Source organism: Hippopotamus amphibius, chromosome 5 (genome assembly GCF_030028045.1).
Source record: "Hippopotamus amphibius kiboko isolate mHipAmp2 chromosome 5, mHipAmp2.hap2, whole genome shotgun sequence".
NCBI lineage: Eukaryota > Metazoa > Chordata > Mammalia > Artiodactyla > Hippopotamidae > Hippopotamus > Hippopotamus amphibius.
The window spans coordinates 65,825,589-65,969,767 of record NC_080190.1 but is presented as its reverse complement, the minus strand read 5'-3'; the positions used below and the strand labels follow the sequence as shown (position 1 = coordinate 65,969,767).

Genomic DNA, 144,179 nt, shown 5'->3' with positions numbered 1-144,179 from the left:
TGGCCCTTTTCCCCCATCATACATCCAATTCATTTCCAAACTTGCTGCCTGTGAAAGGACAGTCACCTCAGGAGACCCAGCCAGGCTGTAGGCAAAGGATGGCGCGTGGGGCGAAGTCTCCATTGCTTACCCTTGTGTGCCTTGGGGTAACTGGATAAGGCCCCTGACAGGGCCCAGCTGCTGGGTCACAGGATTCCAGCCAGGATAATAAAGCTATACTTATAACAAATACCTTCATAAAATATGACCTCATGGAGGGAAAATACAATTTTCTAGCCACTGTAGTGAAGAAGTAAAGCCCAGCAGAAGCTCAGAGCAGCTGGGGTGGGCACAGGGGAATAAGACAAATCATAGCATTCCTTGAGCCTCTGTTTCATCACCCATAAATGCCAAGTCGGGAGAGATCCTGGGTCCCAACCTGGGGCATCTGTCCTCAGGGCTCACACAGGCCCTACTTTCAGGAACTACTTCCAGTATCTTAAAACTCCACACATTATTCACAATAGTCAAAATGAGGAAGCAACCCAAATGTCCATCAATGGATGAATGGATAATGACTGATATATACATACAATGGAATATTATTCAGCCTTTGAAAGGAAGGAATTATGACACCAACTACAACATGGATGAACCTTGAAGACATTATGCTAAGTGAAATAAGCCAATCACAAAAGGACAAATCCTGTATGATTTCACCTGCATGAGGTACCTATAGTAATCAAATTCATTGAGACAGAAAGTAGAATGTTAGTTACCAGGGGCAGGGAGAAATGGGGAGTTATTGTTTAATGGGTACAGAGTTGCAGTTTGGGATGTTAAAAAAATTCTGGAAATGGATAGTGGTGATGGTTACACAGCATTGTGAAGGCACTTAATGCCATTGAACTGTACACTTAAAAATGGTTACATGGATGGCCAACAAACACATGAAAAGATGCTCAACATCACTCATCATCAGAGAAATGCAAGTCAAAGCCACAATGAGGTATCACCTCATACCGATCAGAATGGCCATCATCAAAAAATCTAGAAACAACAAATGTTGGAGAGGATGTGGAGAAAAGGGGACTCTCCTGCACTGTTGGTGGGAATGTAAGTTGGTACAGCCACTATGGAAAACAGTTTGGAGGTTCCTTAAAAAACTACAAATAGAACTACCATATGATCCAGTAATCCCACTCCTGGGCATATACCCAGAGAAAACCATAATCCGAAAAGAAACATGTACCATAATGTTCATTGCAGCACTGTTTACAATAGCCAGGACATGGAAGCAACCTAAATGCCCATCAACAAATGAATGGATAAAGATGTGGCATATATATACAATGGAATATTACTCAGCTATAAAAAGGGATGAGATGGAGCTATATGTAATGAGGTGGATAGACCTAGAGTCTGTCATACAGAGTGAAGTAAGTCAGAAAGAGAAAGACAGATATTGTATGCTAACTCATATATACGGAACCTAAAAATGGTACTGATGAACTGAGTGACAACACAAGAACAAGGATGCAGATGCAGAGAATGGACTGGAGAACTCGAGGTTTGGGGGGGTGGGGGGTGAAGGGGAAGCTGAGACGAAGTGAGAGAGTAGCACAGACATATATGTACTACCAACTGTAAAATAGATAGCCAGTGGGAAGTTGCTGTATAACAAAGGGAGTTCAACTCGAGGATGGATGATGCCTTAGAGAACTGGGATGGGGAGGGTGGGGGGGAGTTGAGGGAGGGAGGGAATACGGGAATATGTGTATAAATACAGATGATTGAACTTGGTGTACCTCAAAAAATAATAATAAATAAATAAATAAATAAATAAATAAAATGAAAAAAAAATTTAAAAAAAATTTAAAAAATGATTACATGGTAAATTTTATGTTGTGTATATTTTATCACATACACAAAAAACCAAACACTCCACAGGTACCCACAAGGCCTCATCTCTCATGAAAGCATCAAGTCATGCCGGATTCAAATCAAATCGGAACCAGCAGGCATAGCCTTTGATGGATTTTTTTAAGAAATAAAAATAACAGCAAATATATGAATTATGGCCTAGTGCAAGTTTTTGTTTTTGTTTTTGGCAGGCCCAGTCTTTCAAAGCATGGCATCTTTGGGAGAAAGTACAACAAAGGGGCCTTGATAGAAGGTTGGCTTGGGTGAGCACCCTGGTCTCCCCGCACTGTAAAGGCTGTGATTTTGTGGTTGGGGAGGCCATGTGAAGGGAGAAACACACACCAGAGGAGAGACCAGACAGTGTCTCCCAACAGATCCCCGTCTCCTCCACAGGGACAAGCATTTAGGTTTAAGATGACCCTTTCTCTAGTCTATTTTTAGAGCCTGGATTCAGAGTTCTTTACAGCAAACAGCTGGGAGTTCTCTGGCCTGTGGGACACAGAACACTGATACAGAACCAGAAATGGGGCCCATACATGCACTAGCTAAAGAGGGACAGGATGGCACACCCTTTCCTGAGACCCTCATCTGTCACTCCCAGACAATTTGACCCGGGTGGGGTCATGATGGATCTTGGCAGCCTGCTCAATACATGGGTTATAGATAGCATACACAGAACAGCTCAGGCCAGATATTACAAGAGTAAATGCAATAGACTCATTTCCCAGACCAAGAGCTTGAGGGCGGGGATTCTGGTCCTGTGAGCACTCTGGTTCACCATCAGGCAAACAGCCTTTGTGGGAATTTCCAGCTCTCCCCCCGCCATCCACCTTCCTTGAGAGGCAGGAAAGGGCCTGAGAAGAAACCATCAGAAGACAAATTCTAACCCAACCCGCCCCTCTGTGGCCTGTGACCTTGGTCCATTTGAGCCTCAGTTAATTTGTTTGTAAAACGGCAACACCTCCTTCAGCCTCATTTGTATAGATCAGATGAGACAGTGTCTGGGAACATGCTTGGAGAACACACTGTACAGCGGCTTAGGAATTTTCTTCTGCCCCTACATCTAGTACTTAAAGTGGAGTCAGCAGGGTTCAGTCATCTTGTGTGGAGTAAGGAAACTAGTGGAGCCTCAAAGTCACATTCTCTTCCCTGGAAATGTTTCTTTTTTATTCACTAAAATTCTGGCAATGGTGTGTTTTCTATAGAGATGGGGAAATATCTAGCTAACTGCAGATTACTGGGGCCGTGTAAGGATCACAAGGTGATTCCAGTTCCTCCCACCCCCTGGAGAGAAGCCTCTCTCTTCAAGGTGATGCAGGTGTGCTGGGTGAGAGCCAGAGCAAACAAGGGATGGTCCCCATCCCTTTGCGGGATAACACAAGTTATCCATGCTGGGGAGAGGTTTAGTGTTTGTCATCCCAGAGGCCCCAGAGACACCATAGCTTTGGCTGGCCAACTTCTCCCCCACAACCCCCTGAAGGGAGCAGGGGAAACGGCTTTGGGGAAGGCTTGTGCTTGCAGCTCCAGTGAGCAGATGTGTTTTGCAAGGCTGAACGTGGGTGCTATGCCCTCCTTTCCTCCTGTCCATGAATAAATCAACTGATGCCTCTTGTGGCCTTGCAGCTGCCTATCACACTGTGAGCTCTCACCTGGGCCTGGGTGATGGTGGTGGGCCCTAAGAGGAGAGGAGGGAGGACAGAGACACCCCCTCCTCTGGGCTCAGACCCAGAGTGCCTGCAACTGACACAGGCTCCCCAGGGCTTGTTCCGCAGCTGCTCAGGCATGACGTCCTGTTAATAGTACTTTGGGGAGAAGAGAATGGCCCTGGACACTTCATGGAACAAACAAGACAAACCTACATAGAGCGCATCATGTTCTCCTGGGAAGGTGAGTGGCTTCAGTTGTACGTATAGGACTCCAGGACATGGACACCAAGCATTAGATGGACAGGCCAGCCTTGCCTTTCGCTTCTTCCCAGCTGCCTAATTAGGATTTGCACTCTTCGCTGTGTTCTGCCTTAAGGGGCCCTTCTGGAGACAGCTGGAGATGGTCAAAACCATACAGGCAAAACAAACAAACAAACAAAAAAAAACCCTACAGGCACTGGAGTCACACAGGCTCCTGGAGGATTTCCAGCTGAGAGACAGGGCTAGCCTCATCTCTTCCAGCCTCAGTTTCACGTCTGTAGAAGGGGGAGAAAGAACCCCTATTCCCAAATTGTTGTGAGAATTCAGTGAGATGACACACCTTTGGCTGCGTCAAAGAAGGCTCAGATGTTACTCAGATTCGTTTGCAAGCGAATTGATTTCTCACCTGTAGGGGAGTCAGCTGTTTCTGGCAAACAGCTGCTGTCCTCTTTCCCTCCTTTGCCTCTATCTGAGGGGGAAGGTAGCAGAGAAGATTCCACTAGCAACTGCTCACTGCCTTGTATTTGAGAGGGAGGCACGAGGCACCCTCTCCTAACACCACACCAGGCCGCAAGCGTGCCCCGGTGTCACGTGTCCAGTCGGGGCCCTCGGGTTCAGGAGCCTACCCTCCCTGGGCACTCAAATGTCCCAGGCTGGTATGGTGAGGGGCATATGGGCGCAGCCAGGACCCTCGGCGCCCGAGCCGTGGTGGGCCACGCGGCCAGTGCGCAGCGGGAGGCGGCCGGGCCTGGCAGCCCCGCTGCTCGGGCCCGACTCGGAGGGCAGGCCTGAGTCGCTGGGCCGCACCTCCACGAAGACCCGCGTGCGCAGGAGCCCGCTGGGCCGCTGGGAGTAGGCCTCCCGCTGGCTCCCCCACGGCGGCGGGCAGAGCTGGGCGCGGAAGGCGGCCTGGAAGCCACGGCGGAAGTTCTCGTTGAAGTAGCCGTAGATGATGGGGTTGGCGCTGCTGTTGAAGAAGGCCAGCCAGTGGGCGAAGGGGAAGGCGTAGACGGTGACCAGGTGCAGCTGCGGCTCACTCAGCCGCCCGTAGTCGATGAGCAGCAGCAGCGCCCAGAGCGGCAGCCAGGACAGCGTGAAGAACAGCGCCACCATGACCAGCATGTGCACCACCCGGGCCCTGCGCCGCGCGCCGCGCGCGCCCTCGCCCGCCGCCTCCTCGCCGGTGCGCGCGGGCCCCGCGGCCTTGCACAGCTTGCGGGCGATGCGCGCGTACATGACCACGATCAGCGCCAGCGGCGCCAGGTAGATGTGCGAGAAGAGCACGGCCGTGTAGACCTTGCGCATGCCCTTCTCGGGCCAGGCCTCCCAGCACGAGTAGAGCGGGTAGGAGCGGTTGAGGGCGTCCACCATGAAGTGGTGCTCCTCGCGCGTGACGGTCAGCGTGACGGCCGAAGGGCACATGATGAGCAGGGCCAGGGCCCAGATGACCGCGATGGTGAGCAGCGCCTTCCGCAGGGTCAGCTTCTCGCTGAAAGGGTGCACGATGCAGCGGAACCTGCGGCGACGGAGGAAAGAGAAGCGGGGGTCCGGGTGGGCTCAGGTGGTCGCAGGGATGAGAATCAACCCCGACTGTGGGCGGAGGGCTGGGGGGCTGGCGGGGTGGGGGCACTCCACCTTCATCATCGCACCTTTGGCGGCGTCAGAGAAGGCTCAGATGTTACTTAGATTCGTTTGCAAGCGAATTGATTTCTCAGCCTGTAGGGGAGTCAGCTCCTTGGTTGAGGAGCCACGGAACTCAAAAGGCAAAAGGATGGGTTTTACAAGGGCTGAATCCTGTTTGTGCACTTCTGGGCATAAACATTAGCTGGCAGCTAGCAGAGCCATCAGTCGGCATATTCTGTCCTTGAGTAGGTGGATTGGGTAGATGTATCAAAGAAAAATTGTTTTCAGCTGTTTATGGGGTCCCCAGAAAATCTTGGGAGCTCTCTAGAGTCTACCTGACGAGTCGTCCCTATGTCATCTTGGCCAGCATCCTTCCAACAGTGCCTCCACAGTATTAGAACAGACCTGCACTATTTCCTCATTAGGCTGTCTCAAAAGTGATTATTATTATATGCTTGATTTAGATATGATGAAACTGGGGTTCAGAGGTGTTAAGTAACTGGCTCAAGGTCACACAGCTAGCAAGTAGCAAGGACCAGCCTTGAACCCAGATTTGTCTTGCTCCACCATGCCATATAAACGTGCAGCTGTAAACCCTTGCTGTGGGTCAGAATCTCCTGAAGCATTTTAAAAAATACCTGTGCCCAGTTCTCCTGGTCGAAGATGCCTATCTAATTAGTCTAGGAAAGTCACAGTGCAATTTAGGAGCTGAACCTGCACTAGAACATAGGCCTAAAGCTGACTCCCAGCCAAGTTGCTCTTCCTATACTTTGAATACTTCACCAAACTGTGTCCTGCTCTCCTGCCTCCCTACCCGTTCCCTCGCCTGACAGTACTTTCTTCTTCTCCCACAGGCTATCTCAAGACTTGTCTTCTCAAATACCTGACTTTGACCTGTTGGTTTCATAACATAACATACTTAAGGAATTGCCAGAGAACAAATAATTCTTAAAGCGCATAGTACAGGCTATAAGTGCAGTAGCACTTAATAGATGGAGGAGAATCCTGGGGCAGACCAGGAAGAGATAGACACTTGAAGAATACTCTAAACACCACTGGGAGACATTGCACACTCACCTACATTAACAATGATAACAAAATGAAGATCAGTGAAGGAGGACGTCCCAGAGTCACCCAGCCAATCAGTGGCCTTGCAGACATGAACACTGTTCTGTTTCCCCAGCTGCCTACTTCACTGGGTCACAAAAGACTGGGTTTGATGAGCGCAGAAGTGGAGAGAGGATGAGGATACTAGATTCTAGATAGGGTGGAGCTAGTAAGTGCCTGTGTTGGGAAGAGGAAAGGAGGAGGGTGTGGGTGTAAAGAAGAAATAGAATAATATTGGTCTCTGTGCCAGGTAGTATATCAGCTTTACAAACAGAAGTTCACTGAAGCCTCCCAGCCACCCTGTAAGGTATTTACCATTTTAGAGATGAGAAAACTGAGGCTCAGAGTAGTTAAATGACTTACTCAAGGTCACACAGCTAGGCAGCCCTCCAGCTTACCTACCTGCCTCCCTTGCCCTGGGGGAAGCACCCGGAGTGAACCCTTATTGAAAGGGCTCACTGAGAGGGAGGAGGGGGAGGAAGACCCCTTGCAGTTGGGTCAGTTGTATTGCTTGCAAAGAAAGCCTCCTTCGTCTCTGGTCCATTCTACTAGCAGACTCATGCTTATGAGAATGTGATGGACTCTGAAGTTGAAAGACTGGAAGTAGCTGGAGATGGTGGAGATGGGGAGTCAGGGACCAGCAAGGGGGTCTGCCGCTCAGGAAATAAGGACCGCCCCCAAGCTCCTCTTAGGGCCCAGGAATCCCTCTTCAACCTCCTCAGGAGCTGCCTCCAGGCCTTCCAGAAGGAGATGGCAGTGTCCTCTGCAGTCCTCCAAGTCTAGAAGGCAGCCAGCCCCACAACACTTCCCTCTGTGGCTCAGGATTCAGCCCCACCCACCACAGAGCAGACCACAAAGCAGCCCCGGCCTTCTGGTGGACCCAGTAGTGGAGACAGCAGCCAGTCCTAGTGCTGGGCCCCAGTCAGCCCAGGATAACCCAGCCAGGAACCCTCTCACCTTTCCACAGCAATGGCCACTAGTGTGAAAACAGAAGCCGACACGGACATGCCCTGCACCAAGCCGCTCATCTTGCATGTGGCATTGTCGAAGGGCCACCCTGCAATGACAAAAGCCACCACAGAGTGAGAGACGCCTCATCTACAAACAGCCAGAGCCCTTCGGCCATCTGGGCCAGTCCCCTCTGTGGCTTGCATCTTTCCTCCATGTCTTGCTAGGTCATCATCCCACCTCTGCTTACACACTTCCAGGAGTGAGGAATTGACCGGCCCATACCACCGTGGACAGTCCTGTTAGAGATACTCTTTATACTGATCAGCAATTTCTCTCCATGAACTTTAGATCCATCCAGTCTTGCCTGGCTTTCTGCTCCCATAGCCCTGCCCCAGGTTCTAGGCCAGTGGTTCTCAACCCTGGCTGCTCACTGGAATCAACCGAGAGCTTGGAGAAGGACCAGTACCCAGGCCCATGCCAGCCTAGTTACAATTAGGATCTCTAGGGTGGTTCATATTTTGGACAACCATATTTTCCAAATCTACCCAGGAGATCTGAGTGGCAGCCAAAGCTGAGAACCACTAGGACAGATCAATCCTGACTATCAGGTAGGGGGATGTATAAGCAGCTCTAGACCTTCCTACCTGATGTCCTCACTCTGATCCCTGAGCTTCTGCTTCCTCATGAGACCTGGGTCCCACCTGCCCTCAGGACTGGTAGCCAGGTCCACATCTTGTCTACCTGAGGCCATGTGTTGGTAACTGCCTAGTGTTTCTGCCCCTCGAGGCATGGGGGGAGGGCCACCTTGTTCTTGTCTATTGTGCCTGCGGACAGGAGTCATCTTTCAAGGCTTCCAACAGCCCCCTGTTGATTTTCTGCCTGCACCTTACTAGGTGCCAGGCACTGGCTCATTCAGTCCCAACAACAGCCCCATTATTTCCTTTATACAGATGTGAAACTGAGGGTGAGATTAATTCATTTACAGTCTCTTTGCTCCTAAATCATTACGGATTAGTGGTGAGAGTCTGGCCTGGGTGCCAGTGAGTTTAAATGTCATGGAAAGTCAATATCACTGTAGAGAGAAGACTGATAAACATATGAAAAAAAAGTTCAAACCTCATTCATAATTAGAAAAATGTGAATAATATTTGCTGTGGAGAAAAAGGAGCTCTCAGACATTGCTGGTGGGAATGAAACCGATATAGTCCTTTTGGAGGGGAACTAGGCAATACCTAACTTATGCACTTACCTTTTTAAAAAAATAATTAATTAATTAATTTATTTATTTTTATTTATTTATTGGCTGTGTTGGGTCTTCGTTGCTGCACATGGGCTTTCTCTAGTTGCGGCGAGCAGGAGCTACTCTTTATTGTGGTGCACAAGCTTCTCATTGCGGTGGCTTCTCTTGTTGTGGAGCATGGCTCTAGGCGTGTGGGCTTCAGTAGTTGCAGCACACAGGCTCAATAGTTGTGGCTCACAGGTTCTAGAGCACAGGCTCAATAGCTGTGGCACACGGGCTTAGTTGCTCCGAGACATGTGGGATCTTCCTGGAGCAGGGCTCGAACCCGTGACCCCTGCATTGGCAGGTGGATTCTTAACCACTGTGCCACCTAGGAAGTCCCGTACTTATCTTTTGATCTGACAATCTCACCCTACCCTGAATATACACCTCTGGTGACACAAAATGCACAGAGTTGTTCATTGTAGCATTGTTGTAACTGCAAAATATCAGAAATAATCTAAATGCCCATATAAAGAAGTTATTGAATAAACTATGGTATATCTACAGAGTGGAGTATTATACAGCTGTAAAAAAAGAGTATGGAAGACCTCTATGAACTAATATGAAGAGACTTCAAAAATATACTGCTAAGTGCATATAGAGTATCTATAGTATATTACCTTTCATGTAAGAAAGAAGGGGATATAGGAAAATATACACTTATTTGCACATTTGTACAAAAGAAGTACAGGAAGATAAGTCAGAAAATAATGAGATTGGTTACCTATACAGGAGGCCGTAAAGAATGAGGAGGAATCAGGTAGTAGAGATGACAGAGGAGTGACCTTCTCTGAGTATATCTTCTTGTATGGATTTGGCTCTTTAGAACTATGGCAATGTTTCACATCCTCAAAAAATAAGTTAATTAACATCAGGATGTGGGGAAAACCCAAAGTGGAACACAAACAATAACAGTTGAACCTAAAGGAATTACAAATAAATAACAGCCACATTGGAGGGGACAGGGAAGCAAGAGAATAACCTCAGTAACTTCGGAAAACAGTGTTTTGACTGTATACTATAAGACTACAAAAAGAACTGTACACGTACACCATGCTCTCGTTAATAAATTTGTTCCTCACAGGGGTATGGGTTAGCAATACTGAAACTTCCTTATGTGTATACCAAGATTGAACAAATAAGTAAATATATCATGGATAAATAGAGTTAGATTTCTCACTGTTAGAGAAAGAAGTTATAGGTGAGGAAAAGAGGAAAGTTAAAATGATCCTATAAGGGACTTCCCTAGGCACAGTGGTTAAGACTTTGTGCTTACAAGGCAGGGGGCTGGGGTTCAATCCCTGGTCAGGGAACTAGATCCCACATGGATGCTGCAACTAAGAATTTGCATGCCACAACTAAGGAGCCTGTGTGCTACAACTAAGGAGCCCACCTGCTGCAACTAAGGAGCCCGCCTGCTGCAACTAAGATCCAGCACAACCAAATAAATAAATAAATATTTTAAAGTGATTTTGTAATATTTGATTGGAATCAGAGGTATAATGGTTTTCAATATACATACAGATGGATAGAAATAGACATAAAGATGCACATGTTAGGTATGTGTGTTATCACATATATTTTCTAGCTCTGTCCCTTGAGAGGGCCTAGAAGCAATGAAACCCCAGTACCAATGAGCACATCTAGTGCCAAGAACTTGGTTTCTAAATGCCATTCTCCAACAGAAGGAGCCACACCTTCTTAGAAAAATTGTTGATTGATTCCAGGGCTGGAGCAGGGAAAATACAAGGTGAGCCTGCAACACTTTATGGTGCCAGAAAGCAAGGAGATACTAAAAAAATTCATGGTGGCATGTCGAAAGGACACACGAGCTAAATTGAAAGAGCTCCTAGGAACCCTCTTGCACTGTTGGTGGGAATGTAAACTGATACAGCCAGTATGGAAAACAGTACGGAGGTTCCTTGAAAAACTAAAAATAAGAGTTATCGTATGACCCAGCAATCCCACTACTGGACATATACCCAGAGAAAACCATAATTCAAAAAGACACATGCACCGCACTGTTCATTGCAGCACTATTTACAATAGTCAGGTCATGGAAGCAACCTAAATGTCCATCAACAGATGAATGGATAAAGAAGATGTGGTACATATATACAACGGAATATTACTCAGCTGTAAAAGGGAACGAAATTGGGACATTTGTAGAGACATGGATGGAGCTAGGGATTGGCATAGAGAGTGAAGTAAGTCAGAAAGAGAAAAATAAATATCGTATATTAATGCATATATGCGGAACATAGAAAAATGGTACAGATCAGCAGGTTTGTAAGGCAGAAATAGAGACACAGATGTAGAGAACAAACATATGGATACCAAGGGAGGAAAGCGGGGGTGGTGGAGCAGTGGGATGAATTGGGAGATTGGGATTGCCATATATACATTACTAATAAGAAAAATATCAAATTCTACACTTTAAATATATGCAGTTTATTGTATGTAAATTATATCTCAATAAAAGTTATAAAAAAAAAGAGCTCCCAATAGTCAAAACTGGGGGCAATTTAAGCAACAAAATCATGGTAAAACTGGATTATAACTCATAGGGTAAAATAAATATGGAGGGAATGATGTAAGTAGAAGATCAGCTCTGAGGAAATACAACAGTAATAATTGTCACAGGCAGGAACCATCCAATGGATGCCAAAATTAGTGGGCAAAAGTACAGGAAGATACAAGACATTTGCATAGTCTGAAAGTATCACCCTATAAGATACTTATTAATTATAAAGGGAAAAATGGTAAGTTTATAATGGAAAAATCTGGCAGACACCACATTAACCAAGCGATCAACATTAACACCACCATTAATACGTATAGATGATGCGTGCCTTACCAATGTCTTCTGTAGTATTCTCATCAAATATGCATTAACTAAATCTAATTGTAAGAAAACATTAGGCAAACCCAAGTTGCTGGGCTGTCTGCAGAATAATTGATCTTCAAACATGTCAAGATGGTAAAAGTTGAGAAAGACCAAGGAAGAGCCACAGGTTGGAGAAAACAAGCAAAAAATAATTGATACAATGTATGGTCCTCCGCTGGATCCTGGACTAGGAAAGGAGTCCAGGGGACTCCTTTGTGGGCAAACAAGTGCAATTCAAATAAAGGCTGTAGATTAGTTCATAGTATTGTATCAATGCTAGTTTCCAGGTTTCAATCATTGTATTCCAGTTATTTAGGATATTAACATTAGGGGAAAGTAGGTGAAGAGTATGTAGGAACATTCTGTACTATTTTTGCAACTTCTCAGTATATCTATCTAAAATTATTTCAAAATAAAAAGTAAAAGAAAGCAAAACAAAAGACCTTCAGGTTCAAAAGGCTACATACTATGTGATTCTATTTATATGACATTCTTGCAAAGGCAAAACAATATTTTCTGTCCCTACAAGAAAACAGACCAATGGTGCCAGGGAGCGAAGGGAGGAACTGACTACAAAGGGACAATGGGGAGTTTTGGGGGACTATGAAATTGTTCTGTGTCTTGATGGTGGTGGTAACTACATGACTGTATATGTTCATCAAAACTTGTGGAACTGTACACTAAAAGGGGTGGATTTCTTTATATGTTAAATTATACCTTAACAAAAATATTTAAATATAAAATATGCACACATGCACAATGCACATTTTGCAAGAATGCATACAAATCAAAAGGCACATATCACATTTAATAGAACGTTTGCCTATCAGTGGGGGAGGGGGTTTGAAGTGGGGTAAGGGTACAGAAGGGAATGAATAAAGACAAACAAGGGGATTCACAATAGAGTCAAGTCACATAGTGCCATGAACAGTGGATGTGAATAATTCAACTCTCTGCACCTGCATTCAAAAAAACAGAAACAAAAACGAAGAAAGAAAAGCTGTGTGAAGTTTTACTCTCTTGCAGAAGATTCTAATAGAAACAACCTAAATACCCATCAAAAAGAGATTGGTTAGGGCTTCCCTGGTGGTGCAGTGGTTAAGAAACCACGTGCCAATGCAAGGGACACGGGTTCAGTCCCTGGACCGGGAAGATCCCATATGCCGCGGAGCAACTAAGTCTGTGCACCACAACTACTGAGCCTGTGCTCTAGAGCCTGTGAACCACAACTATTGAGCCTGTGTGCTGCAACTACTGAAGCTCTCTCGCCTAGAGCCCATGCTCCACAACAAGAGAAGCCAACACAATAAGAAGCCCGAGCACCGCAACAAAGAGTAGCCCCAGCTCTCCACAACTAGAGAAAGTCTGTGTGCAGCGATGAAGACCCAACACAGCCAGTAAATAAATAAATAAATTTTAAAAAAAGAGCGATTGGTTAAATAAATTATAATATATCTATAAAATGGAATTCTAAAGAATGAAAACCTCTTTCATTTATTAGTATGGAGTAACTCCGTCTAAGTTAATTGTAATGAACCCTATTTACAAATTATATGCTATATTTTTAAGCAGGAAAAAAGTAAATTAGAAAGTTAGTATTTCCTTAATTTGTTGTACTTTTATAAAATAGTTTTGGAAAGTGCTTGTACTTACATAACATATTTTGGGGAAGAGATAAAAGACACTGGCAGCATTGGTTCCCTCCCAGGAGAGAGCTGGAAGGCCAGAGCACAGGGGTGGAAGGAACGTTTTTCACTGGCTACCTTTGGTAGCTTTTGACCATTGAACCAGGTGACTATGCTGCCAATTTAAACAAGTTTTTTAATTTAGGCATGTGAAAAGGACTGGTAGACACTACCTTAACCAACTAGTGACCTCACCATATCATTACTAACTAGTGTGTGTGCATGTGTACACCTGTATGTGTGTGTACCTCTGCAGGTGTGTGCATGCATGCATGTTTGCGTCTCTGTGTTTTGGGAGGAAGGATGCACAGCTTCTGTTCAGCAGCCCTGGGATTCAGCTGTGATTAAAGATCCCACCAGGCACAGCCAGTACAGCTGAGGGGAAGCTGACGGCCCTGGCTCTACTTCCTGGGTCCTGGAACCTACAGAAACACAGGCCGCAAGTCAGCTAAGTCACCCCAAATGGGGCTGTCCAGATCTTCCTGGGAGCTCTGAGCTCAGAACCTACAGGCGCAGACCTCTAGGGGTCTCCACTGCTCTGGAAACTAGTCCTTCCCAGTTAAACTCTGTGGAGCCTTTTCTGAAACAAGAAAGGCAGATCACAGGAGAGAGTAGATGACAGTGAGATCCTCCTGACATTTGCAGGATGATAGGCAGGGATTTCGGGGTCGGGGGTCTAGTTCGACTTGGATCCCCTCTACTGAATCCCTGCTAAACAGCCAGCCAGTCCCTACTCAGACACTCCCAGTGACAGGGAGCACAATACCCGTAGGAGAGAACACTCTTTTGTTGCAGAACATCTCAAATAAGTTTTTAGATCCTTATTCAGAGGAAACCTGCCTCCCTACCACTTCTTCCCGCTGGGCAGAACTACCTGGGTAGGACTAAACAGTGTAGTGGTTAGTAATATGGATGTGAGAATGTGGGACTTGACAGCTGTGTAAAGTACAGACCCGCCCCTTCATCACTCTGAGCATCAGTTTTCTCATCCATAAATTGGGGATAATAATATAATAAATAATGCATACGGGGCTCCCCTGGTGGCACAGTGGTTAAGAATTCGCCTGCCAATGGGTTTGATCCCTGCCCCGGGAAGATCCCACATGCCACGGAGCAACTAAGCCCGTGCGCCACAACTACTGAGCCTGCACTCTAGAGCCCGCGAGCCACAACTATTGAGCCCACGTGCCACAACGACTGAAGCCCACATGCCTAGAGCCCGTGTTCAGCAAGAAGAGAAGCCACGGCAATAAGAAGCCTGTGCACCGCAACAAAGAACAGCTCCCACTCGCCAACACTAGAGAAAGCCCGAGTGCAGTAACGAAGACCCAATGCAGCCAATAAAGAAACAAATGAATATTTTTAAAAAATCAATAATGCATACTTCATTGGGTTGTTGTGAGGATGAGTTAAGATCACGCAGGAAGAATAAATCACACAATGCCTGGAACACAGAAAATGATTCATTCATTATATCTATTATTTTTCGTCTAATCCCTCAGCCACAAGACTATCTTGAGAGTTTGAGACAATGGCATCTTGACCAAGAGACCAGGCCAGCCATGATTTTGGGGGTGGGGGAGACTCCTGCTGCCTCTAACTCCTCCACTCACCAGTGATGAGGTTGTCCACAAGGGTGGTGGGCATGCAGAAGATGCCCACCAGCAGGTCGCTGACAGCCAGGTTGAGGATAAACATGTTGGTGACGGTGCGCATGTGCCGGTTCTTAAGCACGATGAAGCAGACCAGGGTGTTGCCCACCATGCAGAGGAGGAAGATGAGCACGTAGGCCACGATGAACATGGCAGCCACCGGGGAGGAGTGCTGGTAGTAGGAGGAGAAGGTGAGGTTTGTATCGGGGGTGGCCTCGGCATCACTCCCATTCTGGCTTGGGGGCTGGCTGCTGTTGGAAGGCTCGGAGGGTTCCCCTAGGAGCAAAGGAGCACATGGGTCAGAATCCTAGGGGAAGAAGAGACGACTGACTTCTCACAGCTGGTGAGATCCTTCTGTGCTCCAAACCCTGACCACGCCCTAGTACCCAAACCACGTACTCAACTCCAGTTGCAACTGGATGCACTGATCCAAGCCACTGGCCCACAGCCACTCAAACCCTGATCTCACACCTCCCAACCCCGTCTTGTCCACCACTTGTTTCATTTCCCAATATTGGCTATTCTCCATCTGCACACAATCCCCTCTCTGCCCCATCCAGGTTCCATCCTTCTCAGCCCCGCTCTCTGCCCCAGAGGCTGACCTCTCAGGACCACATCACCCAGGTTCCCTTGCCCTCTGGGTTTTTTTTTTTTTAATTGGAGTATAGTTGATTTACAATGTTGTGTTAGTTTCTGCTGTACAGCAAAGTGAGTCAGTTATACATATACAATTGAATATCCAGTTGTAGTCTCAGGAAAAGGATTCTGTGTCTAACAAATGTCTTAAAACTATTGTTCTTATTGGTTTCTGTCCTGATTATTCTACGAGAATTATTGGAAAGCTTTTTTCAATGACGGCTCATTTTAGTAATAAGAATCATGAGACGTGTTAACTTAATAAAAAGCAAGACAAAAGTGCTCGCTTAGGCAGCACATATACTAAAAAAGCAAGACAAAAAAGATGCTGAAAAAAAAGTAATACATATACATATATCCACTCCTTTTTAGATTCTATTCCCTGCCCTCTGGTTTTTGACTGGGTTCAGCCAATGGGAGGCACTGAAGGAGACTGAAGGAATGGAGGAGAGGGAGGCTAGGATATTCATCTCCTGACTCCCTCCCTGCCTGGCCCATGTCTTTATGGGCACAGCTCCTGCTGGGTGACTCCTCTTCCGTGGCTCTATCTCCTGCAGGGTTGCAGTGACATGGTTCCCTCTCTGCACCACCTGCGGCTTCCTGTGACTGCCGGTCCCTGGGTGCGTCACCATCCCTTGCTTGTTTTCTTGCCCTCCCCTCCCCCCGTAAAGTCCCTCTATTAAACTCTCTTCAGTTAAACCCTTTCTGAGTGCACCACCTGTTTTCTTCTGGGATCCTGCCAATTATACCCTCAAATCTTTGCTGTCCCTCCTCCTCATCTCCACCGAAATTTAGTTGGGGAAGGCAAGAAGGCAGTAGAGGGAGGGAGAACAAAAGTGGACTCTGAACCAGGACTGAGGATCAAACGTTAAATTCTGTGGAAGACCATCCAAAACCAAGGCCACCACCCATCCTTCACCTCCTCCCATCGTGGTATCAGCTGCTTCATTTGCACAGCATTTAACAAAGTGCTTCCATATCTATAATTTTATCTAACCCTCCCTGCTACTCCATGAGGTAAACAGGTTAGGTATTAGCCCCATTTGAAATGGGAGAACTGGGATCAGAGGGGTTCCCAGACTCGCTCAAGGGGACACGGGATTTTACAGCAGGGTTGGCCCTGCTCTGTGTGTCTCTGATTTGTTCCAGGCTTCAGTGTGTGTCTCTCCAGACACGTTTGGAAGGGAGCAGCTGAGTGTCTAACCACAGCTCTTCTGGGAAATCATTAGTAGTGGTGACTCACAACATCGTCTTGTAAACTCGCCTCCTGCCTTCCTCTGGGACTGAATGTAGCCTGTTCCAGGAGATGAGGAGTCTTTGGGGGAATCTTCTGTTGCATCAAGAGTTCAGCCACTGGCCTGGAGGCCTGCCGGAGGCTTGGGACCTGGAAGCTAAAGAGACTCTGGCGGAGCACAGGCCAATGAGCTGGGACAAGCGGGTGCAGCGGGGGCACTTGGCTAGGGGGTGAGGAGGGCCTGCTGGTGGAGGGGAGAAGCTGAAGTTTTGGGTGCACAGTGAGAAGAGGAAATGATACTCCCCTGCGTAAGCCCTCCAGAGGAATCCAGTTGTACCCAAACATCTTTATTTTAATATGTCAAACATGTATAAGAGAATGTAATAGTGAACATACACAAGACTATATGGTTTAATGAACCATAACAAGAGAGAAGAGTATAAAGAACGCCCATGTATACGTCATCCACCTTCAACAATTACCATCTCAAGGCCAGTCTTGTTTCATCCATACCCACACCTCTCTTTGGATTATTTTGAGGCACGATCACATCACTTCCTCTCATTCTAAAATGTCAGATCGTATCTCTAAAAAAATAGGACTAAAAAAACCCATAACCCAATATCATTATCACACTTAACAAAATTAACAGTTATGTCACAATACTTTCAATGATCCAACACCCAGCATTCAAAATTCCCTGATTGTTACAGAATTTTTAAAATAATTGGTTTAAGTGAGAATCCAAACAAGATTTCTGTTTCTGCTACGTATTATTATGTGGCAGAGCATCTCAAAATCTAGTGACGTGCCATTGTGATTTAGGAACCTGGGTGGCCCTTCTGCAGGTCTCTCTCAGGTCACTCATGCAGCTGTGGTCATCTGATGGTTTGACTGGGGCTGGCAGGCAGGTCCAAGATGAACTCCCTCACATGGCTGGTGGTTGGTGTTGTGGTGTCTTAGTTCCCCTCCCCATGGCCTCTCCTATTCCAAGAGTCTAGACTGGGCTTCTTCACAAGAGGCAAGCTTGGTAGTCTCAGGGTTCCAAGACAACAAGGGAAGAAGCCACAGGTTCCTTGAGATCTAAGCTCCAGGATTTTCACATCATCACTTCTGCCACATTCTGTTGGCCAAGGCAAGTCACAAAGTCAGCCTAGATTCAAGCCAAAGGAGAAACAGTTCCATCTCTTGATAGAAGGAGTGGCAACATTACATTGCAAAAAGGGTATGGAGCAGGAATCGTGATCCATGAAGGTCCGTTACTGTAAAATCTATCACCATCTCCACATTGCATTTGGTTAATGTGGTTCTTAAGTCTCTCAGCTTCAAGTTTTACCCTCTGGTTTTTTGTTTGTTTATTTTCGTTTGGTTTTGGTCCCTACAATTTATTTGTCCTATAAATGTCTGGATCATTTGCCTGTAAAATTTCTTACAGACTGGATTTTGCTGATTGCTCCCTCTAGATGTTATTTCACAGGTTCTACTCCTCTCTGTCCCCTATATTTCCTATAAATGATAATTAGATCTAGAGGCTTGATCTGATTATGTCTGGTGGTCTCTCTCTCTCTCTCTCTTTTCTACACTGCGCAACTTACAGGATTCCAGGCTACAGCAGTGAAAGGCCAGAATCCTAACCACCTGGTGGTCTCTTTCTTTTTTTTCTTTTTTCTTTTAAATTTATTTATTTATTTATTTATTGGCTGCATTGGGTCTTTGTTGCTGTATGCGGGCTTTCTCTAGTTGCGGTAAGTAGGGGCTTCTCATTGTGGAGGCTTCTCTTGTTGCGGAGCATGGGCTCTAGGCACACAGGCCTTAGGAGTTGTAGCACATGGGCTTAGCTGCTCCAAGACATGTGGGATCTCCCCAGACGAGGGATGAAACCCATGTCCCCTGCATTGACATGCGGATACTTAACCACTGCACCACCAGGGAACTCCCTGGTCTCTTTCTTAATGCTAAGATTGGTCAGCGGCCTTAGGTGATGTCAGCCTGATCCCTCCACCGTCAAGTTCCCCATTAGCTTTTTACCAATGTTTTCAGCGGGAGCCACTGACAATTATTGCCTAAACTCTTCACTGCATCTTGAATACAGTACAAACTCTTTACTGCATCATCTGATTCCTGCTGTCATCACTCAGGCCTCACCCCCTGCTACTCTCCTGTTTGCCCTTTGTGCTCTGGTCACCTTGTGATGCCTCCAACACACTTCTGCTCTTTCCAATCTCAATGCCTTTATCTCTTCCTATTCCCTCTGCCTCTTCCCCTCCTTTAGCTTTCAATTAAATGTTGTCTTCTTGGAGAAGCCTGACCTGATCACTCCATATAATTTAGGTGCCCTACTATTATCTCTCACAGCATCCTGCTTATTTTCCTCAATCTGCCAATATTTTATTTGTTTCCAGGTTTACTGGTTTTTTCCTTCACCTTTGAAAGTCAACACCTAGAGAGCAGGGATCTTCACTCTCTTGTTGGTGGCCATATCCCCAGCATCTCATCAGGGCCTGACCATTGTCAATGGTTTACTAAATGGTTGTTGAATGGATAAATATTTGTATGAAGAGGAAAAGGAAGGAAAGACAGATCCTGACATCAGGTGACAGGGTCACGTTCAAGGCTGGCATTGCTGGTGTTGGAAGGCCTTCTCCAGGGTCCTCTGGAAAGAACCCCCATCACAGAGTCTGCTGGGAGCCTCCCTAGATAGCTCACCCTTGCTGAGCCTCCAAATCAACCTGCATGACTTGGGGAAGTCTGTGGGTATAGATGGGTAGAGGGAATTCCCAGAACCTGTCCAGCTAAACTCTGTCTGTTTCCCCCACTGCCTTTCATTTGGTCTCAAGGGACTGCTTAGTGAGTTCGTATTCCAGAGTCTGGCCCTGAGAAGTGTCTTGGAGCAAACCTGACCATCCCTGGACCCTCAGCTGAGCCTGAGCATCAGTTTCTACACTTAGGCCAGTTTCCAGTATTGCAGACTGATTTATTCTCAAGGAGGAAAAACTCCTTCCTATTCCTGGCAACTCCCCTGGCCTGTGATGAGATGGACTGGAGGCAGGCAGGCCTCCCACCCCACCTGGGCCCCATGCCAGCAGCTGGAGACCTCATTAACACCTGGACTTGTCCTTCCCGGGATCTGCCTGGTGCCCTTATGGATACATTACAAGCCTGTGAAAATTTCAACTGCTGAACCCAATTAAGCCATTCCCTTATGAGGGGAGCTTCCCGGAGGTCTCAGGATATAATAATGGTTGCCTCCAGGGCATTCTGATGATCTCAGAGATCAAGCTCTGAGCCACTGAAAGTCTGGGGCCAGAGAGATGAGGATGCACTGGTTCTCAGCATATGGTCCCCAGCCAGCAGCATCAGCATCACCCGGAACCTGCTAGAAATGCAGATTCTTAGGAATCACCCCTGATCTAGGGAACCAGAAACCCCAGGGAACCAGAAACCCAGGTATCTCTGGTTTAACGCATCCTCCAGATGCTCCTGATGGACACTGCAGTGTGAGAACCACAGAGCTGAAGGACTTGGACCAAAGACCCGAGAGGCAGTGGATGTGCACAGACTGGGAAGTCCCAGCTCTCCTTCCTGGTGACTTCAGGCAATAGATAGAATATTTTTGTCCCCTCCAAATTCATATGCTATAACCTTATCCCCAGTGTGATGGTATTTGGGAGTAGGACCTTTGGGAGGTAGAGTTGACCCTTGAACAACACATGGGATGGTTAGGGGCTCAGACCCTTGTGCAGTCGAAAATCCCAATATAACTTTACAGTCAGCGCTCGTAACCGTGGATCCACACCCCTGGATTCAATAAGCTGCGGATTGTGCAGTACTGTACTGCAAATCTATGGGAAAAAAACCTGTGTATAAGTGGACCAGTGCAGTTCAGACCTGTGTTGTTCAAGGGTCAACTGTAATTAGGTCATGAGGGCAAGTTCTCATGAATTGGATTAGCACCTTTATAAAAGAGACCCCAGCGAGCTCCCTTGTCCCTTCCACCACCTGAGAACACAGGGAGCCGTGTATGAACTAAGAAGTGGGTCCTCACCAGACACTGGATCTGTACCTTGATCTTGGACTTCCAAACCTCCAGAACTGTAAGAAGTAAATTTCTGTTGTTTGTAAGCCACCCAGTCTATGGTATTTTTTTATAGCAGCCCAAGCTGACTGAGACATCTCCTCATCTGTGTGGGAACTTACTGTTCTCATCTTTGGAGTGGAAACACACAATTCCTGGTTACGGCCTCGGGTAGGTCATGTCACCTCTCTGGAAACCAGAGTCCTCACTGCTAAAATGGAGATAAATTCACACTTACTGAAAGAGTGAGATAATGTGTGGAGAGAACTTGGTGCAATGCGTGGTACACAGCACTCAATACATGATAGCAGCAACCATACTGACAGTATTAAACTGCACAACGGATCTGAGGATAACATTTTTATAATACTCTTTGTGTGGGCCTCCCTGCACGGCCTGCAAGATGTGTGAGAGAGAAAACAACACCAAAATGAAGGTCTTGAGCACAGACTCCGTCTGGGTACTCCCCCAAGTTCACAGCTCTCCCACTAACAACCTCACCATTGTCACCACCTGCTCATCTGTCCTGGTACCACATGCGAGCTCAGCCCCAGGCTGCAGCCCTGCCTTCACCATTCAGCACCCACTTCCCGAGAACCTCAGGGTGAACACAGCCTGGGCCGTGAGCCACCGGGGACCTGCTGCAGAACACAACACAACACAACACAACACAACACAACACAACACAGTACAAATGGCTAATGAACACATGAGACAAAAAGTTCATTTGTAATCAAAGAAATGCAATTTTAAAAGAACACCAGGGTAAGCTTTCCATCAATCAGATTGGCAGAGAGGAAACGTGCTCAGTGTCGCCAGAGGGTGGCTGTGCACTGCAGGGGACCGCAGGGACACACATCAGCTCAGCCTTTGCAATTGGGGCACATACATTCAGCACCCTGACACAAGACCCACACCTGGAGGTAGCCGGTCCACTTCTAGGGATTTACCTAAGGAGTAGAACAAGTTCTAATGGTGTGGGGAAAAATATTGGCCAAGGTTGTAATGGTTACAAAATAATATGGACATGCATTATAAAGTGTATTCCATATAAAAGTGTGTGTGTGTGTGATTCCAAATGACAAAAACCAGAAAAACGTTAACCGTATATATTCCCAGGGGGTGTTTTAAGTGACTTTTATTTTCCTTTTCACTGACTTACATTTTAACTCTTCGAATCAGAAGGAAGTTCTGATAAATGATGCAAACACTCACTATATCAGTGGTTCTCAACTCTAACAGTGTCTCCGGTAGCATTTTTGAGGGCATGGAAAAGCAGAAGCCACCTGGACTGTGTCCCGTGCTAGAGGGAGACCAGCCAGCTTGCTCCCCACCCCTCCTCTCTCCAGCGACCTTGCCCTGCACGGGCCACTTCCCCGCAGGTCCCCAGCCGCCAGGTAGTGTGAGCACACACCCTCCCAGCCTCTGGTCTCCCTCAGCCACAGCGTTCCCAGGCCAGACAGGCAGCTGTGGAGGCTGCCAGGGGCTCTGAGGACGCTGCTAGACTGGGGTCGTGCTGGGGAGTGCAGTGGGGGCTGCTGCTCTCTGCTGACTCACTGCACAGGACACCACGTACCCAAGGCCCAGTGGGGAAGGCCTGAGGAGGACTACTGCCAGCTGGCCCAGCAACTCTGCAGGAGGCTGAGCAGACTGCGGTGTCTGTCTGCAGACCTTCAGAGACCATCCAGGCCCTATTTTTGCCCCAGACACCCAAGAATACCTCCTTCTGCCCTCCAGTCAGTAATCTGGCCAGTCCACGACCCTTGCTCAATGGAACCTGGTGAGGACACAGCTTCTAGGCCAACTCTGAGTGACAGAAAGTTCTTCCTGTTGTTGAGCTGAGTTGCCTTACTATAACTTGTCCCCACCTGCCCCAGTTTTGCTCCCTGGAGCCACACAGAGCAAGAATGGGCACCTGTCCCCAAGGTCATCCCCGTCTCCCTGCCTTTTTTCACACCCTGAACATCTCGGGGTCTCTTCAGCAAGCAGGATTCTAGGCCCATCTCACTGTCAATCCATTTTGATCTCCCCAGAAACGTTCCTCAAGATTGCAGGCCAGATCTCCCCTATTTGAAATGTACGCAACTGATTTTTTTTATTCAGGACTTTGCATTTCACTTACATTTACATTTTATTTTCTTGGTTTTGATCCAGCGTTCCAGAATGTTGAGATACCCTTCATTTAAATCTTGAATCTGTTGCCATACGGGTGTTATGGCTCTCATCCACAGATTTAATGAGCATGCCTTTTATTTTCCCTCTAAATTATTTAATGTCATGTCAAGGTTAGAGTCCGAGGGACCTCTAAGCTGCATTAAAGCCTTAATGAAAGCCCTGTCATCAGTCCTCCAGCCCCCTCCCCACAGCTGTCAGTTCACAGGGCTCTCGTGCGAGATCTTAGTAGGATCTTACTGAAATCTCATAATTCATCTTTCTACCTCTTGTACCTCCTCTGAAAAAGGAAATGTGGTAGGTGTAACCTGATGTGTTTGTTCTTTTTTTTTTTTAAGAAGTTTTATTTATTTATTTATTTTTGGCTGCAATGGGTCTTTGTTGCTGCACATGGGCTTTCTCTAGTTGCGGAGATCGAGGGGCGGGGGCCTACTCTTTGTTGTGGTGCGCTGGCTTCTCATTGCAGTGGCTTCTCCTGTTACTGAGCATGGGCTCTAGGCGCACAGGCTTCAGTAGTTGCAGCACGCATAGCCTGATCTGTTCTTAGTGAGCACTAATATTGGTTCCTAATGACCACTACATTATTTTCTTTCTTTATGAAAAAAATTGTTTTGTTTTTATAAAAAAAAAAATGCTTATTATAAAGCAGTTCTGAGCACTACAAAAGAGAGTAAAATAAACATCTCTGAAATTTCACACCCAGAGATGAGCCCCATGGCCAACAAATTTGTGATGCTCCCAGCCACATCCCAAAGATTCTGACCAGGTGGACAGTTCCCTGCATTTCCAGCGCCCCATCAAGCCTGCAACAGGTCTCTCTCTGTCTTGCGTTCTTTGAAGCCACAAACAGGAATAACCTAGAAGTGTGGGAGTGGAGCAACCCTCAGCCAGTGGAGAGGAACAAACAGTAGTCATCTCCCCATCTCACATGGGGAAAATCTCGGGTACATTCTGCACTTTTCTCAGAAGGCGTCCAGAGAGATAGAACCCTAGTGGCCCATAGCTGAACCCAGCTCATCCACACACCCGGTTCTGGTTCTGGCCTTTTCTCCCTTTCCCATCTCATTCTCCTGACCTCTGCTTCTAGCCATCAGCTCCTTGTCTTAGGGTATGCTTTCAGAAGCAAGAGCACCCAGAGATATTAGTGACCATCTATTTGCATATATTTTACATATAAATCCAATAATAAGCCTATGTAATTTTGCATAAAGGGGATCATACTACACGTGTTCTAAAACTTGCTTTTCAAAAAATTACTCACAGTAGGCAGTAAACATATTTTCATGCCAGTAAATAACATCCTAAACACAATTCTTAATGTCTATACAGCATGCTGTTGCAGGTGTTCTCATCATTTAATTTACTTAATTATGGACATTTAGATGATTTCCAATTTTGCACTGTGATGAAATTGCTTGTGCACATATCTTTGCAAGTATACAGGATGGCCTCCTTTGAAAAAATTCTGAGATGTGTGATTGCTGTATTGTCTCAAGTGTTCACTGTCTGATAATTTACTCCGGAATTTTAATAGAGGTCAATATTAATCTTAGCAGTTTAGGGTCTTTAAAAATCTACCTTTCTTTCTTTTCTGAAAATCAGGACATTTGCCCATCTTCAGTTTTCTGGCGCTTCCTTCATTCTGTCATTTCCTCTAAGGCAATGATTACATCTGTAAATGCCTCCAGGTCCCTGGGATGTCATTTATCTGGGCTTGGATTGAATGTGGCTTGACACGTTATCCAATCACCTATCTTGGGTTTCAATTTCCTCCTTACGCTCCTCATTCCATCATTTGAAGTAAAATTGCCTGTCCTGGACTTCCCTGGTGGCGCAGTGGTTAAGAATCCACCTGCCAATGCAGGGGACACGGGTTCGATCCCTGGTCTAGGAAGATTCCACATGCTGCAGAGCAACTAAGCCCGTGAGCCACAACTACTGAGCCTGAGTGCCACAAGTACTGAAGCCCATGCGCCTAGAGCCCATGCACTGCAACAAGAGAAGCCACAGCAATGAGAAGCCCGAGCACCGCAACGAAGAGTGCCCCCACTCTAGAGAAAGCCTGCATGCAGCAGCAAGGACCCAACGCAGCCAAAAATAAATAAATAAACAAATAAATAAATAATAAATCTTAAAAAAAAATTGCCTGTGCCCTGCTCTGGCTGCCCTACCTTGTGCGTTAAGGTTATGTGCACCACACACCCAAGCCCCGAGCAGGTTCCTTTTGCTATCCTTAGGTAGACTTTGAAAGCGCTTTACTCTGTCTTTGCCCATTTTCCTCGGCTTCTCTTCACTGAGGCGTCAGTGCTTTGCTAACACTATTCTTCCAGATCCTGCCAATCTTCTACATGCATCTTGGGTTCTGCATTTCCCCTTGCGTCTTGTGTGTGTGCACTTTTCAACCCTAGCTCACTGAGGAGCTACAAGCTCAGCTGCACACAATGTCCTGTAAAACTGCCTCTTCTTTCTTGCCAGCAGTATTTGCAATTACTTTCTTGTAATTTCTGGGTTTTATTACCTCCTGGAGCGGCCTTCTTTTACAGGTACAATTTTGTTCAACACATCTTGTCTCATTTTACACTCACAGCCACTCTGTGAAGCCAGCTGAATGTAAGTTTCTCCATTCAAAAGATGGGTAACCAGTCACATGGAGAGGTTTATGCAAAACCCCAGACACCCAGCAAGCCAGTGGACCAGCCCTCAGTCCTCCAGTTTCTTTGCCTAAATGTGGTTTCCCTTGCGGGTCTGGACCCCACCTGGTAAGGCTGGATCAAGCAGCCTTATGCCTGGGGTCCCTCTCCCTTAAAGTCCTGGAGGTCAGGTCCATAGTTCCCTCTCCTTTCTCCCAGGGAGGGAAATTCTGCATGTAGAAGATACTGTGTAGAATTCCATCTCTCCGACTTTGCCTGCTGGAAGGGATGACAATTCCTCTAAAGCTAACAGGCAAGCTGTCCTCACCTGCTTTCAAAGGCTCCTCTGCCCAGGCAGGAGGGAGCATGCTATGCGCTCGCGGACAGGGGCTTCCAGGTCTTTCCCCGCCCCCCTCTGTCTCTGTTTCTCACAAATATGTTCACGCACACACACTACAGAGCACTCTAGGGCTTTCTCCTTCCCTCTCTCAGTGTCTGTCTGTCTGTCACACACAACCATACACACAGCGTCCCAGCGTCGGGCTCCGGACAGCCCTCCATCAGACCTCCCAGTCCCTTTCCGCTCTCCTGGCTCACTGCTCCTTAGTAAGTGCGCACCGCCCCCCCCACCCCCAGTCCCAGCCCAGCCCCAGCCCTGGGGTCACTCACCCTCCATGCTGCCCACCCCGGTGCGCTCCGGGACAGTCCCCGACGGAGGGAAGCAGCGGGCCGCTGCCAGCCGGCCGGGGACAGGGGTCTCCGGGGGCGCCGGGTTGCCTGCGCGCGTCCCTGCCTCCGCGCTTGGCTGTTCGAATCCTGGGCCCGGCGGAAGCGGGCGGAGGGGCGTGCGCTCGCAGGCCCCAGTCCTGCGCTGGGTCTCGCTCCCCTTGCCGCCCGGAGGCGGCCGGGCAGCTGCCGGGGCTGAAGGCACCCGAGCAGCGCAGCTGCCCGCCCGGCTCTGCCGTCCGCCGCCCTCCCTCCCCGGCCAGAAGGAGGGGGCTCCCGCCGCGCCGTCGTCATGGCACCCGGCACAACTTTGCGGGCCCAGCGCCCCCTGCCCGCAGCACCCATCCGAGTCTGGGCGCCCCGCGGCCGCCTTGCAGATGTGGCTCCCTCAGCAGGGACAGAACACCCCTCCAAAGTAGAGGACAACCCACTGACCACTGCAGCCCTGGCAGCGACATCCAACTCTGTGTCCCTCTCCCCGTGACTCCCATCCCTACGCCTGTGCTCACAACTCGTGTGATCCCACCGCAGCCTAACCCCCAGCCACCCAGCCTGGTGTCCAGGACCCTGAGGCCCTCCTGAGAAGGGAATGAGGGGCAGCTGTGATACACAGGAGGGCAAGGAGAGCAGGGACAATGTGTCGGCCGATGGCCACTGACTCTGGAATTAACCGGCCAGGTGCTGACCGGATGTCTACCCTTAGGCAAGTGTGTTACCTGCACTAAAGCCTGTTTCTGCATTTGTGAAATTGCTTTGAGGGAAGTAAATGAGATGATGTCAAAGCTTCCGCCCAGCACATAGTAGATGCCCAACAAATGGTCCCTTGAGCTGGAGCTGGATAGAAGGCCACCTCCCTCTCCCCATTCCAGCCTCTGTCAGGCACCATCATAGACTTTTGTCATATGAACAAAGGTCCCAGCTTCCAGGCAGATGGAAGAGAGTGAATGGCCCATTCTTCCATTTTTGGGGGTTTAGGGATTTATTCTAAGAGACTCTGGAGAAACAGTTCCCACCAGGCTTCTTCCTAGTCTCCCTTCTCCCTCTAGCCCGTCCTTTGCCCCAAATGACTGATGGAGTCTCAGGACTGGAAGGGCCTTAGACGTTACTGAGTGTCACCCTGACCTGGGCAGGTGTCCCCATCCTAATGCCCAGCAATGGGTACTTCTGCCTTCAGGTCACTCTCTTTTCCCCAGGACAGCCCTTCAGAGAGCTGGAGGGAGGGAGGGAGGAAGGGAGGGCCCCGTCTCAAGTCTGCCATTCTGCAGATGAAACACCTAAGTTTCTTTGGGCTTTTTACTTCCTGTGATTGGCCTCAGTTTCATCTGTAAAATGAGGATAATGCCTATCCCCTAGATTGTTGTGAAGATGGAAGGAGTTCTTCTGTCTAAAGCTCTTGGGATAGCGCCTGGCACAGAGTAAGAGCTCAATAAAAGTTAGTTATCATATCTTTACTATCTTGAGTCCACCTTCCTGTGGAAATGCACACAGTTCTTGAAGTCTCCCTGATAGTCAGGACCCAGAACTACAACAAGTCATATCAAGCCCCCCTGACCAATGCAGAGTTTAGGATACGGCTGTAAAATCTGCATAGTCCAGCACTGCCATTTATTGTATATGTGACTTTGGGAAAGTTATATAACCTATTTGTGCCTCAGTTTCCCTTCATCTAAAAAATAGGGATAATAATAGTACCTACCATATGGTAAAGCACTTACAACAGCGCCTAACATAGAAGGTGCTCAATAAATATGAGCTATACTTATGTGGGCACTAGGCTTTGAATAGTTCAGTCTCACCTTTTGTTGTTATTGTTGTTCTTCCTTCCTTTCCCCCTCCCTTTCTTCTCTCTTTAGCAGCCACATCATTCTAGTGCATTAACTTAACTTGTGGTCAATTCCCCCCACCCGCCATCTTTTTTATTTGAGTGGTTCTGGATCACAGAGCCTCTTTTCCTTTATTTTCCTTCCTCTTCTCCTTTATTTTCCTTCCTCTTCTACAGACTTCCTTCTCCATCAGAACCTTTGTGCTGTGCCCAAGTACATGTGGCACCATTGAAAACAAAATCAGTGGTCCAGCCTTTGAGGGCTAGGCAGGGCAGTACCGTGGATAGAGAGACCTGGGTATGAATTCTGTCTCCACCATTTATTATCTGTGCAACCCTGGGTTAGTCACTTAAGCCTGCTAACCTCATTTTCCCCATCTGTAAAATGGGATTTATCATCTTCTCAAAACTGCCATGAGGATTAAAAGTCAAGCGCCACACAGTGTCCTTCCTTATTCCCAAAGTTATGGGTGGAGGGTAAATAGATGGATTGGGTAAAGGTCTTTCCATGCAGATTTAAAAGTCTCCTCCTACTCCAAAGGGCCTCCCAGGAAACCTGACGGCCACTGCTCTATTTCAGATCATGTCTCCTCCCAGGTTCACCTGACCGTCTGGGGTACTGCCCAGCCCTGAACCTTCCATCAAGCAAGGCATCATGGCTCTTATTTTACAGGTGAAGCCACTGAGGTTAATGACAACCAATATTACACAGCTGGACAGTGGAGGGAAGCGGAAGAACACTCCTCCAGACTCCTAGAGCACTGGCCTTTCTGCCTCCCTACCCCAGCCTACCTTCAAGGTTCTTAGTCCTCTGGGAGTGTCTGAGAAACTATAAGTGCAGTCATCCAGGACACAGAAGCAATCCCTGCTCACCTCAAGCTGCTCCACCACTTCCTTGCCCTTCAGGGCTTCCCGCTGTGCCCATTCTGGCCGAGTCCTTGGCCTCGGCCCTCATCCTCCAGGGAGCTGCTCCCCATCACCCCACCCCCAACAGCTGTGGCCCGGCTCATATGCTGTGTCCTAGGGAGTCTTTGCACAGACAGCCCCACCTTTCTAGAAACATTTCCATATGAAAAGCTGAATGCCAGGAGGTGGCAGGAAGGCAGTGGGATTGAGAAGGTCCTTGAAGGGAGAAGAGCTTCCTATGTCGGACACCTGCTGGGAGAAGGGTCTGAAGGGAAGCAGGGAGGAGGAAGAGAGTGATCTTCTTAAATTAAGTTTTCTGGGGGCACTGAGGGAGATCGAAAGGCAATAGCATGACTGAAGGACAACCCTTCTTCTTGGAGAATGCAAAACAGGAATCGCCAGCCAAGGGAGAGGAGGTTTAATGAGCTGTGGTGAATTTGGAGGAACTGAGGCTTAGCCAAGCAATCTAGCTGAGGTGGAGGCTGGCAGTGTGCCATGTGTTAGGCTGTGTGATGCTGTGTCTGGGAGTCAGGAGCCTCCAGTTCTAGAGCAAGTTCTGCTTACTGTGTAACCTTGAGCAAGTTGCTCAACCTCTCTGGGCATCCATGTGAAAAGGGAGGTAGAAGCAAATCTTTTGGTGATCACTAATCAGGTCTCCTAGTGCTCATATTCCTAGCTCCCAGTGGACACAAACCTGGAAAGCCCACCTCTTTCAAATCGCTCATCAACCCTCCCCACCCCTGCTGGCCATTCGTCCTGCTGTGCTGCCCTCCTAGGGAAAGACACCCACCTGCACAGCCTGAACACTAACCAGGTGGCAGACTCAGGGGCCTACAGGGAAAGGCAAATGAGGCCAATGCATAAATGAATGTGGCCAGGTTGTGGCTACTAGGGCACTCCTGCCTGGCTTCTGGCACCCAGCTCCAAGAGATCACTGCCATCAGAATGCAGGCTCACAATTGCCAGCTTTTCTGATTTTTCAGAAACCAAAATATTTTTCATGAAACATTTCAGCTCCCAATTTTAAATGATTGAGCAATGAACTCAAAATTACTTTTAAACATTGTGAAGGCCAGCAAAATACATTGGTGGGCTGAATTCAGCTCAGGGCCCTTTTGCAACTTCTTAAATCTCTACAGGCCAGTGGTTCTCAAACTTGGCTGCACCTTAGAATCACACAAGGGAGCTTTTAAAAAAGGAAAAAGACCACCAGTGCTGGGACCCCAGTGCAGACCAACTGAATTGAAGTTTCTGGCAGGCAGGAATCAGTACTTTTTCCAAACTTTCCAGGTGATTTCTGTGCGGGCAAGGCAGGGACCTACTGCAAGCCCCTTCTTGGCTTTCCCCTTCCACGAGGGTCCTGGCCTCATAGAGTTCACCGTCAACTATGGGGAGATATAATGCATGAGTGAGTGAGTGAATGAATGAATGACCCCCTTGTCTGTGGTTCACCCCGTACTATCCCCGAATCATGAATCCAGTTGTGTCCCTCCTGTGGGCTTCTAGGTACCTCCCAGATTAAACCTAAACTCCTCCAGGGACTTCCCTGGCAGTCCAGTGGTTAGGACTCCACGTGTCCACTGCAGGGGGCACGGGTTCAATCCCTGGTCAGGGAAATAAGATCCAACATGCTGTGCAGCCAAAACAAAACAAAACAAACACTCTTCCACATGCCATACAAGCCCCCCACAACACACAGCCCCAAATCCTACTGTGTCCCTTGATCACCCGCACTTTCCTCACCAGGCATCCCCCTTTTCCTCTTTAAGTGCTCCATGTCTTTACCTGCGCTGCTCCCATGCCTGGCTATCTCTTGCTATCCCACTCCTTATTGCTCCTCACCTGCCCACCAGACTGCCCCCTGTCCCATCCTCTCTGCTTCCACATCTCTAGGGAAGCGTTTTCCTGTTAGTATCACCTAGGGAGATTTTTAAGCCTCACCCCTTCAAGCTTACATCACACCCTGTACCAATTAAATCACCAGACCTATAGTTTTTAAAGATCCCCAGGTGATTCTAATGTGCAGCAAAATTTGAGAACCACTGTCTTGACATGGAAGTACTAGTTCTCTTGCCACATGTCTCCCTAAATAGCCTACAACTGCTCCCTCCCTGCCCCCCGCAAGGAGCAGAGACCCCTTCTCATTCACTGCAGTATCCTAGCGTCCTTCCTGTGTGGATGGAGTGCGTGAGGCCTGTGCTGACCTTTCACAGGCACCCCTGTCCTCTAAGTAGAGTGGAGGTGTGCTCTGAGATGCCTGAGGGAGTTGACAGGTGCCCAGGATGAGGGTTGGCAGGAAGCCGCCCAGCACCCTGTGGAATATCGCCCCGGTAGTGGGAAAGCAAAGCATCTCCAGTGGGAGACCCGGTCTCTCTCTCCCTGGCTGGAAATGCATTCAAGCCTTTGGGGCGAGGAAGACCACTGGTGTTGCCACCATTTTGAAAAGGCTCAGCATCCCCAGGGCAGGGGGCGGGGGTCTCAGCCTGCTGGAAACCTAGCCCCTGGGGAAGCAGGCCCCTGGCACACTGCCAGCATTTTCAGCATCTGTTTGGTGGCAGTGGAGGGACTGTTTCTGTGAAGAGTGAGACCAGGGGAACTGCAGAGAGGCTGAGGTCTGGGCCAGAGTGGGGTCCCTTCCTGGGAGCCAGGAGGTGCCCCTCCCTCTCCCTAGCCAGCTCTGAGGAGCAAGCACTTCCTTCAAACTGCTTTAAAATGCTTATTATTGAGCTTTCCCCAAGGAAGAGTTACCTGCATATATAAATGACAAGCCAGCATTCTAATGACTGACTCACTCCCACAGGACAGCCAAGGCAGCATGGCCTAAGAAAAGAGGCCAGGAGTGTTCAGCAGACGAGCTCAGGACCCAGGAAAGGGCCCCAGAGAGAATCCAGGGCCAGAGCCAGGATGCCTGGAGCATCCTTCTGGGCTCTGCCCTGCACATCCTTGTGTAAGTACTCCATTCACCCTCTGGCACACTCTCTCTGGAGCTCAGTGTTCCTGTCTGTAAAATGGGAGAGGTTTGGACCAGAAGAACTTCTCACTCTGATGTCTACCTTCCCCTCTGGAGAACCCAGGGTAAGGAGTCCCCTCCTCAGTAGGGGCTGGGGTCACACCGAGGAACTCCAGCTCTCTGGCTAGGGTCCTGCACCCTGGGGAGAGGGGGTGAGGGCTTCTAGGTCAAGGTGGGGTCAGATCAGCCTCCACGGTGTCTGGAAGAACACATCTTCAGGAAAGTGTTGAAGCCTCTTGGGAAAGGTGGGCAGCTCTCTTAGGGTGGTAGGGCATTTTATAAACTATTTCCCAGGCCCTGGACACTGATTCTAAGAGACATGGACTTTGGTTGGTTCCGCGTTGCCCTACCAATTAATGTCTGACCTTGATCAGGTTCTCCAACTTCTGCAGTTCTTAGTGCCTTACATATGAAATTGAAATAAAAACAGTAGCTACCTCCCATGCTGTGGGGAAAGCACTCTACACAGTCACAGACACATGGTGAGCTGCTAGTATGGATTTTATTTCAGCTCAGCTCCTCACCTCCTTTGTGCACCTCTGGTTCTTCCCTCTCCCCTCCAGCTGTGGGTGGTACCCATCCTCTAACAGAAACACAGAGCAGGTGGTCAGCTTGGTCCCAGGAATATTAACATCCTCGCAGGGGAATCTGTTATTAGGAAATAATACCCAAAACCTAGAGATGAGGCCAAGATGGTAACAGCATGTATGCGTGAAGCGCTATTTAACAGGCTTGCCCACGAGAAGGTTCCACTGTGGGTCTGTCAGCCATCATAATTACTTAAGGGCACAGATGCTGAGAGGTTACGTGGTAACTTGTGGATCTGTGTCAAGTAGAAAAGAATGTCAACCCCAACGCTGATTTTTTTATTTTTATTTTTAAGCCAATTTATTTTTTAAGGTCTTTATTGGAATATAATTGCTTTACACTCTTATGCCAGTGTTTGAGGTACACCAAAGTGAATCAGCTGTATTTATACATATATCCCCATATCCCCTCCCTCCCGCGACTCCCTCCCACCCTCCCTGTCCTGGCCCTCTAAGGCATCACCCATCTTCGAGTTGATCTCCCTGTGTTATACAGCAACTTCCCAGTAGCTATCTTTTACATTTGGTAGCGTACATATGTCAGTGCTACTCTCTCACTTCGTCTCAGCTTCCCCTTCCCCCCCCGCCCCCGCCAACGTTGACTGCTGCCTTGTAGGACACTGACCAGTACTGTGTGTAACAGCAATCTTATTCTAACATTCTTTTGTGTGTGTGTGTGTGTGTGTGTGTGACTATACAAGTGCCCTGGGAATCAGCTTTACTATCTTCTTGGTTCCCACATTAATTAATGAGTTGAATAAAATCTTTGACACATGATCATCCTATATTGATAAGATTCATGTTTCTAGCTTCTGAAAATTGCACTTTGGCACTACCTGTCACAGGGACTTTGAGAAAGTGAGAGGGGATCTCAGAGTCATCAAAAGCCAAGCTTCTTAAACTTTAACGTGCCCATGGATCGTATAGGGGGTTAAAATGCAGATTCTGACTCACAGGGTCTGAGGAGGGACCCAGCCTCTGCAGGTCTAACACCAGGTGCTCTTGATGCTAAGGGGACCACACTCTGAGGAGCAAGTGCCCCATCCAATCTCTCAGCTTTGTCTATAGGAACCCCCTTTGCAATCCCGTCAGGGGTTGGAATAGGATCACAGGGAGAGGGTGATGCTAAACCAAAAGCAATGCTCTCCTTCTGCTGGGATTTCAGGCACAGTGACAGGCTAGTGGGGAGACTGAGGCGACTCCCTCAGGTCACGCATACTGGCCACCCGCCACTCCATTTAGGAAAAGCCCCAGCCACGATACCATGGCTTGTGAGGGATGAAAGACCAAAGCAAATAACTCCTACTGCTTGAGAGTCTTTGGGGAGCAAAATCTCTTGGTGGGATGCAAAGTCCCTGAGGCACGTGCACACCTGGGGTATTGGAGGAACAGTGGGAGGCCAGTGTGCCTGGAGTGCAGTGAAGAAAGGAGAAGCACAGGACGAGAGAAGTAGTGGAAGGAAGACCATGTCAGGTCTTAAAGACCATTGTAAGGACTTGGCTTTTCCATTGGAGTACCACGGAGACCCCCTGTGGGACATGGGCAGACAGTGACTTAGGATTTAAAAGGATCCCCTGGGGACTTACCTGGTGGTCCAGTGGCTAAGACTCTGTATTTCCAATGCAAGGGGCCCAGGTTCAATCCTTGGTCAGGGAACTAGATCCCACATACTGCAAAGAAAGATCCCGCATGCTGCTACTAAGACCTGGCACAGCTAAATAAATATATATATATATATATATATATTTTTTTTTTAAAAAAGGATTTTCTGGTGAATTCCCTGGTGGTCCAGTGATTAGGACTCCATGGTCTCAGTGCTGGGGCCCAGGTTCAATTCCTGGTTGGGGAACTAAGGTCCCATAAACCACATGGCGTGGCCAAAAGAATAAATAAAAATAAAAGGATCCTCTGGATGCTGTGTGTGGGAGAAACAGAGACTCTTCAAGGTGCAGAGGTGTGGGCCCTGCTTTGAGTCTGGTTTACTGGGGCTCAGGTGGACCTGGAATCTGCATCTTACAACATCCCAGTGACTGAGTCTCTTACATGGTCCAGAGATCCAGCACCACACTTGTACAACTCCTGGGGCCCATGTGCGTTATTTTCTAGGTAACTGGTGCCAATTAGCTAGAATGCATTGTGGCACCCATTGGAGTTGTGTGGTATAGTGGCCCTGCAGGGTCCACCCCTGAAGGCACCTTAATTTAAGTGCTTCCCGTCTACAGGATAGACGGTGCCCGGGTGCCCTTGGCTGGTAAGAATCTGGATGTACACAGAGTAGCATGAGCTCCAGCTGGCTCCTGGCCAAGGCCTTGAATGCCTCATCATCCCAAGTTATTAGTTGTCTTCAATGGCCCGAGGTGGGACTTCACAGATTCCTGAGCTGTGAAGATGGATGAGCGGTGTAACTGTCTGTCTTCTCATTCTCTGTGGGATTAAGCCTGCCATCAGCATCCAGATGTGCTCCAGGGATGCGTGACAAACAGCTCTGTGCTCCCCTGAGAGAGGTGAGGTTCTTGTCAGGGCACGAAAGCTGTGTCCACACAAGGGCAGGTGTAAGCGGATGGGTGAGGAGGCTCTTAGGTGTGTGAATTTGGCATAACGCTGATCACCAAGGGCTACTTACTTGCGCCCCCTGTTAACTCCTATGGCATTAGGCAAGGCCGTCTTAGCACCCATTTTGTAGATGAGGAAAGCAAGGCTCAGAGGCTCTTCCCAGGAATGTGATGGGAAAAGGAACACATGAGTTGGAAAAAGCAATTGCTTCTCCCATCCGAGCCAGCCTCCCAGTTCAAACCCCGGCTCTGCTCCTTCCAAGCCACATGCTAAGCCCCAAGCCCTAAGCTTGTCCTCACCTGCAGAGTGAGCGCTAGGAGGGTGCTGCTGATGGCAAACGGGAAAACATGCAAGTGCTGGCCCAGTGCCAATAAACAGCAGGTGCTCCATGAGTGCCTCTGCTCAGACCTAAAGCATCTGGGCTTGTGTCCCTTTTCTGAGGGACGGGTCTGGCCCGCCCGGCCCTGAGACACACCCCACAGCACCATCCAGCTGCTCCATGGGCCCGGCCCATGCCCTGCCCAGCGACCCAGAGAACGCGGTCTCCCAGGCCTGCCCCTCTCAGCCTTGGCAACTCTCCCAGCGCTCTGGCCAGGCCTTCTGGGCCCCTGCCAACCCTCACCCTTCCAGGAACTGCTCCCCACTCCAGGGCCAGCTTCCTGAGAAGGGATAGGAACGTTTCATGTAAAGGACAGTTCCAAAGTAAGGCCCTAGGGTCCAACACTGAATGTGGGGGAGACTGAGAACCAAAATCCTCTATGTGTGGTGAAGGATGTCAACGAGACTTATCGCGATGGTCATTTTGCAGGGTATACACATATGGAATCACTATGTTATACACCTGAAGCAAATATAATGTCATGTGTCAGCTGTATTCTCAAATAAAACAAAACAACCCTCTACCCCCACACAGCTTACTGTTGACATTAATAAGACTTTGTAGGGAATTCCCTGGCGGTCCAGTGGTTAGGACTCCACACTTCCACGGACAGGGGCCCAGGTTCAATCCCTGGTCCAGGAACTAAGATCCCACAAGCCACGTGGCGCGGCCAAAAATTAAAAAATAAAAATAAAGTCACTAGCATGTGATAAAAAAAAAATAAGACTTTGTATCCTACCGTCTTCAACATAACAGTACTATTCCAGGAAGCTCTTGCCCAGGAAGTAAAAGTTGTAAAAAGTTGTATATCACTGTATGTTCATTCTAGGAAATTCCTGAAAGGATCATTTAAAGGAGCATCAAGCTGCCCAATTCTTCAGTAAATACCATCAAGAGAACTTACACCTCAAGATTCTTTGAACCCCTCGCCTCAACATGTCTCCTTGTGTCCACCGATCCTAAACTGTATCATGATCTTTAACACCATCCTAGTCGAGGCACCCTCCCCTGCACTGAGAGCCCCACCTGAAACCAGACTCCGAAATCTCCTCGCTACTGTGACTCTGCCCTTCCCATGCTGACAGGCTGGGAAGACGTGGTAAAGCTGTCCCTTATTGGGAGAAGAGTCAGCTCAGCTTTGTCTGACCAACAGATCCATCTGTGACATTTCTGGTGAGCCAGCATTCAGCAAGAAGAAACAGAGTCAGGGGGCATCTTCTGTTTGACCTTTGGGGTGGGGGCGGGCAGCAGCCTGAGTCCAGGCTCGACCACAGGAGACAGTTAGAGCAGAGCCCCCAGAATCAGAGAGACAGTGACCAGGTGAGTTCTGGAGAGGCCCTCGGGGAACTCCTCGTACAGCCCCTTTCCTTTACAGAGAGCGAGTGGAGTCCAGAGGGGAAAGGGATTTGTCCAACTCACAGAGCTCTCTGTGGTTGTTAGATGGATTAAATGAGTTAATATCCGTAACGTGCTTAGATACTGACTTGCACGCACTAAGCTCTATACGTGTTTGTTAAATAAAAATGATGGAGAGTCTAGCCTAAAACTCAAGGCAAATTCAGGCTAACCTACCAGATTTAGAAAACAAAAACTGACTTAAACCTTGAACCCAGAAGCAGTTTCTAACTTGCATCAGAACACCCTGGAGGGCCTGTTAAAGCCGAGTGCTGGGCCCCACCTCCAAAGCATCTGATTCTGTAGATATGGGGGTAGGGGTGAGTTATCTAATCAGCTCCCTGGCTGCTCCTGCTGTTCCAGAGACCCATCCTTGAGAACTTCGGACCCTGAGAAATGAATTGCTAAGATAATTTCTGGCATCCATCAGGGAGAAACGACAGGGGGCCTCTTCATCCTTCCGCAGGTACCAGGCCTTCCTCAGCTGACATTTAGAGCTCTGCAGCAGCCCGGCGTTAGGGTAGACGTCAACTCTGCCTGGCTGTGCCTCCGCCCACTGTGGATATTCTGAGCCTCACCCCAGTCCAGCTGCTTTACCTCACGCTTTCAGCAAGGGGCAGCCCCTCCTCCTTGCCAGTGGATGGGATCAGCACTCGGTGAGATCTGTGCCGTGAGAATGAATCAGACACCAACAGGCAGATGAAACCAACGCGTTCTTTATTGCAGACTGAAGCTGAGGGCTCACTCACACAGTGGGCTTTGATTTGGAGCCTTCTCTGACTGCCCAAGCTTTCCCAGCAGGCAAGGACAAATTCTCCAGGTAGAGTAGAAAATGGCTTCCAGAAACAACCCCTTCAAAGGGTCTGAGGTGAGGACCTGGGGAAGCAGCAGCTTGGCATGCAGAGGTTACCCAGAAAGGCAGGGTCCCAGAGGGCCGCACAAACCCAGCCCTCCTCTCCTGGTGGCATTGGGTCAGTCCCTTGACTGGCAGTGCCAGGCAGACTCTGAGAAGATCTGAGAGGCCCAGGGTCTCTGGGGGCGGGCTTGGGGGAGGGATGAGCACAGACTTGGGCCCTGGAAGCTGCAGGGGGAGCTGAGAACCTTCTCCCTCCACTCCAAGGACACGCCCAGGTCACCCCAGGCCCCTGATTCTCAAGCAGTAACGTGCTCACAGAAACCACACAGGGATCTTTTAAAATGCAGGTTCTGATCCTGGAGGTCTGGGGTAGGACCTGGGATTCTGTATTTCTAATGAACTCCCATGGATACCCATGCTGCCGGCCCACAGACCGTACTCGAGTTGCAAGGCTCTAGCCATACGACGCCTTTCTGCATGTTGGAAAAGTGCACCCCTTCTTCAACAATGCCACTCCAAGACACAGGCTGGGGGGATGCAGTGCCAGGCCAGCCTGAGCTGGACTGCAGGCTCACTTGTCCCCAGCATCCATGGCTGAACTCGGAAGCCTCAGAAGATCCCGTTTCAACCTCCTTACCCTGAAAACCCTTCTCCCAGAGCTTCACCAACCAGACCCTGGCACGTGAGCAGAGTGAACACCGGGCGCTCGGCAGCAGGTCAACGATGGCCCAACTTGTCAGCCTCTTGCCAAGGGACAGAAGGCCTGGGTAGGGGCAGGCCTCGGGGCTAGGGAGGCGGAGTGGGACTTAGAGCATTCCGGAAAAGGGTAAGTGCTCCGAGCGGTGGTCTGAGCTCTGAACAGCCTAACCTTAGGAGCGGAAGAGTGGCCACTGATCCACAGATGTAGGATCGGGGTAGCCTGGCTTGCTCCAAGTCCTGTGGTCTCAGGTGTCTCCCATAGACCAGGTGGGCTCTGGGCTCTGAGTCTGCTTGCTCCACAGATGAGAAGGTGGGAGGTAGATATCTGAGGACAAGGGGTCAGAGGTTCTCCAAACCACAGGTGTTGTCAGGAAGCAAGAGCCCCAGGCCCTCTCCTGGTAGAGGGACCAGTTGTCCCTGTTTGCCGGGTGCTGTCCCAGTGTTAGCACTGAAAGTCCCATGTCCCAGGAAACCCCTCAGTCCCGGGCAGACAGAGATGGTTGGTCACACAATTGCTTGGGCACACCCTAGACTCCAGGTCAAGGGCCTAGAGATGACTAGGTCAGCAGGGCTCTGGGTGGTGGCCTGGGAGCTGGCTGGCCACAAATCCAGTGGTCCATAGTGCCTCCGCGCCCACACGGACCAATGACGAGGCAGCCAGACTGCTGCCAGAGAGAGACTGTGTTGCGAGTGGCACAGGTGCAAATGGCTTTGTTTCTCTCTGGGCCGCCTCTGCTGCAGCAGAAGGGCTGATGCCTGGCACACCCGGTCACTCCCGGAGGAGGGATGGAGCACTCCGGACCTCCTACCCCGCCGATTTCTTAGTCATGAGGAAGGACAGAGCCTGTTTGATTTGCTCCCCACTTGCTGGCTTGGTGGTTCTTGGGCTCCTATTCACACGTTCTCAGCCCTGCTGCATCACCAGGCCACACTCTCTCTGCAGCTTTCCCATGACTCCTGGTTCAGGTTCCCACCAATCCAGGGACCCACAGGGCTGAGCGGGTGCCTCATCCGGGTCAGTTCTCAGGAAGCAATAAATAGATGGAGGTTGTCTTCCGTCCCTCTCAGGGCAGCCACTGGCTCTCAGCACTAGAAACAAGGCCTCAAACCCACAGGGGCCCAGAAAATGCTCAGCGATGCTCATCCGTGGGTCCACCAAGTACCAATGATTTGAAGGTAACTTGGAGGCGTGTTTCCCAAAAAGCCTTTAAGGAGCCCAAAGGAGGCAAAAGGCCCCACCATTGCCCCTTTTCTCAAATTGTAAGGCTCAGGGGATCTGCCCAGATTTGCACAGAAGCCATGAGTGCCCAGAGTATAGGCTCCAGCCCCATCCTTGCCTCCTCCCTCTGGGCATTCCAGGGCCCACTACTGCTCTATGCTATCTATCCTGGACCGCTGCACCCCTCCCGCCACACCACGTGCTATTCAGCCCGCCCACCCCCAGCCCCCCAAGCTTGGCCTCCCAAGGGCCCGTGGGACTCCCTCCCCTCAGGGCGCCAGGCCAGGTGGCCTCTGTCCCTTGCTGGGCGGGCACGAGGAGGGAGGCCTAGGGTGGGGGGGCCCGCGCGCCCTCTGGAGACATGAGCATGTCGAACTTGATGAGCGGCGGGGCGATGACGCGCACCTCGGCGTTCAGTGGATTGAAGCGCAGGTTGATGCTGCGTAAGGTGGGCATGGCGGCCAGCTTCTCCACAGGCACGTCTGCTGGGGAGAAACAGACAGGTTAGTGGGTCAGGGCCAAGCGGGCAGAGAAGGATGATGGATCACCTGGTGCACGTGGGCTCAGCACCTGGCACCTGGCCCCGTGTGAGGAACCATCAGGGCCCACCTTGGCATTACAACCACGTGCAGGAAATCATCCTAAAAAAATAAACACAGGATTACCACTTATCCCAGCCATGCCACTCCTGAGTGGAACTCACAGGACTGCAAGCAGGTACTCAAATACTCGTGTACACGGGTTCATAGCAGCACAATTCACAATAGCCAATGTCCACCAACGAATGGATAAACAAAAAGTGGTATAGCCAAACAATGAAACATTAGTCAGCCTGACGTGTGCGACGACATAGATGAACCTGGAAAACGTTATGCTAAATGAAAGAAGTCAGACACAAAAGGTCACAGAGTATATGATTCTGTTCACATGAAGTGTCCAGAATAGGCAAAGCCATGGAGACAGAAAGTAGATTAGTGGTTGCCAGGGGCTCGGGCAGCAGGGATTGGAGAGTGACTGCTTAATGGGTGCAGGGTCTCCTTTGGGGTGATGAAAATATTTTGGAACTGCATAGAGTTGACAGTTGCAGAATACTGTGAATGCACTAAATGTCACTGAATTGTAACTTTAAAATGGCTAATTTTATCCCAATTTTTTTTAAAAAGGACCAGAACAAGGCAGCAGCTATACCAACACCTGGTACCATTTACAGTTCCTCACACCTAACCTTTAGGATCACTCAGTCTCTGGTGCAAATCCCAGGTCAGCCACGTAACAGCTGTGTGCCTAAAGCTAAACTGTTTAGTAATGAGCTGTGTGCCTAATCACTAAACTTCATGTCATAGCTCTGGAAAAGATGGAAACTCTAATCCAAAAGGATACATGCACTGCAGTGTTCATAGCAGCGCTATCTGCAATAGCCAAGACATGGAAGCAACCTAAGGGCCTATCAACAGATGAATGGGTAAAGAAGATGTGGTACATATATACAATGGAATATTACTCAGCCATAAAAAAAACAATAAAATAATGCCATTTGCAGCAACACAGATGGACCTAGAGATTATCATACTGAGTGAAGTAAGTCAGACAGAGACAAATCCCATATGATATCATTTATGTGAAATCTAAAATATGATACAAATGAACTTATTTATAAAACAGAAACAGGGTCACAGACATAGAAAACAAACTCATGATTACCTAAGGGGAAAGGTGAGGTGGGGGAGAGAGAAATTAGGAGTATGGGATTAACAGATACACACCACTATATATTATATAGATAACAAGCATTTACTGGATAGCACCGGAAACTATATTCCATATCGTGCAATAACCTATATGGGAAAGAATCTGAAAAAAATATATGTATAGCTGAATCACTTCATTATATACCTAAAACTAACACAATATTGTAAATCAACCATACTTCAATTAAAAAAATAATAAAATAAACTTCATATTGGGGTAATAATATTATAGTATACACCTCACTGGGTTGTTTGAGGGTGAATGAGAGAATATCTGTGCAGTCATTCCTCGGAGATATTGTGGGTTTGGTTCCAGACATCACAATACAGTGACTATCACAACAAAGTGAGTCGTGAATTTTTTTGGTTTCCCAGTGCATATAAAAGTTATGGTACTCTATACTGTAGTCTATGAAGTAAGCAATAGCATTATGTCTAAGAAAACAATGCACATACCTTAATTTTATTTTTAATTTTAAAAAATAGACTCTTTTTAGCATATTTTTATGTTTACAGAAAGACTGAGCATGAAGTACAGAGTTCTCATGCCCCCAGGGATCCCCTATGATCAACGTCTTGGATTAATGTGGCACTTTTTTTTTTTAACAATAAACTGCATATATTTAAAGTGTACAATTTATTTTTTTTCTTATTAGTAATGTATGTATGGCAATCCCAATCTCCCAATTCATTCCCCACCGCTTTCCCCACTTGGTGTCCATATGTTTGTTCTCTACATCTGTGTCTCTATTTCTGCCTTGCAAACCTGTTGATTTGTACCATTTCTTTATATTCCGCATATATGTGTTAATATACGATATTTGTTTTTCTCTTTCTGACTCACTTCACTCTGTATGACAGTCTCTAGGTCCATCCATGTCTCTAAAAATGTCCCAGTTTCATTGCTTTTTACAGCTGAATAATATTCCATTGTATATATGTACCACATCTTCTTTATCCATTCATCTGTTGATGGACATTTAGGTTGCTTCCATGTCCTGGCTATTGCAAATAGTGCTGCAATGAACACTGGAGTGCATGTGTCTTTTTGAAACATATACCTTAATTTTAAAATACTTTATTGCTAAAAAAATGTTCACCATCATCCAAGCCTTCAGCAAGTCACAATCTTTTTGCAATAATAACGTCAAAGATCACTGATCACAGGAGTTTGCCCTCCCTTAGCACCTTGGGGTGACTGGCTCTGAGCTCCCTGGGGGCTGGCTCTGTTTGTTAGACCAGGGCTCCAGTGCTGGAGGCAGGGGAAACTCTTAACCTCCTGACAGCACAGTCTTTTCTCTGTCCTTGAATCCCCAGGGCCAAACACCATACCTATCACATAGACATGGTGGGCACAAAAAGACATTCTGGGCAGCTAGCAGGGAGTTACTAGGGTGGGTCGTGGCTGGGAGCTGGGTCCCAAGCGAGGCTCACTATAGGGCGGCGAGTGGGGCTCTGTTTGACAGGCAGGAACCTACATGATAGATGAGAGGACAGGAGCAGTGAAGGACGTGATGGGGAGGAACCCAGAGCCCAAGGCAAACACGGAGGCTCAGGTAGGGAAAGAAGCAGAGGGGAGGTATTTCCAGGATGTAAGCTTACAAGCAGCTGCTACTCCGGCAGGGGTGGGGGTGGGGGAAGCGAGATCAACTGCTATCAGTTGCCACTCATCTTCTGCTTTCTCTGGAGCTCATCCGCATGCTAATGTCACATTACACGGTGGCCAGCAGCCAGCTCCTCTATGCCCCTTACTGGGTGGGGCGGCTGCTGGAGTGGGAGCTGAAGGAAGGGGCTGCCTGTGGCATTTCTTGTCTTTCCTCATGCAAAGTGGGCCCCCATTTTCCCTACCAATAATGGCTGGGAAGAGAAGGGCTAATGACTTGGCAGCTTCCCCGTCTCACCTTAGCACATTAGCTTTGTAATGGCCGTGGCTGAAAGCACAGCCAGCAGCTGGGCAGGCGGGACAGATACCATCCTCTTTGCCCCTGATCACCTGGATAAGAAAATCCTCTTGCCTTGGGCTCTCAAGAAGTCAGGTCATTTCACAGGGTATTATACCCCATGTGACACAGGAGGAAATCAAGGCCCAGGCTGGTTAACACCTTGCTAAAATGGGCCCAAGGGACATCCCTGGCGGTCCAGTGGTTAAGACTCTGCACTTCCAATGCAGGGGGCGTGTGTTTGACCCCTGGTTGGGGAAATAAGATCCCACATGCCATGGGACATGGCTTATTAAAAAAAAAAAATGGGCCCAAGAAAGAAGGCTGATTCTAGGAACTGATATTTGAGGCCCTGCCTGTGCTAGATGGTTCTTCAAAATGACCCATTTGGCAGATAAGGAAACTGAGCCTCGAATTCTCCATGCTGACAGTGATCCTCTAACTCTGCTCCAGCTGCCCTGGATTTTTCAACTCGGCCTGACTTTTGTGCTTCAGTGTTCAACTCTCAGTGTCCAGTTTTAGCAAGAATTCTGTTAACTTGGTTTAGCCAGAATCCTCCACCCTCGATACCTAATCAGGTTCCTCATCGTCCACTATCCCCTAGGTGATGTCTGATCATCCTGGCCTGCCTTCAAGCAAGAACTAGGGGCTGCTAAGGACTTTTCTCTCTCTGGACTCTGTGACTCCTCCATCCCTCAATCAGGGAGGCCTGCGGGCTACAGAGTGGCCAGTGCTTCTGAGATGGGGAGGAGGGTCTCCCTGTGATGCCCCTGCCGAGGTTTGCTGGGTGTGGCACAAAGACCAGCTGCAGCCCAGCCTTGGAGCAAATCCCCGTGACTCCAGGCCTAGAGAGAGCAGCGATGCCTGAGTTCTCAGCCTGTCATTTCCAAGTACCACCCACTGAGCCGGTCTCTTCAGGGTCTGTGGTGTTTTTCACACCACTCTGCTGAAGGACAGTGATGGTGGGGATTAAGTGTATCTTTTTCCCCTGATTTAACCACTAAAGTTGCTTCAGTAGCTTAGAGGAAGGAGCAATGGGGCCACCAGACTGTGTCAAAGCTGGTAGAATCAACAAACCGGAGTAGCCAAGTTAGCAAGCAACAAGCCCAAGAGGCCAACGGGGCATTTCTGGATAAAGCTTAAAAGAGAACATTTACACTCAGAGCATCCTGACAAGAGCGGGAGATGGCTGGAGGGTGAGAGGAGGATATGAAATGATCTGCACTTTGTAGATGGGGAAACTGAAGCTTGGAAAGGTTATATAAGCTCCCTAGGGCTACAAGGCACATGGGCACCATGGTGGTAACAAGCCAGGTCCCTGGACTTTGGCACACCTGGAGAGGAAGAGGAGCCCCAGCTCCGCCCTCTCCCGTGGGCCACGCCCTCATCCCCATTTGCCGACGTCCTGCGGATCCTCCTACTCCAGCTCAAAGGCCCCCTCCTCTGTCACTCCCTCAGGTCCCCGTCCACAACACTTCATACAAGACTCGTATCACGCATCACACTCTGGGACCACGTTCACCCTGTAAGCGCAGTACCTGGCACAGTGCCCACAGGTGCTCCGTAGCTACTGTTGGACAAATGAGTGAATGAACAAATAAATGAGTATTTTACCTTCCGAGTTCCTTCAGGCTCGGGACCACTCTGGGCTGGGCACACAGCGGCCCCACCAACACCACCACTTGATTAAGCAACTCTAACCTCAGTACATTCAAGAGCTGGGGCCCTTCCCCTGACCTGACCCATTCTGGGCACTCTGGCCACTCAGGGCCAGGCCTCTGTGGCCAAGGTTGTGATAGGTCACTGGCCCTTTAGCACAGTAATCCAATTTAGAAAGTACTGATGAACAGAAATAAAATCACGCACATCCCATCATGTAGAACTAACAATCACTGTTAATGTAAGGTACATGGCCTTACCAACTTTTTAACACATGCGTGCGTGTGTGTGTGCATACACAACTATGTCTCAAAAACGGCCTCCTAGATACTAGGCCGTAACATGCTTTTCTTGATGACACATTGTAAATATCTTTTCCATGACATTATTATGGCCGCATGGTAGTCCAACGAAGGGACCACACTTTGGCTCATGTTTCTACTGTTAGACCCTCAGGTTGTTTCCAACTTTCACCATTACAGACAATGAGAGATGGATCCAGCCCTCTTCCCACCACAGACAGCCGTCCCAGACTCCGGCCCATGTCTGTGGAAGCTTAAAACAATCAATAAAAGCAGAATCAGAGTGGCAGTATTTAGAGAAAATTACTTCTCCAAGGTCAACTTGACCTCCCTTCACTAAACACTGGCACTAGTGACTGGCAAACTTGTTTCACGCCAGTGAGACCAGCGAGAAGAAAGATGATAAAAATTATTGCTCCAAAGCACGATTCTTCATGCGTGTGGCACCCATGGTCTGAAAGGCGGCCGAGAGGAGGAGGGCTCTGGGCCCAAGGAAGTGGTAAAGGCTGTTGAGTGAGCTTTCCAGCACAGAGGTAACGCAGCAGAGACCAGGGACTTCTGATTCCTGCTCTGGCTGCAGTTGAGCCCCATGACATCTGAGGTCCCTGCTGGAATTGGGATCAGAGGCTCCCCAAGCTGGTGGCCTAGGGCCCCAGTTCTCCAGCTCCTGTGGCAGCTTAGAAACAAATCATGGCGCCCTGTGGTGGTCCAGGCTGGAGCAACCCTGGAGAGTTTACACATGGCTGGCTAACTCACTTCTGATCCAGGCGATCTCCTTCCAGCCAGAATGCCTGATTTTTCAGGATTTTTCAGCTTCTCTGCCTCCAAACCCCAAGGGATCCCGACCAGTGAGTGTGGAGTCTGACAGCTTCTTACAATGGATCTGGGGTACTGGGTAAAGATGCAGAGGCAGCACCCCAGCCCTAGTGCCTCAGGCCTGTGGGCAGCACGTGAGAGGCTCCCTTAGCCCCCCCCAGGTGGCTGTGGGCACATTTGTGCTCGAGCACGCAGGCTGGCCTGGCAGCCAGGGTGACCCCCATACCTCAGCCTTGACGCAGCTCTTGGTGCCTCGAGACCTCGACAGCTAAGATCAAGGATGCTGTGCTGAGCTGAGCTGAGCTTCACGCCCCACTCGAAATGCCACAAGACACACACAGGCAAACTATGGTAACCTGGCGGGCTACAGAATCATGTCTGTAACAAGGAGGCTCCCAGGATACACTCACGGCTGGGTCTGCCCCTTCAGAAGACCAGGCGGGGGCAGAGACTGAGCCTCCCCCACCCCACAGAGCGCTGGATGAGCCCTGGATGAGCCCTGGGTGGGAGGGGGTGTGTGGCGCAGGGAGAAAGCGGAAGCAGCCCCCGCGCTCAGCAAGCACCGAGGACACTGCGTGCTCTCGACAGTCCTGCAGGCTGAGTCCCTCGGGGAGGGCTGTGTGGCTTGGGGAGTTCTAAGTCCTCTGGTGAAAGAGAGGCCATTTGGGGGAGTGGACAGGGCAGAGACCCAGCCCCACACCTCGGATCTGCCACTTGGAGTCGTATAATCTCAGGCAGGCCCCTTAACCTCTCTGAACCTCAACCTGCCATCTTTAAACGGTCCTCTGCCTCATGGGGCCACAGGGGCTGCCAGAAGGGACCAGACAGTGCTCCCCAATGATGTGTGGAGAGTGTGGCAAGCACCCCATCAAGAGGATGGGGAGCACAGAGTGTTTTAAGGAATCCACTAATGAACCTTGAGACACTATTTTTCCGAGTGCAGGCTTGCGTGGAAAGAAAAACAAAGGGGGAGAAAAGGCCCTGCTGTGACGTCCTCCTCCACACCACAGGCTGGCCAGCAAGGTGGGCCTGTGGGCTCCAAGTGCGGCCATGTGTCAGAGCCGCTGCCTCCTGCACGCTCCCCTGCCCGGATCCGATGCGCAAAGCCGAGTCACAACACAGTCGCCTTGCTGGCTGCTCTGAAGACAGCCAAGCAAGTCACTCAGGTTGTCTGGTCCAAGCCAGATTGTCTGGTCCTAGCATTTGTCTTCCCGGTCAGATTTTCCATTTTGCTCCCCTGTGCTCACCCTCCCTCCCCACTGAAGTCCCTGCACCCCTCCACCCCCACCTCTCTGCTCCTCCAACTGCTTCAGTTAGATGCTCTGGGGAGGGCCTCAGGAAAGAATGGCAGTTTGACTATGGCCTCCCATTAAGTGTCTACCAGTCCCTCCCTTGCAGCTGGCGGTACGTATGTATCTGACACTCACACGGAGGACTAAAGCGGTCACATCTGCTGTGTGTACGCCAAGAATCTGAAAGTGAGGGGTGAAGGACGCGTAGGATGGAAAAGGTATCGCCTCCCCTGAAGGCTCTTCTCCTGGGTGGGGGTGGACGTGTGAACGGCCCCTTTGTAAGTCCTTGCATGTTCAGAACCTAAGGTCGCTGCTACCAATTTTACCATGGTTTCTGCTCAGGCTTAAGATCATTGTCAGAGAAATAAGACCTCCTTTATAATTGGAAAAATAAGAAGAAAAGCGTCTAAGATAAGCACCAGGTGGGAATGAGTTAGGCAGGGCCTCACCAGGGAAACCAGCTTCTGGGAAATTAAATGAGTTGAAGGTGGAGGTGGTGGGGAAGTGGGAGGAGTGGTCAGGAAGTGGTGTGCTGGCTACTGTTTAATAATCCACTTCCTAGAGGGAAACATCCCTGATTCGTAGCATTTGCCAAGTTTTGTGGGGTTTTTTCTTTGTTTTGTTTTTGGCCACACCACATGGCCTGAGGAATCTTAGTTCCCCGACCAGGGATTGAACCCCGGCCCCCAGCAGTGAAATCTCAGAATCCTAACCCCTGGACCACCAGGAAATTCCCAGCATTTACCAGTTTTTCATGGTGTAAATATTCCTACCATGGCCAATTTCAAGTTACCAGGGTGAGGTCACTGAACTTGAGCGAACACCTCCAGTACTGGTGAGCCAAGTCGAGTAGCCCACCCAGGCAGGACCACAGGCTCCCGAGGACAAGGTGCCAGAGCTCAAGCCAATTTCTGCCCACTTACACAGGATTCTTTGGGAATGCCAGACTTGAACTTTGGGGACTGGCCCACTGTTTTGCCATCTATATGTTCTCAGTTGCCTCTGGCTCATAGATAAAAGTTCCTTCCTGAAAATACCCGGTGAGTGGGCTGTGCTACAGGGAAATCAGGAGGGGGAGTCTGTGGGGCAGCAGAGCACCCCACAGGGTCCAGGGACAGCAGGGTCAGTGGGAAAAGAGGAACCCCGAGGCAAAGAAGCACGTCCACAGAGCTCACCTCTGCCACCCTCCCAGCCAACTGTCAGCTCTCTTGTCCTGGCTGATCGCTCTTCTCATCCTGATGTAGCCACACACACACACGCACGCACACACGCGCGTACACACACACACACGCAATGGACACTGGGAGGAGAAGGAAGAAGGAGGTTACAGCTTCTTCAGGGATGGAATGTTTGTTGATGGAAGGTTCTGGTTTAGCTCCATGGTTCTGTCTTGCCTGCACGTTGGAATAATCTGGGCAGCCTTAAAAATCATCAAGCCCAAAACCCACCATCAGAGATTCTGACTTAACTGGCTTGGGGTATGGCCTGGACACAGGCATTTTAAAATCTCCTGGATGATTTGAATGCACAGCTGGTTTGAGTACCTCCTGTCTTCCCAATGAGGCTTAATGAGAGAATCCGGTGAAAACACTCATCTAGCACTTCCATCCTAGGACACTGTCCACCTGCTTCCCTGTTTGGGCAGAGCCGTCAAGAGCTAGGCTGAATGCCCGCATTCATGGCTTAGGGAATCCTGCCTCATTACCTTACGCTGTTCTCTCCACCCCAAGGGAGTTTCCCTCCAACCACAGTTACGTGCTTCAGCCATAACTTTCCTGTGGCTTTCAATTTCCCTCCAGCTATATACAAAGATGATCTCTCCTCATGCAAAGCACTGTCCTCAAGAGCTGGGGTCCTGGAGCAAGACTGCCTGGGTTGGAACCCTGGTTTTGTCCAGGCGGCATGACACTGGCCAAGTTACTTAACTTCTCTGAGCCTCAGTTTCCTCACCTGGGGAGAACAATAGTACCTGCTTCAGAAGGTTGTCCTGAGCGTCAAACAAGAGCACACTTGAAAATGTTTAGAGAAGATGCAGATGTGAAGTAAAGGGTCACTAAGTATCAGCTAGTGTAACTGACCATGCCAGGAGCCTCCTGAGAACAGGGAGTGCGCTTTGTCCATCTGCGTCTCCAGCACAGTGCCTAGCACAGAGCAAGCTGCTCAATCGAAAAATGACAGCTGGCGAATGAACACTTTCCAAATGCCTAAATCCATGTTTATGCCCCTTAGAGCCTCTTACTCCCTGAATAAGCCCCTTGCAAGGCTAAGCTTTGAGAGTCAGAGCGCCTGGGCTGCTCTCCAGCACTTTGGACAGAGACAGGGGCAGACAATCTCTTAGACTGGCTCATCTAAAGAACGAAGAAAGTGTTGTGTTTTAAGCAAATGTCAAAGAACTTTTCTTGCTGTTTGCCTGTGTGCTACAACAGAGTGCCAAGAGCATCCTGGATAATTGGAGGCTCTGGGTAATCAAGGTTTCACCACTCAGTGGTTGGCACAGCGAATGCCATTTGGACAGAGACCAAGCATGTGAAAGGTCTTCTGCCCAGAGACCGGGCTTGCTAGTTCCCTCCAGGCAGACACACATGGGCAGGAGCTGCAACAGGAGCTTCCTTCTCCTGTGACTGTGGGCCAGGTCTAATTTGCACTAATTGCTGTTGAAGCCTGTTTGTTTACTCCCAGCCTCTCCCTCAAGTGGCTCCACAGCCAGCAAGCGCGCCTACACTGCGTCTAGTGATGGCTTCACGATCGATGCCTGCACCAACTGCTCACCGCCCGCGGGTAAGGGACAGCGCTCTGCTGGTGCTGGACAAGGGCATTCTGGGCAGAGGGTATGAGTCCGCTTTGCCACCTTGGAGGGTGAATCACCTTCTCCTGGAAACTGACACTCAGCGCTTGGAGGGCAGGGCAAGGCTCGGACTGTCGCCAGCTGGCTGTGCTCAGGCGGAGAAATTCAAACCCAATGCCCAAGGATCCATCCATTTCCCCCCACAAGGGCTGGGCCAGGGGCAGGAGGAAAGTGTTAGGGGTTTGAAGTTGTCTTCCCAGATTTTCTTTGCTTTGACCTTAGGGGCTAACGGCCTTTTCTGGCAGGCAGGGAGCTACAGGAAGTGTGCTTCCAATCAGCCCCTTGTAAATACCAGCTAAAAGGCCTTGCAGTGTGACCCCTCACAGGGAGAGCTCCTTTCTCTGCAACCACAGGGCTCCTGCCAGGGCCGAGCGAGGCCAGTGTAAGAAAACTCTCCCCTCGTGACCTGGCCAATAGCTTACAGATGCTACCAGACATGCAGCACCTGCACCTGCTTCCCCAGGCACCACCCACCCCCCTCCCCTCCCGTCACATGAAGACCTGGCAGGCTCTGGAACACGAAAGACACATGGGCCCAGGTGCACCAAGACCTGGGTTTAAATCCTGCCTCCACCCTGCCCTCGTGCAGTCTGCTTAATCTCTCTGAGCCTCTCTCTTAGCTGTCAAGTGGAGGGAATGCCCCCCATCCAGAAGATAGGCCTAAGCAGATTAAATGAGATAATTACAGAGGAGCAGTGTCAAGCAGCCATAGCTATTAGGTTTTGAAGTCTGTGCGATTTTATCTTTTCAGATCAAATAGGGCATTATTTCCACTTCTGCTTTTCTAGGGTTCCCTCTGTTTAAAAACTATTTCCTGGGCTGCACTGAAAGAACTCTCCTCCTTTCCCCGCCAGAGGCACAGAGGGGGTGTGCTGTGGAACAAAAGGACCAAGTCCCACTCACTCCTGCTCCCCAGGAAGTCCTCCCAGCTTCCCGGGGCACCACTCACTCAGCACTTGGTACGCAGCACTTGTGGTTCATCCTCCCAACCACAGGAGAGTTCCGAGAGCAAACACAGCCTGCAGAACTTCTCACTAAAGGGGAGCTTGGTAGAGCCCCAAAGTGAAATAAAGCCACGTCTCTGTGCCCCTGTGATGCTATGAATTTACTCTGTGAAACAGTGGAACAGTGATGTCAATGTCAGGGAAGGGCAATGCTGAAGTCCTAGTGTGCATTTGTGCCCCAGACTGAAAGAGGAAATCCTGGAGAATCTCTTCTATTGATGGAGACGGGAGCGAAGCTGTGGCTCCCTGGAGGGATCTGCCTCTCCCCCGCCTGCCCAGAGAAGGGAGAAGTTGCTTTGATACAGGGCCTGGCCGCTACTGATACACTGGGCTGTGGCAGGGGTGCAGGTGCCCCCTTGGGTCAGGTGTGTTCCTGCTAAGTCTCCACGGTGCCCCCCAGTCCCATCCTTTGTAGCCCAGGGGACAAGGGTCCTGTACTTTATGTTTGAGGGCTGGTGCCACGGTCCAGATAAACTATGATGAAAGACGGGGGGTGGGGGGAGGGGTGGAGCTGTGAGGTGTGAAAGGAGAAAGCAGTTGCACTAGATGATTCAGGAAGCAAGAGTGGGTAGGACTAGGCACTGGCTGGATGGATGTGAGGAAAGGAGAGGATGGAAGAGACGTCAGTTGCACAGAGATTCTCAATCAACACACTCGTGCCCCACCTAGGGCACGTGCTAGCAATGCAGGTTCCTGGGCCCCATCCACAGAAATTCTGATTCGGTAGGCCTGAGAGAAGACCCAGGAGCCTTCCTTTTGAACAAGCACTCCAGGGGGATCCAAATATGGGGTCTGTGCTGGGTGCCCTGAGGAATTCTGTGAGGCGTAAGAAGCAGTTGTGCTTGGGAGGACAGTGGGGCCATTAGCACGGTCAGCTGCCTGAGACGGCACCTGGTGCTGTAGGGAAAGGCCTTGCGCTTCTCAGGTCCTGCTGTGCATAGAAAGCACTTGGGGGTCAGGGTGCAGATTCTGATTCGGGGGGTGGAGGTGGGCCTGAAGTTCTGAACTTCTGACAGGCTCCCAGGTGATGCCCACGCTTCTGCTTGTCTGTGGATGACACTTGAGAAGCCGGAGCCTCCACAGGGGTTCTCAAATTCCAGCCTGCATCTGCATCCCCTGGGGGCGGAGGGAGCTTATTAAAACAAATTTTAGGGAGTTCCTGGGTGGCCTAGCGCTTAGGATTTGGTGCTTTCACTGCTGTGGCCCGGGTTCAATCCCCGGTCTGGAACTGAGATCCCCGCAAGCCAAGTGGCATGGTCAAAGAAAAAAAATCCACACATCAACCCGCTCCCCCTCCCCCAGTTTGTGACTGAGGAGGTCTGAGGAAGGGCCTAAGAACACGTACGTCTACCAAGTTCTCAGATGCTGCTGCTGGTCCCAGGACCCCCACTCTGAGAACTTGACCGTAAGAAGTGAAACGGTATGAGGACAGAATTAAGTAAATGCAGCCCAATTAAGTAAATCCTTATGTAATACAGATACAGATTACCCCTCCTATAAAAGCTTTCGTAATCAGAAATGGTGTAAAGTGAAGACGCAGTTACCTTAGGACATATCTTATTAACGGACAAACAAAATAAACTGAGATAAAGCACAGATGCTCACATACACAGTTCACAGTTATGGTGGCTTGATGCTGAGTGTGGTTCTGGGGAAGGAGCTTGGCGGTGCCACTCTCTCTGCTCGGGGTATGAACTTCCTCTATTAACTCTCGCTGCAAAACAAACGCTGAATGCAGTTTGCGCTTTTCCTATTTTTTCATAAAAGTGAAAATCCTCTTTGGATTTCCTTGATTAGTGAAAATAGGTACCAGTGCAGTTCTTTCGTAAAAGTGAAGCGGTGTAAAGCAACCTTCGAAAAGCGGGGGATACCTGTACTTTTCCTTTTAAAAGTGCTATTGCTCTACTTGTTAAATTCTTAATAAGATTTTGTTTTCCTGTGATCTCTTGCTCTCTCTGGAACAGTGAATGCATGGGGTAAAGAAACAGGGAACTGAGGGTTACGGAGAGTTAAATTCTAGCTTAACCAAATAGCCTCCTGCTTAGCAAAAGTCTCCTAAATACTTGATTTCCTCTTCATCCCCACATGTTCCAGGAACGTGCTGAATTGCTCTGCAGCATCGAGTAATTGTAAGTTCTTAGGAGTGAACACTGCTACCACACCCACCTCCAAGCCCTGTGTGATGGCTGCTGGGGTAAAGAATTGAATCCCTGGTTTTAACAGGATTGGTGACCCAGCTTCTCCCCATGTCATCACTCACAGACTAAATGCTTCCACCTCCTCCAAAGCCTTCCCAGGGCTCTCTGGGGAACCCCACCTCACAAGGACACATGGACAGCCACCCTCTGCCTGGGAGCCTCCCCCTGGCACCCTCAGCACTTTTGACCATGTCTTATCTTGTAGGTTACTCTCTGCTCCCACTCAGACCTCCCCTACAGCCTGTAAGCAGCTTGAGGTCAGGACCTGAATCTCATGCATCTCTGTAGCCCCTGTTTCTGCAAAGACTCTCTCCCCAGGCAGTCTTATTTATACACACTCAGAAGCTCCCCTATACCAGAAGCTCCTTCTGGTTTGGAAAATATAAGGACCATCCCATATCCCAGAAACTTGTAAGTCACTGTTGCCAGAATAAATACTCTAAGCTACAAAGCCTCTTCTCCCTCTTGGGAGTGCCTGGTAGGCTTGTCACCAAGGACCCAGGAAGCCTCCCGTCTGGATGTGGGCACTTGCTGTGTGTGCTGGGGGGCCACCTGGGGCAGGGGGAAGAGGTTTGTGACCTGCACCACTTCCTGTTCATTGGCACCAGGCCCAGACCTACAGACTTAGGGGGTTAGGACAAAGGCAGAGAAAATGGTGAGACACGAGGCAGGACTTCTGGACTGAACGCTTGGGCCGTGAAGTGTGGCTGAGGTGGGATGGGGTGGGGATGAAGGGTCAGGTGGCACCGAACCTGTCCTCTACCCGGCTCCATGCCTGGGTGAGAGGAGAGCTCGTTCCCTTAGCCAAGCCGTTGCTGCCCATCCTCACACCAGCTCCATCATCTAGTCACCCTGAGGATGCAGTGGTGACGACCACGATGGACAGAGATGTGGGCAGAGATGAGAGGAGGGCAGAATGTAGCGTAGCTGACGGGTGAGAGCTGAAGGACAGGGAGCTAGGCTGGCTGAGCACAAACCCCACATCTCTGCGGGACAACTCATGGAAGCGCCTTTCCATTTTAGGAATTCCCTGGTGGTCCAGTGGTTAGGACTCTGCGCTTTCACTGCTGAGGGCCTGGGTTCGATCCCTGGTCAGGGAACTAAGATCCCACAGCTGTGTGGTGCAGCCAAAAAAAAAACAAGGAAAAAACCAGGAATACATTTTACATCATGACCCAGTACCTACATCTGTGTGGGTACATGACAAAACTGAAATAGAAAGTCACAAAGCAGTACATACCATGCTACAGGTGATATACTACTCCCCCACATGCTGGCTTCTCAACTTATTAATGGGTCATAGCTGGCAACTCAACACAACCTGCCCTATTCTGTGTCCGTCATTTCGGGGGCCTCGGAGCCTTCGGAATTCCTACTCTGCACTGTGCTCCCAAACAAACGCACGCCCACTGTACGCAGATACCACACTCATGCTGGGTGGGGGTGGGGAGCAGGGCAGCTCCAGAGATGAGAGGACATGGAGGCCACATCACACACATGGACTGGAGGACTGTCGGTACACAGCAGCAGCAACGAGGTGCCACATGCTACCCAGACCCGCGACCTGAGGGCATCCGGCTACTGGCGAGCACCAAGGACGGGCACCCTCCCCCTGCCAGCAGTTGGACCAGAAAGCAGAGGGCAGTGTCCCTGCCTCTCCCAGCCTGCATACCCCGTTGAGGTCCTGTGCCTTCTCCCTCCATGGACCGGAGCCCTCTCTCCTCTCCCCACACCATGGTCCAGAGAGTGGAAGCCCAGGCAGCGGCACTGTTCAGAAACAAGATGATGCCACTGCCCTTGGCAGCTTCCAGGCCTTCCTGAGGCCAGGCTGCAGGCATCTTTTGAGGAGGTCCCTTCAGAGGCTCCTTCGGATGCACCTGGGCGCTCGTTTCAGAGCTGCTTGTTCTCTGCTTACTGAACTAAAGCTTTAGGACAACTCATGCATCTCCAATTCATGTCTTTAAAAAAAATTTTTTTTTTTTAATTCCCTTGGAGGACTCTGAGGGGGAAAAATAAGCCACTCTAAGGCCTCCTAAGCTCATACTACAATTATCCCAATGAGCTCCTGCAGGAGGTCGGCTACAACCGGTGAAGAGTGCACAGCTATTTCCATAATGAAGGACTGCAGCCCTCACCTTCTTCACTGTGATGACAGCCCTCCTCCCTCCCTCCCTCCTTGGGCTGCGAAAGCTGTGGCCTAGACTTCCACTGGTTTGGTAGTTAGGAAGCCATCCAAGTAACCAGGATGGACGGGAGCGGGCTAGAAAATAGACGGAAGGAGACCCCTGAAAGTGAACCATGGCTGCCGCCGTGTGCCCCTTCTCTCCACCTGGTTGGGGGAGAACACCTAGGGATCCCACAGTAGAGCAGGCCCTTGGGATCAGCCAAGCACCTATGGAGGAAACTTGGAGGAAAACAAGCACTTGGGGAAAACAAGGAGGCAGGGGCAGTCCCCAGCATCTCCATGTGCCCAGGGCCTGGCCCAGGCTGGGCAGTAGGGGCCTCTGTCACAGACTGAACTGACTGGGAAACAGCCCCGTGGCTGATGTCTCTTTTGCCTGGCCAGGCGTGCAACAGACACTTGACCATGAAGGCTGGGGGAATGTCTTAGTGCCTCAGTTTCTATATCTATCAAATGGGATGATCAGCCTGTTGCCTTGGGCCTGCACACGAGCACGCCTGGTAAGCCGTAAGATGCTTCCATGTGCAGAGTCATCACGGTCACTCTGCAGAAAGGTAGAGATGTGTGTACAGAAGAGTAAGTCAAAACAGCTGAGCTCTGCTCTGGCAGCCGCTGCTGCTAACGAATGTTGTCAGCCCTGTGGGAGGGGAAAGATGAGGGGATCTGTGCCACCCTGTACTTCCCACTTCGGGGAGAGTCACTTCCTGTACTGCAGCCAGCAGAGACACCCACTCACCCTGCTCTCCTGCTGGGGTCAGGGGAGCCACCTTCTGGGGTGGGGGGGTGGGGAGGGCAGGAAGAACCTCCATTTGAAAGCCGAGAAGAAGCTGAATCCCAGAGAGAGGATGTGAGTCTTCCAAAGCTGCAGTTGGGAAGAGGGGAAGCCAATGGCCAGCACTTGTCCTGACCTGCCTGCCTGCAGCTACCCACCCAGCTCTGGTCTTGGCATCAGCCTGAAGCAGCCCCTGCTTGGTTACTGCCCCATTTGGATAAGCAGCAGAAGGAGCCGGAGGCCTCAGGAACAGCCTCGAAGGACAAGAGGAAGGAGAGGAAGGGCCCAGCACGGAGGGTGCGAATGAAGAGCTCAGGGCAAGGCCCTGGGAGGTCAGGACAGCACAGGAGGAAGGGCTTTGCAGTGAAAAGGCACTTCTGGCCATGCTCCTTCCGCTTAAAGACAGAACAAGGGCCCAAGTGACCAGGGGACCAACCCAGGGGCCAGCCACTCAGTGATCCTGGTCTTGGGAGGGCAAGAATGAACCAGAAGCCACCCCCTAGGGCCTTCCCAGAGGCCAGGCAAGCAGAGCCCACTCCAGGCACAGAGCTGATTTTAGAATCATGTATTCTCATCCTAGCACTTCTGCAGTCTCATTGTGCAACCTGATGCTTTCCCGTAACCTCTCTGAGCCTCAGTTTACTCATCTGTAAAAGGATGGACCCAGAAGTTCAGAGCTTAGCTGTTCCCACCTCCCACTCAGCCAAGGCCAGAGCCCTCCAGGCAGCATCCCTGATAGATGGAATGCTCACCAGCGTGCAAGGCAGGCTGCTCTTCATCGAGCAGCTCCAAACCACTAGAGACCTCTTGCTTTTAATCGAATGGCATAATGTCTATGAAAGAGCTTACGAAAATAAAAGCATAACTGAAGGGGGTTATTATTAACCACCAACATTAGAGGCAACGTGAGAGAGGATGAAATGGGACTGGAGCTAGGCTTCTGGAGCAGCCAAGGCAGCTGCGGGAGGAGCCGAGGCGGGGGTGCACAGAGGGACCCTGCTCTCTGTGGGGAAGTTAGCAGCTGGAGAGGATGCTCAGGTCCTGATGAGACCGGCAGGTATGTAACTGCTATGAAAGGAAGAAAGGAAACCCTCCCCCACCTCAGAGGAACCCAGCTTGCTGGCCTCTGCTGTTTGCAGGAGGCACATCTCCAACCCAGAGGGGGAGACCCTCTGGTTCCCTGGGGGGAGCATATTTGTACTAGAAGGCACAGAGAGGCTGTTCTGAACGTGTTTGCCTAGTGGCTCCTGCTTAATAATGGCAAAGAGCTCACTGAGAAGCCAGGGAGGGAGAGCCAGGACTCGGGCAGGAGTCAATGCACAGTGGGTCTGAGCTGAAGGGTCGCACAGGCAGCCGAGGCTGGCAGATGGAGACTTGAGAGGGAGAGCTTGTGGCCCAAGGTGGCCCAGCCAGTTCAGGGCTCCCTGTGGGGAAAGACAAGACCTTCTACCTGCCAGGTGAAAGCAAGTGTCCAACTCGGCCCCTTGCGGGTGGCAGGGCCTCACAATGGCTACCTTGCTAGGCTCAGTGCCCTGTATGCAGGAATCTCAGAGAGCCCAACCCTGCCCTCTTGTCTATGAAACTCTGATTCCAGAGCCCCACGCCTTGTGCCTGTGAGGCTCCGTGAGCTTTCCTCAGGACAGGGAGCTCAGAGGAGGCTCTGCAGACAGAGGGAGGTGAGGGGCCAGGTGGGCTGGGTCCACTCACCCACGATCTCATTCTCCTCCAGATTGATGGTCTCCAGGGCAGGCAGGGTGGTAAGCTGCTCGGGGAAGTCGCGGAACTGGTTCCGGGACAGGTCGATGGCCTTGAGGTGCTGCAGGGTGCTGACCTCGTTGGGCAGGCGGTGCAGGAAGTTCCCTTCCAGGTGGAGCTCTGCCAGGTGGGGAGGAAGAGTAAGGAAGGGGGAAGGGGGAGCAACCCAGAGACCACAGTAACTGCTGGCTGCCTGGGCCAGGAAGGCAGCGAGGAAACCCAGGTCCAAAGGAAGCCCCCCAAGGGGTGAATTCCATATTAATGCAAAAGGAGCATGATAACCCCTATCACTGCCACCCATCATTCCAGCTGGGCTCCCTGCTTTGGGCTTTGGAATGGAAGGCTCTCCCAAAAAATGTCTCTCACCCCTGCACAGGGTGGCATGTCTGAGGTCACTCCTGAGGCTGGTTTAGGGGCCACAACCTCCTTGAACTGAGGTACCGAGAATGACCAGAGAGGCTTTCCTTACTGCAGCTCAAACAGGCTTGCCTCTCAATTTTGTTCACTCCAAATACATCCTTAGGACAGAAGTAGTCCCTCTCACCTGGACCACTCTGGCAGCCTCCTCCATGGCCTCCTGCCTCCAGTTCCTCTCCAATCAACACTGCACAGTGGGACCTAGTTAACCTCGTGAGCGCAGCTCTGAGCTCACAAACCTTCAGTGGCTCCCCAAGGCCTCCTCCCAGGCACTCAAGGCCCTTTGTGATCAGGCCCCTGAAGCTCTCTGCTCCTGCAGGTCCAGCACGCACACCTGGGTCTGTGCCTCAGCTACCCTGGAATGTCCTCTGGGATGCTCTCAATCAGAGACACATCACAGGAGAAGTCACACAACATCATCTTGCTGGACTCCTGCATGGTTCTGCATCCCATAAAGAAGTAGTAACAAGAGCTCCCTTTTTCTTTTTTTTTTCAGGCCCTACTATGAGTCCCAGACACTGCCAGGAGCTGACGCTAATTGTCTCATTTGATCCTCAGAACAGTTCTGTAAGATCTGTCTTATTCTGCTCCATTTGAAAGAGACAGAAATGGTGGCTCAGAGAGGTTAAGCAACTTGCCCAAGATCACACTGCCAGGTGGCAGGTAAGCCAGGATAGGGAGGACCTGATGCTGGTCACAAAACACAGGACAAAGGGGCTGGTGACAAAGGCAACAGGAGAGGCAGATGTGAATATTTAGTGAGTGACACTATGTCCCAGGCAATGTGTTAGTTGTTCATGAAATCTCATATAATCCTCCCAACAAATTTCTCTCCTAGTTTATGGATGAAGCACTGAGGCTCACAGAGGTCAAGCAACCTGCCCAAAGGCACACGCACCTAGCAGCTCCATGACTGGTGGTCAGACATTCCCCATGTTCCTTGAGACTCACAGATGGGGCGGGGGGGATGGAATGATGGTCCCATTTCCTCAGGGAAGTGGGACTGGGGAGGGGTCCATCCAGACACCAACATCAGTGCAGGGCTGGGTGGAACCTTCAGGGAGCGGCGTCTCTAGGGGAGGCTGAAGACACTTCCATGTGAAGCCCAGTCTACATATCCTGCGGGGCAGATGTGCTCGGATCAGCTCGGGGGCATCTCCACAGCTGGGAAGCTGAAAAGCTTTTCATCTGACTGATATGATTTTAATGAAAGCTCCACGTGGCCTGCCAGGTCTCTTTCCCTGCTGTTCAATAGCTTTTCTCTACGTCTCTGTCTTGCTGCATTCACGACTCAAAGGCTCTGCAAATCTCCTGCCCTTGCGTGCAGCTAAAATGAACATTCTCCTGAGGCTTTTGCATGATCACAGCCACTCCTCTCAGGGATGGGGGAGAAGCAGGAGGGCAGGGACCCTTTCTGCCCAGGCTCAGAGCCTGACACACCCATGGGAAGCTTAGGCTTCCCAGCTTTACAAAGCAATATCAACTCCCTACATTCTGACACCCCAGGTGTCAGAAGGCCTAGACTGCTGAGCATAATTAAAAGTCCAACCTAAACAAGGCATTCCTGCTCCAGAAATGTTTGCTCAAGAACAACTCGGAACAGCAGGCTCTTCTTCCTAAGCCGTTTTGCCCCTCATGACTTTCCGGCTTGATTCCATCTGGTTGGACCCCATTCTGGAAAAGGGCAACTTTCATTCCTATCAAATTACAGACTATTTGCTCACTAGGTGGTCCATCGCAAAGGTACAACAGCTCCTCCTGACAAGCTCTGTCTGGATTCCTTGGGTCAGTGTTTTCAGGACAAGCAGGCAGGGTCTGGACACAACTACACAGGGGACCTGTCACATAATGATGGATAGAGCAAACCGTCTTAAGCACTTACCAAACACTGGTACCATCTCTTCAGTGTTTACCATGTCTTACCTCAACTTAATCCTTACAATGACCCACTGAAGTGGTGTAGGATGGATCCCATTTTACAGATCAGGACTTCAGAAATGGCTGAGCCAGGTTCTGGCCTCAGGCCAGTGTGGCTCCAGGGCCCACAATTTTAGCCACGGCACTTATTGGCTCCCCACACGTTGACACACACAAGGCCGCTCGGCTAGCTATCACGGACAACGTCGGCACTGGTTTGTCTTGAAGAAGCTTCAGAAAGATGCACTGCTTAACATTAGATGCTCTTGCTGAAATTTGTTCTCACCAAGGGAGATATTTGTTACCACTGTTTTAATAATTTTCCCACTCTGTGCGTAGCTCTCCTGGGCCTTGTTTGTGCTGAGTTATCTTCTCAAGAAAACTCAGGTCCAGTAGGCAGCAGGTTGCCTACCACTCAGGCATGTGAGCAGTGCCGATAACCAGCACAGAGACCCAATGCCATCCCAACTCTAACACAAGATTTTGTTGTTTTAAGCCACTGAGATTTGAAATTATTTGTTCCTAGTGCAAAACTGGCCTATCCTGACTGATACAGTTTATTTCACTTTAAATGCACTTTCCACTTATAAAAGCAATGCACGCTCATTGTAAAAACAGACATCACAAAAATATGGAACACAAAAATACGGAAAATGAAAATCCTGTGTGTTTCCACCCCTAGAACCATTGTTGTTTGGTATTTATTCTTCTATATTTTTCTAAGTACATAGTTATGGATGGATGGATGGGTGCATGGATGGATGGATATTGTTCTTAAAAAACAAATGGAATCATAGATTATATACTCTTTTGAGAACTGCTTTTTTTACTCAATAAAGCTAAAGCAGCTTTCCAAGTCTTTGCTTTGTGTATCCTTCTCTGGAGATCACTACTCTCAAGACTGAGACTTATGAATACAAAATCATGCCCTTGTCCAGCCTCACGTTTCCCAGGGAAGACCGCTCTCTGAAGTCCAGCCTTCCTTCAGCCTTTGGCCCTAAGGAGATGCTCAGCTGCAAGGAGGAGGAGCTAAATCTGCCTGAAAGGCAGCCTCTGCCCCAACTCAGAAGCATTTCTGAAAAGCGAAAGGCGCAGAGGCAGTCGTGACTGGGCAGGCAGGGCTTGCACCCTTGGCGTCCAGCTCCATGGCAGCATTAGGGTAGTCAGAAGGGCTGTGTTAAAACTGGGAAGGAAGGGAAAGTGTTCCATTACTGAGCTTCAAAGGGAGCCCAGATCGCCTCTGGAAAGGCAGTGGCAACCCACTCCAGTTAGTCAGGCTCCTGCTGCATTAAGAAAGTACTGAAGTGCTGGGATTGGGTGGGGGAGGGTTTCCAGGTAAGAGCTCTTGTGCCAGATACCCAGCCTCACTGGGTATAGGGCTTAGCACAAGAAGGAATAATGATGGCTAGCATCTAATGAACAGCACCAGGCTCCAGGTACTTGTCCTCTGGGGTGTACACGCAACCATCATCTTAATTTTACTCTAACCCATTACGTCCAATTTACAGAGAGCTGAAATAACTTGCCCAAGGTCATACAAACCCCAGCCTCTCCCCTAGTTAATCCGACTTTCCTCTCCCAACCCCCAAACTAGGATGTGAATCCCTGCCAGCCTCCCCAAGAGAAGTGGGCCATTCTGGCGACCTGCTCTTTCCAGTTTTGCATCCCTAATCCCTGCAGCACCTGTCCTCAGAGTAGAGACTCAACAAATCCCTGCTTACTTAGGGGTGAAAGAACGATGGGGGAAAAACCAGGAGGACCTGGTTCTGTTCTAACTCATCAGGTGTCCTTGGGCCCATCCTCTCCCTGGACGGCCTCCATGAGAAGGTCCTCCCTGTCCATTTATAGCAGGGCTGTGGGAATGAGTTGAGAGTGTTGTGAAAAGCAGGACCTGCTGCAAAATACAGATATTTATTAAGTACCTAATACATGCTCAACCCTGTACTTGATCATGAAAAGGATAATCTCTGAAACGTAAAAGCGCTCAATAAAGGGAGCTGTTTCTGTTAGAGGGGTACGGGATCCATGAGACTTAATTACTGGGTTATGGAGATTTCTGTGGGGAAAAAAAATTGCAAGCTAAGATTAAAGGCAGGAATCAAAAGATAAAATAATAGAAGAAAAGGTAGATGCAGCTGGGACACATGGCTTACAGGAAAGTCAACCAGACTTTCACTGTTATGCCAAGGGTCTCACTGCCCTCTTGTCCCAGGGGGCTGTATTAGGGGATGTTTCTTCCTGCTGTCTTACGCCAGGGTTGAGAATCCAACAACCTGGGCTCCCAGGACGAACAGGGGCTCTGGGAGCAGCCCTTACTCCATCCCACTCCCAACACTCCCCAGCCGGACAGCAGCCAGGCATGACATTCCCTTATTTATTATCTCTTCCGAACTGTGGTTTCGGGTCTGCTGAATAGATCTCTCCTTCCCCAAGTTCCTCTTAGTACTTCCACATCATCCTTATCTTGGACAATTGTCAGGGCTGACTCAGAGGCCTCAGACTGATTGCGGCAGAGAGACAAGGCCAGCTGATTCCATTAAGGGACAGATGAAGCCGGCCTGCAGTAATTACGCAGCCTGGGGGACAGGAAGGTGCCATCTCCAAAAACACCTGCCCACCGAGGACCACTCAGCGCCTTGGCTGGGACACTGCGTCAGCGAGCAGTTACTTTCCCGCCTGGAGGGGCCCTCCCGCAGGGCAGAGTCAGCGGAGTCCGAGTGGGACAATAATTGTCCTTTGAATGGCCCGTACTTAGCACTGAAGACACTTCACACAAAGACAACGGCTGCCCATGGAGGACAGAGGGGAAAGGAGTGAAGTTTCCAAAAGCCACATCCACTCCTTGGGTGGACAGAGGGAAGGGGTGAGAAAACTCTTTTAACCGAGGAGTCTGGGTTAAAATGAAGTGCTGAAAAGAAGCGCTAACCATTTCTGCCCCCATGAAAAGGATAAGGTGGGTCTCCCAGTACCAACACGAACCAATTTCTAAAATATATTGCTAAGTAAAAGAGGCACGTTGCAAAACCGTGCACGCACTCTGTTCCCATTAGTAGTTTATACAGGAGCTCTGGATCTGGACCCCCAGTCCTGACCCCATTCTCTCTCACTGTGTGACCTCGGGCAAGTTACTTAAGCGCCCCGTGCCTCAGTTTCCTCATGTAAAACAAAGATAATAAGAGCACTGACCTCACAGAGTCACCAGACTTTGAGTAAACATCCCCTCACATTATAAAGTGGTTGTCTGCTTACACAGCTGCCTCCCTGAGAGACTGTGGGCTCCTCAAGGACCAGGTCTAGGTCTTGGTTTTTTCACCCTTCCCAAATGCTGGTGCTATGAGGATTAACTGAGACGACGCATGTAAAACCCTCAGTGTCGGGCTGGGGGAGCTGAGCGCCCAGTGAATTTGGGCTTTTGTGTTATTACTCACCTGTTCATGCCCACGCTGGGCCCAAACAGGGTCTCAGGAGAAACCCATCAATTGAGCTGAAAGGCAGGCGGCGAGAGACTGAACATACACACAGACAATGGCCAGACCAAGTGTCAAAAGGGAACTATGACCCACAACCTGCAGCACCCTGCCCAGGAAACCAACCCGTCTGTAAAGGAACCAGCCCGGGAAGCTAGCCCTCTGTGAGTCACACTTGTAGGAAGTCAGACTACTATCTACACCAACAATCCAGGAAGCCAAATAATACCCCCCTGCAACCGCTGGTCCCAAACGGCCAGGACTCGATTACTAACTGACAGTTTCCCTAATTTTTGTCCCAACATCCCACTTAGCACCCATCAGAGACAACCAGATGTGCATCATAACCAATCACATAGGACACCCTGCTGCTGGCCGGCCCACCCACCCCCAGCTCTTCCAGGCTAATAGCCTGCCATTAGGCACACCTGAAGCCTTCTGCCTTTTATCCATTATAAAGCTTTCCCATTCCTCTGCCTGCCTTTGAGTCCCTGCCAAATGCGGGTGACAGTGGCTGACTCTCTGGCTAGAGCAAGCTCTGAATAAGCAGCCTCTGCTGGCTGTCATTTGGGTGGTCTTCGCCAATTTCCGTAGGTGTGTCTCGCACATCTCCAGCCTGGCAGGCCAAGGACACACTCAATAAAAAGAGCTGAATGATTTGCATCAGGAGGAGGTGGGGAGACGGGAACACAGGAGGAGAGGGGCCACAGAAGCCACAGCCAGACATCAGGACCCACTCTCCGTAGGGCCTACCTGACCTTTGGCCAGATTCCATTTGTGCCACTGTCCATCTTGGGTCTTGCTTTTTCCCACCACAAGACGGGCGAAGGATATCAAGGGGATGTAATTATGTAAAGACAACCCAACTCTGAGGGGACCGTGACCCCAGCAGAAGGAAGTCCCCAGGGTACCCACAGGAGACAACCTGGCAGCAGGGAGGAAGCAGTACCAAGGCAGCCCACCTTCTCTGCCAAGAACGCAGAAGAGGACACCAGCAGGCAGTGGAGCCCAGCGAAGCCTGTTCAGGTCTCCTCTTCACGCAGGAAATGAGAGGGGTTCTCTACTTGAAAGAGAAACCACAACAAAGGCTGGGGCCCAGAGCCATCTCTGTGGGAGCCAGGTTGGCGTCTCCGCTCCAGCCCCTCCCCGTCTGGTCACCATCCCTCCGTCTGCTGCTGCCTCCGTGAAATCCAATTACTGGCCTTCCCTTTGTAATCCAAGGCGTGGGGGAGGCAGGAGCCACCAGAGCACAGGAGGGAGTTCAAACAGCATTCTTCAGCAGACTTCTGATAGAAGGGTATTATGCTAAGTATATTTCCACAGCTGAGGCATGACTACAGGGGCCCTAAGCGCATTTCTCCCGCACTCACACTCGCTGCTGTGTCCCTGCAGAGGATCTACTTACTCATCCCCCGAGGCACTGCCAAATGCCTAGTCCTCTCTACGCACTTGAGCTACGGCAGCTGGCCTGGAAGGGCAGCCCTGGTGGTGGGGTGGGTGACTTGGTGTATTGCTCTGAGATCCCGGACAAGTCCCTTCTCTCCCTGACCTTCCTCCTCCACCCGTGAGATGAGATGGCAGCTCTAATATCTTATGGGAGATTCCCCCAACTGGTGGCCCATGGGCTGTCTTGCTTGCAAAATGTGATTTACTGGCTTCCAGATTAAAATAAAAATGAAGTAAAAATTGATTAAAATCAAGTAAAAATCCATCTTTCCAGCTTCAGTTGAATAAAATGGTCAGAACAATCCCGTGGCCCATCTGGCAGCAGCTGAGCAGGGCATGTACCAGTTGGCCACAGTCCCCACCACCTTTTGTCACATGCCCAATCGGAGTCACTCATTACGTACATGCTAGTCTCTTAGGCATTTGCATTCATAACCCCTGAACTATGGTCTCAACCTTGGCTGCCGGCACTTTAGAAGGACTGACATCGGTTTTAACAGATGCCTAGGTTCAGGCCCACGCTCAGACATTCTGATTCAACCAGGCTTGGGGTAGAGCCAAAGCAATGATGGTTATAGAAAAGCTCCTCAGTTAATTCTAATTTCAGCCAGGCTAAGGGCTGCTGGTCCAAGGGCCCCTCGGCTGGGAGGACCCATCTCACCTGTGTAAAGAAGCAGCCGCCAGAAAAGGAAGGATGGGAAAACGGGGCACAAAAGCACCCACAGGTGCCCCTGGGGAAACACGTCTTGCCCTGGGATCCCACCCTCTCCCAACATAAGCACTTTAGCTTTTTAGGCACGAACGCAATGAGCTTTGTGAGTTCATTCAGAGATGACTGCACAGACTAATCCCTCCTGCTCGCCCTTGTGTTTGCACCCAGTCCAGGTCCTGCCTGTAGCTCCCTCCGGAGTCACTGTCCAAGCCGCTTCTGGTCCCTGGACCGCACGCCTCTCCCATCCCCTCCAGGCTCCGCCCAGCGCTCACACATCCTCTAGGAAGCTGCATGAAATATGCCGCTCAAGTCCCTCAGGTTCTATCAGCATTTTATGTATTGGTTTCTGTAAACAGGCTCTTAGACTCCTTTCATGCCCCTATCAGACAGAGAATTCCAGAAGGCAGGAATCACTTCTCCTGTGCCCCCTGTGCCTTCCCCAATTCTCACGCCCCACCATTTCACAAACACACACCAAGCACCCAGGCTGCATCTCCAGCCCACGGGTCACTGGGTGGCAGTGGACTCTCACAGGAGGATGGAGGGGCTGCCTGGGGAGCGGGAAGCAGGCACTGCAGTGGCCACTGCATCCTGCTTGTCCACCCAGAGGAGCCATTTCAGATGAATCTACAATGCCCACCTGCCAGCCTCCTGCCCATCTCCCTGCTGAGCACCCACGTCTGCACGCTCTCTGTGTGCACAGCAGAGAAAACAACATCCCTGGCATCTGTCACTCCTGAATTAAGGGAGCAACAGGGGAGAACAATGCTAGATTGGAGGGAAGGATGGAGTGCAGCGGTCACAAAAGGGCTCGTTCAAGTCTACCGAGAAATAACTACTGAGCTCCAGGACCCCAAATACCCTGCTGGTCTGTTCAAAACAAGAGAATCACTCTGGGGCCCACACCCTTGACCATGAGTCAATCAGATTCACAGCCAGCTAGAGGCAGGAATGACATTTAGAGATTTCCAGGCTGCAAGGAGGACACAGGTCCACCCTTAGAGCCTCCCCTTGGGAAAGTTTTCCTGAGACTAGCTGACCAGGGACTAGCCCTGAGGACATTCCCCAGACAGGGTCAGAGTCTGAAGGATGAGGGCCAGCATGCCCTCCTGGCCTCAGCTGACTAGGGCCTACCTCGGAGCTGACAGAACGTGGTCATGAACTTGCTGGTGAGGGACTTGAGCTCGTTGTTGGCCAGTGTGACGAGGTGGATCTGGTCAGTGACATTTCGCAGGACCTTGTAGATGCCGATGGGGAAGGAAACCAGCTTGCACTCAGCCAGGTCTGCAGCCAAAGGACAAAGGCCAGAGTTAGCAGCAACAGCTGCCCGTGGACTTGCCCCAAACCCCACAGACCCCAGCCCTGTCTCTCCTCCCAGCCTCCTCTGTCTCCCACCTGTCTCCCCTATGCCAGCCCCGAGACCCTGCCCTCCCTCCTCCAACAGTCTTCATCACCATTGGTCACACCTGTCCCCATCTCGCACCCTGAACCTGAGGGCTTATTCTAGCACCTCCTCTAATAGCACAGCCTGCTAGCTGGAACGCAGAAGGCAGAGCTCTGGCCACCAGCACTCACAGACGTGTGCTTGAGGCAGGATCCGCAAGACCCTCCGGGATTATCAGACTCAACAGTGAAGATGCGGTCTTAAGAGTACTTTATAATAGCCTACTTCTTTAAAAACAGGCAATTCACACAGACTTTGTGGTTTGACATTCTTCCCCGTCCTGTCACTCTAAAGACAGGTCTGTCCAAGAAGCAGCAGGAAAGCCTCTGTGGAGAAGAGCATGGCAGTTCCTCAAATGGTTAAACCTAGTTACCATATGACCCAGCAATTCCACTCCTGGGTATATATATACCTGGGAAAAATGAAACCTTGTGTCCACACAAAACAGTACACATGAATGTTCACAGCAGCATTATTCATAATAGCCAAAAAGTGAAAACAACACGTGTCCACCCACAGAAAAACAGATAAGCAAAATGTGGTATATCCATAAAAAGGAATATTGTTCGGCAATAAAAAGAAATGAAGTACCAATATGCTACAACATAGGCGGGCCTTGAAAACATTACGGTAATTGAAAGAAGCCAGTCACCAAGGACAATATATTGAGGACATTTATATGAAATGCCCAGAATAGGCAAAGGTATGGAGACAGGAAGTAGATTATTGGTTACCTAGGGCTGGGGGTGTTGAGGGATGGCAACTAATGGTGAGGGGCCTCTTTGTTGGGGTAATGCAAATGTTCTAAAATTGGATGTGGGGATAATTGCACAACTCTGTGAACATACTCAGACCACTGAACGGTACACCCTAAACTGTATGATGTGTGAATTATATCTCAGTAAAGCTGTTTCATCTATATGCCAGCAGAGAGACACTGGAAGCATGGAGGCTCAGAAATTAGGCCGTCCAGCTCGCTTAAGTCACGTAACTTTCCTGAACCTCAGTTTTTTCATCTGTAAAATGGGGCTATCATCGTCTACCCAGAAGGGCTGTCAGGAAAAGTAAATATAATAAAAAGTACTCAATGTACTAACCAAGTGCCCAGCAGGTAAGTAGTGGGGATGCTACAAATGTTGTTTCCCTACTCACCTTCCATTTTGCCCTCCCTTTCCCACCCTACCCAAATCCTCTCCTTGCTTCAAGGCCAGCTCCTATCCCACCTCTTATGGAAATCTTCCTGGATCACCCCCATTACTGGTCATCGCCCCCCAACCCCTGAACCCAGGAGCACTCACCAACTCACACAGCACTGCTCCATCTCTCAACAAACTCTTATCTTCTCCCCAAAGAGGCTGGACTTCCCCAAGTGTCTAAGCTTTTGAAGATTGTTCCAAAATGAATATACAAAATTCAATAACATTCCTATACGCCAGTGATAAAATACAGTTTTTAAAGATCCTATTCTGAACAGCAACAATAATGCAAAGTATATAGAAATCATCAAAATTGAAGCTCTCCTCCCTTATCTGCCTCATAGAATTTCTACTCTGGCTCTAATACCAGCTCAAAAGTCATCTCCACAAAGCTTTCCCTGACTGCCCTAAGCTCCAGCCTCTGAGACTCATATGGTATGAATGAGACCTTTTCATCCTGTATTGTATTAACCTCCCTTTGTGTCTGCTTTCTCAATGAACTGGGAAGACCTCCCAGAGCACAGTGTCAGCAGAGGTCCACCAGACTTGGAGGGCAGGGCAAGGTTACTGGTGACCTCACCGAGCTGGTTTAAGGAAAGAAAGGGGACAGGTGAGGTTAAGGGCAAAAGTCCAAAAGACTGAGGAACCACAGGGATAGAACATCCTGTTAAGAAGAGTCTTTAGGGAATTCCCTGTTTGCCCAATGGTTAGGACTTCGCACTTCCACTGCAGGGGACCTGGGTTCAATCCCTGGTTGGGGAACTAAGATCCCGCAACCCGAGAGGCACGCCCCCACCCCCCAAAAAAGAAGTGTCTTCACTGTTTACTCTGGTCCAGGGCTGTGCTAGGTGATCCCAGCCCTGCTGCTGTCCAACACCAGGTACCTGCCCTTATATCAGCAAGTGGGGTTTGCGGAAGAGAGTGCAAGGTCCTGCTAGGAAGAACAAATGCCCGGAGGTCAGAACTGCAGTAAAAAGAGATCGAGGGCTGGAACTGGACCCGCTCCACAGGCTTGAAGTTTGGGACAAGCTGAGGATTCCATAAAGAGCACTTCCAACAGTTCCAAACAATGAGCTCCCTAGTGCTCTGTGCCAGATGCACAAAGGTCTAGAAAGGAGTCTGGTTGTGGTTGCGAATCATAACAGCCCCTTTGGGGTAAAAGTGATGAATCTCAGACCTCCTAGGAACAGCATCAAGGAAAATGTCATAAACTTCCCCTTGAAAACAAAGAGCAAAATAAGGATGCCTTCCATCATCAATATCCCTGAATATGGTCTTAGAAGTTCTGGCCAAAGAAATAGGAAGCATAAACATTAGAAACAGACAAAATGGTTATTATGTGCATATGAAATGACTGCATAACCTCAACAAAGCAGTCATCTGACAAAGTACACAAATTAAAAAGATCTCAGCAAAGTGGCTAATCAAAATAAATGTGCAAAATTCAATATTTTTGCCTATATGCCAGCAATAAATGTAGTTCTTAGGATCCTCTTCCAAACAGCAACATAATATAAAATACAGAGATAATCACAATGGAAAATGTATTTGACCAATATTAAGAAACGTAGAAAAGTTCACAAAGACATTTTTTAAAATGGGTTTGTACATGGAGATAAATAACATTCGTTGACAACTCAAAATATTGAAATAATGGTGATTTTTTAAAGAAGTTAATTTACAGGTTGTTTAATGCAATTCTTATGCAAATCCCCCAAAGTTTCTTTTTTTAACTTGATGAAATGGTTTTAAATTTCAACTGGGGAATACGCAAGCAAGACTCTCTAAAAGAGAAGACGGTGAGGTGATAACCAATTTTATAAGGCTGCAGTAATTAAAGCAGAGGGTAACAGGAAAAACAGATTATGGAAAGAAAATACACTAACTACACAGAAAGAAAATACAGATCTAGAATCCAGAAAATACAGTCCATAAATAATATGTCATAATTTAATAAACGCTAAAGGAAGCCTCACAAATAAACTAGGGAAGGGAAGGATTAATAACTGATGTCAGAATAACCAATTAACAATTTTGGGAAAATAAGAAAGAGACTCTCAATTAACCTAAGAATCAAAATGAAACTCTAGATAGAGTTACACTTTAAATATTTTTTGAAACCAAACAGAAAAATCAGACGTAAACAGACTTCAACAGTATACAACCTCTTAAGTGAGGATGACTTTCTCAACCTAGGAGCCATAACAAATCACAAAGGAACAGATTAACAAGCCTAACTATAAAAAAAAATCCTGGAGGGATGAAAGAAAATAAGTGGCTTCCTGGTGGCGCAGTGGTTAAGAATCCGCCTGCCAACTCAAGGGACATGGGTTCGATCCCTGGTCCAGGAAGATCCCAGATGCCGCAGAGCAACGAAGCCCGTGCACCACAACTACTGAGCCTGAACTCTAGAGCCCATGAGCCACAACTATTGAGCCCACACACTGCAACTACTGAAGCCCACACACCTAGAGCCCGTGCTCCGCAACGAGAAGCCATTGCAATGAGAAGCCCATGCACCGCAACAAAGAGTATCCGCCACTGGCCGTAACTAGAGAACAACCGCACGCAGCGACAAAGACCCAATGCAGCCAATAAATAAATTAATTAATTAAATAAATAAAATTAAAGAAAATAAGGTGAGCAACAGATTGTGAAAAAGGATCTATAAATAGGATACATAAGTTTTTATCTTATTTTAAATGCTCAATATAACTCAGTTTAAAAATTTAAGGCCACCATATGATAGATATTCACCAGGGAGAAAATACAATTAGTAAATAAATACACAGCCCCTGATATGTGTTGCCAAACTGCTTTCCAGAATATTTGTACCAATTTACATATGTTCTAGACAACAAGTAAGAGGATTTATTAAAAAAATCCTTGCTAATATGATCGGGGGAAATGGCATCCCTCGCTTTCATAATGCGACTGATGACCTTTCATGGTTAATTAGCCATTTTTATTTCCCTGGTAGAAAATCTTGTTCAGGTTTCTTGCTATTTTTCTATTTGGAGTTCTGGCATTCCACCCACCTCACCGCCCGCCCCCCAGGTGTTGGTAAAGCTCCCTAAATAATATTACCAACCTATGTTCCTTTTTTCCCTTCTTTAATAGTTCAAGTTATAGCATTTAGGTTTTTTTTTTAACGCAGAATATAAAAATTGTACGCACACAGTAACTCCAACTATGCGCAAAAGTATACATGCCTGAGAAAGACCAAAAGGAAAATAACCATTATGTTACATGGTTATTACAAAGGATTTGAGCAACTTATTACTATTTATAGTCTATCTATTTTGTACAAAATAAGTACCACTATGTATCTGCATAAAAATATTTTAAGTATATACAGTGATACTTTACTTTTAAAATAGAAAAATCAACATATCATAAAAATAGCTCTTACTGGAAAAAATAACCTGGCACTTTCAAGGATAAACTGAAGCCAGCCAGCTCCTCATCAATCAGAGAAACAGAGAAGGCAGACCCATGAAAGACAGTAGCTCTCTGTACTGAAGTAGATAGAGGTTATGAGATGGAATTTTCAGAACTCAGGCGCTACTGAAGAACCATACAATGCACCCTGCTCCCCAAAGTGGGGACAGAGATTGCTCACAATGAAGGCGGGGAAGAAATAAAGCCACTCAAGTTATTTCCAAGGATCCTCAAAGCAGCTGTCTTCCCAAGATCAGCCCAGAAACGCCCAGCCCACAGCCTCGTTCCTCCTACCTGGGCTGCCCACATGCTGTCCCAACCTTACATCATCCCACTCTCCCAGTCCCCAATGCAAGCAACACATGGCCTCTGCAGCCTCACTTGCCCACCAACACAGTCACAGAAGCATATGGCCCGGCACCTGGGGGCTGCTGAGGGCCCTGAATGCATCCACACCTGCTGCTTTCATTTATCCTCTGCAAATAGCTATTGAGGCCCTACTGCACGCCAGGCACCATTCTGCATTGTGCCCTGTGGCTTCCCTCTGAATTTCTTCTTCTTGGGGACTCCGTCTGTTCCCTCCATCCTTTGACTGGTGCATGGGTAGGAGAGTGCACCGTGAAGCTCCTGCTCAGAACAGTCTGGCTGCCTCTGATGGCAAAGGCCCCCAAGGATTCCCACAAAGAGCCCTGCTGGGATGCCATGCAAACATCCCCATCCAGGCCACGTCACCAGCCACTAACATGGCCTGGAGAGGCCCATGATCTCCGGCACAGCTCTCCATGGTCCCTGGGACAAGAATATGGAGATCGAGGTACCCAGACATGCAGGAGCACGTCTCAACCTTGCCCTGTCACCTTCCCATCTGTACAAAAGGAGCAAAACATTTCATGTCCATTCCCTTGGGGGTGGGGGAATAATAACCATAAATAGGACTACCACACCCGATTTCATGTGAGCTAGGCTGTCCTCTCTCTACACAAGAGGAAACTGCAGTTAAGTGACTTGCCCAAGGTCATTCCGCTAAATGTAGGAGTGAGATGTGAATGCAGGTTAGGCTGATCAGGCAGCCAGGGGTACTAACCATTTTGCTATCCTGCCCCACTGTGTCAAGAGTGCCCAGGTGTCTGCCTCTAGGCCAGAGAAAAGGGAGTCTCTGCTAAGCAGCTCAGCGGGAAACCAGGGCCTTGGCTACAAACTCCTGTAGGCCTCTCCAGTTCAGCACCCACAATCTGGGGACAAAGGCCCCGCAGCCTTCTTCATGAGCCTTTTGTCCTCAGGAACTTCTTCTCCAGGTCTAATTCAGAGGATGGGCACCTTCTATACCCACTCTGCCTGTGTGTAGTAGAGAAAAGCCCTCTGGGTTGAGCCAAGTCCAGTGCTCACAGGGGCAGACAGCACAACTTCCAGAAGACACAGCCAGGATGGAGCTGGGGGCCAGGTCCCACTAAAGGGTGGGGGGGGACCCTACCCAGGGAAGAGAAGACCCAGGCTGGAAAAAGGTGAGCCATCCTCCAGGAGCCATGGGATGTCACCGAGAGTCCCACTCTCTGTGGGTCCTCAGAGTTGACAGGACACGGGCTAGTTCAGCAGCCGTAAGGAAAAGGCTCTATGTGAGGAAGTGAGTGCAACATCATGCGGTGATCAGGCAGGGTCACCACTGAGAGTACTCCTGAACCAGATGGAGGCCAGGTGATCTCAAAGGTCTCATTCAGCTCAAAAAAACAAGCATAGCTAACATCATGAGTACTGACTATGTGCCAGGCAAAGTAGTAGGTGCTTTTTAATGTATTAACTCATTAAATGCCCATAACAGCCATGAGTTACCCTCACAGGTGGAAAATAAGGCCCGTGTTGATAGGCAACTTGTCCAAGGTCATTTGGGGGAGAGGCTGGAATGCAAAGATTCCAGCAGGGTGACCAACTTGTCTTCGTGTGCCAGGGACATTCCCAATTTTAGTACCCAAAGCTCTGCATCCTGGGGGACCCCTCCTTAGTCCCAGATAACTCAGGACAATTGGTCACCCTAGGTTCAGGCTGCATGCTGATGGATGAGAGATTACTAGAATCAGAGAGGAGAGGGAAGGCAGCCCAGGCGTGGGCCATGGCATGAGCAAAAGCCCAGAGAACCCTCGTGTCCTCTGGGGCTCCACCTTTGAGCCTTGCCTCCTCCTGCAATTTCCTGGAGTCTTGCCAGAGAGAAAGGCTCCAATCTTGAAATCATTTCATGCTACTTGGTGGTGCATACATGCCCACAGACCCCATCAGGGGCCCAGGGGTACTAACGACAGGGTCCTCCATCAACATGTGGATGGCAGCTGGATTCAAGTGTGCCTTTCCCCAGTGTCACTGACACCTGAGCTAGAGTAGAGAACAGAGACCACCGGGGGGAAGGCACTGTTACAAACACGAGGCATAATTATCCTCCTAATTATAATTATAGCAAGAAGGCCAAACTGCATGTCCCCAGATTTCTAATTAGAATAGTACTTTGTGTTAATAAAGAAGCTTTTTAATTCAAAATGCATGGGTCCTTCATTAAAGGTTAGCTCATAAATTCTAACGAATGCCTGATGAAAAGTAACTGGTGGGCAAAACCAGGGCAAAACCAGGAAAATCCAAGCAGTAAACAGAACGTTCTGCGGGAAGTCAGGAGGGCAGAGCCAAGCTCGTGTTGTTCCTTAGAGATACAGAACTCTGACCCTGCTCAGTCCCTGCTGAGAGGTGGGCCTGGTGACAGGGCCCCGTGCGGGGAGCAGAGAGGGTCATGAAGCCCTGGTAACCAAGTCACAGGGCCTGAGGAGAAAGTGTCAGGGATTCAGGCTGGCGAGTGCACGCGCTCTGTGGCCTGACCAAGATGCAAGACTCCCCTGGCTGCAGGAGGAAATCTGTCACCAGTGTGACCCGGTCCTACCCAGAATGTCTTTTTTTTACCAAATATCTCTTTTCACAAATGTCTTTTTTCAGGATTAGAAGAAGGCTGAAGGTCATTTAGCCCACGTTTTCCAAACTTCCCAGTAAGACGCACCTGGAGAGGCGGCTCCTAGGTCCCCAGCCCTGGGATTCTGCCTCAGGGGGTCTGGAAGGGCGCCAGGGAATATGCGTTTTGTAACAAGTATTCCCAGGTGATTCTTCTCAATAAGCAAACTTGGAAAACACTGAGTAACGCAGCCTCCAATCTCAAACCTGAAGTTCTCTCAAGGTCTCCGCTGGAGGGCAGAGCTCCTCCTGAACACCTCTGACGATGGCAAGCTCCCCTCCCCTCCACAGGATGCTTTTAACTGTTAGAGTTCTTTCATGAACCACATAATAACTGCTACCCTGCCACTACCTAGGGGTCCTTCTGCTCTCTTGGATCACACATAGATATCTGCTGCTCTACATATGTGAGGATGAAGGACATTATGAGCTTTACTCTAGGCAAAACATCTCAGAAACCTCAATCCCCATAATTGTAGATGCTCCCTTCAGAGAGTCTGCACCAGCCCAGCTCAGACCCTGCCCCAGCCAGAACTTATTCCTGTGCAGGCTTTCAGTCTGTAACATATGACCAAAGCCCCTATTCACTGACACCAGCTGTGTGTCCAAAATTCCTCACAACTACTCTGTGAGGTCAGTTCTATACTTACCCCCATTGAACAGAGGAGGAAACAGTCACAGAGAAGTTAAAGATTGGACTGCTCAAGGTCACATGATTTATCCAAGGTCACCCAGTTAATGAAATATTAATTAACATTTATGGAGTGCTTCCTATATGCAAGTCGGTGATCTCAGCATTGTCATATTAACGTTTTAAATTTTTTAAATTTATTTTTAATTTTTATTTTTTTAATTGAGGTATAGCTGATGTACAATATTTTATAAATTTCAAGTGTACATCACAATTTTTAAAAGTTATATTCCATTGGTAGTTACAAAGCATTGGCTGTATTCCCTGTGCTGTATAATATATCCTTGCAGCTTATTTATTTTATACATAGTAGTTTGTACCTCTCCGTTCCCTACCCCTGTCTTGCCCCTTCCTCCTTCCCTCTCCCCAGTGGTAACCACTACTTGGTTCTTTATATCTGTGAGTCTGTTTTTTTTGTTGTTGTTATATATTCATTAGTCTTATTTTTCAGATTCCACATAGAAGCGATATCATACAGTATTTGTCTTTCTCTGTCTGATTTATTTCACAAAGCATAATACCCTCCAAGACCATCCACGTTGTTGCAAATGGCAAAATTTCATCCTTTTTTATGGCTGAGTAGTATCACATTAGCTCTTAATCCTCACAGCAGCTTCGTGAGATGGGAACTACTATCATCACCTTTGCTTTTAGAAGAAGAATCTGAGACACAGCCCCGCAGGCTGGTTTAGTAAAGGACATAAGCTGGCCACGAGCTCGTGCTCCTAACCACTATGTACACAGCCTCCCGACAATGTGTAACTCTCACTCGGGATGGTCAGCTGCTCTGAAACAAGAGATCTTGAGTTCCAATAAGCAGACAGGTCTTCCAAGATTTACAATGGATTACTGTGGACACTGGTATATTGCAGTTACCATGGAGATATATTAAGGAGGCTTAGAGTTGAAAGAGCTGGTCAAAGAATTATCCAGAGCTTGGATGTGTCACTTAATTGGCTGTGGGGCCTCAGGCAGGACCCTTCGGCTCTTAAGCCCTTGGTGTGCCATCTCAGGTAAATGCCAAGGTTGAAGCTGATCATCTCCGAGACCTCTCCCGGCTGCCACGGTGAATTCTAGCTGGTGGTTCTCAGACTTGGCGACACACTGAGCCAGTCACCTGGAGAGCTTTACAGACTTGATACCTGAGTCTCATTCGCAGAGATTCTGACAATTAGTGTGAGCTGGGGTTTGGGAATCAGGGATTCCCAAACTTCCCTGGTGATCCTGCCATGCAGCCAGGGTACAGAACTCTGCACTACGCCATCACCTCTCACACTGTAATGTGCCAACAGGTAACCTGGGGACCCTGCTAAGATGAGGCTCCTGATGCTGCAGGTCTGGGGCGGGACCTGAGAGCCTGCATTTCTACCAGGCAGGTCCAAGGGTCACTCTCAGTAGCAAAGAGCGATCCTAGTCCAACGCAGTGCTTCTCGAAGTGGGGTCCCCAGACCACAGCATCAGCATCTCCCCAGAACCTGCTGGATATGCACATTCTCAAGGCCCCAGCCCAGACCTACAGAATCAGAAACTCTGGGGACGGGGCCCAGCCAGCTGCATTTTGACAAGCCTTCCACTTTGAGTTTGAGAATCACTGGCTTAGAGGGACTGGGCCTCCACCAGCTGTGGTTTCTTGGCCCTGACTGATGTGATGATGGTGACAGTAGTGACAGAAACTCACATTAACTAAGTGCTGGCTGCTGCATGTCTGTGCAGGGGCTTTAAGTCTGTTCACTCGTGGAACGTTACGTTGCCTGGGCGCCTCCTGCCCCGCCTTGGACCGGGCTATTTCAGGACAGAACCACTATTCAGAACTCATTCTTCTCTCTTGCTTGTTCATGTTTCCGGCTCTCAAGGAGGCACAGGTGACCTCTGGTGTGGAAGCAGCTGGGCTGGGCTCAGGAGGCCCACGTTCTCATCTCGGCCCCTCTGCTATTAGCCGTGGGGTCTCAGGGAAACAACTTCTCTGGGAGCCTTGCCTCCTCTTCTGTAAACAAGGGTTTAGACTGGGATTTGGGGGATGGGGGTGGGGGTCTCAACCAGGCTGGACATTCTGTGACTCCATGATTCTACTGAGCAAAGACCTTTGGCCAGTGTTCCTGTCAAAGAGGAGAGGCTGCAAGGTGCAGTCACGTGTTCTGGAATTGTCTGTGCCTCAGAACATGCTGGAACATGTACTATAATAGGGGGATCTGAGGCTCAGTGAAGTTGGTCACCCAGGCCCATGAGCAGAGAGCTGGGATTTAAACCAAGACTAACCCAACTCCAAAGCCCATGGTCTTTCCATGACCCTACCCGAGCCTACACCACCCTATGCTGCCTCCTCCTACAACCATCAGAAGATAGTCCTAAAAAAGGTAATATAGGGACTTCCCTGGTTGTCCAGTGGTTAAGACTCCGCGCTTCCACTGCAGGGGGCAAGGGTTCAATCCCTGGTCAGGGAACTAAGATCCTGCATCCCACGTGGCACACCCAAAAGAAAAAAAAAGTAATATAATAATAGCTTACCCTTACATGGCACTTCCTATGTGCCTGAGACTTTCTTAAATATGCGGCACACTTTATCTAATTTAATCTTCACAACAACCCCATGAAGACGGTAGTACTATGTTCATTTCCATCTTATCATTGTAGAAACAGAGGCTTAGTAGCTAAACAGAAGAACTGCGATGTGAACCCAGGCGGTCTACCCTGAGAGAGCTCAGTTTAGCAGAACAACACGTGGGATTGTGTGAGGGCCTCAGATCAGAGGCCCTGGGTGGGATGAGACTCTTATTCAGGAGGCTGGTATAGAGAAAACAGATTTCTCTGGAGCATGAAAATGAAAACTTAGACGTGGCCCTGCTGGGAAGAGCCAGCACCCCTTCCAGAAGATCAAACTCCCGGTACCTCCAAATGTATTCGAGGGCTAGGGGTGGGAGCTGGCCTCCTGGCGTAAGAAGCCAAAGGGCTGGCAGTCTCTGAAATGCCGTTTGATCTCCAAAGCTGGGAGGTGTGGGGTGCAGAGAGCAGGCAAAACAAGTCATCAAGACCGGTGTCAACACACCACTGCATACAATTAGGCTGGATTCTGTTATCTGCGCACAGTGTTTACAGAGCTAACTAGCTTTAGAAGGTTTAAGACAAAAAAGAGCCCTGGCTCCACTGCCTCCTGGCAAATCCCCTTCCCCAGAGACAACTACTTTTGGGATTTTCGGGGATTTTGTTGGTGTTTAACTCCCAGTCTCTAAAGCAGCCTTTTCCTGCCCTTTCCCCATCTATCTCATGCCACCTGGAGAGGAAAGGTCACAGGAGGAGCTCACCGAGCCCTGCAGAAGTCCCAGAAAGTTCCACCACAATAGCAGTTATACTGGGCCCTGGCAGGGAGTTAGAGAGAGAAGGGCAGAAAGGTGCTCAGGAAAGGGGAAATGTGCATGGCATCTCCTGGGAATGTGGGGAGACCACTGAACTGGAACATGGCCATGGATTTGAGGGTGTTATTTCTTCTACTACCTACTTTATAGATCTCTATATTGTGTGATATTTTTACAACAAGCACTTATTGCTTCTTACAAATATCCTCAGTTTAAAGAAAGTAACATCCTTAACATCCAGTTACCCATACAGAATGGGCTAAGGAGGCTGGGTCAGGGGAGATCTGTCTTGATGGGGACACAGGGAATGAGGTGAAATCCGGCCAGGGCCGAGCTCAGAGGGGCTACTGCAGAGAACAGTCGACAGCCCAACAACAAATGCTGCACACATGAGACTCTGGAACTCAGAGGTGCTTTCTCCTTGACCTGCTGCAGAAGTCCCAGCCTCTCTGGGAAATGATGGGACTGCAGAGTGTCTGCTTCCGCAAACAAAGCTGAGCTTCAGGCCCCCAGCCAGTGGCCATCACACCCAACAGTCAGGAGGTGCTCTCACCACAGAAGAACAGCCAGAGACCTAAAAAAGGAAGAGGTGCCTACAGTGTGGGCCTGAGAACTCTTCCTCCAGATCCAAACTGAGGCTTTTCTTGGGCTGGGGCTTTCTTGCTATGGGATCTCAGGAAAGTTAGTTAACCTCAGCCTCAGTTTCCCCTTTCCATAAAAAGAGAACAAGAATTCGTGCAAAATCCTCTACATGCACGTTCACAGCAGCAGCACTCGCAATAGCCAAAAAAGTAGAAATGGCTCAAATGTGTATCATTTGAGAAATGGATAAGCAAAATGTGATAGCTCTATCCATTGGAATATCACTGGGCATAAAAAGGAATGAAGTACTGATACAACATGGATGAACCTCAAAAACATTGTTACGTAAAAGAAGCCAGTCACAGGAGGCCCAATACTGGACGATTCCCTTTATATAAAGTGTCTAGAATAAGCAAATCCACAGAGACAAAAGGAGAACAGTGGTTGCCAGGGGCTGGGGGAGACTTCAGAAATCTGGAGTAACTGCTTAATGGTACACGGTTCCTTTTTGGGGTGATGAAACGGTTCTAAAATTGATTGTGGTGATGGTTACATAATCTTGTGAATATACTAAAAGCCACAAAATGTTACACTTTAAAATGGTGAATTTTATGGTATGTGAATTATTCCTCAACTTAAAAAAAAATGAGGACAAGATGATCCAACTAACTGTGCTGTTCTGAGCATGAAATAAAATGTCCACAAGGGGCTAAGCACAGCATGGCAGACAGTGTGTATTCAGTAAATAAGAGATGCTGTTATGAGGACACAAAGACATTGTTTTCTCTTTGTTTTTAAATATTTATTTGTTTATTTGGTTGTGCTGGGTCTTAATTGCAGCAAGCAGGGCTCCTTAGTTGTGGCATGCAAACTTAGTTGTGGCATGCATGTGGGATCTAGTTCCCTGACCAGGGATTGAACCCAGGCCCCCTGCATTGGGAGCGCAAAGTCTTAACCATTGTGCCACCAGGGAAGTCCCAAGGACATTGTTCTGATGTGAGAATTCCTTACAAGGATGTGCTTCAGCTCCATTGCTTCTTGAAGGAGGAAGAAGAACCCTGGCAGTCACTTATTCCAACGACCTCAACAAGGAGACAACCATGTGTGTGCGTTACTGTGGGATCTGGGACTTGCCAAAATAATCCTTGCTTCTTCCTGGCAAGCCAACCAATCACCTTTAAAAAAAAAATCCTGTATTTAATTAAAATCAAAAGTTAATCCCAAAGAAGATGCAGCACATATATACAATGGAATATTAGCCATAAAAAGGGATGAAATTGAGCTATTTGTAGTAAGGTGGATGGACCTAGAGTCTGTCATATAGAGTGAAGTAAGCCAGAAAGAGAAAAACAAATACTGTATGCTAACACATATTTACGGAACCTGGAAAAATGGTACTGATGAATCTAGTGGCAGGGCAGGAACAGAGATGCAGACGTAGAGAACGGATTTGAGGACACTGCGGGGAGGGGAAGCTGGGACGTAGTGAAAGAGTAGCATCGACATATACACACTACCAAATGTAAAATAGATGGCCAATGGGAAGCTACTACAGAACACAGGGAGACCAGCTTGATGCTTTGTGAAGACTTAAATGGGTGGGATAGGGAGGTCAGGAGGGAGGCTCAAGAGGGAGGGGATGTGGGGATATATGTATACACATGGCTCTTTCACTTTGTTGTACAGCAGAAACTGACACAATATTGTAAAGCAATTATACTCCAATAAAGATAAAAAAAAAAGTTAATCCCACAAAGAATACAACCAAGTGATGCACAGTCACTGACTTGAGATATTAAATTATTTCATTCAATTAGTGACTCATCACTAACACGTAGAACAAAAGGGAATAGAAACAGCAGCCACACTGATGCTGACAGCGTGGCCACCAACAGCTCAGAGGCGATCACAGCCAGTCTGAGTGGAGGCCACACGCTGAGCCAGACCTTGGAGACACCCGGGCAGGCCCTGAGGTCTACAAGGACAACAGCAGCCAACACTGACTAAGCATCATCTCACTTAATCCTGACAACAACCTCTGAGGAAGCTCAGTATTGTCAGTCCCCTTTTGCAGATAAGGAAACTAAGGCCCAGAGAGGTTAAGAATGTGCTCAAGGTCACACAGTAAGTAAAGATGGAATGGAGCTTGCCTTTCTCTCAAGGACGCTGCCCTGCAGAGTGAGTCTGGAGACATGGATTCTGATCTGCTGATGCTCTTAACTCATCAAGTGACCCTGGGCAGGTCACTCTTGGGCCTTAATCTCCTCATGTGTAAAATACAGAGAATGAACTTCACCCATCTCTCTCCAAGTGTGGAACGTGCAAAACTGGCAACAAAAGACCAGCCTTCTCAAATTGTAACGTGCCCATGAGTTACCCGGAAATCTTGTTAGGATGCAGGATCTTTTTTTTTTTTTTCTTTATTTTGGCTGCTCCAGGTCTTAGCTGTGACAGGAGGGATCTTTGTTGAGGCAGGAGGGATCTTTAGTTGCAACATGTGGACTTCTTAGTTGCAGCATGTGAATTCTTAACTGCTGCATGCATGCGGGATATAGTTTCTGGACCAGGGATCAAACCTGGGCCCCCCTGCATTGAGAGTGCGGAGTCTTACCCACCGGACCACCAGAGAAGTCCCAGGATGCAGGTTCTGATTCAGCTGATCTGGGATGGGGCCTAAGGATCTGCACTTCTAACAAGCCCCCTACAGATGCTGATGCTGCTGGTCCTCAGACCACTCTTTGAAAAGGACTTGGATGGTGATCACTGTAAAATAACAATCGGCCACACGGTGAGAAAGTCCCATTTCAAATTCTCAGTCCTCTAGTCCTTGCTTTACCCCCTCTTCAATGGGGGAGCAGATTCAAGCCTTACCTAAGATTTCATAATGATGTTCTGTTTTCATATTTGTTTTTATGGTTATCAATTATTAATGAAAAATTATGTTGATTTTCCATTTACAGTGGTGATATGAAGTTCTTTTTAAATTGTATCTAAACAATTTATTTAAGGAAAATGTTAATTTGTTAATTAATAATAATCATAGTTGATATTACTACTCCTATAGCACTGAGCATACGCTGGCCACCATTCTAAACATTTATGGGCTTCACACAATGTTCATCCTCACAACTCTAGAAAGTAAGGACCTTTTAGAGATGAGAAAACTGAGACTTAACTTAGATCAGACTTAACTTGATCAGAGAGATCAAGTAACTTGCCCAAGGTCACACAGCTGATGAGTGGCTGAGCCAGGCTTCAAACCAGGGCAGCCCGACTTGAGATTTGATCACATTACTCCACCAATGACTGAGAGTACAGCTGGCCCTCTGACACGGCCAAAACCGTGGACATCACATGCACATGGTGAAAGGGAGGCAAACACTTGTTCCTCGTAGACAGGGACAGTGTCCTTTCACCTCCCATCCTCTTGAACATTCCCAGTGCCCAGCACAATGCCTGGCCCACAGGAAGGGCCAATGCATGTCCCAGAACATATTTCCCTGGTCTGACTTGCTGGGGAGAGGAGACCTCACAGTACTCTTGCCATAGCAGGAGCCCAGGTGTGCATGCGGGCATCTCCAGGGATGATGAGAGGCTGGTCGGCTCAATTAGCCTGGAGCCGGCTTCCGAGCAGGGCAGAGGGCAAGGGGACGATGGCTGACAGCTGGGAAACTGGCAGCACCACCGGCACGACAGAGCTGCAGTTACTGACCGATTGAATTTTTACAATGCCTTTTCTCCTCCTCAAACAATCGCTCAGGCGTGAAATAATAAGGAATCTTGCCCTGTAAAGAATGCTTTCTCAGAGCAGTAATTGGGCTTCCTGAGGTCACAGCTGAACAACTGAACGGAATGAGGAAGTGGCAGCAAATACCTCCAAGCAGCATCTGCGCTCAGCATCTGACCCAGCCAAACAGTGCCTGGCCGTGGGCTGTATACCCCACCACAATCACCCACCTCCCAGTCCTCTGCCTCACTCATCACCCACACTTGCCTCATGCCGTTCCCACCGTCTAGAATGCCCTTCCCTCTCCCCTCTGCCCCCATAGAGCCTCCCATCAGCCCAGACCCACCTCCCCAGGAAGGGTGCCCCAACCACCTGCCTGGGGTGGTTGTGCTGGACCATCTTCTTCCAACCGGTAAATATCTGCAGACTTGCCTCCAGGATCCGTGAACAGTGAACTTGACTGGAGGAGCATGTGTCCTCCTACTGACTATCCCTCAGCTCAGCACAGAGCTGGGCAAACACTTCTGACTTAACCATACCCCTCACCACTGGGAGGCTTTGTGTTCGAATCCTCCTTTATAAAATGGGGGTTCAAATGCCCTTTTGGGGAATGAAGAAAATAATGAGCCAGTATCTGTTTAGGGTTTGATGGTAAGACCATGCTGTCTGCGGCAAAGACGTGGCTATTCTGATGTGGTTTTACTGTTACCTAAAACAAACCAGCTTAGCAACCCTGAAATCCACCTTGACAATGACCATGGCTGCTTCTTCACTAAGGAATCCCTCATCTTGGCCTCCACACCCTGCTCGCACCCTTCCATCCCCATCACCTGAACACCTCTCTCCACTCAGGACCCTGCAGGACTCCCCGTGCCACACAAGATGAACCCACCCTCTGCAGCTCAGCATTCCCACCAAGGGACCCAGGTCCGACCTCCCTTTTAGGCATCCTGCTTGCGACTCTGCTCCCACCCTCTGGCCGACCCAGACCACTCACTGTTCCCTGCAAATTCCCTTTATTTTCCCACTTCTGTATTTTCATTGGTGCTCTTCCCATTAAGTAGAATCTCCTCCCTTATCCTCAAAATCCTTCTCTCCCATCAACTCCATGTTACAAAGGCTTGTCTAAATGCCATCTCTCCAAGAAGCCTTTGCTCACATCCTCAACTGATGGAACTGCTCCGCCCTTAAGCTCCTGGTATGTGTTTGCCGCCTCTGTCAGGGCGCCTCACCTGTGTGTCTTCCCTAAGAATGACTAATGTGTTTGTCTCACTCTTGCTGGCTGGGCAGAGAGCTCCCTGAGGGGAGGGATTAGGTCCCACTGAGGCAGGTGGCCTGCTCCAGAGGGCAAGGGAGGTCAACAGACTTGAGTTCAAATTCCAGCACCAGATTTGCTGGCTGTGAGAACCCAGGTAAACCACTACAGCTAGAGAAGCCTCCATTTCCCCTTCTATAAGTAACATGAAAAAAACCACCACCTGTCCAGAGCTGTTGAGAAAATGAGATGCAATCATTCACGCAACAAAGATCTCCTGAGTTATCTAGTACATGGTAGCACGGTCCAAGGGCATGGTGATGAGTGAGACAGAGTCCTGGGCCTCCAGGAGCTTATGTGCCAGCCTGGAGAAAACAGTGGTAAATATAGAGGCAAATACCCGAAAGAATGTCAGGCAATGATGCTGCTCTCAAAAAAATAAAACCATGTAATGCAAGAACAGATAACTGAGGCAGAGGCAAGGGCAGCAACCCTCACTAGGGTGGTCAGGGAGGGCTTCTTGGAGGAAGCGGCATTTAGCTGAGACAAGAATAAAAAAGAAGGGCATGCAAAGATCTGGGCAAAGGGTGATCCAGGCAGCAATACCAGCAAGTGCTCGGCCTAATGGGACACCTGCTGGAGCTCAGTAATCAGCTCCCTCCTCCTCCTCTCACCTCCCCATCTTCTGCAGAGCGTTACCCAGACAGACACAGCACACAGTGAGTATATGTTTGTGAAATGAACCTGACAGAATGAGGAACCCCAGAGATAAACTGGAGCAGGACAAAAATATGTGCCTTAGCAAAACCCAGTTAATCACGATGAGGCAGAGGCCAGTTAAGCAGCTCTTAATTCAATCTCATCTTTAATGACAGTGACCTTTTGCAGTACCTGTCTCCGAATAAACTACAATTTCCTAACATCTAAAGGCACGCATAGATCACTCATTTCAGCCTGGGTCACAACACTTACGGCTCAGGGTGTGTCAGGGCTCCATTCCAGAATGACTGGCTTTGCCAGGTCCCTGCATCACCTCCCTCCATCCCCAAATGCCTTGTCAACCAGAGCCATGTTTGCATTTCTGGAAGCATTTGCTTTTAATAACCTCCTCAGCCTCGCTAAATCACCTCCCCAGAGCGAACACTCTCATACGTGAGCAACGCAAGCTTTTGATGTCACAAAATTATCTATTTGGTTATCTCTCTGAGGAAGAATATTTTTGTTCTTCGACCAACATACATTTTTTAAAGCTGCAGAATTACCCATGTAGTTTCAAAGGATATTTCTCTTCGCCTTCAAAAAATGCTTCCTCAAGTGCCAGTGACACAGGGCAGCCCGGCAGCCTATTTAACCACCTGCTTCTTGGGGTGCCTGCTGGTCTGTGCTGGTGGGAGGGGTGAAGGATGCACTGGGGCTGTCAGGGACCCTTCTGGGGCAGCAGCGCGTCTGTGGAAATCTTCATTTCTAGCTGGCTATGCTCACATTTCCCTGCTACGTGCCTCTTCGGGGGTGTCCCTTGGGGACCCCAACTCATCAGAATCCCCTTATCCACCCAAATGGCCCAGGCCGCCCTATTTCAGTTACATCATGACCAGCTTTCCAAATGTATGCCCCCCGCAACCAATCAGCCGCCCAATCCATCCACAGCCTCTCCTTTCTGGCATCCTCCTCCCACCGCCTCACTCAGGACAAGGCCATACCAGCACAGGCCCGGTGCAAGGAAGGTGCCTCTTCCCTGCTATCCCTGCCATGGTCTCGCATGCATCCTCTGCCCAGCAGTGCTCCTCCAAAACCTGACCTGGATCACATCACTCCCTGCTCAGAACCTGCCAGGGGCCCCCCACTGCTGCCCAGATCAGGTATAGCCAAGGCAGATCAGGCTCCCATTTAATTTACTGAACTCAGATGCTGAGTGTGACTCGAGCGTTTTTGAAGGTACATGTCTCCCTACAGCCTGGGTGTGCTATCTGTGAGCCGGCAACCTCACCTTGTCCTCAACCATCAAGACAGTCTGTCCCAAGCTGTGGGTTAACACAGGGGTAAGAACATGGACTCTGCAGTCGGAGCGCCTGGGTGCAAATCCCCTGGCATGGGGAGGCCGCTTAGTCTTTCCGTGCCTCAGTTTCCTCCTCTGTGAAATGGGGACAATAACAGCAGCTACCTCCTAAGGCTGAGCGACAATTAAACCACAGGGTGGTTGTGAGGACTGAATGAGCTGTCATTATTAAACACATGTAAGCTTGGGGACTTCCCTGGTGGTCCAGTGGTTAAGACTCTGAGTTTCCACTGCAGGGGGCATGGGTTCAATCCCCAGTCAAGGACTAAGATCCTGCATGGCGCACGGTACAGCCAAAAAAAAAAAAAGTAAGCTCACTGTTATTTTTCATGGGTCATTTTGACTCCACTTTTCAGGCTCTCCTTAGAACCTAAGCCCTGCGTAAGACAGGACTTCATTGTAGGAACTACTTAAGGTGACACCCAAGGCCCTTTGAGATCTGAGCCAAGCCCTACCTCCCCTCCCCCTCAGCTCCCTTTGCTCCCGTGTCACAGCCTTGCTATTCCCATCACAAGCGCCTGCCTGTATGCTGCCCCACCCTTGCTCAGACATCCTCACCTAGAATGCCCGTCCCCTCACTCCCATCCCACACCTACACCCCTAAACCTGCTCTGTTCTTTAAGGTTCAGCTGAAATGCCACCTTCTGTGCAACTCCTTTAGCATGGACGCTAAACCAACACCCAGTGTGTACACAACTCAAGACAGTAGAAGGGGAACTCCTCCTCACTTGGTTCACTTTAGGTTCTGCAAGCATTCCACACGCCATGCAATTGGCTGGCTGCCCCACGGCCTGTCTCCAGGGCTTGTGGCATCGCCACAAGTCACCGTGCCATCTAGGGCCCAGTCTCCCGCTGTGAGGAGACCTCATCTCCCACTGGGCTTCCCTGGAGGCCCCGCAGGGCTGGACTAGCTCTCATGGCTGGGGCAATTTCCATGGACTGAACAGGGAACAGGAGAGAAAACTAAGGAGAGAAGCCTGAGCGATTTGTACCCGTGGAATGAGGGAATTCCTCCATCCATCCGGCACTTGTCTTCTGAGCACCAACGCTGTGTCAGGAAGCATTGCAGCAAATAGGGACCCAAGGAACAGGTGGGCTGGGCTTGAGAATGTCCACCACAGACCCCGCCCCCCCTTAACCCCTCATCTTCCGGAAGTCTAAGGTCCACAGTGGGGCTGGGATGGAGGTGGGTGGGGCTCGCGGCCATTGGAGCTTCTTCAAAGCTCTAGAAGGGGACTCGGGGGGGGGATCCCCCCCAGTAGAGAGATCTGAGCCACAACCAAAGGGCTTTGGGGTCCTGTTCCACCACTGCTACAAACTGGAACAGCCTTAGGACACAGCTAACCATCCTCATCACCAGCAACTCTAGAGATAGCCAGTGTAGCCTCATAACTGTTCCTCTAGTTCCACAAGACACTGTGGCAGGAGGAAGGGACCAGCGGACCAGAGGACAGGGTGGCAGGAAGCCTGGCCTCTCTGTTTACGCTTTGGGCCTTATACTTTGTGCACTAGGCACATGTGATATCTATTTTTTTTTAAGTAAAACATATATAGTTTTAAAAGTATTCCTCAGAGTACAAATGCCCAGGCTGGAGCCACGGAACAAATTTCCTCTCTCCATCCCAAGAAATGCCTTCCAGTACTGAGCTATTCTCTTTCCCTCCACAGCCCCTTCTATACCTGAGGCCGGGGGTCCAGACAGGCCCCCAGTGTGACCTGGGCACAAAGAGGCAATGCCAGACCACGGCATGGTGTAAAAGGATTGCCAGAAATCCCCACCCGACCACCTCCTCGCCCGCCTGAACAGTGGGCTCGGTCCCACCTGCCTGACACAGCCCTCTCTGTCCACCTCTCTGCGGCCAGTTCAGAAGCAGCCAGGACTGCACAGTCACCCTGGGCTTGGCTGACACCCATCACTCGCCTCTGAGATGAGAAGAGCACCCCAGGCCCAGGCCCTGCATTTCTACACCACAGGCTACTGCACTGTGCCAACTTGGTGCCAGGGAAACCCCTGGGCTCTGAAAGCTCTCGTGGTTTCCCTTTCCATACTGGTTATTTGCCTCTGAATGATACCCTCACACCCCCCGCCGTGGTCTCACCTCCTCCCCTGCCTCTGCCCTGGCACATCTGCTGACGTAAAACCTGCTCATCCCCTCAGCCTGCTCTCTCCAGAGCCCAAGGGCCAGAGAAACTAAAGAAAGGCAAGATCAGACTAAAGAAGCGAAGGAAAAGCTCATCCTAACAGTTAGGACGGTGGCTACCTCTGGGGGTGGGAGAGGCTTCCGGGGATTCTGGCATGTTGCATGCCTAGACCGGGACGGTAGTTACATGAGTACTGGTTTTACAAATATCTGCTGAACCAAGTATACATGATTTTATGGACTTTGCTACTTGAGTATACCTTTCCACAGCGTCTTTTTTTTTTTTTTTTTTATTAAAAAGAAAAACGACTGGGTGAAGCCCACTTAGAAAGGAAGACCAGGGAGGTCTCTCTGAAGAAATATTTAGGCTAAACCGTAATGTATGAAAAGGGCCCAGCCACGAAGAACAAGGAAAAGCATCCTAGACCAAGGGAATGGCATGTGCAAAGGTGCTGAGGCTGGAAAGGGTTTAGCAGTTCAAGAACTGAAAGGCAGCCAATCTGGCTGGATGTAATCAGAGAAGCCCTGAGTGCCTCAAAGTGCAGTGGGAGAAGTTGGCAGGTGTCAGTCACCTCCAGGTTTATAGCACCAGCTTGGGATTTACTCTCTGCACAAGGGGAAGCCAATGAGGGTTTAACACAGAACTACAAAAGGTCAGGGCCAGAGCCCCGCGTTTTCAGATAGGAAACTGGCCCACAGTTGGGGTTAAGGTGAAGGTGACGTGATTTCTGGATCAGGGCCCTTCCTACAAAACAGAACTCGCATCTTCCTCTCAGCTCACCAACCCTACTCCACTCAGCTCCAGTTCTGCCACAGCAGAGCTCACCATACCAGACATCGGGCTTAACACCTCACAGGCGTGACCTCCTAGAGCAGTGGTTCTCAGTGGGGGCAGTTTTGCACCAGGGGACACTTGGCAATGCCTGGAGACCAATTTGGTTGTCACGGCTGGGGGGAGAGCCGCAGAGGGTACTATTAGCACGTAGTGGGTAAAGGCCAGGGGTGCTGCAGAACATCCTACAATGCACAGGACAGCCCCCAGCAAAGAATTCTTCCCCCATCAACAGTGCCAACATTGAGAAACACCCGTCTAGGGAGACAAAGCCTTCATTTCAAATAAGTACTGAGCCCTCAAGGGAGAAAAGCCTTCTCCTAAGGGGTGCAGAGGGGAAGATGAAGGTCAGTTCTTGGCCTCCCGGGACCCCCTGTCCAGAGAGACCATGACTAGAGATGGAGTTTCAGGAAGAAGGCGTCCAGTCACCCCCTTCACCTCACAACTCTCTAGGAAACAGAGTGGCGAGAGCAGCAGGGGCTGTCCCCTCCCACACGGGCAAACCCCCGCCTGCCTCCTCAGCTGAGAGGCAGCAGGCCAAGGATGGCAGATGGGAGGCTTCCAGCGCACGTGGTAAACAGATGGGCAGCCCCGGCCAGGCTGCGGGCTGCCCTGTGAAAGCCCGTCCCTCCCCCGCGCCTTCAGAGCCGACCTGTACTTGGCTGACCCTCAGGAATCCCCAGGCCAGGAGGCACGGCAGCAAAACACACAGCCTGCCTGCCAGCACCAGCCTCCTGGGCTCTGGGCCAGGAACTGCTGACCGACAAGCCCCTCCTGGGGGCCGCGACAGACTGCCTGCCCCCCTCCCTCGGGATGTGTGTATGTGTGTGTGTGTCTGCCTCCCCCTCCAGACGGGGCACTCCTGGGGCACTTGGGTCCTCCAGGGAAGGTACACGCATGTGCTCAACGTGTGTTTGTTGACAAAGGAGCCGGTGGCAGTGTCTGATCCAAGGGAAGATGTTATTCTGATGCGGTGAGTATGTATGCTGTGCTTCCTGGTACTGCACGTCCTCAGCGCCCTTGCTCAAGAAAGGGGCTGCAAACTCAGGTCGCTGTGGCGTCAGCTAGGAATGTAGACACAGGATGTGAGCCGACCTGGGCGGGGAAGCCCTTGTCCAGACCAGACCGGTGCTCACACCCAATGACAGCCTGACCAAGTCCCCAGCTCAGCTGCCTGTCACCAGGTCAGCTGCTGACAGGGTGCCATCTGCTGGTGAGACGGGAGAGAGACAAGCAGCCACAGCGTGAGTGAGCCTGGGAGGAGGAGAGGAGGGCAGCAAGGGAAGCGGGAAAGAAGTACCCACATCCCTTCTCTCACTAGTCCTGGTCTCCTCACCTGGCTATCTCACAGCGCCCAGCCTAGCCACTCAGTTTCCTGGGGCTGGACCAAGTCCCTGTTCATATTCATTCCCTACCCCCCACTCCCTGTCACTCACACACACACACACACACACACACACACACACACACACACCCAGAGGCCTGCCCAGACAACACCTCCCCCTGCATCTAGCCCCCCTCCGCCCAGCCCTCCAGAACCCACCAGGAGGAGGAAGTTCCAGACTGTAAATAGTAAGCCAGTGGTTCCCAAAATTCAAGGCAGGGAAGAATCATACAGGGTTCACAGTAACATGCAGGTCACCATGCCCACCCTCTGAGGCGCCACTGTGAAAGCTCTCGAGTGGGGTCCACAGTGTTCCCGTAAGCAGAAGCAGCCTGTGGGGGCTGAGCCCTTCTCCTTACCACCTGAGACATCTGAAATGGCCAGGCAGATATTAGTCTCTGATTATTTCCCTCCTTTCAGGGAACAAGGGAGGCTGACTGTGGTTCCAAAACGGTTTGAGAGGAGACGCAGGCTAAGGGGGCCAGAGGGAGCTCCCAGGTCTCCTCTTCCTCACCTCCCCCACCCCTCAACGGGGGCAGCAGGGTACACAGAAAAGGCAGGGCTAAGCTACTCAGCGTTATGGTGAACCCTGGCTCCACCTCTAAACAGCTGTGTCACCAGTAGGTCACCCACACCTCAGCCTCAGATCCAGCATCTACAACGGGGAAACTCCTGCTTCAAAAGCAACACAGCAGAGGAGACAAGCTGAATACCCTTGTGCTATGGAACACTTAGAAACACCGGATAAAAAAGTTCTGTGCCTTAGTTTCTTCATCTGTAAAATGGGGATATTAATATCATCTCTGTCTTAAAGGTGTGAGGATGAAATGAGTCGAAACTAGTAAAATGTTGACAACGATGCCCGGCATTTAATAAGAGCAAGCCCCGGGAGTCAAAACAGAGAGGACTTTCAAAGGCAGAGTGATGGGCAGGTACTGACGCTTTGCGGGCCAGGGCTGGTATGATAGTCTGGGTCACCAACGGGCTCAGGTTTAAAGGTCCAGAAGGGATCAGAAACACAGCTTCAGGTCTGCTTGAGGTGGGAAGCAGAAGCTGGAGACCCCTGCAAAAAGCTGGGATCTTGAAGGACTACCTTTGTGCAAGAGTGAACTAGGGATGAAATCCACTCTTTGACAATTAAAAAGCTGTTTTACCTTTGCCTGGGCACTGAATTAAAAAAGAAAAAAATCTCCCCTAAGATTCTAAAATAAGAGGCCTGCCTCACTTGGGTTTGGGGTTTGACTATTTACTTCCTTTGAGGGCTTAGGGCTGAGAAATTAACAAAAGACATTTTTCTAGGCTGGTCACACTCAGGTACCTGCTGGATGTAAAGGCAATCCTTCTGGAGGACACCCCCCCTTCAACCTGGGAATACACAGATAAGGCTTCACCAGACAAGAGTGTAGGGTCTAAAATTACATAAAATCCACCCAGAACAGTCTCCTGTGAGCAGGAATCAACAGGAACAGCAGACCTGGACTTCTAAGAACTTCCTGTTACAGAAATAGCAGCAAAGATTAAAAAATGAGTATAGTTAAGTGATTAAAGAAATAAAAAATTCAGTTAAAAATGTAAGAAAGGAACAACATATTATTCCCTTAAGTCGGGTTTTTAGTTTTGTCTTGTTTTGTTTTGTTTTTAGGAAAAGATTTATTGGATCTGAAGGGAAACCTGAGTATATTAAATCAGACTTTTTAAAAGAAATATAGCCTTAGAAATTAAAACTCAATGGATGGGTTCAAGAGCAGAATAAACACAAACAAAGAAGCAAATAGTGAAATGGAAGGCAGATCTGAGGAAATTTCTCAGAATGTAGCAGAGAGAGGAAGAGAAAGAAAATACACAAGAGTGATGGAGGCACAGAATGGGGGGCCTAAGAGGAATTCTAGGCAAAAGAGACTCCAGGGAGGGGGAAGAGCAAAATGTCAAGAGCTAATGACTCAGAATTTTCTTGAAATGAACACAGACAGGAATCCTCAGTGACAAAGTACAAAAGACTGTAGGGACTTCCTTGGTGGTCCAATGGCTAAGATTCCACACTCCAAGACAGAGGGCCTGAGTTTGATCCCTGGTCAGGGGACTAGGTCCCACATGCCAGAACTAAGAGTTCACATACCGCAACTAAAGATTCCCCATGCCACAACGAAGATCCAACAAGCAGCATTGAGGATCCTGCAAGTAGCAACTAAGAGCCAGTACAGCCAAATAAATAAATATTTAAAAGAAGAAGAAGACTGTAGAAAGGATGAAAGAAGATATCAAACATCCATGCCCAGCATGGCAGCCTGACACACAGCAGGCTCCAGATAAATACTAGCTCCTTTCTTTCCCAGCTCGAGTTACTCTTTCCTTCTTCCCTTCTCTGCCAGTGCCTTGATTTCAGCCAGCCAAGCCCTCCCTTCCCACAATCTCCCAAGACTTTCTAAATCCTGCTTATCTGCAATAATGATCAATTTTTTAAAAAGTCATCCCCCCAAACTGGGAGCCTCCCTTGGAGAGGAGTGGAGTGTAGAGTGGCCAGGCCTGATGGTCCACTGGCTGGACGTCCTGTCATCTGAAGCCAGGGAGGGAAGGGTGAGGTCAGACAGAGGACCCTCAGGAGTACAAGGACCCAGGGAAGTCCAAGAGGGCATGAGACCTTTACAAAGATGAAGAATTAACCTGGGAAGACAAGCAGGGATGGAGAGGAGAGCCTGGTTCACAGGAAGGGAGTGTAAGTACAGTACAGAGCTCCCAACTCTTTGCAAGCTCATTCAAAAAGTCTAGAAGATGATGCTGAGGAGGGGTGAGTGGCTGGAGGAAAGTGGTTTCAACTCAAAACTAGAGGCAGGACTTCCTAGGTGGCACAGTGGTTAAGAATCCGCCTGCCAATGCAGGGGACACAGGTTCGATCCCTGCTCCAGGAAGATCCCACATGCTGTGGAGCAACTAAGCCCGTGCGCCACAACTATTGAGCCTGCACTTTAGAGCCCGTGAGCCACAACTATTGAGCCCATGTGCTGCAACTACTGAAGCCCACGCACCTAGAGCCCGTGCTCCACAACAAGAGAAGCCATGGCAATGAGGAGCCCGCGCACCGCAACGAAGAGTAGCCCTCACTCACTGCAACTAAAGAAAGCCTGTGCACAGCAAAAAAAAAAAAAAAAAAAAGACCCAACACAGCCAATAAAGTTAACTAATTAATTAATTAATTAATTAAAAAAACAAAAACAAAAACAAACTGGAGGCAGATCGGGGCCAGGTGAAAAGGAGCCCACTTCTTGGGGGTCGAGGCCTGGAGTGAGGCAACAAGGGCTGGGAACCAAATCTCAGGTTGCAGGAGGAGCAAGCCTGGCTCCAGAGTGCACCTGTGAGTGCCTGGGGCCATGATGCTTCGCAGGGTCACCTACCTGAGCAAGGTGAGAGCTAGCCTATAATGGAGCTCTCCCCAGCCCAGCCTCTGCAGGGATCTCCCACTCTGCAGCATCTGAGCAGCCATCCCTCCAGGCCTGCACCCCAGCCTGTGCACAAGGAGGCAGGGTGGGGAACCCTGCAGGAGGGGAGAAACCAGGGAAGCTCGTTCCACACCCAGGGGCAGGGGCTTAGAGCAGGAACTATTCCCTAACTCTCCTGCCTCTTGTCTGCTCTTGGGTAGTCTACTTTCACTTTCTAGAGTGGCAGGTGGTGGTTCTTTCCCTGAAATCTATTCTTCTCTACTGTGAAAGTAATACGTCCATCATAGAACATTCAGAAAATGCAGAATAGTATTTTCTAACATCCATTTTTATCTTATTTCTTTCCAATTTTTTAATTTATGTATATACAACCATTTATGTATATACAACATAATTGGCATGTTATTGTCTATACAGTTTGGGATCCTTGTTCTTTTTCCAATTCACATTATACATGAGAATTTGCCAGTCTTCATTCAAGCACATAATGAAATTTTATACACCATGGTTAACAGTTACATAAATTGCATTATATAGCTGTAACAAAAGTTCTTTAAGCAATTTTCCGGTGCTGCTTTTTTAGGCTGCTTCGGATTATTTGCTATTTCACATGAGAACCATACTGGGTTGCTTCACCTATCTTTCAAGACCCACATCAATTCCCACCTCCTCCAGAAAGCCTTCCCGGACTCCTTCAACACCCAGCAACATCTTTGAATTACGACCACCTATCGTCCATCTGACACAGCTCAGCACGGAGCCTGTGTGTCACTCACTGCTGTCACAGTGGCAGACCAGTCTCAGGTCCAGAACTCCACTGCATATATCCCCAGGAAGCCCCCAGCACTGTGCTCACAGCAGGTGCTCAATAGGTGCTGACTGCTTAAACCCCAGACCCCTGCGATTGCATCAGCCTGATGAGCTCCACCTGCCAAAGGGTCAGGACTGCAGGTGCCCACAGTGGCCTGCTCTGACATCCTGCTTCTTCCCTGGGCACTGAAGAGGTAAAAAGGCCCCCTCTCGTTCAGCCCTAAGTTTAAAGACTCAGCCACTTCCATGTGACAGTCTCGAGCTTCAGCCAAAACCACCAAGGCTCAAACATTTAACTCCTCTCCCAAGTTGACCAGCAAACAGCAACCATCCGCCCCCCACACCCCAGGACAGAAAGGGCCCAGGCACTGGTGCCCCCCAGTTAGGGTTCCAATCCCAGGCACTGCAGTGGCCAGGCGGGGCTGCCAGAGACCTGGCTTGGGTTTTGCAGTGGGCATGGCCCAGGCAGAGAGAGGAGCTGGTTGCAGAATGCCCTACCCTACATCCTGCGCACTTCATCCCAGCCAGATCGTCCGCCCCGTTCACAGAAATCCCCACCTGGCCTGCGGAGGCAACCGAATTTGCAATCCCTGGTCCCCAGACACTGAAGTGTAGACTCAACACAGCCTTCCAGGCTCTCCACCTGACAACAGCATCCCACATCTCCCCCATCCCCTGCGGCAGCTGCAGCAGCCTCGCCCTCCCACTCAGGCGCAGCCTTCTCAGTGCCTGGGATATCCACCTCCTCACTGCTGCCTCCTGACATCCTTCCTCAGACAGCACCTCCCCCAGAGGTCAGAATCCCACTCTCCCTCCTCTGCCGCCCCTCCACCCTGCCCCCTCCACACACCTGGATGAGAACGAGCGGCACATGTGTCCCTGTTCCGTGCACCATTTTAAGGTAGAGGTAGGTTATTCACTGCAGAGATCTGCTGCTTTGCACTAAACTCCCCATCCAAGGCAAGTGAGGACACCCAGCCAGGCGGCTGGCTGACACCTGGAGGAGGTACATTTGTGGTGGGGGAGGGGAGGGACTCAGGCCCCACCTCCAGCCCTTGGCGATGAGAAAAATTAAAAACAATAGCTGTAGGGGGGGGCGGGGGGTGGAAGGGAAGCTGAGACGAAGTGAGAGAGTAGCACAGACATATATATACTACCAACTGTAAAATAGATAGCCAGTGGGAAGTTGTTGTATAACAAAGGGAGTTCAACTCAAGGATGGAAGATGCCTTAGAGGACTGGGACGGGGAGGGTGGGGGGGTAGTCGAGGGAGGGTGGGGGGGTAGTCGAGGGAGGGAGGGAATATGGGGATATGTGTATAAAAACAGATGATTGAACTTGGTGTACTCCCCAAAAAATAATAAATAAACAAGAGTAAGAGAGTTCTGGGGGAAAAAAAAACAAAAAAACAATAGCTGCTATTTATTGAGCTACCTGCATGCCAAGCACCTTACAGACCTTACAATTGCTCCTACCACCCTGATGAGGGAGGCACAATTACTATCCCCATTTTACAGATGAAGAAATCAAGGCTCCAAGAGGTAAAGCAATCTGCTAAGGGAGCAGGCTACTAGGTGGCAGAGTGGGGATTCCAGTCCAGGCCATATCAGCGGTGGAGAGCCTTGGGCCCTCAGGTAAGTGCAAGCACATGAGTGACCAGCACAGGCTTCCAGAGTTCCTTTCCTGAGGGCCCACAGCCCTCAGCTCACCAGCTGAAGGCTCCGCCGCACCCTCGCACCTCCCCCGCCAGACTTCCCTCCAAAACCAACAGCAATCTTTGAGTCTGTTTGCTGACATAGGAGATGCTTCCCTCACTACTGCTTAGTTGAGTAAACACCACTATGTGCTTTACAATGTGCCAGACGCTGCTCTGTCTCTTGGCAGATGGGAGACAAAAGACCACAGGATCCCTGCCCTCCGGGGACACTGAATGAGTGCTACAGAGGAGGAAGGGAGCACGGGGTGGATGGGGTAGGGCCAAGGGCTTCCTGGAAGAGGTGGTGACCAAGCGCATCTTGAAGGCTGAGTGTCCCTCCACTTTCTGGAAACCACCCCCTGCCCCAAGACCCTCAGACACACCTGACCAATGACTGCTCACAGAAACGCTCCACCTTTCCAGTGTCTGGGTCATTACTCAGGCAGTAACCTCCAGGCAAATACTCTTTCTTGAGACAGACAGACATACACACATATACACAGGCACACACACCCCTAGCTGCCAGTGAAATTCCTCTGTGTGCCAAAGGCCCAGCTCAAATCCCACCCCATCCACCTGCACAATCATCCCCCAGGCGGGCCTGCACTCACCTCCTCTGTGTCCTGCAACACACCTGTGGCTCTAAGGTGGCACTTACATTCCAGCGGGGACACACACACACACACACACACACGCAGGATCCCCTGCTAACCCTTGTACATGGTGGAGAGTCAATAAATATCTGCTGAGTTCAATTACATGGAATGGTTTGCTTAAGTGCTTACAGCCTTAGGGTAGCCGCGTGGGCTAAAATGCCATGACGAATTCAACAATATATGATACAATTCAATTAAAACAGTGGCGTGAAAAGGGGCCCCTGGCTAGGGGACCTGAAAAAAGTCCACTGTGCCTTCGACCCTCCATCACCTCATCTGAAATCTGAGGCTAGTCATGCCTGCTGGGTGTGATCCATCATGGGATGTTGTGAAGATTCACCAAGGCAACCCTCCTGAGGCACCTGCACAGGGCCTGGTACACGGGGTTACCCGGCAGTGCCAGCTACTGCCACCTGGTCCAAGGGCACAAACACACGTGGAGTCACTGGCAGTCTGAGGGCAGGCAGACAGGATCCCAGCAGATGCAAGCCCTACTCAGTGCTTTTCAAACCTCTTTGACTACGACCCATAGTAAGAAATATGTCTTACGCTGGGACCCGGTATACACAACACACACACAACTGCAATAAAAGTCCATGGAACACAGCTCTTCATGCTAAGGGATGCACGCTGACACTGTGTCTTTCACCTTTTTCTATCTCATTTCCAAACTGATTCAATAAGCCACGTACGTGGCGCCCCGCAGCTGGAAAAGCCACGCCCTCACTCACCCAGGGTGTCGGAGCCGCTCTCTACCGTCTCGTTGACCTTTCTTGCAACTCTGGCCACGGCCTCACCCATCTTCCTCAGCATGCAGACGTGAGTGTTCTGCTGCCAGCCACCAGGCTGGTCTGCTGCTCATAAAAGGACCTGTACCTGGGGAAGACATAGAGCTGTGAAGCGCCCTCCCACCACCAGCCAGGGACCCACCCCTGACCCACCCTCCACAGGGACCCAGGCTACGGGAAGCCTGCGTGGAGGGCCCCAGGCCACTCACCTCCTCCCGAGGGGCCCAGAGCCCAGGCCACACCCAGCTCGGCCTCCACAGTGGCTAATCTGCACATCAGCCCAGCCCTACCAGTTTCCTGGGAGGGTCCACACGTGTGACCTCATCAGGGCCTGAACCAGTGGCCAGGTGGATGTGAGGACTCAGGTGTGAGCTAGCCTGTGACTCACTTAACTGGCAGAGCAGTGGGGAGGAGGCAGGGTGCAACCAAGTGCAAGGAGAGAGGCCTGTCTCTCCATCCCACAGCCTCAGAGCCCTGTCCACAGGACAAGTCCTCCAGCTCCCAGTTCTCCTCTCCCACCTCTGCCAGGCTCCTCCCACGGGTGGGAAGTGGGGACACAAAGGCAAATGAAACGCAACCCTGCCTGGTCAGACTCACTGTCTGGCGGGTGGGTGGTCTCTAAGAATTCCCTTCCCATGCAGCAATATGGAGGGAAGGTTACAGCTTTAGCCGCAGACCTGATTGTCAACCTGATGCTGAGTTTATCGGCAAGACCCCAAGGGAAAAGGAATGGGGCAGGGAAATGAGAGAAGGGAGACTGGATCACTGGGGAGAAGAGGCTTAAAGAAGGGTGAGGACACAATCAAAACAATAATGTGCTGACGACATAAGGGACTCAGGAAACATCTCCAACTCCTTTTTATTCGAGAAAGAAACTGAGGCAGAGAGAGGGACTCAAGGACCTGGCCAAGGTCAAAGTAAGTAATTGGCAATAATCTGGCCCAACTCCACATCCAGTGCTCACTTCTTTACAAAAGTCACCCATATCAACAGCGGCAGCACCCCATGGAGAAAATGAACTTGAGGCCAAGGTCAGTGCCCTTTTTGGCTCCCAGATCCCAATCCCAGACCCACAGACAGCTCAAGGAGCTCTAACGAACACACCTGAGGGTCAAAGGCAGAAGAATGTGAAAGGCAGAGAGGAGGGGGTGAAGGCGGTGCTCAGAACTGCAAACAGATAGCAGGAAAAAGTCCACATGTGCTCAACTGGACAGGGAGGCCCGGTCCGGCCCACTCAGCTGCTCAGGCGAGTCAGTGATGAGTTCAGCCTGCACTGGCACCTTGCCGAGGAGGAAGACGGGCCCGATGCCCAACTCAGCCATGTGTTAGTTGAGAAGCCTTGGGAAAGATTCCTAACTACTCCGGGCCCCAGTTTCTTCCTCTGAGTAGGAGATCTAGTAAAACGTACCACACTGGGTTCACATGAGGATTGAACAAAAAATACATACCTTTCTAGGCCAGGGCTCGGGACATGTAAGTCACTTAATAAGTGCTAGCTGAAAGGATGAAACAGTACACGTGCAGACATGACGCCAGCACCTAATCCCAGTTACATATCCACAGGACGTGAACAAACAAGTCAGTGGAACTCATCTTTAAGGAATGAGTAGAACGTCCATCTCTCCACTTCCAGGAAGTCTTCCCGGATTGCCCCAGCCCTCAGTTTTCTCCTCTCCCTGAGTTCCAGTAGCACTTAACATCTTAGCACAAGCCACCTGGGTTATTTATGAGCTTTTAAAAATATAAATACTCGTCCCCCCAGTTGGCCTGCAGGCAGCTTAAGGCAGGGAGCAAATACATACTGTGCTTTCCCCCTGCACTTTATACCACATACTGAAAACAGATGCACAGTTAGTATCCCCCAATGGTGATGAAGATCAACAGCCATCACTGGGATTTCAAATCTAAGTACAAGACAACGGACTCTTACAACAAAGATACTGTCTAAATGAGAAGGATCACAAGGCCTAACAATGCCAGGTGGACAACCTGCAGAAGGTGGCCCAGGGCAAAACAGTAGCGAATAGTGAGGATTATGGAAAACTGGACTCAACACCTTCATCATGCTACCTTCAAGACCATCCCTGGACTTCCCTGGTGGCGCAGTGGTTAAGAATTCGCCTGCCAATGCAGGGGACATGGGTTCGATCCCTGGTCCAGCAAGACTCCACATGCTGCAGAACAACTAAGCCCATGTGCCGCAACTACTGAGCCTGTGCTCTAGAGCCCACAAACCACAACTACTGAAGCATACGCGCTGAGAGCCCGTGCTCTGCAACAAGAGAAGCCACCACAATGAGAAGCCCACACACTGCAACAAAGAGTAACCCCCGCTCGCCACAACTAGAGAAAGCCTGCGAGCAGCAACTAAGACCCAACACAGCCAATAAATTAATTAATTAATTTAAAAAAAATTTTAAAAAAAAGACCAACCCCCTAAGCCTGAGTCACAGCAACATTGCTGGAATCTTGGTGACGCAATCTAATGCCTTTATGAATGAGAACACTGAGGACCCAAGAAGGGTAGTAAATCGGCCAGATAGAAACAAAAAACCTAGGTCTCCAAACTCCCAGCCTGGGATTCTTCCTACATACCATTCTCCCTCCTTTTCCCATCTCTAATAAGCATCATTAAGAACCACAAACATGTACTCAGCATCTACTAGCTATAGGCCATAAGAATAAAGAGAGAGGAAGGAAATACAGGAAATAGCTCTGATTTATGATTATGATGAGGCAGACCTTTCTAAGGAACATCACTGAGGCAATCCTGGCCTCACAAAAGGGGGGAAAGGGAAGGTAAATCTCCAAGCTACCCAGGGCTGTGCTAACCCTGGTGAGATTGACTGACTACTTTCAATCAGGCACTATGACTGCAATTCTACTAGCTACCACCAGGTGGGTGCAGTGGTGCCTTAAGCCAAAGAGTCCATTGAAGAAAACCAGTCAAATTAAAAACTTCACCCCAGTGGTGAGCTCAGACACCCTATAGCGTGGGTCAGAGATTGGACATCAAAGCAGGAACAGGAACAGCCTATAAAGTCTGGGTGTCAGAGTAAGTCACTAGGAGGATGGGCCCCTTACATTCCAGAGGATGCTTTGGGTACACCACAGATGTGCCCTAGACCCCCACGAGGTTCCAGCTGCCTAGAATCACCACCCCCACTAACCGGCTAGGAAACGACCCTCCCTTCACCTAAAACTACCCCTCCCCAAGGAAGAATTCCTTATAAATTCCAGCTGACAGGTCCTCTCCCAGGTCAGGTGACCAAGGCTTGTCACTCTGGCACAGGCAAGGCTGAGATGGGAGGGTGGCAGGGCCACACGTGGCATAAGGCCCAAGATGCAGTAGGAGGGCCTCAGAACTGAGGGAAGAACAAATTTGAGATGATGAGCATCTGGAGTGGGTCCCCAAAAGGGGTCCTACAAGGGTGTCCAACTTCGCTGACTGCTCCTTTCAGCCCCAACCCAACACTGGGCCTCTCTGACCAAAAAGTAGCAAGAATTTATTGAGTATGTTAACAGGAGCCCACAGAAAAGGGGGTGAGGGAGAATAAAGCAAGCTGCTCTTCCTTTCTTTGCTTTTAAACTGTTTTTGAGGAAAAATGGAGAACTGTCTGAGTCACATATGAGTGACAGAGAGAGGTATGGACCCACCCCTCACTGAGTGCGAAGCCCCGCGAAAGGGCCACCCTAGGATCTGAGGGGTCCCTGTCTATGCAAACAACTTGAGTCAACCAAAATCAGTGCGTCAGCACCATTCTGGCTGCCCAGTCTCATGCAGTTACATGAAAGAAAGATCATGCTGGCCAGTGGGAGCAATCAACGTGCAAGGCAGCCCTCCTGGAACCAGACCCCAATCACAGGGCCCCAAGACAACTCAACCCCACAGGCCCAAGTCCCTTGAGGCATCTGATCAACCCTATAGGCAGGGGTAGTAGTAGCAGAAAATCAGAGAGTATCCCAAAGGGGAGAAACAGGAACCACAAGCCCATATGGGTCTGTTCTGGGTTTGTGGTCCCAGGCATCGGAGGTGAGCCTTAGAAAACTGCAAGGAAAGTGCTCCAAATCCTGGAGACCCTTCAGCACAGGGTCCAAACTCATACTCACACTGCTGCTATCCCACCAATACATCTGTCTCCACATCCCTCCCAGCTCCGCCTTCCTCAGAGTGTACACCATAGTCCTAGGGAATGTTTAAATCCAACGAACATGTCCTGGGCCCCTCTGTAAGGCCATACTGAAGAGGTAAAGATACGGAGACAGGGCATAGGCCAGAATGAGCTTCCCATCAGGTTAGAGAGACTCAGTGACAAAAGGTAGAATGAGCCAGATGCTGAAGGCCACAACGCCAGGCCCAAAGACCATGTGTGCCCTCTGCCATGAAGGCACATGGCATGGCTGGGAAGAGAGAACAGAGGCAGGGGCTGAGCAGAAGTACCCAAAATGATGAGAGAAAGAGGGAGACAGGCAGCTAGTCTGTCCCCAGATTACTGGGAGAGGGGCTGGAGGCCATCCTATAAGTCTGTCCTCTGTTTCTCTGCAGGGAACTATGGAAAGTTTTTTGAGGAGAGCCACCTAATCCAACCAAGGTTTGGAAAATGATCACTGTTGTGAGCAGTCCCATTTGTCAGATGGAAATACCACCCTCCTCACTGGGTTGTTTTGAGAAGTAAATGAGATACAACTTTTGAGAAATCTTTGCAAACTGTTAAGCATTTCCTACACCAAGGCATTACTAATATGTGATTAAACTGCTAGAGATGGTAAGTTAGTATGTAATAAATGGGATGCCAGAAAAGAAATTGTCCTGCTTTGTGAGAACTGTCAACAGAGCCCTTCTGTATCTATACCTTAGTTTAACCTGGATACAGGGCTGGGGAGGGATGGTTTTTGCTTAATATTGACCGTAGTCCTCTGCTAGGGCTTCCGCCCTCATCAGTAAGAACTCTACCTTGTCTGAAGCCCCGAGATCTGTGCAAAGGAGCTGATGCAACACCCGCTCCGCACCAGCTGCTCCTATATTTAGTTACTTGGTATGGTCACTTGGGAACTTTAGAGCCTGGCAGCCGCGCCGATAGGCAACTCGAGCTTCTTGCGCCATGTGTGCAAGTGCCCCCCCCCCCCCCCCCCCCCCCCGCCACTGGCTGCAGCGGGTCCTCTGGTCCGCGCCAAGCTAAGGAGCCACTGGGGAAACGAGAAGCAGTCGGCTGGATCGGACCCAAGTAGCCCCGAAGGCCCACTCGAGGCCAGAGTTGACCCAGTTTTCCACCCAAGGGAAAGAAGCCCGCTGGGGCGAGAGCGGGACGGGCTGGCACTTTGTTTTCCAGTCATGGGGTTCGCAGAGCCCCGTGCATGCTTCTGTATGGGCATCCAGGCACCCTCGGGCTGCGCCTCCCGGGACTGAGAGCGGCGGCCAGGCCAGGGTCCCCACGCCTGGCGCTAGGGGCCCGCCTCACTGTCTTCCCCACCTCCCGGCGCCCACAGCCAATAGCTCCTCGTCGCCGGCCCCCCGCTCGCCGGGCAGGCGGGGACTGGGGAGAATAAAGCAGGCAGAGGGGAGAACGCTGGTGATCGCTGAGGGCCGGGGACTCCGGCGCTGCCCGGAGGCCGAGAGGCACGCTCTGGGCATCTGCAGCTCCCCAGAGCGGAAGCAAACCCCAAACGTGTGGCTTCGGGGACCAAATGTACAACAGCCTCTCCAAGCAAGGGCGCCTCCCGGGGGGAACCGAGGCCCTCTCGGGTTCCCTATTCGCTGGCACCGCGGCGCCCGCTCCCCCGAGCCAGCCGGGGTCCAGCAGCAGTCTGCAGGCCAGAGCCGGCGCGGCGCCGGGCCCCTTGGCACGGCCGAAGCCGCAGCTGGTGCACCACTGCTCCTTCCACCGGGTGACTTGGGGGAGGGGAGGGTAAGCTGCAGAAACGGGGACACGTCTCTCCCTCTCTCCCCCAGCCCCTCCAGCGCTTAGCTTCAGACCACGTTTACTTGGCGGGGCACGAAGGTGGGGCCCCGTTCCGGGCCACTCTCTGCTCCACTTACGGCGACAATGCCTCCTAGCGCCCTGCGCAGCGCAGTCACGCTCCCTCGGCCGCCGGCGGCGCCCCACGCAGCAGCGGCGAGCTGGGGCTGGCCGGGAGGGGGCAGAGGGGCCACGGGCTCCGAGCGCACGCCCGCTCGGCCAATCGCCGCGCCAGGAGCGGCCCCGGGGCGGAAGCGGGCCGCCGCGCGCAGCCAATCAGCGCGCCGGTCCTCACTCGGCACCCGGGAGCGGCGCGCCCGGAAAGGCGGCCGGCGCGCTCTCGTGCTCAGGGTGGGTCCGCTTTGTGTTCAGCTTCTGGAGGGAAAACGCTTCGCCGGCCGGGAGTGGAGACCGGGACGCGCAACAGATCCCAGGATTCATAGGACTGCGTCTCCAGATTTGTCTTCCTCGAGGGAGCAAGAGTTGAATTAGCCAGATCAAGGGTGCTTTGAGAAACGTGAAGATGGGGACTAAAGCTTTTCCCGTGATGCCTTCAAGGCGCCCATTGAGGTTTTTAGAGGCAATAATTCTGGCTACGCTAGGTCTCGTCACCTCTCTAAATCCCAATGTTCTTCTCTATAAAATAGGACTTAAAATGTATAAATACCATCTAACTAAAAAAAAAAAAAGTATAAATACCTACTTCACAGGGTCATTGTCCTCATAATTCACACGTGGAAAGTTTAGTGCAGTGCCCGTCGTTATGGCTCAGGGAAGGGCAGCTGCTTCTCAGTCCTAAGTTTACAGAGGATTCCCCAAAGACTCTTTACTAGGGCACTGTGGGGAGGACCAAAGAGATGAGGCCCCTAACTCCATCATCCATGCGGTCAGTGAGTCCAATGCTCTAATAAACAGAAGCGTGTGTTAAATATGTGTAAGTCCAGAAGAAAGAACATTTAATTCTGCCCCTGGGGATTGGGGCAGTTAGATAAGGAAGACACATTCACCTGGATCTTGGTGCATGTTGTGGGTTAAATTGTGTCTCCCCCACAAAAAGATATGTTGAAGACTTAACCCCCAGTACCTCACAATGTGGCCTTATTTGGAAATAAGGTCATTACAGATATACTTAGTTAAGATGAGGTCATACTGGCATAGGGTGTGACGGGTGTTCTTGTCAGAAGAGACACACAGACACACAGGGAGAAGGCCATGTGAAGATGGAGGCGGAGTAGAGTGATGGGTCAACAAGCCAAAGAATCCCAAGGATTGTGGGCAAGGATCAGAAGCTAAGAAGAGGCAAGGAACGGATGCTCCCTCAGAGCCTCCGCAAAGGAACTAACTCTGCTGACACCTTGATTTCAGACTTCTAGCCTCCAGGACTGTGAGAACAAGTTTCTCTTGTTTTAAGCTACCTAGTTTGTGATAATTTGTTACAACAGCCATGGGAAACTAATACAGTGGGTGAGTAGGAATAAAGGAAAGGTGATGAAAAACACCTCCAAGAAAGTCTTTCAAAACTGAATGCCTCAACCCTCAGAATGGGAGAAAATACTTGCCAATGAAGCAACGGACAAAGAATTAATCTCCAGAATATACAAGTGGCTCATGCAGCTTAATACCAAAAAAGCAAATAACCCAGTCCACAAATGGGTGGAAGACCTAAATAGACATTTCTCCAAAGAAGATGTGCAGATGGCTAACAAACATGAAAAGCTGCTCAACATCACTAATCATTAGAGAAATGCAAGTCAAAGCCACAATGACATATCACCTCACACCAGTCAGAACGGCCATCATCAAAAAAGCTAGAAACAATAAATGTTGGAGAGGATGTGGAGAAAAGGGAACTCTCCTGCACTGTTGGTGGGAATGTAAGTTGGTACAGCCACTATGGAAAACAGTTTGGAGGTTCCTTAAAAAACTAAAACTAGAACTACCATGTGACCCAGCAATCCCACTACTGGGCATATACCCAGAGAAAACCATAATCCAAAAAGAAACATGTAACACGGTGTTCATTGCAGCACTATTTACAAGAGCCAGGACATGGAAGCAACCTAAATGTCCATCAACAGATGAATGGATAAAGAAGATATGGCACATATACACAATGGAATATTACTCAGCCATAAAAAGGAATGAAATGGAGCTATATGTAATGAGGTGGATAGACCTAGAGACTGTCGTATAGAGTGAAGTAAGCCAGAAATACAAAAACAAATACCATATGCTAATTCATACATACAGAATCTAAAAAAATGGTACTGATGAACCCAGTGAGAGGGCAAGAATAAGGATGCAGATGCAGAGAATGGACTGGAGATACACGAGGTTGGGGGGCTGTGAAGGGGAAGCTGGGATGAAGTGAGAGAGTAGCATAGACATATCTACACTACCAACTGTAAAACAGATAGCTAGTGGGAAGTTGCTGTATAACAAAGGGAGATCAACTCAATGATGGGTGATGCCTTAGAGGGCCGGGATGGGGAGGGTGGGGGGGAGTCGCAGGAGGGAGGGCATATGGGGATATATGTATAAATACAGCTGATTCACATTGGCGTACCTCAAAAACTGGCACAAGAGTGTAAAGCAATTACATTCCAATAAAGAGCTTCAAAAAACAGAAAACAAAAATTTGCAAGGCCCTGTGTCATGGGGTGTACCAAGGTGACTCTGCCCTCAAGAGATTGCCACTTATGCGAGGGGGCGGGAGGAGGCTGGCAGGCAGCCATGTTTTCTGAATCCTTGTGCCTTCCCAGGAAGATTACGAAGGCCTCTCCCCAACCTCGTTATCATCCCATCCCAGCCACACATGTACCAGGTACCAGATATAAATAACAAATAGACCAAGTCCCATTCTGCCCAAGCCAAGATCCTCACTACTCTCGACAGAACAGACTCTGCTACTTCCGTGTCATTTAAAACCAGCCTGACATTTCTGGCCAACTTCTACATACCGTTGCTGAAAACTCAGGTCTCTGTTTGCCAGTGCCAAATAGAAATACAGAGACAGAGCTTTGGAGGAGTAGAAAAGAGTAGCTTTATTACTTTGCCAGGCAAAGGAGGCCGCAGCAGGCTAACACCCTCAAGACTGTGCCCCCCCTTCCTGAGAAATAGGAAGGTGTCTTATAGTTTCAGAGTGGAAAATAGGGCTGTAGATAAGGATCAGGGCTGATGTAGTCTTGCATTCTTCTTTTCCCCTGGAGACACTGAGATCATTAGGGCTGGCGTCAGGTGGTTCCGGAACGGGTTCTGGTGGTCCTCGAGGTTATCATTCTGTGACCTTTCCTTCTTTCCTGTGAAGAATGCTCACAAAGGAGAGGAGTGTTAGGGAGTGTTGTCTTGGAGACGTAAACATCAGGTGCATGGTATGACTTTAGAAGGCAGTCATTTTCAGAGTGCAATTAAGCAAGAAAGAGAGGGAGCAAAACACCTGTAGGAGACCGGCTGGATGGGCAGAAAGAATAAGGGCGGAATAAGAGCTAATATGATGGGAGGTGCCTCAACTAGTTTCTGCTACAGCAGTATGGATGTCTTCTATCCCCTGCTAGGCCTTATGCAGACCTGGGATAGCCTGTGCAGTGCTTCCATGACAAGGTAGGTGCTCAGTAAATACCACTGATGGCCCCAGTCTGGGGTTTCCCATGTTTATGCCTTACCTCACTCAGTCTCCTCTCAGGAATTTCATCCTGGACCTGCCTGCTCCACATGGACATGACTCCTTCCCAGAGCAAATGCCACCTCTTCTGTTCCTGGTGTGTTTGCTCTCTAGAGCACTTTCTGCCTCACACCCATTAATACGGCACATCTGCACAGGTCTTTGCACCCAAGACTCTGCCTGATTTAAAATAGACCAGAGCCAGAGCTTGTCATGTGGTAAGTGCTTGTATCAGTCAGTACTTTTTTTTTCCTGCATAAGAGAATACCCCAAAACTTAAAAGTGGCTTTTAAAAATATTTATTTATCCAGCAGGGCATGCCCAGCGTCCGTGAAAAAAAAAAATTATTAGTTCATGATTTTGTGGGTCAGGATTTCAGGTTGGCTCAGCTGGGCAGTTCTGGTCTCAGCTGGACCCCCTCATGCTTTTGGGGTAGTTGCTAGGCAGCCAGAGGCTCTGTTTCTTGGGGGTGGCTGTCAACTGATGTAACTGGTCCACAAGTTCCTCATGTACCAGCAGGCTAGCCCAGGCTGGTTCACATGGAGCAACAGGGTTCCAGGAGCAAGACTGGAATCATGCAGGACTCTCAAGGCCTAGACTCAAAACCGACACTGTGTCACTTCCATAGTTGTATTGACTAAACCAAGTCACAACACCACCCAGATTCAAGGCTGGGGAAAAAGGCTCCATCTCCTGATGACATGAGCAGCAGTGACATTGCAAGGAACACAGATACAAGGATAGATAGAGAATTGGGGTTTTGCTATCTACTGCGGTACTCAAAAATACTCCCACAATATCTACCACATGGTGGGTACTCAGTAAGTATAATATTTATTAACAGTGCTAAGATTTTCTTTCTTTTTTTTTTTTTTAATTTTTTTTTTTGGCTGTGTTGGGTCTTCGTTGCTGTTTGCAGGCTCACTCTAGTTGCAGCAAGCAGGGGCTACTCTTTGTTGCAGTGCTCGGGCTTCTCTTGTTGCAGAGCACGGGCTTCAGTAGTTGCAGTACGCAGGCTCAGTAGTTGTGGCTCGTGGGCTCTAGAGCAGAGGCTCAGTAGTTGTGGCACACAGGCTTAGTCATTCCGCGGCATGTGGGATCTTCCCAGACCAGGGATCAAACCCATGTCCCCTGTATTGGCAGAGAAATTCTTAACCACTGTGCCACCAGGGAAGTCCAACAGTGCTAAGGTTTTCAATCACAATGTTTACAGACTTCAATGTAATTATTGGCAAAATTTTATCCCTCACTCTTTAGTTATTCATTACTACCTTCAGTTTCAGAATAGCAAATGAGGGGATCAGGAAGACAGGCCTGTGTGAGGGGAAACTCCACTGAGGCTTCTCGGGGAAGAAGTTCGGCTGGCCCCAAACATCCTCCTCTGAAGGGATTCAGAGCATCTTTAGAGAACTGGGTCCCTTAGGGACCTGGGCAAAACCTGGTCACCTGGTTGGAAGCCACACACCTTTACCTGTGAACAGAGAGAGACTTAGATGTTAGCCAGGGCTTGACACAGCCCCTGTTAAGCCTGATAGGAAACAATTTTATGTGATGACAAAATTGTTATCTCGCTGTTTCCTGGTGGGTCTACCCCTCTGCTGAGCAGGATAAATTCTCAGGGCACTTGTGGAAGGGACATATCCTGTGGACAGAGCCAGAGGCTCAACTCCTATGACTAAGAGCCCTAATGGGGAACACTTCCCATCAGAGAATTACTAGAATCAATCTCCAGGCCTGCTGTGGTTTGAATTGTGTCCTCCCAAAAAGATATGTTGGAACCTTAACCCCCAGTGCTTCAGATTGCGACCTTATTTTGAGGTGGGGTCTTTATAGAGATAATCAAATTAAAATGAGGTCAGCAGGGTAGACCCTAATCCAGTATGACTGATATCCTTCTAAAAAGGGGAAATTTGGCCATAGACAGACATGCATAAAGGGAAGACAGTGTGAAGGGGCAGAGGGAGAAGAGGGCCATCTGCAAGTCAAGGGTTGAGATCTGGGACAGATCCTTCCCTCATGGCTCTCACCTTGATTTGTCAACCCTGCTGACACCTGGTTTTGGACTTTGAGTCTCCAGAACTGTGAGATAGTAAACTACTGTTTCTAAGGCACCCAGTTTGTGGTACTCTGTTATAAACCTAACAGAAGTCCTCCAATCTCTCCTTTTCCATTTTGTTCTCCTCATATTTATCCTTATCATACACCCCTTGAGGCAACAGCACATTTGAGTCGAAACAAAACATGAAGCGTCAGTGGCATGGGTGATCCAGACCCGATGCATCATCCTTTGCCTCCCTGAGTCCTCCACCTGGGGTCACACCTCTGCCTGGAGCTAAGTTACCAATAGCCAGGTGCTCAAGGTCTCTCCAAGTCACTGCCATCCTAAATAGAAGAGTGGTTCACCCCAGTCCTTCCAGAAAGTTCAGCCTGGTGAAAGGTACACACCATGAGCTCCCCTCCAGATACTGCAGGGTTTGCAAAGAAGCAATCAATTCCCTCAAGATGCTTGCAGTTTGCTATGGGGAATAAGATTCATACAAAAAGTGACTATAATAAAGTGTTTCTCAAGCTTCAGCCATTGCCATACCACTTTCTGGATATTTGCTATATCTGAGCCCCACCCAGCGATGAGCTTGAATCACTTGTATGGACTCAGAGAGCACATCCTGCACATCTTTTCCCAACTCTGCTTTTAGTGCCATATGTAGGTTATTGGAAATAGGCATGGTAAGAGAATTTACCACGTGGAAACCAGCACACACTACAAATTAGGACTTTTTTTTCGGGGGGATACAGTTTACTTACTTTTTCCTTTAAATTAACTGACTTTTTAACTTAAAAATGTTTGTTTTATACCCAAGACATGGAAGCAACCCTAAATGTCCATTGACAGATGAATGGATAAAGAAGATGTGGTGTGTATGTGTGTGTGTATATATATATATGGAATACTACTAAGCCATAAAAAGAATGAAATAATGCCATTTGCAGCAACATGGATGGACCTAGAGATCATCATACTAAGTGAAGTAAGTCAGACAGAGAAAGACAAATATCATATGATATCACTTATATGTTGAATCTAAAACAAAAGATACAAATTAACATTTACAAAACAGAAATAGACTCACAGAGTTAGAAAGTAAATTATGGTTACCAAAGGGGAAGAGGGGGAGAGAGGGATAAATCAGGAGTTTGGGATTAATAGATACACACTTATATATAAAATAGGTAAACAACAAAAACCTACTGTATAGCACAGGGAACTATATTCAATATCTTATAATAGTGTATAATGGAAAAGAATCTGAAAAATAATACATATATACACATATATATGTATATACATATCATATACATATATGAATCACTTTGCTGTATAGCTGAAACTAACACAACATTGTAAATCAACTATACTTCAATTTTTTTAATGTTTATTTTAAAAGGAAACTTTGTATCATTACTATAAATGGAAACTAGTATCATTTGCCATAGATAGAAAGTAACAGTTAAAAATAAATGGCCCGCCACCACCATCTGCAGCTGAGGTGTCCTTCCATGTGCTTCTGCACACAGCCCGCCAATCAGTGTCCACGCAGTCATTTTGCATCGGTAACACTGGTCTGAGGTGTCAGGTGCACAGCCTCTGCACGGGCACCCTGTGAGCCAGTGAAACTACGCTAAGCACAAAGAAAAAGAAAACAAAAAGGCACCTAGAGTCTGTGAAGTACACTCTGATGAGAATACAGCATGCACACCCAGTTCTTCCTTCTTCTAGACACATCATACATCTGGCCTCCTTTGACAGCTGATCAGAGGGACATACTTGGCTTGCCTACTAGAGATTTCATAGCAGAGCAAAATTCACTTTTTTTCAATAGTGCCAGGACGAGCGACCTCTGGAGGAGTCTGGATTCCTTGACCAGAAGTCAAGTCAGAGGCTCTGGAGAGGCAACACCAAGTCCAGGATGCTAGATCACTAGAGAGTCCTCAGCCACAGGGAAGATTAACTACAGAGGACTCTCATGGAGGCCTCTATCAGAGTCTAAGACCCGGCTTCACCTGACTACCTGCAACTGCCATTGCTGGGTACCTCACACCAAACTACAAACAAGACAGGAACACAAACCCACCCATCAGCACACAGACTACTTAAAGCCATATTAAGCTCACAAACACCCTAAAACACACCACCTGACATGACCCTGCTCATCAGAGGGAAAAGACTCAGATCTACACACCAGAAAGCAGGCACCAGACCCTCCCATCAGGAAGCCTATTCAAGACATTGGACCAACCCCACCACAGGGGGCAGAGAACAGAAACAAGAGGAATTACAACTAGGCAGCATAGGGGAAGAAGACAGCAAATATTACAAATTAAACAAAATGAGAAAACAAAGAAACACCTTGCAGGCAAAGGAACAAGATAAAAACCCACAAGACCAAATAAATGAAGAGGAAATAGGCAAATTCCCTGAAAAAGAATTCAGAGTAATAATAGTAAAGATGATCCAAAATAGAGAATATACAAGAAATATTTAATAAGGACCTAGAAGAACTAAAGATCAAACAGTAATAAACACAATAACTGAAATTAAAAATACTCTAGATGGTATAAATAGCAGAATACTGAGGCAGAAGAACAAGTGAGTTGAAAGATAGAATGGTGAAAATAACTGCCACAGAACAGGAAAGAGAAAAAAGAATAAAAAGAATGGAAGATAGTCTCAGAGACCTCGGAGACAACATTAAGTGCACCAACATTTGAATCATAGGTGTCCCAGGAGAAAAAGAAAAAAAGAAAGGGTCTGAGAAAATATTTAAAGAGGTTATAGTGGAAAACTTCCCCAACATGGGAAAGGAAATAGTTAATCAAGTCCAAGAAGCACAGAGAGTCCCATACAGAATAAACCCAAGGAGAAACACAGTGAGCCACATATTAATCAAAGTAACGAAAATTAAACACAAAGAAAAAATATTAAAAGCAGCAAGAGACAAGCAACAAGTAACATATAAGGGAAACTCCATAAGGATAACAGCTGATCTTTCTGCAGAAACTCTGCAGGCCAGAAGGAAGCGGGAGGATATGCTGAAAGTCTCGAAAGAGAAAAGTCTACAGCCAAGAATATTCTACCCAGCAAGAATCTCATTCAGATTTGATGGAGAAATCAAAAGCTTTACAGACAAGCAAATTTAAGAGAATTCAGCACCACCAAACCAGCCTTACAACAGTTGCTAAAGGAACTTTTCTTTTCTTTTTTTTGTTGATATTTTATGGTTTTATTTTTTAATGGATAATTTCCATAATGGAATATTATATAGCAGTGAAAATAAATACACAAAATGAATACAGATGACTATCAAACACACATTGATTAAAGAAGCCAAATCCACCCCCACCCCTGAAAAGTCAGAGGGACAGAGAAAGAGAGAACAAGAGTGAATGATTCCACTTATACAAATTTACACAAATTTTGAACTGGCAAAATAATTCATCTATGGTGTTGAAATCATATGGTGTTAAAACCATCTATGGTGGTTAACTTGAGCAAGAAACCTGGGGACAGTTAGTGGGAACATCACTAAGAGGTTTCTGGAGTGTTAGTAATCTCCTATTAATGTGACCAAAGTAATGGTTACCCAGATATGCTTGATCTTTGATAAGTCAAAGTTTATGATTTATGCATTTTTTCTATGGGTTATACTACAATTATGATTTTTATTTTTGAAAAGCAGAAAAATTAATCATCAAAAGATTAGAAAAGTATGTGAAAAGAAAGAAAAAATAAAAATAAAATAAAAACCTTAGAGTTGAGAGAGGCACAAAGGAAGGGGCAGAGTTGAGCAGCAGGAAGAAGGGGTGACACCTCCCCCCTGCCGTGGGATTACGGGGAGAAGGCTGTTCATGCTAATGAACAGCGCTCTCTGCCTTTGGGGGAGACAAATTAAAATTCTTCATTCATTGCAGTTTGATCCAGAAGCAAAGCTACCCATCCATGGATTTCAAATGAAATCCTGTTCGGTCCTTCTGGTGGATATAAAGAAGGAAAAGCCATTTTTTAACCCAGAAGTTGAACAGAAAACCCAAGCAAGGACTGGCTGTAACCAGGCATCTGACATAATAGGTAAGGCTGACAGAAAGCATGTGGAGCAGGAATCCCAGGAACAGGGCAAGGGGCTGGGGCAGGTCATCAGGGTCCATCTAGATAGTCCAGGTGGCCTTGGACAGAGGCAGGAAGGGGAGGGAACCAGCGCCTTGTGCAGTGAGTTTAGCAGAAGACATTCCCCAGGAACTGGAAAGATATCAAAAGACAGAAATAGTAGATAATATGCATTGATGTCCAAGAGACTATTTCCAAAGCAAGAGAAGAAAGTATGGGGGTAAAAGAAAGAAAAGGGAAAAAAAATCAGAGAGCCAAGATATTCACGAGAGGAGATGGAAGAGAAAGACATGAAGACAAAATGAGGTATAAACAGATATCATCCCCAGAGAGGCATAAGTAGGGAAAATGGGCCAAGCCAAGAGGAAAGTGAAGAAGTAAAATGAGAATGAAAGAAAGAGGTAGAATGATGTAGAGAGTCAGAGGTAGATTGAGGGTGATGGTAAGAGGTAGAATGAGGGTGGCAGGTAGAAGGTAGAATGAGGGTGGGGGAAGCTGAGTGTTGGCAGGATGGTCAGAGCTGCCCTCTGTGTGTGAATATGAACACTTTCTGTGCAGAACCTGGAGAAACCTGCAGGTCACACACATTCAAGCACAGACCACGGTGCTAAAGGAACTTTTCTAGGCAGGAAACACAGGAGAAGGAAAAGACCTATGAAAACAAACCCCAAACAATTACAAATATGGTAATAGGAACATACATGTCAATAATTACCTTAAATGTAAATGGATTAAATGCTCCAAACAAAAGACACAGACTGGCTGAATGGATACAAAAACAAGACCCTTATATATGCTGTCTACAAGAAACCCACTTCAGACCTAGGGACACATACAGCCTGAAAGTGAGGGGATGGAAAAAGATATTCCATGAAAATGGAAGTCAAAACAAAGCCGAAATAGCAATACTCATATCAGACAAATTAGAATTTATTTTTTTAAGAACTTTTATCGAGATACAATTGACATACAATAAACTGCATGTATTTAAAGTGTACCATTTGTTTTTTTTCTTATTAGTAATATATATATGGCAATCCCAATCTCCCAATTCATCCCACCCCAACCCCTGCTTCGCTTTCCCCACTTGGTGTCCATATGTTTGTTCTCTACATCTATGTCTCTATTTCTGCCTTGCAAACTGGTTGATTTGTATTGTTTTTCTATATTCCACATATATGTGTTAATATACAATATTTGTTTTTCTCTTCTGACTCACTTCACTCTGTATGACAGTCTCTAGGGTCCAGCCATGTCTCTACAAATGTCCCAATTTCATTCCTTTTTACAGCTGAGTAATATTCCATTGTATATATGTACACATCTTCTTTATCCATTCATCTGTTGATGGACATTTAGGTTGCTTCCATGTCCTGGCTATTGTAAATAGTGCTGCAATAAACATTGGGGTGCATGTGTCTTTCTGAATTATGTTTTTCTCTGGGTATATGCCCAGTAGAGGGATTGCTGGGTCATATGGTAACTCTATTTTTAGTTTTTCAAGGACCCTCCATACCGTTTCCCATAGTGGCTGTATCAATTTACATTCCCATCAACAGTGCAAGAGCGTTCCCTTTACTCCACACCTTCTCCAGCATCTACTATTTGCAGATTTTCTGATGATGGCCATTCTAACTGGAGTGAGGTGATACCTCATTGTAGTTTTTTCTTTTTTCTCATTGTAGTTTTGATTTGCATGTCTCTAATAATTAGTGATGTTGAGCAGCTTTTCATGTGCCTCTTGGCCATCTGTAAGAAAAATTAGACTTTAAAGTAAAAACTATTACAAGAGACAAGGAAGGACACTACATATGATCAAGGGATCAATCCAAGAAGAAGATATAACAATTGTAAATATCTATGCACCCAAGAGAGGAGCATCTCAATACATAAGGCAAACGCTAACAGCCATAAAGGGGGAAGTTGACAGTAACACAATAATAGTAGCCGACTCTAACACCCCACTTACACCAATGGACAGATCATCCAAACAAAAAAAAATAAGGAAACACAAGCTTTAAATGACACATCAGGGACTTCCTAGGTGGTGCAGCGGTTGAGAATCCACCTGCCAGTGCAGGGTACACGGGTTCAATCCCTGCCCCAGGAGGATCCCACATACTACGGAGCAACTGAGCCCATGAGCCACAACTATTGAGCCTGCGCTCTAGAGCCTGTGAGCCACAACTGTTGAGCCTGTGTGCTGCAACTACTGAAGCCTGCGTGCCTGGACCCTGTGCTCCACAACAAGAGAAGCCACCACAATGAGAAGCCTGCACATTGCAATGAAGGGTAGCCACTGCTTGCCACAACTAGAGAAAGCCCATATGCAGCAATAAACTCCCAATGCAGCCAATAAATAAATAAATAAGTGACACATTTGACCATCTTGACTTAATTGATATTTATAGGACATTCCATCCAAAAACTACAGAATACACTTTCTTCTCAAGTGCATACAGAACCTTCTCCAGGATAGATCACATCTTGGGTCACAAATCAAGCCTTGGTAAATTCAAGAAAATTAAAATCATATCAAGCATCTTCTCTGACCACAATGCCATGAGACTAGATGTTAATTACAGGAAAAGAAAACTGTAAAAAATACGAACACATGGAGGCTAAACAATACATTATTTTTTTTGTTTGTTTGTTTTAACCACGAGTATTTATTGATGGATCAAAGAATACAATTTTAATGGAACAATAAGGCACAACTGTGGATTAAAACAGTTTGCTATATAGCCAAAAGGAGGAAAAAGCCATAATCTTAGGAACTTTAAATACGCAGGTCAAGGAGCCTCTGAAGTACCTCTCTAACAGACCAGTGTCAGATAATTCTTCCCTTTTATACAATTCCTATATTACATCACTTGATCATGAAGTCAGACTGATACTTCACCAAGAATTCCTCAGTCATTTATGCTTGAGTCATCCAGCCTGGCCGCTCTTTCTCCCCACTCTTCCCAATCCCTTTGCAGTGTTTTGTTTTGTTTTGTTTTTAAGCAATTCCCTTCCCAAAGTATTGTGATAGCCTTCCAAAGCAAGGAAACAAGCAAGCAAGCAATGAGTCAGAGAAAATCAGCCAAGGACAGATGTATGGATGAAAAGACTCATAGAGACAGATGTTAGGATGACAACAGCCTGATTCGATGAGGTCTATACTAAGCTGACTTAGGCAGAGAAGTTGCTCTGGTTCATGCAAAGGCCTACAATGCCACCTCAGGTTGTGCCACCGGTGCCAGAGCCCTTGTTCTTAAGGGATTAGCAGTGGTCTAAAGAGGAGCTAGGAAGTCATTGTAACCAGGTAGCTAATGATATGATACATTCAATGCTTTGGACCTGTACTAGGAGCTGACTATGGCTTCTAGCATTAACATGTGCCAGGTGTAAAATTCATAGAGAATTTTGTGCAAAACCTCAAGACACTGAGGACACTCTTTAAATCTTGTGGACCAGGATAAGTTCGGCACTTATCTTTCTACTTGGAAATGTGAAGTGAAAAACATTCCAGGGCACATAACACTGAGGCATAAATCATGCTGCAGAGGTGGGAATACTTTTAGGGTGCTCAGCCTCCTTGTTCAAACAGCCATGAGAAAGACCCCAAGTATACTCTCAGAGCAGCCATTCTGGTGGTGACAGCATCCAAACTAAGCAAGCCTGCAGGCATACGGCTAATTTCTGGAGAGTCAACACTACTAACAAGAGCAGCCATGTAGGTATGTATGTTGAGAATCAGAGGCCAGAGGTAGAGCGACCTAAGCGAGCCTCTTGTCTCTACATCTCTTATCTTTCAAGAACATCTCCAATCAACAGCCCTTTGGTGACAGAGTAGAGGAGACCCAGAGATGGTCAAGACATTCTTCTGAGAGAAGTGTTGACTGAAAAGCTCCTGGAGAGGCAACATTCCAGAGACCCCTTTAAGAGTAAATGTAGATTAAAAACTGCCAGACCACTGAGCTATACTGCCAAGTCAGAAATACATTTAACAGGCATAGCTTGGGGTGCCAAGTAGAACAGAGGGGATTGAAGCTTAATAAAAAGCAGGGAGCCTGAAAGAGTAAGTGAATGATAGATTGTGTGAAAGAGAAACAGGAAGCAAAGGACACATAAAAAAGGATGAAGGAGCATGCCAGAGCCGAGCTGGGGGGAAGGCAGCATGGCTACGGTCCACATCCAGTCAAAGAGCTGGCTGGTTCTTGGCCTGATTCCTTTTCACCTTCTCAGACTGGAGGGACACGTGGCATTCAGCAGCAGAACAGGGGGAGATGATATTTAGAAATGGAGATATCCGGTGAATGATACTGAACAGAATTAGACTGGAGGTACCATTCTGTAATGCCCTGTTTATACACCAAAGGCAGGTTTGTGTTGACAGAACATATTTGGGGTTGTCATGCAACAGCAGTAGTACTTTGGGAGAAGGGAAACGATGGGATGGAGGTGGGGCTGGTGGACAGGAGGACTTTCAAGTTCCAGTTCTTAAATACTAGAAAGCAAGGAACAGTTTGGTCTCAGTCCTTTAGTGAAGAAATCGGATGCTCATTTTCTGTTCTACGTCCACTTTCTCCAAAACCTTAACAAATTCTGTGAAAGATATGGCGCTATCCCCATCCTGATCAGCCTCCTGGATGGTCCTGTCTGCGATGCTGCCCAGCTGCTCATCTGAGATATTCACTCCGACCATCATGCGTAGCACCTGTAACAGCTCATCACGGGAGATCTTGTCATCTTTATCCAAGTCATACAGTCGAAAAGCAAAGTGCAGTTTGTTGCTTCGGCTGTTGAGTGGTTCTGGTCCATTCACATCTTTGCTCTTTTCATTATCCTCAATGGGTCGGAAATGAGCCAAGGTTCTCATGAATCCACGGAAGTTTACCTGGTCCTCTCCCTCTGGAAAGAAGGCATTGATGATCCGGTCCCCCAATGGGTTGATGGCAAGTTCTGGAATCCGCTGAAAGTCTTCCCGGCTGAGAGTCCCATTCTCTCCTTTGTCCAGGCTGGTGAACCGGCTGTAGAGGCGGGTGATCTGACTGTGGGAAAAGCCAGTTTCCTTCTTGATCTCCTCGAGCTCTTCGTCCCGCAGTAACGTGGAAGCCCGGGACCCCATCACCGAGCCGGGAGCTCCTCCGGGAGCAACGGCGCCTGAAGCGACAGCTGAGGCGGGAGGGAAGGAAGAAGGGGACGAAGGGCCAGGGGTCAAGAAGGGAGAGCAAACAATACATTATTAAACAACCAATAAATAACTGAAGAAATCAAAGAGGAAATCAAAAAATATCTATAAATAAATGACAATGAAAACACAATGACCCAAAACCTATGGGATGCGGCAAAAGCAGTTCTAAGAGGGAAGTTTATAGCAATACAATCCTACCTCAAGGAACAAGAAAAATTTTGAATAAACAACCTAAACTTACACCTAAAACAATTAGAGAAAGAAGAACAAAAAAACCCCCAACGTGAGCAGAAGGAAAGAAATCATAAAGATCAGATCAGAAATAAATGAAAAAGAAATGAAGGAAATAATAGCAAAGATCGATAAAACTAAAAGCTGGTTCTTTGAGAAGATAAACAAAATTGATAAACCATTAGCCAGACTCATCAGGAAAAACAGGGAGAAGACACAAACCAACAGAATTAGAAATGCAAAAGGAGAAGTAACAACTGACACTGCAGAAATGCAGAAGGTCATGAGAGACTACTACAAGCAACTATATGCCAATAAATTGGATAACCTGGAAGAAATGGATAAGTTCTTAGAAAAGTACAATCTTCCAAGACGGAACCAGGAAGAAATAGAAAATATGAACAGACCAATCACAAGCACTGAAATTGAGACTGTGATTAAAAATCTCCCAATATACAAAAGCCCAGGGCTAGATGGCTTCACAGGCAAATTCTATCAAACATTTAGAGAAGCGCTAATACCTGTCCTTCTCAAACTCTTCCAAAATATAGCAGAAGGAGGAACACTCCCAAACTCATTCTATGAGGCCACCATCACCCTGATACCAAAACCAGAAAAAGATGTCACAAAAAAAGAAAATTACAGGCCAATATCACTGATGAATATAGATGCAAAAATCCTCAACAAGATACTAGCTAACAGAATCCAACAGCACATTAAAAAGATTATACACAATGATCAAGTGGGGTTTATCCCTGGAATGAAAGGATTCCTCAATATATGCAAATCAATCAATGTGATACATCGGATTAACAAACTGAAGGATAAAAATCATATGATCATCTCAACACATGCAGAAAAAGCTTTTGACAAAATTCAACATCCATTTATCATAAAAACTCTCTAGAAAATGGGCATAGAAGGAAATTACCTCAACATAATAAAAGCCATATATGACAAACCAACAGCCAACATCATTCTAAATGGTGAAAAACTGAAAGAATTCCAAGAACAGGAACAAGACAAGGGTGCCCACTCTCACCACTATTATTCAACATAGTTGTGGAATTTTAGCCACAGTAATCAGCGAAGAAAATGAAATAAAGGAATCCAAATTGGAAAAGAAGTAAAATTGTCACTCTTTGCATATGACATGATATTACACATAGAAAACCCTAAAGATGCTACCAGAAAACTGCTAGCACTAATCGATGAATTTAGTAAAGTAGCAGGATATAAAATTAATGCACAGAAATCTCTTGCATTTGTATACACTAACAACAAAAGAGCAGAAAGAGAAATTAAGGAAGCAATCCCATTCACCATTGCAACAAAAAGAATAAAATACCTAGGAATAAACCTGCCTGAGGAGGCAAAAGATCTGTACGCAGAAAACTATAAGACACTGATGAAAGAAATCAAAGATGATACAAACAGATGGAGAGACATACCATGTTCTTGGATGGGAAGAATCAACATTGTGAAAATGACTATACTCCCCAAAGCAATTTACAGATTCAACACAATCCCTATCAAATTACCAATGGCATTCTTCACAGAACTAGAACAAGAAATTTTACAATTTGCATGGAAATGCAAAAGACCCCAAATAGCCAAAGCAATCTTGAGAAGGAAAGAGGGAGCTGGTGGAATCAGGCCCCCTGACTTCAAACTATATTACAAGACTACAGTGATCAAGACAGTATGGTAATGGCACAAAAACAGAAATATAGATCAATGGAACAGAATAGAGAGCCCAGAGATAAACCCAGGCATATATGGGCACCTTATCTTTGACAAAGGAGGCACGAATATACAATGGAAAAAAGACAGCCTCTTCAATAAGTGGTGCTGGGAAAATTGGACAGCTACATGTAAAAGAAAGAAATTAGAACCCTTCCTAACACCATACACAAAAATAAACTCAAAATGGATTAAAGAGCTAAATATAAGGCCAGACACTATAAAACTCTTAGAGAAAACATAGGCAGAACAATCTGACATAAATCAGAGCAAGATCCTTTTTGACCCACCTCTTAGGATAATGGAAATAAAATAAAAAATAAACAAATGGGACCTCATGAAACTTAAAAGCTTTTGCACAGCAATAGAAACCATAAACAAGACAAGAAGACAACCCTCACAATGGGAGAAAATATTTGCCAATGAAGCATCAGACAAAGGATTAATCTCCAAAATATACAAGCAGCTCATGTAGCTTAAAACCAAAAAAGCAAATAACCCAATCCAAAAATGGGCAGAAGACCTAAATAGACATTTCTCCAAAGAAGATATACAGATGGCTAACAAACACATGAAAAGCTGTTCAACATCACTAATCATTAGAGAAATGCAAGTCAAAACCACAGTGAGGTATCACCTCACACCAGTCAGAATGGCCATCATCAAAAAATCTAGAAACAATAAATGCTGGAGAGGGTGTGGCGAAAAGGAAGCCCTCCTGCACTGCTGGTGGGAATGTAAATTGGTACAGCCACTATGGAAAACAGTATGGAGGTTCCTAAAAAAACTAAAAATAGAACTACCATGTGACCCAGCAATTCCACTACTGGACATATACCCTGAGAAAACAATAATCCAAAAAGAAACATGTACCGTAATGTTCATTGCAGCACTATTTACAATAGCCAGGACATGGAAGCAACCTAAATGCCCATCAACAGATAAACGGATAAAGAAGATGTGGCACATATACACAATGGGATATTACTCACCCATAAAAAGGAATGAAATTGAGTTATTTGTAGTAAGGTGGATGGACCCAGAATCTGTCATACAGAGCGAAGTAAGCCAGAAAGAGAAAAACAAATACCGTATGCTAACTCACATATATGGAATCTAAAAAAATGGTACTGATGAACCCAGTGACAGGGCAAGAATAAAGATGCAGGTGTAGAGAACAGTCTTGAGGACACAGAGTGGGGCGGGGCAAAGGGGAAGCTGGGATGAAGTGAGAGAGTAGCATTGACATATGTATACTACCAAATGTAAAATAGATGGCTAGTGGGAAGCTGCTGCATAACACAGGGAGATCAACTTGATGATGGGTGATGACTTAGAGGGCCAGGACAGGGAGGGTGGGAGGGAGTCGTGGAAGGGAGGGGATATGGGGATATGTGTATAAATACAACTGATTCACTTTGTTGTACAACAAAAACTGGCTCAAGAGTGTAAAGCAATTATATTCCAATAAAGAGCTTAAAAAAAACAGTAAATCAATTATATCTCAAAAAAAGTGGAAAACATTTAAAATATAATTAAAATGAATCAATATTATCAAATTATAGCAAATTTTTGCCTGCTAAAGGCCCACTTCTGGGGCTGTTCTCTTTGTTATGAGTCTAGTAAGTATTAGAGAGATGGTAAAGCATACCAGCAGCTTGGTTAATTCAAAATGATTGAACAAGATTTGAAAAGGGAGTTAACTCTCACATCAGTGCTCCTGGAGCTCCAAGAATCAGCTCTTTGGGAAAGACTGCCATATTGAAACAGAAAAATTTGAGTTCGGCAGTACCAAGTAAAAGGTTTCGAGGACAGGCTGCTTGCAATGTGCCCACCCACTGCAGGAAAAAAAATACTTAAATAAATCTTAAAGGATGGGCTGGATTTCAGTAGACACAGAAGACCATGAAGAGGGTGAGAGTGGGAAAGGAGTAGGGAAGGGAAGACCACTCCTGGAGGAGGGCTCGGCTTGAGCGAAGGATTAGAAGTCAGCAAGCAGAGCATTCCTGCCTGAGGCTCACAGGGTAAGGAAGCAGCGGGAATTGTATGAAAGGGTACACTGAGCTGTGCGTGAGAGCCTTCACTGCCAGAATGACAAGGTGGTACTTGATTTACTGGGTGTTTCAGTTAGCTTCTGCTTTGCAACAAACCTCCCTGAGAGTTAGGGGCTTACAACCAGAAGTGTGTATTGTTTCTCTCAATTCTGCAGGTGAGCTGGGCAGTTCCATCTGAACTGGCTTAACTGGTCTTTGCAGTCAGCTGGCACCTGGCTGGGGCTGGATGTTCTAGCACAGCCTCACTCCTGTGTCTGGCAGTAGGCAGGCTGTTAGTTGAGGGGCCTCTGTTCCACATGGTCTCTTATCCCCCAGGGGGCCAGACCAGGCTACAAAGCAAGCCCAGAGAAAAAGCAGTTTTCAAGCCTCTGCTAGTAGTACAGATTTTCTATTACTTGATTAAACAAAACATGGCCAAGCCTGGAGTTGACATGGAAGAGCACTGAGGGTTTGGACATTGGGACCATAACTGCATTGATCTCCCACGGTAGATAATGGAAGAGCTTTGAAAGCCTTTGTGCAAAGGAGTGGTGTGATTAGGGAAGCACTCTGAGAGGAAGGAACAGAGCATGGGATGATTTGAAATGATAATAATAACAATGATGGTTTATACCTAAAATGTCACTCTTCCCATCAATCACTCTATTCAGTCTTTATATACATACACACATACTTACACACACACACACACACACACACACACACACCCCTGCTAGTAATCCCATTTTAAAGATGAGGAAACCAAGCCATGGAGAAGTTAAAGAGCTTGTCAGAGATCACAGAGCTATTAAATGGTAGAATGAGAATTCAATTTTAGGTAGCCTAACTCCATATTATGCACGTATAACTACTGAACTGTTGACTGAAAAAAATGCACAACCTAAAAGTTAAGAGTTATGTTTTATTTGTCGGACATTCTTAAGACTTCAAGCCTGGGAGACAGCATCTCAAATAATGCTGAGAGACTGCTCCGAAGAGGAAGGGGGGAAGCCAGGGTATATAGGAGTTTTTGGAACAAAACCAGGTAGACAGAACATCGGAAGATTATGGTTAATAAAAGAAAACCAGATATCTCAAGGAATTTAGCACTTTTCTATGTATGGGAAGATGCAAGAGTCTGGGTTCATTGAAATCATTTCTTCGATATGCACCTCAGCTATCTGGGACCAGCACCCTGTGTTTTCTCATCCTGAGTTTTCTCCGGTGCACCATCAGGGATGGCTGCAGTGGCTGACTGCTAGTTGGGGTTGTCAAGGGGCAGCCCAGTTGTCTCCATCCTGAGTTCCCTCAGCTCACTGTCTGGTTGGCTGTAATGTAATGGCTTGATGGCTGCAACATCCTTGGTTTACTAAGATGGCAGGCAACATTTTAGTTCTCAAAACTATGGAAGGACCCATGAGAAAGCCTTTTGGTGGTCTATGTGAGGAAGACAAGGGCTGAATTTAGGGTAGTTCTAGAGGGGACAGAAAAGCAACAGATTCCAGAGATACTTCTGAGATAGACTCTGCAGCACTTGGAAATTGATTTGGGGCTGGAGGAGGAAAATGTATGGGAGAGGTGTCAAGTGTGGGGGACTAGGCTGTGCCCTGCACAGGACTAAGGTACCAGGAGGACTTGCTGGTCTAGGGGTGAATAAAGAGAAGGAGGATTTAGGGTATGTGGAGAAGGATGTTAAGGGGATGTCCATTTGGAGCTGTCCAACAAAGTCTTGGAAGTAGAGTTCAGGAGATGCAGAGGGCTGGAGGTCAAGGTTGCAGTCTTATAGGTCAGAGGCCCTAGTTGAAAGCTTGTGAGAGGAGAAGGATCCTCAGAGAGAAGGGAGGGCAGGGCACAGTGAAAAGGGGCAAGGTCTGAGGATGGAGACTACAGGAACGTCTGAACGTAGACACTGGGGGTGAGAGAAGAGCAGTCAGCCGCAGAGAGGGCAGAGCGGGTTCCCAAAAGGTGTGGGTCTGGAGAGCTTCAGTGGAGATTCAGGCAACAGAGCCAGATGCTGCAAGGAGGTGAGGAGGGGAAGAATTGAGAAAAGCCAGTGGGTCTGATAATTTGAAAGTTGTTGATGAACACTGCTAGGGACAGGACCAGATAACTGTAACAAAGCAACTGGAATAACAACCACACCTAGCACTTAGTATGCATCGGGCACCATTCTAAGCATTTTACACATATTTACTCCTTTACTCCTTACAGCAGCCCTTGTCATCCTACCCCTCTCCCACTCCCAGCCTCCTGAGTAATCCTCAGACTCTAACCACAGTGGAAATAAGATAACGGCTTGTGTCTGCTTTGGTTCTTCCCCTGAGTAGAGTTCTTCATGGGCATATCTTTTCTCTTTCAAGCCTTTCTGAGTATGGAAATCCCTTTGGATCCTCCTGTGAAGGCTGTGTTTTCCCCTGTAAGGACTCCCCAACCAAGATATCTCTGTACTCATCACAATGGTCTACCTCAGCCTGGGTGAACTTCTCATTTAATTCTACTGTCTTTGAAATCTGCCCCGGAAATACATACATCCGATTAATTTTTCAGATCCTCAAAAAACATGAAAAACTCTTTGAAGACAATGACTGGGACTTATTCATCCTCAAATTTCTCTTTGATGCCCAGTACAAGAGTTGCATCTAGAACAAGGTCTGTGTTTTTCAACTTACAGGCCAATACTCATCAGCAGGTTGAAAAGCCAATTTAGTGACTATTAGTTATCTATTGCTGCATAACAAATTACCCAAAACCTAGTGGCTAAAACAACATGTATTGTGGTTTCTATGGGTCAAGAATCTGGGCATCACTTAGCTGGGTCCTCTGGCTCTGAGTCTCTCACTGTCTCTCACTGTCTCTGGAGGCTTGACTGGGAAGAATCCTCTTAATCCTGCTGGATTAAGACCTCAAGTCCTCAGAAGTTGTTGGCAAGAACCTCCCTTGGTTCTTTGCCATCTGGGTCTTCCCATAGAGCATCCCTCAACACAGCAGCTTGCTTCATCTAAGTAAGCAAGTAAGAGAGCAAGAGGGAGTGTCAGCAAGAGAGAGTGCTAGCAAGACAGAAATCACAGTCTTCCATAACCTAATCCTGGAAGTGACATAACATCATGTTTGCTGCATTCTGTTAATTAGATGCAGGTCAGTAGGTCCAGCCCACACTCAAAGGGAGGGGATTACATAGGATATGAATGTCAGGAGGTTGGAACCATTGGGAGCCATTTCAGAAACTGCCAACCACAGTGGGTAATACCAACGTTTCTAGAATAGAATAGAATAGAATAGAATAGAATAGAATAGAATAGAATAGAATACAACAGGGAGATTCACATGAGATAAGGGTATTATTTAACAAAACTTTTGTTTCAGTTTTATACAAATGTATGAATGTACTGAGTCATGATATTTGTGGGATTTTTAAACTGTAAATCAATGTCAAAAATGCTTATGAGCCACTGTGCTAGATGATGGTTCAGTTCTTTCAGCATTTTTAAAAATTGAATTATAGAATTAGAATTACAGATGTAGAAAACAAATTTATGCTGACCGGGGGTAAGGGAACAGGGAGGGATAAATTGGAAGATTGGGACTGACAGCTACACACTACAGTTTATTATATAAAATACTATATATAAAATACTATACCCCAATAAAAATTTTTCAAATAAATAAATAAATAAATAAGTAAATTGAAATATAGTTGATTTACAAGGTTGTGTTAGTTTCAGATGTACAGTAAAGTGATTCTGTTACACACACACACACACACACTCTTTTTCAGATTCTTTTCCATTACAGGTATTTTATATATATATATATATATATAATATATGTATTATAGATATTGAATACAGTTCCCTGTTCTATACAATGAGTCCTTGTTGTTTATCTATTTTATATATAGTAGTGCATTATCTGTTAATCCTAAACTCCAAGTTTACCCCTTCCCTCCTACAGCAGTTTTAGAATTTCAGCTTTATTGAATTATATCTGACATATAAAATTGTAAGATATTTAAAGCATACATCATAGTGACTTGGTATAGATATACATTGTGAAAGTTTTCCCCCATCTAGTTAATTAACACATTCATTACATCACATATTTATCTTCTTTTTTATGCATAAGAACATTTGTTCTATTCTCTTAACAAATTTTATTTTTACAATACAGGATTATCAACTAAAATCACCATGTTTACATTAGATCCCCACCTTTCAACATTTTGAGTCAGCGTGCGTAATAAGTGTTCAGTGAACATTAGATGAAATGATGGATGGACAGTTGGGCCAGCGGGTGGGTGGGGGAGTGAATGCATGGATTGATGGGTGGATCACCATATGGGTAGATGGATAGATAGATGGGTGTTTACTGCTCTTCCGAGATGCTTTATCAGGTCAAACTAGCCCAGAATAAATTCTCACTGATCCAAATTCCTAAACCATTTACTGTAACTGTATATAGCACATATATTGACATTCAGAGATGTTTTATTCTGATATGTAACTAATTCTTTTAACAAATATTGTATTTAATGTATGCTTTGTCCCAGGTACTATATTAGGTGCTATGGATACAGTATTTAGCAAAAGAAACATGGTCCCTGCTTTTCTGGAGTGTTTAATTTGGTATTAGAAACAGACATTAAAAGAACATACAAACACATCTTGATCAGGAGAGTTTGCGAAAAGGGCCTTGAGGGAAAGTACAGGGAAAGAGAGTAACAGGAGGGCCTGATTTAGACTGGGTGTTAGGAGGAGCCTCTTTGAGGAAACTGCATTTAGGCTGGGGCTTGAAAAAAGAGTGTGAGTGAGCAGGGCCAGAACAAAAAGGAGAGAAGAGTGCCCCAGGCAGAGGATGATGCACATGCCAAGCCTCTGAAGGTGCAAAGAGCTGGTGTTTTCAGGAACCAAAAGAAGATCTGTGAAGCTGGCGTGCAGTGGGAGAGAGGGCGAAGGATGAGAGTGGTAGACTGGCAGGGGCAGACCAGGCTGGGCTTGGTAACCTTGTATGGTCTAAATGCAATTAGAAGTCATAAAGGGTTTTGAACAGGGGCATGACAAGACCTGATTTGTATTTTAAGATTCCTTTGCCTGCAATGTGGAGAAGGGGGCCACTCATGGGAAGAATAATTAGGAGGTTAATTCAGTCTCCCAGGTGAGAGAGGATGGTGACAGAAGACAGAAGGATGTAAGATAGTTAGAAGGTAGAACCACCAAGACTTGGAGATGGACTGAATTTGCAGACTGAAAGAGATGTATCAAGGATGACAACCTAGCTTCTGCCTTGAGCCTTTACTGGGTGGTGCTATGACCCAGGCCCGAAGAGGAACAGGTTCGGTGGGGGGGGGGGATATTTAAGAGTTCAGCTTGTCCAATACTGTATTTGAGATGTGGGAGACACAACCACTGGGGTGTCGATAAAAATGTCAACACCTACCTCTTGTTGGGTCACCTCATGCCAGACTGGGAGCCACACTTCACATGCATCTTCTCACTGGCTCCAGTAGACCATTGTGCAGTAATGTCCAGTGTTATTTCCATTTTAGGGATGTGAAAATTGAGCACAGAGATGAAATGTGCTCAATTTCGTCTTCCCCAGAGTCATATGGCTTGTATCTGGCAGTCAGGGATTCAAATCCTGTCCATCAGACTCTATCCACAAGGGTGTCAATTCCCTGAGCTACCCCTGGGAATGAGTTGGAAGGGGAGGTAGAAGTTGGGGAGGGGCCTTTAAGCCACCAACCCCCGCCACAGTGCCCTCAGGGAACACAGCACCCCCAGCAGGCTTGCCCCAGTCTGTCTGTAGATTCAGATATGTCTGGGCCTGTCTATCTGAGAGGTTTGTGCCGTGAGACTCTGTGGGGCTATTTGCATAAGGGATTAGAGAGCCTCATGGGAAAGGGCTGCCCAGAAGGGAAGAGGACAGCAACATGCTTAGTGCAAGCACAATGGGTCACTCAGAAAGGAGGGGTAGTTAAAAACATTTGAAATAATGTTTTTTCTCCCTAAATGCAAAAATATTACTTGCAGAATGCAGAAAATTTGCAAAACACCAAAAAAAAAAAAAAAAACACACACACAATGGAAAAAAATCACCTATAATCCTAATCTCTCAAAGAGAGATCATCTCTGTTATCATTTGCATGCATGTCCTTCCAGTCTTGTATTTATGTATATGATCATTTTGTACATGTGGTTTAGAACCCTGCTTATGTCCATAGGATGACTTCCTAGCAATTAGGACAAAGAACAAGCATATATTTAATTTTTTTAATGAAAATGCTGTGACTTCTGGCAGGGCTGAGACTAGGGAGAGGTACCAAAGGTTCCCAAGGTACAAAATTTAGGGAGGGCTCACGTGCCCACAGCCACAGAAAACCAAGCTCTGACAGTACATATTTGCAACAAAGTACAGGTTTATTTGCAGGACACCCAGGAAGGGAGCTGGAGATAAGTCTCAGATCCACTCCAACTCCCTCTTTGAGTTAGGGATGTTTTAAGCAGGAAGAACAAAGAGGCTGGGATTAATCATCATCTTGTGACAATTTCTTAATCATAGTTTCGGGAGTCAGGATGTCTCTGGTTTACCACACTCAGCCAGGTGGTCCATGGCTCAGGGGTCTGTGAGCTCATCTTGCCCTGGAGAAACAGCCTGAGTTTGTACATTAATGATTTCTACAACGGATATTTTAGTACATTAACAATGTTATCTGCAACAGCAATCTTAGTCATCTGACTCTGGTTGTTGGGTGTTCAGTTAGCACAGGATTGAGGTCGGAGGGCACAAGCAAGGGAATAAAGTTTTGCACAGAGAGATTAATCATGAACTCGGGAAGGGGACTCGGTTTTATGGGGACTCAGTTCCACACTCACTCTCTGCTGCCAATCCCACACAGCCATGGCCTGAAAGTACTTCTTTAGATCTTGTCCCACCCGAGCCCCGCCCCTAGCTAAGGGTCCCAGTGAGAAACTGAAAACCAGAGACAGGACTGACTTGGAAACAAAGCATATGTAGGCTACATCAGAGTGGAGAGTATTCCTCCTAACAGTGTTGAAGGACAAGTATATCTGAAAATACACGTGGGACACCCCTACTTTATTTTCAGGGAGTATATCAGTTAGGGTACATCTAGGTTACTGTAAAAAAGACCTCCAAATACTTCAGCTTAAATAAGATAGTTTGTTTCTCTCCTATGAAACAGGTGATCTCGGGAAGTTCTGCTCCAAAAGGTCATCTAAAAACCAAGATGGACAGTTATTTTGTCATCTTCAATGTGTTCCTTCTCTCTCTGGGTCTAAAACTACTATTGCAGTTATACTATTTCTGAACTGGCAGGAAGAGGAAAAGAAAGTATCTAGAGCAAGCCACCTTGCCTTTAAGGAGATGACCCGGATGTTACACGTAGCATTCTCTTTTACATCCCTTGGCCAGTACTTGGTCAGTGACCACACCTAACTACAAGGGAGGCTGGGAAATGTAATCCATGGCTGAGTGTTCATGTGCTGGGCTAAAACTTGTGAATTTTATTACTAAAAAGAAGTGGAAAATGGGTACTGGGGAGCGATTAGTGATCTCTGCCCATAGGAGGGATTTGGGGTAGATGTTCCTACATTTTAATAGGTGGAGACTAAACAAAAAAAATAAATCTTGTTTTTCATGCTCAGACTACTGGGGCCCAGGAAAATATGGTTTATAAATAAAGACTTTGTGTCGCTGTCTAATTATGAGCTGCTTGAGGGAAGGGTGGAGACTGACTGTGGAAGTATCCTCTACATGGCAGAGGGCTACAGATCCTACATGCTTAGGAAGTGATTATTGATCAATCGTTCACTTATGAGCAGGCCAGGAAATCATTCATTCATCCATTCTCTCCACGCTTTCTTGTAGATCAGCTTTTCTTGCCTCTGACTCCCCAGGATGTTGGCTGATGCTCTCAGTTGCTGTTAAAACATCCACCCTCTTCTTTTTTTCTCATCAATAGAAGCTACTTTTGTTAGGGGTAGCAGTATGCCAACTACACACTGGCTTTCCTACCCTCTCTTGAAACTAGGGGAAACGTTGTGTCATGGTCTGGTCAATTGTATCAGTTTCCTAGAACTGCCATAACAAGGTACCGTGGACTGCATGGCTTAAAACAGTGGAAATATATTGTCTCACAGTTCTGGAGACCACAAGTCTGAAATCAAGGTGTCAGCAGGGCTGGTTCCTTCTGAGGGCTGGGAGGGAAGGATCCATACCAGTCTACTTGGCCTCTAGATGACCATCTTCTCCCAATGTGTCTTTACATTGCCTTCCCTTTGTGCCTTCCTTCTGTGCCGAAGTTACCCCTTTTTGCATGGACACCCTATTGGATTAGAACCCATTTTAATGACTTCATTTTAACTTGCTTGCCTCTTTAAAGATACAATCTTCAGGGAATTCTGTGGCAGTCCAGTGGTTAGGACTCCAAGCTTACACTGCTGAGGGCTCAGGTTCGATCCCTGGTCAGGGAATGAAGATTCTCCAAGCTGTGCTATGCGGTCAAAAAGAAAAAAAGAAGATACACTCTTCTTCAAATAAAGTCACATTCTGAGGTACTGGGAGTTAGGATTCCAAAATATCATTTTTGGGGAGGACACAATTCAATCCATAACACTAATGAAATAAAAACAGAAGTCAGCTGTTGGCAAGTGTTTACCTTCCTGATATAGTGAGACAACTTTCTTCCTGCTTTGAATGTAAATATAATAGCTGCAGCCTTGGGTGCCATCTTCTGACCATGACAGAGAGGCCCTGAGTCAACTCCAGCAATCTCAGAGCTCTGGGCATCTTATTACATGGCTTTTATTCAGGCTTTTGAGGAGAGTTTCTTATTACCTGCAGCTGAACTCATTCCTAGCTGGTCCATCATCTCCCTGGAGTGTCTTTAGCTCATCTGCCTTTGGTAGAGGACCTTCAGAATCTTAAATAAGAACATCCCACTCATCTATCTTCTCTTGTCTTATTCTAAAGTTCACATAACTTCCAGAGCAACAGCAAGACACAGGCACACATAGTCTTTACTGAAATGCCTGAGAAGGCTGGGCTTTGAAGACACACTACTGGAATGCAGTGGGCCTCACAGCTGAAGGCTGAGCCAGAGAAGTATTAGAAACAGGATGAGGATTGGGGTGGATGAGAAAAGGAAGCGAGAAAAGAGGCAAAAGGCAGGTGGCTCAAGTAACGCTTCTTACTAAGGAGACTAGGGAAGGTAGATTTAGTGGGATAGGTCAGAGGGGCAAACCTAGAGGAAGTCCCAAGGGAATTTTCTCCATTGCCTAAATACAACACAGTGATGTAAAATTACAGGCTGCATGAAAGCTTGAGAGTATCTATTTTAGGTATAGCAAACTCAGATGCTTCTGGGGTCCAGACAGCAGCGTGAGTGAGTAAAGCAGGCAGGTGAAGACTGGAAAACAGTCCACCAGATGGGGCAGCTGTAAATTAGCATCCGGTCTGGATGCTCTGCTCTGGGCCAAGAATTATTAAATTAGATTTTTCAAGAAAAGCCAGAAATCCACTTTTTATGTTGAAATCTCCAGGATTTTCATGTAGGAAACTCATTAGGTGATTTTGAACCAGAGGTGAGCCAAATAAAATACATCTGTGAGCTAGAGGTGGTCCACCAGAGTGCCACCTCTGGTCCAGCCCTACCTCATACCCAAAGCAGTAGACTCCACTCCAGAATCCTGCACAAGGGCTCCCCAAGTCTCTCCTTGAATGCCTCCAAGGACACAAGAGTTCATTAAAAATCCACTAAATCCTGCAGTTCCAGACATCAACCCACATCTCTGTGGTGGCATAAAAAAGAAGCACAAGACTTTCCTCCATGCATCCAATACTCTTTGCTCTTTGCCTGGTTTAAAAAAAAAAAGTGCCATAGAGAGGCAACAGATATATCAGAATCTTTCAGGCTCTCCATATGGGACTAAGGCAGAAAAGATAGAAACAGGAGGATGCACGTAAATATTTAAGAGGCAGAAAATATAGGTCACTGTGACTGATTAGATATGACGGGTGAGCAAAAGAGGAGTGGAGGTTGACCTTTAGTCTCTGGCTGGAAAGACCTGAGGATGATGGAACCATGTCCCAAGAAAGGGCTTGCAGGAGGCAGCAGAGGATTTGGAGCAGAGGGGGAGCAGCAGGCTCAGTTTAGAGGATATGCAGTTAGATGTGCTTGAGGGACATGCAGGTGGCTGTTAGAAATCTAAGATGGGAGCTCAGCAAGGAGTTCTCAGCTGAAGCTACAGATTTGGAAGCCATTGGCAGAAGCTGAAGCAACAGGAGTGGGCAAGTTCACCTTAGGGAGGTGTGGAGTGAGAAGGCAAGAGGACCAAGGGCAAAAGCTGGGGAACATCAACATTTACATGAAGGGCAGTAGGTGGCAGATGGTGGATGAAGACCAAAAAAGGTGATGCCAGGAAGGGACAATGAGAAATCCCAGAAGCGCAAGGGAGGAGAAGGACGTGGGAAAAAGAGAACAGTCAGATGAGGACTAAAGTATCCCCTGGATGCAGCAGGGAAGCAGCTTCTGAGCCATGGCAGGATGGAGGCTCCACTGCAGTGAGCGGAGAGCAGATGCCTGGAGATGGGCGTGTGATCGACAAATGCAGACAACTCCTTCCAGAAGCTTGGCTGGAAGGAAAGGAGGAAAACATGGCCATGGCTAGGAAGGGCCTTAGGGCCTAGGGAGGGTAGACCTGGGCATGTATGAACTCTGATGCCAAAAAATCAGGAGAGACACAGAAAGTCCAATTGGAGATACAGGAAAACACTGGCCTGAACTCTGAAGACCCTTGATCTTCTTCTTATAGCATAAGATAGAGCCTTCTGGATAACCCCATGTCTCAATCGGCTCAGGCGGCTGTAACAAAACACGATAGGCTGAGTGGCTTAAACAACAGAAACTTATTTTCTCACAGTTCTAAAGGCTGGGAAGTTCAAGATGAAGGGGCCAGTCCATTTGGTTTCTGGTGAGGTCTCCCTGGCTGGCAGAAGGCCATCTTCTTGCTGTATTCTCACACGGTGGAGACAGAGCTCTAGAATCTCTTCCTCTTTTAACAAAGGGACCAGCCCTACAGGATTAGGGCCCCACCCTTGTGACCTCTTTTAACCTTACTTGCCTCCTAATAGGCCCATCTCCACACGTGGTCACATGGGGGTTAAGCCTTCAACACGAATTTGGAGGGGATACAATTTATTACCCAGCACCCCATGTACTCACCTTTCTGCCTATTTCTGGGGCAAACTATCTGACATTTCATGGACCTCACTGAAACCGCCAAGCTGGACCTCCCTCCACCTCACCACACCCTCCCCTTCTCCCCCTGCATTTTCCCTTCTCTGACCCCGAAGGTGGAAACGCATAGGGAGGACATTGTTAAGAGAGTTGCCTGGTGATCAAAATCCAAGATGTTCTTCTGGAAGGAGGAAGGAGTCTGGAGCTTCCAAGAGAAACACCCTCATGCCAAGCCATGGGGTGGCTCACGTGACTGCTGTATGGACACATATTATTTCCACCAAGGAGGCCCCCAAATACATTTTTAACTTCAGTTGTCCAGTTAGGTCACAATAAAAGTATAAGCTTTTAGGACTACAATATCCATTTTCCGCTCAAGTCATTTTAGCCTCTAACTACTGAACAGTCCAGCGCCTGTCTATCCCTTCACTCCTTTTGACCCTGTATGTCCTACCAATCATGTATTTATTCAGCAGATATTTACTGAGCACCTACACAGGCCAGACACGGTGCTAGTCCCTGGGGAAATGCAGAGACCATGACAGGCTGCTTTCATGGCAAAGTCGGGGTGGGGGGCAGCTATTAATCAAATAGTCACACAGTTCTAACTGTATAAGTCATGTGGAGGTAAGGCACACAATGGCAGGAGAGCCTCTAATGAGGACATTGGGCCTCGGCATCCTGGCTGATGGGAGCACTCAGCTCAGTGGGATGGCAATGGCAAGGGATGAGGAGGAACAGCCTAGGTGAAGGCTACAGAATAGATTGGTTTTCTATGCTCATATAGAAAATAGCAATGCATTTACGCAGCCTTTTCTTATTTGTTTATTTATTTTTATTTAGGCTGTGCTGGGTCTTAGTTGTAGCACACGGGATCTTTGTTGTGCCCTGTGGACTTCTTAGTTGCAGCATATACGTGGGATCTAGTTCCCTGATGAGGGATCAAACATGGGCCCCCTGCATTGGGAGCACAGAGTCTTAGCCACTGGACCACCAGGGAAGTCCAGCTTTTTCTTTTTTAAACAACGAACTTAGCAACTTGAAGACCTTTGTGGGGATTCCCTGGCGGTCCAGTGATTTACTCAGCGCTCTCATTGCTGAGGGCCTGGGTTCAATACTTGGTTGGGAAATTAAGATCCTGCAAGCCACACAGTGTGGGGGGAAGAAAAGAATACCTTTGCTATCTCACAGTTTCTGTGGTTCAGGAGTCCCAGCACACCTTAGCCAGGTTCTCTGCAAGGCTGCAGTCCAGGTGTGAGGCAGGGCTTGTTCTCACAGAGAAGCCTGACTGGTTCCCTTGGGCCACTGACTGAATTCATTTCCTAATGGCTATAGGACTCATGGCAGCTTGCTTCTTCAAAGCCAGCCGCAGAGAGAGAGCGCGCGAAGAAGAGAGGCTCTAGCAAGATGAAGTGTTACCTAACATAATCACAAAAGTGACATTCTGTCACCTTTGCCATATTCTACTGGTTACAAGCTAGTCACAGGTCCCACTCACACTCAAGAGTGTGAACATCAGGAGTTAGGGGTCGTGGGGGTTCACTGTAAAGTCTGTTCATCACAGAGAACAACCAGGCAAAGGGAATAGCATGTGCAAAGGGCCCATGATGGGAGAGAGCACAGTCCATTTGAGGAACAGGAGCACAGAAAGGGAGAGGGAGAAAGGCAGGAGATAAAGCCAGACCATGAAGGGTCTTATTCAGGATCCCAAGAGGTATGGGAAGCCATGGGAGGAGGGTGGTGGTACAAAACAGTATACACTACCAGCCATTGCTACCCCAGGGCTTCTGAGCCTGACTCAGTGTGGCAAGATGAACGGCCCTATCTAAATCCAGCCAGAAGACCTGGATGCAAGGAGCTGAATGAATCCCATGGAAGCTCCATGAGGTTTGCCCTTATTCACCCCGAACCCAGAGCCATGGCCATACCAGGAGCTCAGTGGATATTTCTGAATGCATCAGTTGACAATGCAGGTAGCTTGTCCAGAGCCTGTATGGAGAATCAGATCCCATAATTGAGTCGAGTCTTCTACCCTGAATTTGACAGCACTGCCCAATCATTGCTAAAGGATTCCCGTTGAAAACCCTGGGCTCCACCCAAGAGAGAGGGCAGAAGCTCCTGGGGCAGAGCACCTCTTGACTCACTTTGGCGAGCACCCATTCTTGGCTGCCAGGCTCTCTGTATGCTGTGTGCCTTGCTTTTGGGCTATGACTGACACAGGGCGTGGCACACCATTCACTGCGGATGACAGTGCCTTTCCATTTGAAAAGTGCTTTCTCTGGTTGGAGCTCAAGCTATGCCACTGGATATGGTATAACATGAAGTGAACTGCCCACTTTTACCCTGCAGGCCAGGGGTGACAGAGGAAGAGTTGTACCCATGAAGAATCTTCTACTAAGATGGAGAAGAGAAGATAGGAACTACAGGTGCTGAATTATAGTAAACAGGTAGATAATTAACTGACTTCAACAGAGGATTTTATGATACCTAAGCAACTTTGAACAAACCATACCTCATTTTCTGAAGTCTACAACTGCAGACTTTTGTTGGCGTCACCTGACAAGGTCTGCAAAGGAGGAAACACCAAGACGGAAGCACAGCCCTGACAGTCAGACACGCTGCCCTCCAGCCTCAGGGCCCCTGGCATCTTCTTGGACCCAGATTGGTGCCTACTCATCATTCCCACCTGCCAAACCTTGGCTGGGCCTGAAATGTAACTGTCAGAAGAGCACTCTGTGGATGAGGGACTCCTCCTATTTTTTAGATGAGAGAACACATTTAGGCTCATGGTCACGCCACAAGCAGGTGGGAGAGCCAGCTTTTGAACCAAAGCCCATGTGAAGTCACAGCCTGTGCACAGTGGATGGTTCCCAACCACAGCGAGAGGCTAGAACATTTCCAGAGATGCATCTCTGAGGCTGCTTCCTTACCTGTAAAACAGGCATAATAACACCCACCTTGTATGGAAGTTGAGAGTATTAGAGATGAGATCTCTAGAAGGCCTAGAACAGCACGTGACTCAGCCCAGCTGTCTATAAAAGTTATCTATGACTGTTATCCTCACCTTCTGAACACATTCTGCCTTTTATTTGTCAGGAGCTCAAGAAAGGGCTGCTGCTCATCCCCCCATGAGTTCAGCAGATGTGACGATAAGGACTGGGTACCCAAGGGGCACCTTAGCCTCTTTACGATGCAGGAGGCCAGTGGGCACAGGAGGAAGCATAGAGGATGGCCAGCCGGAAGCTCAAGAAGTCATAACCTCTTGGAGTGTCAGTTTCTTTACCTGTGAAATGCAGGAATAACAATATCGCTAACAATAATGAAAAGAATAATAAGCAGGCTGCTTCCATCACAGGGCGCTGCTCAGCTTAAGTGAGATAATGGTCTGAAAGTGCTTGTTAAACTGGAAAAGCATTATCTAAAGATAAGGGACTATTAGCCTTGTAATGATACAGATCCAGTGTGGGTGGCCTCATCACAGAGGTGGAAAGAGTCTCCCTCTGCCCCTGGGAAAGACAGAACCGGAGAGAACAGAGGTAGCAGGTACGCACAGGGGAGTTAGAAGGAACAAGTTGGGGGAAGCCCTGCTGGCTAAACACTGGAATGATAGATTACAGAAGGAACACCCCTGGGTTGGGGACACCCAGACTACTTCCATTTTTTGAAACTCAAGTTATACTAACAAATATTAAAAGTTCCAAGAAAGGGCTGCCCAAATGTGGTATGTATTGCATGTTCAATCATGGCAGTGCATCGGGTACGGATCTGGGGTCACAATTGCCACAGCAGCTTTCAAATCACCAACTACCTAGATAACCTCATTCAGAGATAAGATTCTGCTCCCAATTCCAGCAAGTGGGTTTTTCCCTCACCACCAAGCAGCTCTCCAAGACCAACTGGGTGCCCTATAATCCTAACTACCTGGAGATGGTGGCAGATGCCACAGGTTAAGAGCTCATTCCTTCAAGATTGCTCCCCCACCCCAACCTCAGATGCCAGTCTCAAGTTCAGGTTGTCACCTGTGCTTCTGACTGACTCGCTATGAATTGGCAGTTCCAATTACCCCCTCTTTGGGTTTCATTAATTTGCTAGAGCAGCGCACAGAACTCAGAACTCAGAGAAACACTGTACTTACTAGACTACTGGTTTATCATAAAAGAATATAATTCAGAACAGCCGGATAGGAGAGATGCTTAAGGCAAGGTATGGGGAAAAGGTGTGGAGCTCCCAGGCTTTTTCTAGGCACACCACTCTCCCCAGATCTCCACGTGTTTATCAACGTGGAAGCTCTCTGAAACTCCCCCCACCCCCTCCATATTTTTGAGTTTTTATGGTAGCTTCATTACAGAGGCATGATTGATTGACCACTGGTGACTGAACTCAATCTCCAGCCCCTTTTCCCTCCCTAGAGGTCAGAGGGGTGGAACAAAAAGTTCCAGCTCCCCAATTACTTGGTTGGTTCCACTGGTGATCAGCCCTCCTTTTTAGGTGACCTAAGGGCATTTCAAAAGGCACCTCAGCATCACAAAAGACACCTTGATCACTCTCATCACTTAGGAAATTCCAAGAGTCTTAGGAGCTCTGTGCTAGGAACAGGGACTGAGAACAAATATGTGTTTCCTAACGTAAATCACAGTATTACAAGAGATAATACACAGCCTGTACATTTGATGCCACACAAGACCCTCCTAGTTCCCCATGAGAAGTTCTGGGGGAGGGAGCCGAGATATCTTTTTCCTTTTTAAAAAAAATTAATTAATTTATTTTTGGCTGAGTTGGGTCTTTGTTGCTGCACAAGGGCTTTCTCTAGTTGCGGGGTGGGGGGACGGGTCTACTCTTCGTTGTGGTGCACAGGCTTCTTATTGTGGTGGCTTCTCTTATTGTGGAGCACGAGCTCTAGGCACATGGGCTTCAGTAGTTGTGGCTTGCGGGCTCTAGAGTGCAGGCTCAGTAGTTGTGGTGCACAGGCTTAGTTGCTCTGTGGTATGTGGGATCTTCCCGGACCAGAGCTTGAACCCACGTCCCCTGCATTGGCAGGCAGATGCTTAACCACTGCGCCACCAGGGAAGTCCATGGAATGGATTACTGATATAGCAACACATTGTGCTTTATATAAAACAGTAAACACAGTGTGATTCTATTTATACAGAGTTTTAGAACAGGCAAAGCTAAGCTGTAGTGATAGGCAGCAGATCGGTGACTATCTAAGCCTGGGGTTTGGGATACGAGGTGATGACTACAAGGAGGCCAAGGAAACTTTGAGGTGTAAGGAAATGTAAACATTTGTCAAAATTCATCGACATGCACACTTGAAAGAGGTGCACTTAAATTAAACCGTAACCCAGTTGATAAACACAAATTCTCAGCTGAATAGAGCCACCTACCGCAGAACTGCCCACAACTGTCTAATGTTTGTGTCTCAGCCTCCACAAAGACTCCTTAAAGACACCATGGGCCACAGGCTGGTTCTGAGCCAGGCCGCGGTCACCATGAGGTGAGGAGGGGCCCAGTTCTTGCCTTCGAAGAGCTCAGAGTCTTGCAGGGAACCAGATGCATAAGCAGACAACACTCCTGCACGTGGTTGGCACAAGTGACCTCCACGTGCACATGGCACAGTGGGAGCTCTGGGGGAGGGAGCCAGCTCCGGCAGGGAGGAGGAGAGTCAAGGTAGGCCAGCCCACACTGAGTATTAAATAGGAGTCTGGGTTAGCAGGGAAGGGTCGGTGTTGCTCCTGGCAGAGTGTTAGCGCTGCTGAGCTGGGGGGCCTTTGTCTTGTTTACTGCTATACCTCCTCCCCAAGAAAGTGTCTGACACTCAGTAGGCACTCATTAAGGATGTACTGAGTTAATGGACAATGTAAGCAAAGACAGGGGAATTCCCTGGTTGTACAGTGGTTAGGACTCAGCACTTTCACTGAGGTGGCCCGGGGAACTAAGATCCTGCATGCTGCTATATATGTATATATATATACACATATATATGTATATATGTAATATGGGAACACACCACACAATGGAATACTACTCAGCCATAAACAAAAGAATGAAATTTTGCCATTTGCAGCAACATAGATGGATTTGAAGGTGAAATAAGTCAGACAGAGAAAGACAAATACTATATGATATCACTTACATGTGGAATCTAAAAAATACAGCAAACTACTGAATATAACAAAACAGAAACAGACTTCCAGATATAAAGAACAAACTAGTGGTTGTCAGTGGGAAGACGGAAGGAGGGAGGGGTAAGATGGGAACAGGGGATTAAGAGCTACAAACTACCGAGGCTTCCCTGGTGGCGCAGTTGTTAAGAATCTGCCTGCCAACGTAGGGCACATGGGTTCAGTCCCTGGGCCAGGAAGATCTCATATGCTGTGGAGCAACTAAGCCCGTGCGCCACAACTACTGAGCCTGGGCTCTAGAGCCCGAGAGCCACAACTATTGAGCCCACGTGCCACAACTACTGATGTCTGTGCCCCTAGAGCCTGTGCTCTGCAGCAAGAGAAGCCACCACAATGAGAAGCTTGCACACCACAACAAAGAGTCGCCCCCTCACCGCAACTAGAGAAAGCCTGTGCACAGCAACGAAGACCCAACACAGCCAATTAATTGAGTAATTTTTTAAAAAGGGGGTACAAACTACTATGTATGAAATAAATAAGCTACAAGAAAAGATCTACTGTATAGCACAATATTTTATAATAATTACAAATGGACAATAACCTTTAAAATTGTGAATCCCTATGCTGTACATCTGTAACATATCATATTATGCACCAACTATACTTCAATATAAAAAAAAAGAAAAAGACCAGTTAATAGCACAGCACTCCAAAAGGGCTCGTGAATCAGAGGCTCCAGCTACCGCTGTAGTCAGAGGAGCAAAGTGGGGCTGCAGAGAGAAAAACTGCTTCAAAGTCTTTAAAAGGAGCAGCTGGAATCCCCACAAATCTCCTCCACCACCCTGCCCAGCTCAGTACCTCTTTCTCCCCAATGCCTGCAGATGATGGGAGGGTCACCTTCTAATGAGACTCAACAATAGATACAGCAGGTTTGGGGGACACCTGGGTCCCCAGAGACACCCCCTGAGAAGGTGTTGTACTGAAAGCAAGGGAGTCAGTGAAAGTCTGCATTCTGAATGGAAACTCCCACTCCCTGCCCTGCCCCTGGCTCTCCGAACCCGGCACCCAGACGTCTGCTCCCCAGGCAGGAACATGCAGGATCCTTCTTGGTGAATGTTGACAGGCAACAAAACATCTACAGATACTGGCACTTGGGGGTCCTCCAGTGAGATGGCTGGTCTGCATCTCATTACCCCACAGAAGACCTCATCCTGAGACAAGCCCTCCCACCCACCCACCCCCACTCCCCCCCACTCAGAGTCTCCTTTAAGTATTTTAGCCCCTCACTAGTGGCTGACTATGGAAGGACAGCCAAAAATCATCAAGCATGTGAGGAATGCTTCTAATCTGAAAAAAAGGGCCTTAAAAACAGGTAGAGAAAGTAAACCCAAAGGAAATAGAGACTATGCAGGTTGCAAAAGACAGCTTCAAAAAGTCTACTATCTCAGGGAGATAAAAGATACCGCATTGTGGTAGACTTATATTGGTGTTCCCCAATGAACTATAACTCCTGGTATGTGGGCTCTTGTCCTCTTCCACATTGATTCTGGGCTTGGCCATGTGACTTGCTTTGGTCAGTGGGACATTAACAAGTGTGGTGCAAGCAGGGGTTTATCAGTACTTGCACACTGGGCTTCTCCTGCTAAAACACAACCTTTTTAATTTTGGGTAAGGGTGGTGGTTTTAAAACACGTCCATAAATTATCTGAGAAGCCTCCCTTCAAAAGGTGGAGCCTAATTCCTGCCCACCCCCCCACCCCCCCCCCCACCCCCCCGCCAAATGCTGGGAGTACTTAGTGCCTCAATTCTAATGATTAGAATGTGGTAGAAGCTGCATTCCAAGTCGAGGTCATAAGATTCACTGCGGCTTACTCCTTGTTCCCTCTCTTGGTTCAATCACTCTGGGAGAAGCCAGGTGCCATGTCATGAGGACACACAAGCAACATTACGGAAAGGTCTGTGTGCTAAGGAACCAAGGCCACCTGCCCCTAGCCATGTGAGCGAGCTTAGAAGCAAATCCCCTGGTCCCAGTCTAGACAGCCTTCAGGTAACTGCAGACCAGGCAAACATCTTTACTGCAACCTCATGAGAGGGTGGCTTTCCTGACCCTCAAAACCTAAGAGATAATGAATATTTGTTATTTTAAGCTACAAGTTTGGGGATAATATTTTATACAGCAATACATAACTAATACATCAAGTTATTTAAATTTTTTTGAGCCTCAGTAAATGGATATAATAATGGAGACTACTGCACAGGGTTGTTGTCAGAAAAATACGAAGCAGTGGTGTACATAAAGTGCTTAGAAGAGTGGGGTACTGTAATCATCCTTGGATGTTGGTTGCTGTAGTTGTTATTGCTCAGTTAATTCTAAAAGGTGCTTTGCTAATCTACAATGGTCCCACTTCCTTGAGTTCTTCATCTGGGAGTACATTTCCCCAGAGAATGTCAGCTTAAGAAGGAAGTTTTTGCCAAGACAATTCAAAAGGGAAAGAATAGCCTTTTCAACAAATGGTGCCAGGTCAACTGGATAACCACATGCAAAAGAATGAACTTGGACCCCTACCTCATACCATATACAAAAATGTACTCAAAATGGAGCAAAGATTTAAATGTAAGAGCCAAAACTATAAAACTCTTAGAAAGAAACATAGGCACAAAATTTTGTGACCTTGACTTATTTGATATGACATCAAATGCATGAGCAAAGGAAAAAAATAGATAAATCAGACTTCACTGAAATTAAAAACTTCTGTGCGTCAAATGACACCATCAAGAAAGTGAAAAGACAGCCCACAGAATGGGGTAAATTATTTGCAAATCATGTATCTGATGAGGCTCCAGTTTCCAGAATATACAAAAAACATTTAAAACTCAATAAAAAGACAAATAACCAACTTAAAAAATGGGAAAATGACTTGAATAGACATTCCTCCAAAGAATATACACTTTGGAACGGTTAATAGGCACGTGAAAAGATGTTCAACATTATTAGTCATCAGGGAAA

General features: G+C 48.1%; 3 protein-coding genes across 6 annotated transcripts; all 3 read right to left on the bottom strand.

Moving 5' to 3' along the window:
* Window positions 1-4,448: 4,448 nt before the first annotated feature.
* NPFFR1 (neuropeptide FF receptor 1) lies at window positions 4,449-15,501 on the bottom strand. Its single transcript, XM_057736963.1, has 4 exons — window positions 15,466-15,501; window positions 14,958-15,303; window positions 7,497-7,596; window positions 4,449-5,325 (listed from the first exon to the last, which is right to left on the bottom strand). The coding sequence occupies exons 1-4, from the start codon at window positions 15,499-15,501 to the stop codon at window positions 4,449-4,451; spliced, it is 1,359 nt and encodes a 452-aa protein (XP_057592946.1).
* A 22,320-nt stretch (window positions 15,502-37,821) lies between these two features.
* Window positions 37,822-105,003, bottom strand: LRRC20 (leucine rich repeat containing 20). 4 transcript variants are annotated; one of them, XM_057736610.1, is made up of 5 exons: window positions 104,867-105,003; window positions 98,773-98,917; window positions 67,502-67,651; window positions 58,361-58,528; window positions 37,822-40,380 (listed from the first exon to the last, which is right to left on the bottom strand). In XM_057736610.1, exons 2-5 carry the CDS (start codon window positions 98,852-98,854, stop codon window positions 40,223-40,225), a joined length of 558 nt encoding a protein of 185 aa, XP_057592593.1. In that variant the 5' UTR covers window positions 98,855-98,917; window positions 104,867-105,003; the 3' UTR covers window positions 37,822-40,222. The 4 variants fall into 4 exon arrangements, with proteins under 4 accessions (XP_057592593.1, XP_057592594.1, XP_057592596.1 ...); XM_057736611.1 differs by having other exon boundaries at window positions 37,822-40,377; window positions 104,867-105,002; XM_057736613.1 differs by lacking the exon at window positions 58,361-58,528 and having other exon boundaries at window positions 37,822-40,377.
* Window positions 105,004-117,259: 12,256 nt separating this feature from the next.
* On the bottom strand, window positions 117,260-119,820 carry LOC130854436 (calcineurin B homologous protein 1). The gene has a single exon (XM_057737250.1). The coding sequence runs from the start codon at window positions 119,721-119,723 to the stop codon at window positions 119,136-119,138; it is 588 nt and encodes a 195-aa protein (XP_057593233.1). The 5' UTR covers window positions 119,724-119,820; the 3' UTR covers window positions 117,260-119,135.
* Between the last annotated feature and the right edge of the window lie 24,359 nt (window positions 119,821-144,179).

What these genes read in the sequence shown, in the direction of transcription:
- LOC130854436 (XM_057737250.1), bottom strand. Translation starts at nt 119,723, where the DNA reads ATGGGGTCCCGGGCTTCCACGTTACTGCGGGACGAAGAGCTCGAGGAG.
- LRRC20 (XM_057736610.1), bottom strand. Translation starts at nt 98,854, where the DNA reads ATGCTGAGGAAGATGGGTGAGGCCGTGGCCAGAGTTGCAAGAAAGGTC. An exon ending in CACGTTCTGTCAGCTCCGAG is followed by an intron (nt 58,529 to 67,501) that starts GTAGGCCCTAGT and finishes CCCACCTGGCAG; the next exon opens with AGCTCCACCTGGAAGGGAAC. An exon ending in GGAGGAGAATGAGATCGTGG is followed by an intron (nt 40,381 to 58,360) that starts GTGAGTGGACCC and finishes GTTTCTCCCCAG; the next exon opens with CAGACGTGCCTGTGGAGAAG.
- NPFFR1 (XM_057736963.1), bottom strand. Translation starts at nt 15,501, where the DNA reads ATGAAACAAGTGGTGGACAAGACGGGGTTGGGAGGT. An exon ending in TGTGGACAACCTCATCACTG is followed by an intron (nt 7,597 to 14,957) that starts GTGAGTGGAGGA and finishes TTGTCATTGCAG; the next exon opens with GGTGGCCCTTCGACAATGCC. An exon ending in GTGGCCATTGCTGTGGAAAG is followed by an intron (nt 5,326 to 7,496) that starts GTGAGAGGGTTC and finishes CCGTCGCCGCAG; the next exon opens with GTTCCGCTGCATCGTGCACC.